The 130945-nt window shown below is 37.8% G+C and overlaps 1 protein-coding gene and 1 pseudogene across 5 annotated transcripts; one reads left to right on the plus strand and one right to left on the minus strand.

Moving 5' to 3' along the window:
* The first annotated feature begins 24485 nt into the window (after positions 1-24485).
* LOC121445084 (muscleblind-like protein 3) lies at positions 24486-121422 on the plus strand. 5 transcript variants are annotated; one of them, XM_041647090.1, is made up of 9 exons: positions 24720-24906; positions 100775-100939; positions 110996-111187; positions 112396-112632; positions 114719-114869; positions 115630-115665; positions 117934-118028; positions 118957-119030; positions 120810-121422. In XM_041647090.1, exons 2-8 carry the CDS (start codon positions 100886-100888, stop codon positions 119011-119013), a joined length of 822 nt encoding a protein of 273 aa, XP_041503024.1. In that variant the 5' UTR covers positions 24720-24906; positions 100775-100885; the 3' UTR covers positions 119014-119030; positions 120810-121422. The 5 variants fall into 5 exon arrangements, with proteins under 5 accessions (XP_041503018.1, XP_041503020.1, XP_041503019.1 ...); XM_041647084.1 differs by lacking the exons at positions 24720-24906; positions 115630-115665 and adding an exon at positions 24486-24589; XM_041647086.1 differs by lacking the exons at positions 24720-24906; positions 115630-115665 and adding an exon at positions 24486-24589 and having other exon boundaries at positions 114824-114869.
* Positions 76027-76879, minus strand: LOC121445085 (annotated as a pseudogene).
* Positions 121423-130945: the final 9523 nt, after the last annotated feature.

Consider the following 130945-nt stretch of genomic DNA (forward strand, 5'->3'; position numbering starts at 1 on the left):
TGTACCAGGATCCTTTTCTCTTACTTTTTTTCTTTCAGGCCTTTCCAAGTTTCCTCCCTTTGAATCTGAATCTGAAAAACTGTTCTTGTGTTTAATGCCAGCCTTTCGCCCCTCTCTCGGAACGTCAACGCTGTTCCCTGTTCTGAGGTTGCGGCTGGACTTACGGCAGTGCAACCAGAGACAGCAGGCCAGTATAAACATCACAAACGCCACGAACACGAGACCAAACACCCAAGAACCCACTCCCACAAACAGCATACTTGGGGAGACTGAAATTAGCATACTGGGAGAAACTTACCTACGTCGCCACTCCCCGTGTTGAGTTCAGAATCCTCTTCGGCCCTTTGCCTGGCGACCGAAGTTCCCGGGTTTTCGGCACCAGCTGTGGCGGACCTCTCGACCGGCGACGAAGAATGACCACCACACCAGGATTCCACTCAGATCACGCTTTTACTGGAGTGCCCTTGATTGATGGGGAGCATGGAATGAGGGGGACAGGAGAACAAGGAACAGGAACCGGAGGGGCAGGGAGCTAAGGGGCAGGAAGCGAAGGGGCCTGGGTGCACTTAGGCAGCCGCTTAAATAGGGAATTGGCACACGGGTCGCCCTGTGATTGGCTGCCACCAACAGCTGACACCAGACCGCATCGGGATAGGCTCAAGGATCCTCATCCACTGCGCATGCGGGAAGCGGGTATGCGCAGCTCTCAAAGCCATAGCCAAATATGGAGTTGTTTATAACCAACAAGACAGGATGTTGGCGCCATCTTGTAATGGCGATCCTGTCCGGCTCACTACACTAAGCTAGAACCTGAATGAACATATGGGAGGGAGGTACTTCATAATCCATTTCTCCATTTTCTGATCATTCACACACACACACACACACACACACACACACACACACACATATATATATATATATATACACAGAGAGAGAGAGAGAGAGAGAGAGAGAGAGAGAGAGAGAGAGAGAGAGAGAAATTTATTTTAAAGAATTTGCAGAAACTGTACTGAAAGGGGAAGTTAAGATCTCCCTCCCTTCCAGAAGATTTCATAGAATTTGTTAGTTGGGCTGGTTGACATTCACTTGCTTTATTCTTACTGCTTCTTTCTAACTAAAAGGAATGTCAACAGTTTAAGGTTTCCAGTTATTGTGTTCTGATTGAGGTTTTCCTCCTGCCAATGATTGAGCTTTGTCTTGAGCTAAACTAATGGGATCATGATCCTCTGAATATGTAATTATGAAAAGGACAAAAAAAAATGTTTCGGTTAATCACTATATTCAGGGTCTGTGTGGAATTCTGTATATGACACTTTAAGAATTTTTAGTGGTGTCAGGTATTTTATTACTGAAAAAAACAATTCAACCAGTAAGATGTTCGAGTGAACTAAAATTAAAGTTTTCCCTTCATTAGCTTCCACTGACTGTTTTTCATGCTCAAATACCGAAGAATAGAAAATAGAAAAGAAATCTTAAGTGTGTTAGAATAATTATCAGATAATGAATTCCTTTTTCATTGAGTTTAAATATAGTGTTATTGTGAATTTTAATGTGTTCAAAATAACTCTTAACATTAAGATGGTAAAATCTGTAGTAAAATGAAGGCATAAACTTTATTTTTAAATCCATGCTCACTTTACGTTCTTTCAATCTAAGCAGAAGTACTCACTTCTTATTGTTATCCTCTTTACATCTCTTCTCCATTTCCATTATATACCACACTAAAGGTGTGGGAGCCCACAGAAGTGGGGCTGTTTCACCTTGACTAAAGGTCAGAGACTTCAGGCCTATCCTTGCTCCTTCAAGGTTATGGACAAGAGGTTTGACTTAAGGTGTGCCTACTAACAAGATATCTTGACCTAGGGTGTGATTTCTTGGTGTTTTGGGTATTAAGATGGTCTCCAGATGTGGATCATCCCATCTTGACCAAATGTCAGAGAGTTCAGGCCTTTTCTTGCTCCTTCAAGTATATGACAGGAGGCTTGACCCAGAGAGTGGCTGCCTACAGGATGCTTGTCTTAATGTGTGGTCGCTGCATGTCCTGCCTACACTACAGAATACTTAACTTGGGGTTTAATTGTTTAATGCTTCAGGTATTGAAGAGGTAATTGCTCTGTTTCTTCTTTGTATCATGGTAAAACAGTCTTTTGTCATCCCTGCCTTTTGGATTGGGGTACATAAGCATATGGAAAATAAGCACAGGCAAATTCAGTATTCAATTGGTTGCCCTCCTGACTCTATTCTGTGTCTCTGTCCTTTACTTTAATATCTCTGTTCCTTCAGCCAAATATTTCTAATCCACATACCCCTACCTTGGGATGCGCAAACTCTTTGAGACTGGACCCTGACAGATGCCCCTCAACGTGGGGCTCATGATAGAAGGGAATAAAAAGCACCAGTTTATATATATGTATTTACAAACACAAACATCTTACCCCTTCTCCCCTTTGAGACTGAGCCTTGCTATATATCCCTGATTGGCTTCAAACTCACATCTCCACCTTCTGAGAGCTGAGATTTTAGGCTTGTGCAACCGCACTTAATTCTATGCCTTTATTGTTGAACATTCATTTGGGAATCCATAAAATGTAGCCACCAGGGATATTTCCTTATTACAATTGACTTTCTGTGTGCTTCACTCAAGGCCTTGTGCATGTTACACAAATATTCTACTGCTGAGCTATACCCCAAAATGCTCATTTATAATAGGCTTAAGATGCTTTATCTTTGTTGTTACTTTTAGAAATGAAAGTGGCTAGATTTCCTTTTTAATTGTTTTTATTGAGATATACATTTTTCTCCCGTCTCCTCTCTTCCTCCCCCTTTCCTTCTACCCTCTCCAGTGACCCTCATGTTCCCAGTTTACTCAAGAGATCTTGTCTTTTTCATCTTCCTATGAAGATCCATGTATGTCTCTCTTAGGGTCCTCTGCTCTCTATATTGTATTTGTTTTTCTGGGTCTGGGTTACCTCATTCAATGTTTTTTTCTAGATCTATCCATTTGCTTGCAAATTTCAAGATGCCCCCCTTTTTTTACCACTGTGTAGTACTCCACTGTGTAAATTATTCCTCATTTTCTTGATCCATTCTTTGATTAAGGGCCATCTAGGTTGTTTCCAGGTTCTGGCTATGACAAACAATACTGCTATGAACATAGTTGAGCACACATCCTTGTGGTATGATTGAGTATCCTTTGTGTGTATTCCCAACAGCAGTATTGTTGGGTCTTGAGGAAGATTGTTTCTAAATTTTCTGAGAACTATGTGGCTAGATTTTCAAAATTCTACTTTAATCTAGCTCTCTTCATTCTAACCTACATTATTTAAATAACTTACATGCTTTAGGTAAAACTAGATACCATCCCTTTTGGGGCAATACAGTTAGTGTTTCAGGGGATACCTTCCTTATTACTAATTACCTTCAGAACCAATTATTATGAGTCAGTGTGCAAATATTTGGTCTTCTGAGCATGAACTGAATTTGTGGAAAGGTTAGGTAGTCTGAGTCCAACAAGAATTGGGGGTAGGAAGCAAGTTGAACAAATTCTATTGTTTTCTCCATAAATTAGAGGTAGAGGTAGAGTCTAGTTGGAACAAGTAGGTCCCTGATGAAATATTTTAGTAAGATATTTGTCACGGACCATGAGAAGCAGGTGGAAACACTGTATTCAGATGTCAACCCATCAGAGGCATGGTTATCTGATGGAGGATTAATCCTGTCCAGACAAGGTCTGCAGGACCATCAACTCTGAAAGCTGTTGCTCACTTTTACTGAAACAGCTTGCTGTCTCCCCTATACTTGCATTGTAGTGTGTAATCTCATGTCATGTGTATAGGTAATCTAATGATTGCATCTCAATCTTGTGGGCACATGAGTCTGTTGGTGATCAGGTAGATGACTTTTCATTTAACCATATAGTTCTGACATAAAAAATATATTGGGACATGCTTTATAACTGGATCTATTTGTCCCACAGGACTGTTGGACATTTAAAAGCCTGCCTTCTTCTTTGGCTTACTGGATGCTTCCCCTACCCTGTGAGACTCTCAGTAAGAAAATTTAGTCACATAGCCAGAAACCTTGGTTCCCACAGCCATTTTCTCCTTTCTGTTCCCTGAGATTCCTTAGAAGCCACCTCCCTGAGACTGTCTTCCATTTGGCAGGCATGCAGACAGGAAAGGAGTCTTTCATATAGACCACAATTGGGACCTTCAAATATAAAGGGACATCCAAGCTCAGAGAATTTGCCTTTGCTTTGAATGTGTATGTAAACTGGAAACTTTACAGGACAGAGAAGAGCAGGAGATGAATAAAGAACCTGATGCAGAAGAGTACATAGTGGAGAGTCCATTGCACCTTCAGATCCTTCTAAGTCTCACTCTTACTATAAGTCTTCTTCTGAACCCTGCGGGGACACTGAGGCTGGCACTCAGAGGTCTCCAATAGATATTTCTCCTTTTGGCCCTGTCTTATCACTCCCTCTGCCCCCTGGCTGCACGAGATGAGCAGTTTTGCTCTAATGTGCATTCCTGTCACTGTGTGTTGGCCTCATCACTGGACCACAGCAATGGTGCTTGGTACCCACAGATGGAAACTTCTAAGCTCTGAGCCAAAATAAATCATTCCTTCTTTAATTTGGTTACCTCAGGTATTTTGTCACAGCAATGGAAAGTTTATTAAAGCTTTCGCAACGCCTGGAGGGTTTGGTTTCCGAAGCCAGCTGCTTGTATCTTCAAACGAAAGAAGACAGAGGCTGAAGTGACTAATAACTGATTTACATGGGATATTTGTGGCCATCAATGACTGGGGAAGAGAAAGAATTCTGTGGCTTGGGTAGGCTGGCTCTGGTACACAGTTTTGTGTATCTAAGGTTATGTTTTAGTTTAGTCTAAAATTGGTTGCGTTTACCAAGGAAATATTGTGTCATATGTGAACTGCATTTAATAAGCTGGAAGGCAGTTTTCAGAACAAACAGAGAAACACAAATGTCAATTTTTTCTCTTTGCCTAAAAAACAGGAAAAGGAACCTGGTGAGATGTCTCAGAGGTTACAGGCACTTGCTGTGCGAGCCTGAGGACCTAAATTCAATCCCCAGAACCCACAAAGGAAAGAACCCACTCCATGAAAATGTCCTTTGGTCTCTAGACACACACTGTGCGGGACTTGGTCCCCAGTAGACAAAACACACATGCACGTGCATGAGCGCGCGCGCATGCGCGCACACACACACACACACACACACACACACACACAATTTTAAAACAAAAATAAAATTAGCAGAAGGGATTCCGGCACACAGAATGAAGAAAGCAATGATATTAAAATCTTAAGCAGCATAAAAATAGAGGAAGTTTAAGATATTTTGCCTGTAATTTGCATTGACTCAAACCTTCTGGAATCTATGCAGATCATTTTCTTCTGTTTCTGCCATGGAACCCTATTCCCAGATCCCAGATTTGGTTTATAATTGGGCAGAAAAGTATTAACATGGCATCTTTGAGGGCTCGGGGGGGGGGGGTATTTCATCCCTATTCAAGAGGACTTTCCATCTATATACTGATTCGTGTTTTCCTCCACTTGTTTTTTCTTGGAATATTTTTAAGTCTTAACTTCCTTGACAGTGATAACGGTAGAAATAAAAAGTTCTCAAGACCTATTATGACAAAATGAAAGGAGAAGGGATTGAATTACATCACAAACTGGTGCACAAAGGAGAATTGGAAAACTGAGTTGGACACCATTTTGTCACATTGCCACCAATGACCTTTTGTTACACACCTCAGTGAAGGAATAAAAGGATGGTCTTTCCCCTATACATACCTAAAGAAACTTGAGTCACTTACTCAAGGAATTCCATAGAAATAAGCTAGGATTAAAGTGTTGTCTGGCATACACGAGGCACTGTGTTCTATCGCCAGGACCACACAAAAAAAACATTCCGTGTAAACAAAACTACATTCTCCTGTGGTATGGATATTAATCAGATTAGAGAGAAAGATTCAATTCCCCTCTCCAGTGCTCCCTTTCGGAGCTTATTTTGCCAAGTGAGAATCACACAAAACAGCCAGTACTTTGGGTTTCCACAAGGTTCTTTGAAAGTGTTTATCACCAAAGCTGATGCTTGGTTCTGACAGTGAAGTCTTGGGATTGGTACAATGCTGGCTGTATCACTTATCATGAACGTGCAAATTAGTTGATCTATGTATTGTCCTCATCCAGGAGGGATGTTCACACTTGGCTGTTCCAGCCTCCTAGGAAGCAGGTCTACTGCTTAAATGTAGACTCTCTTCCCCCAGTGGTCCGAGTCTCATTCCTCAAATATGCCACCTTCTAAACACTTAGAATTCCTTACAAGACCAACTTCAAGGTCTTGCTCATATTTATCAGAGGATTTTACTGGACAAAGGTTGAACATAAAAGAAAATAGCAGCAATATCTGACTCAATCTAATCACCTGCTTTATTACTATTTGTTAGCAGTATAGATGGGGAGAAGGACTCATGTGACCTCTTAATTGTTTTGATCATATTTGTGAGATAGGCTTATACCCCCTTTATAGATAAGATCAGAAAGTTATGAGAAATGATTTATCTAAGAGCATACAATAAATCAGTGGAATTAGAGGGAATGATATCGACTCTCCAATTAATGTTCAACTTCTTTTGGGTCACATTGCAAATATAAAGTAAATATATATGTTTCAAATATTCAACAATATATTGAGCCTCAAAAATTGCTTTTGTACACTGTTATTTCAGTAGCATAGTTATAGAGAAAATGTGTATGTAAAATATGCAAAAATGTATTGAACCACAAAACCAATTTTACTTACTTTTGTTTCACTAACATTAGTTGCACAAAATGGAAGATTATAATTATAATTCCACCTTGTATTTATGTATTTATCAGACAATTTAATAGAGCTGCTCACACTGTTGTGAAATTTAGAATCTTCATAGGCACCTAGGTTTGCTAGTTACTTTTCTGTTGCTGTTATTTATGGAAGAAAGGGCTTATTTGGGCATATGGTTCCAGAGGGAGAATCTAGAGCGGTGGCAAAGGCATGGCAGAGGTAGTTGGTGCAGGAAGCTGAGAGATTACATTTTCAACTACAAACAGGAAGCAAGAGAAGTGGGATGAGGCTCTAAACACGCAGCGTCCACCCCCAGTGATATACTTCCTCCAGCAAAGCTCCACTTCCTAAACGTTCTGTAACCTTCCCAAACAGTGCCTCCAGTTAGAGACTATGTGGACATTTCCCATTACAGCAAACAGAATGGGTATTATTAATATCCTCAATTGTAAAAGATTCAACAGATTTACCTTAAATTTAAATATTTAAAAATGGGAAGAAAGAAGATGCATTATCTCTATCATTATTCACTCTGAATAGACTCATTTTTTTTTCTTTGCAATGGAAGTGATTAAGGCAAATTGCCTGTTTTTATTTTTCAAAGACTGACAACTGGCCCTGGATCCTGACTTATCCCCTATTTACCCTTTTCTTCCCCAGTGAAAATGTACTGACATTGACTTTTCAGAAGAAGACAGTAACTACTGTGGAGCCACACACTGCATCTCAGAGGGGACACGAGGTCCTTAGCTCATGGTATCCCATATCTGAGCGTCTTTACAGCTCTGTGTTCTCCTTTCCAAGACTTCTGCTGTCTATTTGGCAAATCTCGGTTGCACGAAGGAGAAAGAATGATGGCTCCAGTTGCCAGGTAGACAGAGTGTAGCCACCCAGTGCCAGGTTCATGCTGTAACTGGTGATCACACCTCACTAGAACCTTGCAACACATCTTGCAATCCCAGCTGGGTGTCCCCAAGCAGAGGCAGCAATTATGTATAGTGGTTGGGAGATGTAAACAAATGTCCATGGGGGACTGACTTAGAACCAGCCAAGTCATTTCATTTACAGCTTGCATCAAATTGGAATGAAGGGCTCTGATCAGGAAATCAAGCGCACTCTTTTACTGTCTCAGCAAGCGTTTTTAGAACTCATGTGCAATGCTTTTTCTTCGGAGATGTGATTGTACAGTATATTCAAAGCTCACAAGGCACTTTAGAAATAGACCGTAACTTTAAAATAAACTCCATATTTCCTTTTGTACCAAGCTCAAATACACCCGTGTGCTTTGGGCCATTTTCCATTACTATTACTTCTTATGACTCAGTGTCATAAGCTTGGGAAGGGATAGTGAGAAATTATGATCTTATGGGAACTTCTCTGTCTCTCATTCCCTTTCTTTATGCTTCTGCAAAAGCTTTAACTGATGAGAGTTGAAATAATTGTTTATAAAAATCTACAAAAAGAAAAGAAGCCAAAACCTTACATAGAACAAGTTACAAGCTAGAGTGCTGTGTCCTCTGGCCCTTGCTTAGTTTAAAACTATGAGAATGGAGGGACATGCGCATAAAAACAAGGACTAGGAAATACCAAGGGATTCTGGGCCAGTATGCTCTGCCACATGTTTATGCCACTCAAAACGTTACAACACCACTGGCTCCACTGATGAACTCTGGGAAACATCTACATTTCAAAGCACAGAGGAAAAACTAGGAACTTTGGAAGATGAAAAGAAGCAAATGAACTCAAGAAGAAATGGACAAACTAGTTTGCTAAATAGGAGAGTGTCGAAGAAGAAAGCAAATCAGGCGAGCAGTCTGTGAGAAGAGCTAAAGAGAGAGCCTTGGGGTAACTTTCTTGGGGGACCCAGGTCATTGAGAAGTTCTTCAAAAGACTATAATTTGGGCTCAATAAAAGAAAAAAGAACTGTTGGGACTGAAGGATTTGGACCTGAATTTAAATCCTGCTTCTCTCTTATACTAACTGCTTAGCTTTGGGAGAGTTTGTTATTTGTTTCTTCATTTGTTCATTTATTTATGTAGATACCTACTGTACAACACTCCCTATGTGTAATGCACTTTTCTAAGTGCTTTGTGAGTATTAACTCTCATAAACTTTCTAATAATTCTATAAACAGATACTATTTTTAGCTTCATATTAAAAATATTTTACTTTCTATGGTGCTGAGGATTGAACTCAAGGATTTGAACATGTCAGGCAAGTGTCTAGCTAATGATTAGTACAGCTAGCTATCATCTTCGATTGTACCAGAGAAGAAACTGAGGACCAGAGAGGTGAAATGATGTGTCCAAAGTCATACAATTAATAAGTGGCAGAATTGGGAATCAATTTCAGTTGTTGCTCAAATCCTTGTCTGTGCACTTAGCTGCTATAGCTCAGCTTTTCTGATGATCAATTTCTCATTTATAGAACAAATCCTTTTAGTCCTGTTGTGAGGAATAAATACTTTGAGGGGTCAGGAAAAATACCTGGCAACAAAGAAGCACTCGTTATAAAGCATTCTTTAGAAAAATAATGATAAATGACTCCCTCCTGGAAAGTCTGTTTCCTCCTGGTCTTTGGACTCAATACTGCCTGGGTATGTTCTATAGTGCTGCCTCATCTCTTGGATCTTCTAAAGTTGTTTTAGCTTGTAGCTTTCTCTCACTACACCCCAGCTGTATTGTCCGTAGTAACTCAGTGCAGGTGATGTTCAGGCTCCCAGTACCTCCTTAACCCTATGGAGCAGATCAGCCTCTAGATTCTAGCTCCAAATCATATTAGGAGTTACTAAGCCAGCCCTAAACATGTTCAAAACAGAACATCCCTGCCGATCTTCAGATACCTCATAAATATTTTTTGATTGTGTGCTTAGCTGCATGCAGGGTGACATGTAGTACACACATACATATGCACGCATGCCTCTATGCATGCACACAAGCAAAAGAAAAAAGATAAAAGAGTAGAAAAGTAGGTGTGATTTGAATAAGAATGATACCCATGGGTACATATATTTGAATGCTTAATCATCAGAGAATGGTACTATCGTGTGAATTTTAATTGGTCTTAATAATAAAAACCTGGAGTCCGATATTAGGGGATGAAAGGTGAAAGATCAAAGAAACAGAGCAGACAGTCACTAGAGTTCTTACCTCTAAGAATTCCTCAGACAGCAAGGGTTGAGCTCCTGTTTCTTCCTGCCTCCTATTCCTCTCTTCGCCCAGCCATATCTCTTCCTGTCTCCATCTCCCGAGTGCTGAGATTAAAGGTGTGAGAGCTCAACTTCTGTAAGCGAAGGCAGGAGCTCTGACTCTCATTTAGACCAGTTAAATCTCATGTAGCCCAGTGGGGCCTTGAACTCCTGATCTTCCTGCTTTCACCTTCCAAGTGCTGGGATTAAAGGTGTGAGTCACCACTGCCTGGCCTCTATGGTTATCTAGTGGCTAGCTCCACCCTCTGATCTTCAGGCAAACTTTGTTAGAGCACAAGCAAAATATCACCACATTTTGATGTGGGATGTCCTTCTGTATGTATGTTACTTTTATTGGTTGATGAATAAAGCTGTTTCAGCCAATGGCTTAGCAGAGTAAAGCCAGGTGGTAAATCCAAAGAGAGAGATATATAGAGAGAGTAGACAGAATCAAGGAGACACCATGTAGCCTCAAAGGAGAGAATGCCAGGACCTTACTGAAAAGCCACAACCTTGTGGCGATACATAGATTAATAGAAATGGGTTAGTTTAAGGTGTAACAGCTAGCTTGGAATATGCTTGAGCCATTGACCAAACAGTGTTGTAATTAATATAATTTCCATGTGATTATTTGAGTCTGGGCTGCCAGGAAATGAATGTGCAGTCTCCATCTACAAATGGCTCCCAAACATTTGGCAAAAATTTCCACATAAAGCCTGAGAAGCTTTAAAAAAAAAAAAGGATTCGAGACAGAAAAGAATAGATTCAAGCACGGCTTCTTGGTAGCAGCATTGTCTTGGATGAACTGTTTGCTAGAGGCAAGCAGAATGCAGCTCCTTTAAGAGAGGCTTCCTCCCTCAATCAAGATATCTCTTTCCTTGCTCTCATATCTGTCCTTCCTCCATCTTGACTATCCCAGTTCCTCAAGTTCTCCTCGCCCCTCCCCTTCTCCCCACTTCTCCCCCTTCTACCTTTCCTTCCACTCCTCCCACCCCCATACTCCAAATTTTGTCAGGCAATTTTTGTCTCTTTCCAATTTCCAGGTGGATCTATATATGTTTTTCTTTGGTTTCACCTTATTACTTGGCTTTTCTAGGATCATGAACTATAGGCTCAATGTCCTTTGTTTATAACTAGTATCCACTTATGAGTGAGTACATACCATATTCATCTTTTTGGGTCTGGGTTACCTCACTCAAGATAGTGTTTTCTACTTCCATCCATTTGCATACAAAATTCAAGATGCCACTGTTTTTTACCGCTGAGTAGTGCTCTAATATGTAAATGTGCCACAGTTTCTTTATCCATTCCTCAGTTGAGGGGCATCTAGGCTGTTTCCAGGTTCTGGCTAATACAAATAATGCTGCTATGAAGATAGTTGAACAAATGCTTTTGTAGTATGATTGAGCATCTTTTGGGTATATGCTCAAGAGTGGTATTGCTGGATCCTTAGGTAAGTTGACTCCCAATTTTCTGAGAAACCACCACACTGATTTCCAAAGTGGTTGTACAAGTTTGCATTTCCAACAGCAATGTTAGGAGTGTTACCCTTACTCCACATCCTCTCCAGAATAAGCTATCATTAGTGTTTTTGATTTTAACCATTCTGACAGATGTAAGATGGAATCTTAGAGTTGTTTTGATTTGCATTTTTCTAATAGCTAAGGAATTTTAACATTTCCTTAAGTATCTTTTGGCCATTTGAAATTCTTCTGTTGAGAATTCTCTGTTTTGTTCCGTACCACAATTTTTAAATTGGGTTATTTAGATTTTTAATGTCTAATTTCTTGAGTTCTTTATATATTTTGGAGATCAGTCCTTTGTCTGATGTGGGGTTGGTGAAGATCTTTTCCCATTCAATAGGCTGCCTTTTTGTCTTATTGATTGTGTCCTTTGCTTTACAGAAGCTTCTCAGTTTCAGGAGGTCCCATTTATTTATTGTTGCTCTCAGTACTGGGGTTATATTTATGAAGTGATCTCTTATGCATTGAAGACTACCATTATGGGATTAGCAAGAAAGCTGGATCTAGAGAAAATTTCAGGAATCCATAAGGATGTCCCCAGCTAAGACCCTAAGCAATAGAGGAGAGGATGCCCCAACTGGCCTTGCCCTGAAGTCAGACTGATGATTATCATAAATATCACTATAGAACCTTCGTCCAAAAACAGATGGAAACAGAGTCAGAGACCCAAAACAGAGCATTGGACTGAGTTCCTAAGGTCCAGTTAAAGAGTGGAAGGAATGAGAATATGAGCAAAGAGGTCAAGATTGTGATTAGTTCATCCACTGAAACAGTTTACTTGAGCTAATGGGAGCTCACCAACTCCAAATGGACTGGGAAGGAACAAGCATAGGGCCAAACTAACCCCTCTGAATGTGGTTGACAGTTGTATGGCTGGAGCAGACTTAGAGGCCACTGGCATTGGCACTGGGATTTATCTCTACTGCATGTACTGTCTTCTTGGAATCCTATTCTCTTTGAATGTATACCTTTCTCAGCCTAGATATAGTAGGCAGGGCCTTGGACCTTCCCCAAACAACGTGCCTTTCTCTTTCTTAGGATTAGGTGGGGGTGGGTTGGGAGGGTGTGTGGAAGTAATGGGAGGAGAGAAGGGAGTGGAAATTTGGATTGGTATTTTTTTTTAAAAAATCTAATAAATAAAAAAGAGAGAGGCTCAGTGTTAGTGACAAAAACCTTGCAGCTCTTTTAAGAGACTCTGACACCAAATACTTAAACGGTGTTTATGGGCAGCCAGCATCAGGCATCTTGGTGTTGGCATGAACCTAGAAGCTCCACAGAGTTGTGACAATAATGTGACTCCTGCTAGAACTTCCACTATGAAGCTAGACTCTCAAAAAGCTAAAAAATGGGGTGGAGGCAGTCGTCAAAGCTAAAGCTTTAATCCTAGCCATATAACTTAGCAGATTCAAAACTCATGTGGTCAAAAAAGATAGAGATATACAGTAAACACATATTCAGATGAAAAAAAACCCTCTAAACAGTTTACAGTGTATTAAAAAAAATATATGAAGGCTTGGGAGAGAGAAAAAAAGGAAAGAGAATGTCCTTTAAAAAGAAATAGAGTATCCAAGTGTAGTGGCTCATGCCTTTAATCTCAGCACTTGGGAGGCAGAGGCAGGCAGATCTCTGTGAGTTCGAGACCAGCCTGGTCTACAGAGTGAGATTTAGGACAGCCAAAGATACACAGAGAAACACTGTCTCAAAAAAACAAAAATTAAAAATAAAAGAAATAGAGTAAGAAAAGCCACATAAAGATGAAAAATATAGAAAGAGTCTGGACTATGTGTATTATTATGTTTTCTTTTATTTTTTTCACTGTGAATAAGCTAACTACAGAGAGACATTTCATTGTATGGGCTGCTAAGCTAAACCAACATATATATTTTAAAGGTATCTTGACTTTAAAATTTAAGCCTAGGGCATGTTACTTTAGAAAAAATTTTCTGCTTTTGTTTTCACAGAGGATAAAATGCAGTGGATTCCTTACCAGCTAATATGGTTTGAGCAAACAAGACCCCCAGAAGTGATGGTCCAGGTGGTCCAACATCCATGACAGCTTCAGAACTGTTGACTGAGATGGACTAGCCACACAAGATTCATCATGAAAGATATAATTAACAATACCCTAAATAAGCAAGAAGTAGTCCAAAAAATATGCCCAAATCCCAAATATTGTTTATAAATGCTTGTTTTAATTTAAAGGAGGTTGATCATAAATGGTTAATGGCCACAGTCAAAGGCCTTTCTATAGAAATAAATATTTTACATTGATATGGATTTTTGTCTATTGATATAAATTTAAGGTCAGTTTTGTTACACTATATATACTCTTTTTTAATGTGCTATGTTTATGCAGTTAATTTAAAATGTAATGTATAATTAAAAATTGTAAATTAATAGTCATCTATGATAGTCAAACTATAGTCATGTTAGCTTTTCTAGATAGACAGAAATATATTTCAGTTAGATAATCTTCATGGTTACAATGCACTAAGCTTCTAAAACTGTAAGCAATCCCGGAATGAAATGTTTTCTCTTATAAGAGTTTCTGTGGTCATGGTGTCTCTTCATAGCAGTAGAACAGTAGAACAGTGACTAAGACAGTAGGATTATGGGAACTCAGCCTGCTATCCTGGAGACTCAGCAGAGCTGTACTTTGGCTAGCTTTCATCCCCACAAGCCAAAGGCTGCCTCCAGATGCTCTTTCCCCTTTCCTTATCTCACAGAACCATTTAGCCATCGTTCATCTGCCAGAAACTAAGTAATGTGATGGAAGTAATCTCAGCTACAGTATCTATCCGGCTAACAGGTTAATGTGCTACTCTTCCTGGGTAATGGGCTCATTTCAAAAGGGGTTTTTGGAAGCCATTAAGGCATGATGGCAGGAAATTTCGGGTCTCATTGTGGCCTGGAGTGGAGGAAACTACCCTGACACAACCTGAGCTTTCAGAGTTAGCATCTGCCTATTTTTGATGATGGCCTTTTGGGAAGATCTCCCAGGGCCCAAGTTACCTCACTGCCTTGTGACTTTTAGTATGCCACACTCAAGTTTGATTAAATGGAAAAAAAAAATGCACACTACTCTTGTCTTGTATTTGGAATGTGTCTTCTTTGGACCCAGGAAGAAAATTCTCTTGATCACAGATGTTGTCTGCACCTGGATAAAATCTGTCAGTGCTCAGTACCTGGTAGGCAGCATTCCAAACACCTTCGTATGCCATCTCATTTCATTCTCACCAGCAGCCTCAGGAAGTAGACAATATAATTAGCCCACTTCGCAAAGACCAAGATGTAGAGAGAAGTAACTTGTACAAGGTGATACTGCTACGACGCTTGACTTTTAGTCACATACAACAGCATTTTGGAGTCAGTTGTCCTTTAGCTGCACAGCATCAGCCGATAGGGCAGGATGCCTTTAACCTCAGAGAGACCCTCCCTCCCCTGTAACGCACCTCTTCTCAGCCTATATCCCGAGCATAGTGCTGTTCTGCCCTAGGCAACACAGAGACTAGTACTCAGCATTAGTCTGGCACGCAGACTGCTCAAAAGAGCCTATTCTTCTCCTAAGAATAGTCTAGAACTTATGCCACCTTCCTCCAGCACCTTCCTTTCTCATACCACTCCATTTCACAGGGGAAAGGAGAGTCCTGAGCGCCATGCTGCAAGCCTTTAATCCCAGCACTTAGGAGGCAGAGGCAGGCAGATCTCTTTGTGATTGAGGCCAGCCTGGTCTATATAGTTGAGTTTCAGGTCAGCCAGGACTACATTTATTATGTAAATTGAGGCACTGTCTTAATTAAAAAGGGGGTGGAGGAAATGCCTACATCTGGTTATTGCTTTAAAGTTTGCTAAGGAATAACCAAAGTGTGACTAATACAATCAAAAGTAAAATGGGGGACTGGAGTGATGGCTCAGCAGTTGAGAACCTTTGTTGCTCTCATGGAAGATCCGGGTTCAGTTCCTAGAACCCACATGGTGGGTCAGGACTGTCTCTAACTCTAGCTTTATGGTATTAGATGCACTCTTGGTTTCTGTGAGCACCAGGCACACACATAATGCACATATATACATGTAGGCATAACACTCATATGGAAAAAAATAAGATACATAAATCTTTTTCAAAAAGATAAAGGGAAGTTTTGCCAAATTAACCGTCCAGTGTTATTTAGTCACATCAGGCTTTTTACAGGGCAATTTGCATATTGTGCCTCTGAATATATAAGGCATCTTCCTTCTCTCACCAGTGAAGCACTTACTGTGTGTCAAATACTGTATTAAGTAAAAACCACCTTCATCAACAAAAACCCTCTCCCAAACCTCCACCATCAGTCATAGTTAACCTCACAGTATATACTTATACAAAATACGAATATTTTCTTTCTTTTATTTCTCATGAAACAGAGAAAGAGAAGTAATTTGCCCAACGTCCCTAAAATACCAACAAATGTTTACTAGCTTCTAGCACATTCCTTGCATTTGTGTAGTATCATCTAGTTTCATCTCAGCTTCACAGTAACAGTACCCATATTATGTGCACAATAGCATGAATGCAAAAAACAATGACATCATTAATGCATCAACATGTTACATGAGGGTACCAACATGATTAAAAATAGTGATTTGACAAGTCAAAATGGGAAATGATTTTCTGTAACTACAGATACACACCTTTCACATGTATGTTCACTGTCCCCCCCGTGGTAATAAATCTAGCGGAATTATGAGATGGAGTGTTGTCTACTTCACATAGTTTAGGTCTTTCAAGAAGGTTTGGATTTAGCTGTACCCAGCCATAAATAATTAAAACACGGTTCAATTGGGGAGTCCTTTAGAAAAGAATTTAAAAATAATGAATTCAGCTCATTCACTTTAAAAATGGACAAAAGTGATGTTTTATTCAAGAGAAAACATAAATAAAATACATTCCTGGCCCATACTTTAAGCAGTCAAAGAGAAGAGGAACAAAAAGAGCTAAAGGGAATAAAAGGAAAGCAGCGGGGTAAGAGAAGTGATAGAGAAAAACATAGATGCTTGGAACGGGAAATGGAAAAGGAGATGCAAAGGCGTCAGAAACATATTAACAGAAGAGAACTGATCTCAGTAATACAAAGTGAAGGAGAAACGGCAAGAATGTAAAGGAGTAGTTAAGAAAATCTCACACCAAGCCATGAATTTCTCTAATTTAAGAGCGTCTCTTACACAAAGCATAAAACTAAGAATAAGTAGTGTATTTCCAACTTACTTTAAAAATAAAAAAGAACAATTTGTCTCAATTGTTATTCTCATCAATGCATACATATGGAGAGAATGACATAATTTTTATTTTAATCTTTTATCCATCTTATTTCATTTATCCTATTTCCATATTATTTTAATTACAATATTAAAATAATTTTATTATATTTACATATAGTAAATATTTTGAGTACTTTCTCCTTCTTGGGTATTTAGTATCTTTTTTTATTTTTTTATTTTTATGTATATAGGTTTCTTCCTTCATGTATCTTGCAGTACAAAAGAGGACACCTGATCTTATTACAGATGGTTGTGAGCCACCATGTGGTTGCTGGGAATTGAACTCAGGACCTCTGGAAGAGCAGCCTGTGCTTTATTCCTCTGAGCCATCTCTCCAGCCACCTGTAAAGTATCTTTTAAATATTAAAATTAAAATGGCTTGTTTTATTCTTTTAGATTACCGCCTCAAGGTCATTTCCAGGATCAAATTCCTGTTCTAAGACTGACTACGATAATATTTTATAATTATTGACGCCGTTCACAATGCCCAAAGTGCTGGAAATATACCTGTTATTTCAGTACCTATATAATATTGAGCTGTTACTTTTGCCAGCTAAGTTAGTATTAAATGGTGTCTTGTAGTCTGAATATGTATATTTTTGTCCAGTTGGTATCGAATAAGATCTTATAGAGTTGCAATATTTCTTATACAGTTTTCATGTTATGAACTTATATGTAATGATGCTAGTATTTTCATATCTTGATATTTGTTTCAATACTATTTTACAGTTAAATTTTCTTGCCTCATCTTCCCTTAATAATATTTTTAGTCAAAAAAATCTCAAAGCCACATAGTTAAGTTAAAAATCAGATTTCTCTTTAAAAATGTGAAAGTTTATTATTATTTTGTTATTAAGGTATCTGTGTGTACATGCCATGAGGCGCCGCTTAAGTTCAGAGAACAACTTTGTCGAGCTGGCTTTCTCCTTCCATCTTTACATGTTCCAGGGATTGAAGTCAGGTTATCAGCATTGTGCTTTTATGCACTGATCCATCTTGCAGGTCAAAGTTCCAGACCTTTGAGCTTTCTTTAAATATTTAAATTTTTAATTCATGTAATGATTAAATGTAGCAAAACACAAAGGTTTATGCTAATTTCTCTGCATTTTCATGACCAATTACAGTAATGTATGACACAGATTCAAGATGTCAGCAAGTCAGTGAGGTGATACGTGTGGGGCAGGGATTGATACAAAATCCCAGTATATTCTTCTCAACTTTGATTTGGGCCTACCTAAACTGCTATGAATTAAAATCCGAACGAAAAATTTCTTCATCTTCAACTGTTTTTCACGTTCTAACATTTGCTACTGGTTAATTTTCATACATTGTTGTCAAAACAGAAATTTCTCAGAAACACTAGACTTAACAAATGAGTTAAGGCATTCTTGCTTTGATCCAGGTTTTACAGGAAATGATGTTTTCCAGGATAAACAATGAGGTTCTTCAGGATGCGGGTTCCACCCTTTAGAAACACTGTTCAAAGCTGGGGTGGTAGCATATACCTGTAACCACAGCACATGGAATATTGAGGCAGAAGGATCTAGCATTCCAGCCCAGCAGGGGTTACAAAAGGAGACCCCAGCCCAAAAACAAACCCATGCAGAAAGGGACATGGTCACTACTCTCAGATGATGCTAACCATATATGAAACTAGACTTTATTAAATGCCTTCTTGGGTATTTAATAAACAATCAAACATTTTTGTAAGCATCTGCATTTTATCTGTTATGTTTTGGTCATAGTTCTCAGTTTTTCTTTTTAAATAGCATCTCTACCTTTTAGTTTTATCTTTTTGTACCATCTTTTATCTGTGTTATTCTTAGCATTTTTCCCTCTGAGGATACTTTTTAAAATATATTTTACTTTTCAGTAATCAAAAATAATTCATATCATATATTCTTCAGATGCCTGGAGGAAAATCGCCTTGTGAATCCATCAGGTTCAAGTATGTTTTGGAAGATGCAATTCTTCCACATTTGTCTGGACTTTTGCATTTATTAGAAAGTGTCCAGATGACTCTGACAATTTCAGGTAACCGAAGAAGGCCGAACTGTTTTAAAAAAGGGACCTGAGAATTGCTCATCAATTTATTATCTTTGCTAACAATTATTTCAGTGTGTTGCTACTTACTGGATCATTTTATCATTCCTTGTCTAAGAAATATAGTGTGGACTATTTTAAAAAAGCAATACCTTGGGAGCCAACATCCATTGACTGTCTAAACTTTTTTAACAGCTCGATTTTCCCTTTTTTTTTTTCTGTTTCTTTATTTAGCAGCTTTGTCTGAACCACAAACTCCAAATTCCCAACTCTGAATGAAAAAGGCTTTTCAGGAATGGATGAATGAATAATGAATAGTGCCAATAGCTCTTGAACCACCCTTCAATGGTTGGAGGCTGCTTTCTGAAATGACCAGTGTTGCTGTGTAACTGCAGCCTGTAGCGCATTTCTAGAGCACAGAAATAATTAGCGAATAGTGCTGCTGTTGATAAGTCAAGGCTGGTGAGAAGAGTGCACAGATTCAAATCAGGAGGGAGATGCTGTTGTTCTCTTCAGAACATGGCTTTGCTTCTATGTCTAATTGCGCAGGTTAATTGTCTTTTTAAAAAGAATAATGAATGAATTATAATGCTTAGGAGAGGAAAAAATAGAAAATCCAATACTATATAATAAGAACTTTAAAAAAAATCCTAAAACCATGATACACTAACACATTAGAGATTTTTTTGCCTGTTTGCCTATTCCACATTTAAAAATACATACATATTTGTTTATGGATTATAGCAATCCTTCTGTTTCTAAATTATATGCAAGTTTTAGAATTTTTCCTATTACACCAATCAAAGTTAACTATATTTTATTGGAAGAAAATTCCACTTGAGGCTGTTGTATTTTTCACCTTACATTTTATGTGTATGTGTCCATTTCAAGTGTTAAATTGCAGCAAGAGCTTAGAAAAATGTTCGCAAGGAACGTTTCGATGCTTACTCCTGTGCCTCCATTGCACTGGGCTGGTAGGGCAAAGGGCCGGGAATGAAAATTTAGATTCACGCACTAGCCTTTTAAGATCTGTCAGGGTAATGATCCTGAGAAGACTTCCAAATATATCTGAGGAGCTAGTGGAAGTATTATGAGACTTGATGAACAAACACGTAGAGTAAGAACTCATCTGCAGTATCAGTGTAGACCCAACCTTATTTTCCTTTGGTTATGTCCCCCTCATCATGTCTAAGGGGAGAAGTGCAGAAGAGAAAATGGTGGATAGTTCTGACCAGTCTACTAAAGCAGAAAATAATTCCATGGTCTATCTACACTTGCAAATGGGCCTTTCTAAAATACCGAGGAGAGTGTGCAGTAATTTCTTGTGGCCTTTGAAAATACTCACTCCATTGCTGATGGGAATGAAAACTTGTATAACTACTCTGGAAATCAGTATGGCGGTTTCTCAGAAAATTAGTAACCAACCTGCCTCAGGACCCAGCAATACCACTCTTGGGCATAAACCCAAAAGATGCTCAATCATACTACAAGGACATTTGTTTTACTATGTTCATAGCAGCATTATTTGTAATAACCAGAAAGTGTAAACAACCTAGGTGCTCCTCAACCAAAGAATGGATAAAGGAACTGTGGCACATTTACACATTAGAGTACTACTCAGCAGTAAAATAACAATAACATTTTGAATTTTACATGCAAACAGATGGAACTAGAAAAAAAACTATCCTGAGTGAGATAACCCAGACCCAAAAAGATGAATATGGTATGTACTCACTCATACGTGGATACTGGCGATAAAATAAAAGGATATTGAGCCTATAGTTCATGATCCTAGAGAAGGTAAGTAACAAGGTAAACCCCAAGAAAAACAAATATAGATCCACCTGGAAAGGCGAAACAGACAAGATAGTCTGGCTGAAGAAGGGAGGTAGAAGGGAAGAGGAAGAGAGAAGGGAAGGGGCAAGGACAACTTGAGGGAATGGGATAGTGGAGATGGAGGACGGACAAGGATGAGAGCAAGGAAAGAGCAAGGAAAGAGATATCTTGATCAAGGGAGCCATTATGGAGTTAGCAAGAAACCTGGCTCTAGAGAAATTCCCAGGAATCCACAAAGATGACCCCCAGCTAAGACCCTAAGCAATAGAGTAGAGGGTGCCAGAACTGGCCTTGCCCTGTAGTCAGATTGATGAATATCTTAAATGTTACCACGAAGTAGACAAAATTGGCGAATAGGGGTTGGGAGCACGGGGGTGGGGGGATGGGGGGATAAGGGGAGATGGGGAGAGAGAAGGGAGAAGGGGAGTATGGGGAGAACTTGAGGGAATGGGATGGTTGGGATGGAGGAGGGGTGGATGTGGGAGCAGGGAAGTAGATATCTTAATTAAAGGAGCCATTTTAGGGTTGGCAAGAGGCTTGACTCTGAAGGGGTTCCCAGGTTTCCAGGGAGATTCCCCAGCTTGTTCCTTGGGCAGCTGAGGAGAGGGTGCCTGAACTGGCCTTATCCTATAGCCACACTGATGAATATCTTGCATATCACCATTGAACCTTCATCTGGAGATGGATGGAAATAGAGACAGAGACCCACACTGGAGCACTGGACTGAGCTCCTAAGGTCCATATGAAGAGCAGAAGGAGGGAGAACATGAGCAAGGAAGTCAGGACCGCGAGGGGTGCGTCCACCCACTGAGACAGTGGGGACTGATCTAATGGGAGATCACCAAGGCCAGTTGGACTGGAACTGATGGAGCATGTGATCAAACTGGACTCTCTGAATGTGGCTGATGGTGGAGGCTGAGGGAGAAGCCAAGGACTGGGTTTTGATTCCACTGCATGGACAGGCTTTGTGGGAGCCTAGTCTGTTTGGATGCTCACCTTCCTGTACCTGGGGGTAGTAGGGAGGACCTTGGACTTCCCATAGGGTAGGGAACCCTGACTGCTCCTTGGACTGGAGAGGGAGGGGGAGGGGGTGGGGGAAGGGAAGGGAAGTGGGAGGAGGTGGAAATTGTCAATAAAAAAATAAATAAAAAAAAACCCTTAATCCAGCAACTGATGGAAACAGAGGCAGAGACCTGCATCGGAGAACTGGACTGAGCTCCCAAAGTCCAGTTGAAGAATGGGAGGAGTGAGAATATGAGCAACGAGGTCAAGACCATGATGGGGACACCCACTGAAACAGTTTACCTGAGCTAATGGGAGATCACCAACTCCAGGTGGACTGGGAAGGAACAAGGATAGGATCAAACTAGACTCTCTGAATGTGGGTGACAGTTGTATGGCTGGGGCAGACTGAGTGGCCACTGACAGTGGCACCAGGATTCATCCCTACTGCTTGGACTAGGTTTTTGGGATCCTATTTGGATGTATTCCTTGCTCAGCCTAGGTATAGTAGGGAGGGCCTTGGACTTTCCCCAAAGCAAAGTACCTTGCCCTCTCTTAGGATTAGAGGGGGCTGGGTTGGGGGGGTTAGGTGGAAGAAATGGGAGGAGGGCAGGGAGTGGAAACTTGGATTGGGTATGTATAATGAAAAAGAGTTCGTTTTCTTTTTAAAAATAAAAATAAATACATAAATAATAAAAAGTAAAAATACTCCCCAGTGGATTTAGTGGCATGGAAATTTGCCTCATTTTATTTGGGGAGGTTGCTACTTGGAAAAAATGGAAGACTGTTTATTGGTTAAAATCTATTTGGAAGACTATTCTTCCTTCCAGTGTGGGGAAGAGAATACTAGTCTCATTTGCTCTTTCCACTGGCTAGCATTTTCAAGCAAGAGATAATGTTGAAAGTATCGTGTTCACCAAATGCTTACATTCCTTACGGTGCCCCATAATTCTTGATCAAACAGTTATTCTAGCGACTCCAGAGCAATAAAGCAGGGCCAGCAAAGCCTGGACGTCCCACAGGACAGGTGGATCACAATGGTGGACAGAGGTGAGAGAACTGGTGTTGCCCAAGTTTAGTATAAAGACTCCTTTGTTGAGTCACTGACATCAGTTCTTCATTTGTTGGGTCACTGGGCATAAAGTTATATAATTCAGCCTTGCCCTTCTAGTCTCCCATGGTAGGCAACACCTCTTTAGTGTTCTGTGGTGGTTCCTGCACTGGCAAAGCCACTTCCCAGATGCCAGACAAGTCTGACTTTTTACAGTAGTTCAGGGAATTTGGCAACTATGAAAGAAGGTGTGGGAGAAGTGGTTAGGAATTCATGAGGTAACTAGGAAGTCCTTCTTGTTTTGACTTACGCTAGGATCCTAGTCATAACTCTGAAATGTCAGACAGTGTCCCTACACATTGTCCTGGTGACTTTCACAATTCTTGCCAAATGCCATTGTGGAGTTTTTTCAATTATGTGAATGGTAGTCTGTGCCCAGTCTTCTCCTAACCATTGCTGGCCTGCTCTTATTATTTTGCATTTAACACGCAGAGATTGATTTCTTGCCTAAAATTAGTTGAATTCTATTTGGCAGTATTAAAAAGTATAATTAGCCTGAGAATTCACTCCACTCCTCAACCTAACTTAAATATGTCCCGCAATGCTTGTGCACTTTCTGTAGAGCTTACAGAGCTGAGCTCTAGGCTGAAGCAGTTGATTGCATGCAGGAAAGCAGCCATGAATTGCTATGAGTTCCTCGTGGACGATCCTGCATATGTGTGTGTTATCATCTACAATTGTCCTCATAAAATTAAAAAAAAGCACGCGTTTATTATTGTGGGGCTCCAATTAAGAGACAGCTGGTGCTCTTATTACGCTTGTATTAAATTGAAACTTGTAATTTAGATGCCCAGATGCACATTTTTAAATCAAAGTATAAAATCGCATTCGCTTTGTCCATTTTCTGTTCAGAAGTATCTGGCATCTTACCTCAGGGCTCCTCCTACCCTGTAAAACTCCCTTGAAGTAGGGGAAGCATTTCCTCTGATTAACGTTTTTCCTCTCTCGAGTTTTTAGAGGGAAATAGAAGATCTGGGCTTTTACTGAAAGGAGGAGACCCAGGAAGGCACAGGTGAGTGTTTAACCCTTTGTGAGTTGATATCCCTATCGATCGAGGTCCTGTTGGAATTCCCTACTTCCCCTCACCTGTCTCGGAAGTTCTAGAAACCTAGAACTTCGCGCTACACAGCGCACTGTGTCGCCTTTCTCCTTGGCACTTCGCCGCCGCCGCCGAAGCTCTAGAAACTTTGGGGCGGCCCAGCTCTCGCCACCAGGGTAAGAACAACACGCTTCCCTCCAGCTTTGCTTTTGTGCATCCCAAGCGGTATGATTTGCTGTGGGTCCTCCCCATACCCCCCCAGGCACAGGTCCCAATGACACGACAAAAGGCCCCTTGGGCGAGGCGGGCTGGGGCAGGCTGGCGTCCTGGAGGGGCGAGGCGCCACACCCCCTCGGGAGGAAAGCCCCTGCCGGCCCGCTGGGGGGTGCTGGGCGGGGGGAGCCGGCGCGAATGGCCGAGTCACACAAAGACTCGAGTTCACGACGCAAGTGCGTCCTCCAGGAAGAGGGTGCCCCCAGTCGGTGCGCGGTCGGGAGCGCGAAAGTGCGCCCCTCCAGGAAGAAGGTGCCCCCGCTCCGAGCGCCACTTTTTATTTTTTTGGCGCTCTTGGCGAGCGAGCCGCGAGGAGGCGGAAGACAGTCCCGGGCCGGCGCGGGAATCTGAGCCAGCAGGCGCCTGAGTTGCTGCGCGTGTCGCCCTGCCGGCGAGCCGCCACTGCGGTCGCTCCCTCGTCCAGGTAAGGTGGGAGGGTGGCGGTGGCAGGCGGCCGAGGACAAGGCGACAAGGCGACCGGCTGGGCTGAGTGGCGCTACCTGGCCAGGCGGGGCGGGGCCGGCCCGAGGAGGGCGGGTGAGGACGGCCGCTCGCTCTCTCGCTCGCTCGCTCGCTCCGCTGGCGGCGCACCACTCGCTGCCTGCTCACGGAGTTGGGCGCGAGTTGCCTTTTTGGCGCCTAAAGAAGAAATTCGTCGCCGTCAGAAGCAGCAGCCGAGTTTTCTCCGCGAGGCCCCGGCGCAGCTGGCACTGCGGAAGCCCCGAGCGTCGGGTCACCCCGGTAGGGTGGACTTTTGGGGGTGGATGCACGGTGAAGGGGTACGGTGCCGGGGCGCGGGGGGGGGGGGGGTGGGTGGGAGAAGCCAGGACACGCCTTTGCCTGGGGGTCTGCTTGGGGTTGCGGGGTGGGGGGTGAGAAGGGGGGGCGATTGCCAGGGCAAACGCGAACCTCGGTGGAAGCCCCCCTCCCCCGCCGCTGGCCCGGTGGCCCGGGAGGGAGGGAGGCTCGCTAGGCGCCCCGCCGCCCGCGGGGGAACTGAGCGCTCAGAGGTGTGCTGGGCGAGGACGGAACCAAGCGGAGGCGGCGTGGGGGGGGGGGCAGGGGGTGAGGCCGGGCTCCCGGGCCCCTCCTCCAGCCAGCGGGCCACCGGCGGGGACAGGGGTGGGGGGGCACGGAGGGCACGCCACGGACTAGCCTTGTTTTTCCGCTGGAGGCCGAAGCGTGGGCGTGGGGGCGGGGACGGGGGGGGGGAGATGGCACCTCGGGGGGTTGTGGTCAGGCTCCTCAGAGTCCCCAGTGCCTGTTGCTGGACTTGACATTGGACACCCCGCTGCCGCCGCTCGACTCGGAGGCCAGTGGCACGTCCCGGCCAGAAGTTCTGGAGGTGGGGCGGGCTTTAATTTGCTTATATCTAATGATTTCAGGAACCTCGCTTTAAAATGGCGGCATCCACTAGACACCCCTGCTAAAGGCTCTCTCGGCCCCGGGGCCACCTCACGCAGGGCTGCTTTTTTTTTCTCTTGCTTCTCCCGCTAACAGATGGCATGTGCCGCTGTTAGCTGCCTCTGCCCCTACCGCTGCCACTGAGAGCAAGGGCCCCTTAGCCTCTGGGTTTGTGCTAGCGACAGAAGGTAAGGCTGGACAGGACTTGGGGTTCGCGACACTGGCTGCCTGGCTAAGACGCCAGGGAAATGCGCTGCTTTTTAAACTTTTTCCACTCCGGCGAAATGGCAAGTAGAAGGGAAATTAACACTGCAACTTGTTGCGTTATTATTTTTTAAGTTTTGCTTTTTCTCTTTTCCGTCTCTTTCCTTTCTTCTTCCTTCTGCTCTTTCTTTTTTAATTGAAAGGAACTTCTTGCATGGCATGGCATTACCAAACCCTTTCCGATAACAACTAACTTTCCCATTTCCGTGGGATGCTGCAGCAGAAGCGCGTCTCTGGGTCAATAAATTTGGGCAGCTTGCTTTTCTCACCTGGGGCCGAAGGACATGAGGGTAGTACGTTGTAAGGGAGCATTATAAAGGGTAGCTGTAGTTTTTAGCACTCAGTCTCTTGCTATGGTAAGAAGATAAAATTGAAGCAAGGGTACTTTTGAACTTTAACAGGCTATTGTGCTGTTTGCTGATGGTTATGGTACACCTACTTTCTGTTTTTCAGAACACTGTTTATTGTTAAGTATGCACACATGCACGCATACAGACACAAATGTAAACCTGAAGAATTGTTTGTTCTAATGTGTTTTTAGGGAGTTCTCTTCTTAGGTGTTCTTAATTACTCCTTATAAACTGGCCTCTGATCCCGCAGCTTCTCCATATGTGTACGTAACGTTCATGAGAAAGCATCAATTAAAATAAAACTGCTGCAAGATTTTAGTTGGTGATTTATCACAGTGCTGGTTTCTTGCTTTCATTAGTGATTCCCTTGGTGATTCCCTGGGCAGTCGGCAAGCAGACTGGTGAGATACCTGAACGAAGGACTGGACACCAAGGCTTGCCAGGGTTCAGCCAGATAATCCCTCCTTCCATGAAAGGCCTGTTGAGCGATGAGCTTGCCTTTTTCCTGAACACAGTCACATTTTCTCTCTTGCCTATGCAAATTTAGTCCTTCATAAGCATTAAACACTAAATCAACTTAAGTTTTCTAGTTCCTAATGCTTTGGGGGAAATACTTTTCATATCTACAAAAACTTCTCTAACCATAGCCTAAATAGACTTTTGTCTCTAATTCAGCTGATAAATATTCTACTCCCCTGTGCGTTTTACTTCTCCTACACAGTAGAAACTGGAAAGAAAGGAAAGTATTGCTTTGCTCCTAATAAAGCCTGGTGCAGTTTTTCTGTCCAGGTGCTGCAGTCAGTCTACCTAGAAACAAAGCCCCACACTGCTTACAGTGCAATTTACTGTATAATAATTCCACACTGCTTTCGGGTTATTGTTCAGAGAGCCATGGGAAGCAATTGCTTCACAGTTGAAAAAGGAAGTGCTACAGGTAGAGCAATAGATACTTGCAGTTTTTTTTGTTTTTGTTTTTGCAATGGAAGGATGGCAAAAATCAACGTCCCTCATTTTTAATGATTTCAAACTTAGTCCTCACTCCTATAAGGGTCACCTCTGTGGGTGCTGCTGTAGGAAGGAGTTACTGTGGCCCAAAGACATCATTTGAAAAAGTGAAAACATTAAACCGTGGGGCCAGAGCAGTAGAGGTGTGAGAGTGTTTCCCAGTTCCTCTTCTGCTCCCATGTATAGGGATGAATCTGAAGAGTCTAGAAAAATTGTAAGGAAAGGGCTGCTGGGAAACTGATGGTGAGAGAATGGGTCCAGGGCTGGCGTAGAGGTGGCAACTGCATGCTCGCTCTGTTTGGAAGAGGCACTTCATTTCTCTGATTTCCCTTGCTGCCAGAAGAATGCCTAATGAGTCCCAAGACTGTTATAAAATAGCTTTTCCTCAACTGTTTTCTTCAGGCCTTTCGTAACAGCTGCTTTTTAAGGAGGATAAAACCTATGACTATGAGCTGGTAGCCAAAGCAGCCTTGTGATTTATTCGTACCCATCTTATAGCTAAATGATGCCTTGCACACATAGCCGTTTAATAAATGCTCATCTATATAGAAAACGGCAGGCTATAAATTCACAAAAGAACAGATTTTGTACACCGCTTTTAATTTAAACAGAAAGCCTTTTTGTACACTTGCAAGAACCTAAAATGTAAAGTGGATTACAATGTACATTCTCCTAATTGCATTCTTCTTGCCTCAAATGGGTTCTTTTGCCTCTCATTGTGCTTCCAGGAACTTGTGAAAGTTATCCTTTTAGCCAGTAGGTGTATTATTATCTTTCCAACTTCACACAATGAAGAAGTGAAAAGCAGCTTGGAAATAAAAAAGGTTTTGTCTTTTGAGTGGCTGCACAGTACTACACATTGCTGGAACGGTGACAAGCTCTTGGCTGTTGTGCAGATGTTGACAATATAGCTTGAAGTACAATTCTGTTCTTCATTCAGCTGTCTTTGCATCTAGGAAAGGGGAGGGAAGAAAGGGAGTGAAAAGCCCTTTAAGGCTTTAAAGTGATGAAGATATTCATTCATAAAATTTTACACGTAACCTGCTTCTAGTGAAATAGTCAAGAAAGTGGTAGAATTCTTCTTTTGAAATAAAATTCTGCCTGCTAGGATTACAAACAGGGATTCAGGAAATGCAGAGAATGACTTACAGTGCATGTTAGACAAGTAACTTGATCGTGTCCTGTTGCGAAAAGAAAATAATGGCCACTGCTATGTTAAAATGCTCAAGAGATACTGGTTGCAGTCATCTTTATGTCATAAAGATGCTTCCATAGTGTTGATTTTTATTGTTCTTGTTTCACAATGTAGCCCAGGCTTGCCTCGAACTCCTAGTCTTTATGCTCAGCTTTCTGAGGCTGGGATTACAGGTATGTGCCAGGCTCTTGGGTTATGATTAAACAGATGGGTTTGTACCATTATAAATGTACATGATATTAAGGAAACAGAAACCAGAATTATATTTTTTTGTAGATTTTTCTGCTTCTTTCTAAGTATAATATGATATTCATTTCAAAAATTGAAAGCTGAGTTTCACATAAAATGAGGTGAATCTTTTCGTTCTAAGATAACAAACTGTCTAGGTGCAAGTAGTTCCACTGTCAACAAAGAAACAAAAATTAAGAGCAAAAAGAAGCAGTTGGATCTGTATTAATGTATACTTTCAGATCTATAGGGACCTTGATGGTTGTACAGTTATATGGATACTTATATCTGGCCTCATGACAATCAGGGGACCATGCGGGAAAACATTGAGAATTAGGGCAAATTACGATATCAGATGTTAATGATATAAAAGAGAGTAGAAAAAAAAATTGTATAGTCCCTTTTTAAAAGGTGCAGTGTAAACCCATTATTATTTTCTGGTTGATATTAAATTGAATGATCTTGCCTTTAAAAGACTGATGGGCAAAATAATATAGTTCAGGATGAGATCTTATTTTTGTTTCAGAAATAAAAGTATTCCACAAGTGTCTGGGAATATAGATACAAACATATATTTGAACACAAATGTACAGATTTTGGTCAATTAAGAACAGTATTTGCAGTCACACATTGATTTCTCCCTGAAATTTAGAAAAATACTCATTTATGGCATTTTCCCAATGGGAAATAAAAGAAAAACAGGTTGACAATAAACTATAACCAATATTTAATATGAACAATATTTCTCTGTTGCTTAGAAATGTTTAACGCTAGGTAGTGCACTTTCAGAAAAAGGGTGAATTTCTTAGAACTAAAGAGGAAGCAGCAATGAAAAGAGACTTGATTTGAGTGTGTGTATAGATTTTTTTATCTTATGTAAATAGTGTTAGAATCATTGTGACCCCAGAGCTTATTTTATGAAATGTAGTTGACACAGGGCCTCACAGTTTTCCCAAAAGTAATTTCAAACTCCTGGGTTTAAATGATCTGACTCCTTCAACCTCCTAAGTAGCTTGTACTACAGCCATGCATCACCATGCCAGCTCCTTAGAACTCGTTATAACAACCATGAAAAGAAAAAGTCAAGGGGAAGAGGAGCCAGATTAGAAATTTAAGACTCAATTAGTCATGCTTGTTAAAATATTATGTTCCACTCTCAAGTCCTTGCATCAGCATTAAGTTGGCTCACAAGTAAAAATGATTTGTTTATGATTTTGCGTAGGAGTTTGTTTTATACCTTTACAGTGAGTGCATTTGTTGGCCGGAAGGAGAATGCCTACAACTGAGAAAGGGCAGTCTAGATAGAAATGCAGGGATTTGACACTGGAGAATTCTGCTGGCCTATTTAATCTCCTCAAGCCATGTGTGCATCCTAGAGACTGATGGTTGGCTGGATTGGGTTTTCCATGTTGGTTTTACATTTTCAAATTGGTTTTAATGTGTCCCTTCTGGTTCTGAGAATTCTGAGCTCCTTGGCCGCCTACATTTGTGTGGAAATTTGGTAAAGATTTCCTTAGGCTCATTCAGGTATCCTTGAATGTACCAGCATCTTCTTGGTAGGTAGACTAATGGATCTCTTTTCCTTATATCCTCAATGCTTTCTCTTTTAGGGAAAATCTTTAGTAAATTAAAGAACAGATTGATATTTCTGATTTTCTCTTGCCTTTTATACATATTTTCCCTGTGATTTTAAGTAATGTTTCTGTTTTTAATGAGAAAATGAGCAACAATTTATATTTGGCTGAATGTCTTGCTGAGGGCCATACTGGCAACTCAGAATGAGTCCAGGGATAAGCATTCAAAGGCAGCTTTTAAAATAAGACCTAAAGAGTGACCTGAAAGCTAACTGCTACTTTTCTGTCATCTGAAATTACATTTAATTTACATCTTCTGCATCGCAGGCAAATCATTTTTAGCATGAAGCTATGTAGATGCAGTTCTTCTTAACTGTCTCTACAGATTAGAAAGAGAGCTAAAAGAAATCCTGTTACTCGGATGCCTCTTGTCATGTGTAGTTTAGAAAGTGATAAAGACACGGGAAATAGGAAAAGGATGCTGGCCATTGTCTCTTTTTCAGATCCTGTTCACTTACAGGTTGGATTTGCAGTTTCTATTATCAAGGTATAGGTGTGAATGGGGACTGTTTTTGCTGTATCCGGAAAGCAAAGCCCACACAGGAGCTGCCATTTCTGATCCTTTACAAATATCTTTGTGCCAGAGGACTATTGTTTTTTAGGTAGAACTCTCACAGTTTCTCCTTAGGTGACAATATGGGAAAAAACTACATTTAACAGAGTATATTGGAGAACATGGTGGGAGGGATATCTTGTTGGGGAATAGTTTGAAAAGCTTGAATTTCACATTTTGGGTTTTGTTTGTTTTGTTTGTTTGTTTAGTTTTTTTTAGGTTTTTTTCTAGTTTTTTATTTTCATGGATCAAAAAAAAAAGCAGAACGAAAGTATCGCATGTGGTGTGCGTGTGTGTAAAGTAGTAGTCTTTTAAAAAGATTAGGTTTGCAATCTAAAACAAGGTATAAAATTCCTTGGGATACTAATTGAGAAAGAGGAGAGGCTTTGGGGAAAGGGAGTGTGAATAAGAGGTTAATAGAAGTGAATATACAGTAAGTACATTTTATACATGGACAAAAGTGGAAAAACAAAATCTATCATACTGCATAATTAATATGCTCTAGTGAAATATTTCTTAAAGAAAGCCCAAATTATTATATATCTGTACTACAAAGTAGTTCTTCTGAGTTGTGTTTAAATTATATAGAGATATATTCAGCAAGAGTCAGGGCATGAAGGTAGGCTCGGTACTTGAGTCAGGAGCTTGCTCAGACAATTGTGCGGTAGTCGGTACTATTGTTAACGGACACATTGATGTTTCTGAAAATTTTTGCTGCCTGTAATTGATAAGAATCCTAGAGAAGTTGGGGGAAATATTTCTTCTCAGCAGTGATTTTGAAAACTTAAAGTCTCAGTTCATTTATGTTAGTATCCCGACAGCCTCCCAGCCAAGTACTTGGACAGCATAAAATAAACCTTATTAACATAGTGCACCTTATATAGCTGTGGTTTATGTCTACAAGCTTCAAATACATAAAAAATTGGGGAGGACTAGTGGGGTGCTGAGCCGCTGTAATTTGTTCTGTTCTATGAATGGCTAGGGCAGTGACCTCAGCCACAGACAGACCCTATGTCAGTATAGTTTTAAGGTAAGCTTGACGCTGGGTTCAGATTGACATGGCTTTCAAGGGAAGGCATTTTTGGAGAAAACCATAGGTTTTAGAAGGACTTTTTTGTTTTGTGTTTTGAAACAGGGTTTTACCATGTATCTCTGACTGTCCTGGAACTTGGTAGACCAGGATGACCTCAAACTCACAGAGATCGGCCTGCCTCTACCTCACAAGGGCTGAAATTAAAGGTGTGTACCACCACTGCCCTGTTTAGCAGAACTTTAGGTCAACTGGCTGCCTCTTTATTGTAAATAAATCCCCCTTTTCAGAGAGATAAACTTTGTTCTGTGGAGAAACTTATTTGGATATACTGAGAAATTCTATGTAGTAATAATAGCAAGGCAAAATGATTTTTCATTTATTATTTAAACTTGCCTGTTCCACCAATTCTTGTGACTGAGAATTTGACTGGCTTGGAAAATGTACCACAGAGCATTGCTTTTCACCATACTGGTGAAAAAAATAAGAATGCCTCTGTATTTTGTGAACAATATGGTTTTCCTAATCTTATTAATAGGGATCTACAACACGATTCAGTTAGGTAACTCATATATGAACATAACACTGACTGTGAACAAGTCCTTTTGTAGAATGATGGTGATGATTCATAAGAGGGTAAGAGAAAGAGTAAGAAGTTACTTCCTGTGATGCTACAGTCTGAAATTTCTAATACCTCCTGATCAGGTTTGTGAAAACCACGCTGCATAATGTTGATCCTCATTTAACAGGAAACAGCCAACCAATATCAGTAATTCTAGTGTTTGACTTTAAATACGTTGACTAATTTTGTCTACCGGTCCAGCATTCATTAAAATGCAGCAAAATGTCCAAAGGATAGACTGTGTCATCTCGGCTTCATGCAGGGTACTTTGTAAGGTTCACGTTTTCATTTTAGTCATGGTTCATACATTAGCCCTTCTTATTGTCTGTCTCTATCTCCAAAGAAATCTCAGAAATATTTTTATCTATCTAAGAAAATAATTTAAATAAAAGTGCTTAAAATGGTGACAAGCAATGACAGGAAATGCTGGTTGCCCTGGTCTCCTTCATAACTAAGTGAGGCCCCAGCTGGCTGATTGGCTTTAAACTTCCTGTTTGAGGGCTGCCTGGGTCAAAAGTAGCTGTGTTTTCCATATAGAGATTTTTTTCTTTATTTTGTAAGGCCACAATAAATCTGTCACTGGACTGCATATTTTGTATATTTTATGAACGGAATCATGTGGTTTGAGTTTAAATTGGAAGGCAGTGCTTTTACAATCAAGATTTTTTTTTACCCTGACATGTGCAGCTTTGGGGTCTGGGATTGCACTGGCCTCCAAAAGTTTATGACTTTATTTACACAATAGTGATTGCTGCAGAGGGCATTTCCTGCTAGTTCATGACTGGCTGGAAGGACCAACAGTCCAAATCCAGGGGGAGAAGACCATGCATTAAATGCCAAGAAGGGGCCAGTTCTCCTTTCTCATGAGGTGGTGGGGGAAAGTGAAACTGAATTCTACCTTTTGAATTGCCCAGAGCAGGGAGCGGCAGAGCTTGCTACAGAGGTGGACCCCCTGGCATAGGGAATGGGCCCTCTTTTCTTAACGGGAGCATGCTAAGTCTTTCCCTTAGGTTGTCAAACAGGGTCTTGGAGCAGAAGAATATTTCCTTTATGTTGCCAGTGCGTAGAGGTCCAGTAAAATTGTGGGCACCTAACTTCCCATTATGTGCCTGAAAATGCTCAGTTAGAAGGTGGTGCAGCTACTTTAAAGACTTGCAATATCGCATGATTGAGTTTCCTAATGGGTGGACTGATTGTGAGTAAAGTAGACAAGAACTTAGAAAGGAATGGAAAGGATGGCTCACCCTTGGAAAGTTACCAGGTATACACATTGTATGTTACCTCCTAATATATAATGAAATAAACAATGTTCATCAAGCCTGCTTTAGCTTTTGTGGAATTACCTTGGGGGACTGTAATAGTAACCATTTAACCCATAACATCTCCAGGAAACAGTTTTGTTCTTCAGTAATTCTTGCCCGCTGTAAACCAGCTGAAGTGTGAAGAACTTGGCAGTGATTTAGAGCAAAAACAGAATAAGACCAAGGCTGAGTTCACGTCTAGGAATCCCTGACTTCCTGGCCTGCCCTTCACTCCCCTGAGCTTGCTAAGCCTCCAATTTGCCAACTAGGTGAAAGTTTACAAAAGATAAACATCTGTTCCGAGGTCTTTCGGTAGGTACATCCACATGAAAACACTTGTGTGACATTCCCCACCCCAGTGCTTGGCTTGTTCTTTCACTTGAAATTCAAGTTCTTTTCTATTGTGCAAACTCGGTGGGGGGTAGGAGTGAGCTGGAACTCTCAAACACAGGCAATCACTGAAGGCCAGACACCTGGATTTCTTCATGGGATTGGATCATCTGTCACATGCAGAACAAACTGAATATTAAGTTTCAGTTTTGAGTCTGGCAAATGTCATCATATACTTTTAAAATATTCAGTAATCCAGGGATTTCTGGTCATTACAATTCACAAAATGAAAGGAGTTTTGAAGTTTTGAATGCTCTAAAAATAAACTATTATAGTTGTTATAAACTATTATAGTTGTTATTAGTATAGGTGATTCCTTCAGCAGCTTTTAAAGCAGAAAGGTGAATGATGAAATGAAAAGTTATGTGTCGAAACATACGTTTATTATTTGAAAATTTGAATTTAAATGTTATGAGTCACTAAAGTTTTGCTAGCTTGGATTAATGACAATATTCTTTTTTTTAAAGATTAATGAGTTTCTTTAATTTTTTTTTAAAGAAAACAAACTAGCTTTTTTCATTATACATACCAATCCAAGTTCCCACTCCCTCCTCTCCTCCCATCTCCTTCACTCCACCCCTATCCACTCTTCAGAGAGCGTAAGGCATGTTGCTTTGTGGAAGGTCCAAGGCCCTCCACATCATGGTCTTGACCTCTTTGCTGATATTCTTATTCCTCCTACTCTTCAACTGGACTTTTGGAGCTCAGTCCAGTATTCTGATGTGGGTCTCTGCCTCTGTTTCCATCAGTTGCTGAATGAAGGTTCTCTGGTGATATTTAAGTTATTCATCAGTCTGACCACAGGGGAAGGCCAATTCAGGCACCCTCTCCTCTATTGCTTAGGGTCTTAGCCAGGGTCATCCTTGTGGATTCCTGGTAATTTCTCTAGAGCCAGGTTTCTTGTTAACCCCATGATGGCTCCCTCAACCAAGATATCTCTTTCCTTGCTGTCATCTCTGTTTTTCCTCCATCCCGACTATCCCATTCCCTCAAGTTCTCTTCACCCCTCCCCTTTCTCCTCCTCTTCTCCTTCTACCCTCCCTTCTCTCCTCACCCCTATATTCCCTTTTTTTTTTCAGGTGATCTTGTCTATTTCAACTTTCCAGGTAGAGGTATATAAGTTTTTCTTAGAGTTCACCTTGGTATTTAGCTTCTCTAGGATTATGAACTACAGATACAGTATCCTTTGTTTATGGCTAGTATCCACTTATGAGTGAGTACATACCATATTCATCTTTTGGGGTGTGTGTCACCCCACTCAGGATGGTGTTTTCTAGTTCCATCCATTTGCATGCAAAATTCAAGATGTCAGTGGGGTTTTTTTTGTTTGTTTGTTTTTTTGTTTTGTTTTGTTTTTTTACCACTGAGCAGTACTCTAATGTGTAAATATGCCACATTTTCTTTATCCATTCTTCCATTGAGGGGCATCTAGGTTGTTTACAGGTTCTGGCTATTACAAATAATGCTGCTATGGACATAGTTAAACAAATGCTTTTGTAGTATGATTAAGCGTCTTTTAGGTATACTCTCAAGAGTTGGTATTGCTGGATCCTGGGGTAGGTTGATTCCCAATTTTCTGAGAAATCACCATACTGATTTCCAAAGTGGTAAATTTCAAAGTTTGCATTCACATGAGCAATGAATGAGGGTTCCCCTTTCTCCACATCCTCTCCAGCATAAGCTATCATTGGTGTTTTTGATCTTAGCCATTCTGAATTCTGACAGGTGTAATATGGTATCTCGGAGTTGTTTTGATTTGCATTTCCCTGATGGCTAAGAATGTTGAACATTTCATTAAGTGTCTTTCAGCTATTGGAGATTATTCTGTTGAGAATTCTCTGTTTAGTTGTGTACCCCATTTTTAAAAATTGGGTTATTTAGAATGTTGATGTCTAATTTCTTGAGTTTTTCATAGATTTTGGAGATCAGTTCTTTTTCTGATGTGGGGTTGATGAAGATCTTTTCCCATTCAGTAGGCTGCCTTTTTGTCTTATTGACTGTGTGTTTTTCATTGCAGAAGCTTCTCAGTTTCAGGAGGTCCCATTTATTTATTGTTGCTCTCAGTGTCTGTGCTACTGGGGTTATATTTAGGAAGTGGTCGGCTGTGCCCGTGTATTGAAGACTACTTCTCACTTTCTCTTTTATCAGGTTCAGTGTGGTCAGATTTATATTGAGGTCTTTTTTTTTTTATTGAGAAAAGGAAGAAAAAAAAAAACAAGTTTCCACCTCCTCCCAGCCTCCCATTTCCCTCCCCCTCCTCCCACCCTTCTCCCCCTCCTCCCATCCTTCTCCCCCTCCTCTCACTCCTCTCCCCCTCCCTCTCCAGTCCAAAGAGCAGTCAGGGTTCCCTGCCCTGTGGTAAGTCCTAGGTCCTCCCCCCTCTGTCCATTTCTAGGAAGGTGAACATCCAAACTGGCTAGGCTTCCACAAAGCCAGCACATTAAGTAGGATCAAAACCCCCTGTCATTGTCCTTGGCTTCTCATCAGCCCTCATTGTTCGCCATGTTCAGAGAGTCCAGTTTTAACCCATGCTTTTTCAGTCACAGTCCAGCTGGCCTTGTTGAGCTCCCAGTAGATCAGCTCTACTGTCTCAATGGGTGGGTGCACCCCTCGAGGTCCCGACTTCTTTGCTCATGTTCTCCCTCCTTCTGCTCCTCATTGGGACCTTGGGAGCTCAGTCCAGTGCTCCAGTGTGGGTCTCTGTCTCTATCTCCATCCATCACCAGATGAAGGTTCTATGATGATATGCAAGATATTCGTCAGTATTTCTATAGGGTAGGGTCATTTCCGGTTCCCTATCCTCAGCTGCCCAAGGAACTAACTGGAGACCTCGGCTTGGGCTCCTGGGAGCCACTCTAGGTTCAAGTCTCTTGCCAACCCTAAGGTGGCTCCCTTAACTAAGAATTGTGCTTCCGTGCTCCCCTATCCTACCTTCCTTTATCCTAATCTTCCTTTTTCCTCAAGTTCCCCCCATCCTCCCCTTCTCCCTTTTCTTTCCCCATCTCCCCTTACCCCCATCCCACCCCACCCCCAAGATCTCAATTTTAATGACAATATTCTTATAAACTGTTTTGGGCTAAGAGCCAACCAAGTTTTCCTAAGCAGATATCCCATTGGCCTGAATATTACAGTCATGAATAATTAACAACACGGCTGAAGTTAAACAATGATTCCAAAACCTTAAATAGTTTGCTCCACAAATTTAAATATGTCTTTCATTTTCTTGACATTACTATTTTTCTTAGTAAACTCTTGTTGTACAGGTAATCTGAAAACATAATATTTTAAGGTTCAAGTTATTTCCCTCTGAATTACTGATGACAAATTTGAAGACTTACCCTGCCATATTTAGGTATAATAATATTTCCTTATCCTGTTTGCCTGTTTGTTCTCTCCTTGAAGTGTTCAAGTGTCAAGAAATGACTGATCAGAATACAATGAAATGCGCGTAGTCAGTTGCACTTAGCATCTCTTCTGAACAAAATTACATAGAATGTAAGAAAATATCAGAACATATTATCTAATGACATTTTGCATTTTGAGTGAGACTTACTTCAAATTCATGCATATGTGTGTTCAGTTAGAATATAAAGTGTATTTATTACTATTTGTTACTATCAACAAAAAGTTTATAAGTCAGTGTTTTAGGATATATTAATTCAAACTAGGTCAGAATATATTTTTCCTTTTTGAATTATTAAGAGGATGGTATCGAGATGCTGGGGACTTTGGTGCCAACATTTTGAGTGATATTGGCTATGTGCCATGGTAGCTATGTCTCTGTTTCTAAATTTCTAATGTATTCATGGGAATGATTATTCAAAATAGGAAGACAATAACAATATCACCTTTCCAATAATTAAGCCCAGGAATAGAAAATGAAAAAGATTTATCTCCTTGATCAGATGTGACTTTAAACACTGAATGCAGTCCGTCAGGAGATTTGAATCATCCTTAGACATGTGTGTATTCTGGGTGTATTCCATTGACTCAAATCGTTGGTGGGAGGAAAATGTCTTCTAGAGTACTGTTGTTCCTCTGATAGGATCATACATATCTTGTCTTCACCCTCCCTACATCTGTGGCTATATTTCCTCCCTTTTTTCTGTCCTGCATGTATTGAATTCATCCACAAAGGCCTCTTCTTGTGTGTATACTTTAAAACCTTAAAGCAGTGCTAATTTCTCAGCTCCGAGGACTTGAAATTCAACTGGGCTTTGCTTCACACACATTTATTTCTTAAACTCAAGTTACAATCCTGAAAATAAAATCTCAGCACTGAGGAATTAGCACCTAAAGTCTGTGATTATAAATTAATTTCTAACTCCCTCCTTAGAGATGTTACATTTAAAACTTAAGAATAGAAAAAGGCATACATCTAATCATTGTGTAATATGCAATCAATTTATTAAATTATATGTAAAAATACTAACCACCATAAGAATCAAGCTATCATAACAAAGCGTTGTATATGGTATTTTATTCACAATGATAAAAAACTAAATACATTGATGAGTGAGTTTGCTTGCATTTCTAGATCTTAGTAGTGGCATTTTTTCTTATTATATTTGTTAAAGCTATTTTTAGAAAGCAAAATTTCTTAACGTTTGGAAGCAGAGGCCACCTTTGCCTATGGTATCTCTTGTACTACCAGCAACATTTACAGAGTAAGTTGAATAAGTGGGACTTAGGTGGGAGTTATTCAAAATTTTTAGCCCAGCAAGCAGGTTAGGCATTTTAGGCAGACAAGATTAGTCGTTGTTTTGGGTGTCAGTTACATTTTTCCTTGGCTTCTGGGGGGGGGGCAGTTATTATGGACTATATGGCAAATAGTGAGAAGCAAATTTTTGACAGGGTGTACAAAACCCCATTACATCAGTCATGTAACATCATTCTAGTTTTTTCTCAGTATGTTTAAAAATTGTACTGTGATCTGTTGTGAAACATCCCTTACAAATTACATTTGAAATTTTAAGGTGCATACAAAACTCCAAGCCCTTGATAGGTGAGTTTGTTTATTGTGAGTGGTGACTAAGCTCAGTAATCAGTGAGACTGATGGCCTTTTGGAATGGAGAAAGGGGTAAGGAGGTGCAAAATTTTCTGATTTTGCTTGGGTCATTCTTTATGCTATATTCCTCATTTTTGTTGAACTGTTTTATCCAAAAGAATGTTCTGATGTTGGTATTGCTGTTAGTGGACATTTTGTGAGCTGTTGTGAGAGGGTCATCCTTTGTTTGCAAGAATTGCGGCCAGCAGTGATTGGGCATTAGGAAAACAAATCCTGATATCTCAACTAGTAGGATGCCCTTGCTCATGACATCCCTCATCTTAGATAAACAAAAGAAATACCAAAGCAAACTAAAAATGCAAACCTCTTTCAAAATGGCAAATTTTCTTTTTACAGTTTGGTTTCCTCAGAATCCTATAAAGAAATTTTTGTAAAGCATGTTTCTCAAATTGAGAGATTTCCTTTCCATGTCTAGGACATGTTTGGGGTAGGAAGATAGCACATAAAATTAACAGGTATTGCTTTGGTGCTGCTATAGAGCCTTTCAAGACTTGCTTGGTATGTCTATTGGCATCGAATGTAAGCACTTGAATCTAGATGTTAGAGGCTGAGGCTTCCGTGATCATTCTCTGTGCTGTCAGGCACAGGCACGGTGACATGGGAACCCTTGGGTGGCAGGAGAGCCAGTGTTTACAGCCACCTTCACCTCCAGGAATGGATTAGACTTTGAAATCAATCTTAATATCTGTAGACAGGAGTTTATATATAGGAATAAAATTTGAACCCCCATTTTCACACCCAATAAAAATGTCCTATAATAGGTGTTTATTCAGAGTCAACTGACATTTATTGAACAATTACTGTGTGCCAGATGGTCTGGTAGGTACTTTAATTTTGTTATGGCAAAATTTCTTACAGTATGAAATATAATTTGTTCTACAAATCAGGTATTCTCTTTGGTGTCTAGTACATTCCAGACTTAAAACTACACCCACAAGTCTTTCTGTATTTTTTACATATATCTCCCATGTGAGCAATACATTCTTATTCATCTCATATTCTCCTAATGATTTGGGGATTAGCTCCTTATCTTTCTTCCTCTCAGGTACTGTGGTTATAGGTGTGAATCACTACAACCATAAAAACTCACATCTTTGAGGTTATTGTAGAGGTACCAATGATCAAAACCAGCATTTCTCAATTGGTTTGCTTTATCACGTGCCCCAAGGAAAGAACTTTAATTTTTTTAAAAATTAAAATGTAATTACTTTATTTTTCCTTTTCCCTTTTCTCCAACACTTACCATATAACACCCTTCCTCAAATGCACTGACACAATCTATATAATTGGTGTTACTTGTATGTGTATGATTTCAGGGATGACTACTTGGTATTGAATAACCAGTTTGGGGAAAGCTATTTCTTCTGCTCAGCATTCCTTAATTGCCTGTAGTTCTTTATCTAAAGTTGGGGCCCCCAAAGCTTTCCCCCTTCCATGTTAGCATGATAGTTGGTATTGTCCTTGTGATCAACTCATGTTTAGAAAGTCATAATGTTGATTTTTCCTGGGTGTAGCCTCCCTATCATTTCTCAAAAATGAAGTCTTATAGCAGTCTTCCCGTTCCTTTAGCTTTTACGATATTTTTGCACCTCTTCCATGATGTTCCCTGAGCCTTTGTTGCAGGAGTCATGCTGTACATTTATTAATTGGAGCTGGGTAACACACTCTGCATTTTCATCAGCTATGGTTTTCTAGAATGGTCTCTATCTGCTACAAAGTGAAGTTCCTTTAATGAAGCATGAGAGCTGTGCTTGGTTGTGGGTATAAGGAAAAATATTTAGAATGTTGTGAGGAATTTTGATGACTTAGTAAAGTGGTGGTTGAAGGTTCTACTCTAAGATCCATGACTTCACTATCCCCAGGTAGTTAGCTATGTTTCCAATAACAGGCATGATTTCCCTCTTGTTGAGCAGTCTGAGTCCAAATAGAGAGCTATTGGTTACTGTGAAGTATGCGTGTCACTATTGCACCCATAGGGTTATAATGCCATGCTGATTGTTGTGGTTCATAGGCATCACAGATGAGTAAGACTATTGATTGATTTCCTCCTTTGGAAGCTTGCATGACACCTTCTGCTGCCTTGAAAGCTAGACCGCAGGGAGCAGGCTCTTTAGGTCAGATGCAACTCATATTTTTTCCTGAGTCAGAAATGCATGGTGTCTTCAGCAATAAGGACTTACCTTCAACCTTAGCAGTAAAGTCTGCATTGTTTTGGGAATCTTTTGTATTCCCTTGACCAACAACTCAAAAGGAGGCTTTTCATGCCTGTGTTTGGGGTTTTGTTAGGTAGTCTGTGGCTATTGAATATATATATATATGAAGAGAGAGAGAGAGAGAGAGAGAGAGAGAGAGAGAGAGAGAGAGAGAGAGAGAGAGAGAGAGAGATTTTATGGCTTTTTAAATCGTCCTGTTAGTTTACTCTCCTACCTCCCTCTTCTTCAGTATTGGCCTCCCTCCCCGTTCCTAACTAAAGATCTCCCTCTAATTCTCTGTTTCTCCCTTCAAATCACCTGTATCCTGATATTCCACTCTCTGGTGCCACCCTTTCCACTGTCCTTTTTTACTTTCCTGGTTTGTGTGGTTACTCCAGGTTATAAACTCACATTATAATAATTAGAGTTAGGAGACCCAGATGAGAGAGAACATTCAATGGTTGTCTTTCTGGGCATGGGTTACCTCACTTAATACCATCTTTTATACTTGCATTCATTTACCTGCAAATTTCATGACTTCAATTTGAAAGAAGTTTTCCTAGATGGAATGCCTGAGAATTCATGGGTAAAATAAATACCACATTCTAAGGATTAAATTGCATTAAAGTTATATTTCATATGTGTGTGTCTTTCTTATTTTAAGCATATGGCTTTCTATGATTTTTCTCAGTCTACTATGCAAACATTGCTTGTTGATTGCTTGATGACTCTAGATATCTTTAATTATTTTTTTCTGATATCTCTTCAAAAGCTTTCTTCCATATTACCAAAGGATGCCTCTCTTGCTAGGGTTTGTACTCTGGTTTCTTATTATGATTGCTTACTAGATTCCTCAAAGAAATTGAATTGATAGGTAGATGCTTCTGAGTTTTGAGAAATATTCATAGCATGTATTCTCAGAATACTATTGCAGGAAAATCTTATATTTATAAGGATTTATACATTGAAATTAAGAGAATTAGAAGTAAAAACCTACAGAAAATGGAATTATCTGTAATTCTCCATGAGTTTTCATTTGAAGGTAATGTATGTGCATGCACGTGTTTGTGTGGTTCATCTTATAATAAATACCAAAGAAATGATGATGTGCTTGTTAAACTTAAGATGGAACGATTCCAGCAAGGAGGACAAAAGTGAGTGATGAGAGAGCATTTCCAAACACACTCTTCTTCACATGGCCTTTCAGTGAAAGCCTTTGCTCCACCTCTGACCATCTGTGCTGCATGCAGAGGAGCATTTTCTTTAGGATGCCAAGTCCCTTGTCTTTTTCAAAAATCGGGAAGTCTGGCTTTGTGGAGCTTTGAGGAGTACTCACTTCCAAGCAAATTGTGTTCAATTTTTCTTGTGGTAGTTCACCATCAGAACTCCATCTTGCCTCCACATGCAAACTTGACCTCATGTTTGTTTCCTTCACGTTTACTCTGAGTACACTGGTGTTCCTAAGTATCTGTGTTGACAATGTTCCTGCATAACCTCTTTAACTAATCAAGGATTCGATTCTTGCAACATTTAAACTGAAAATTCTACCCTTCATATATGTAATATGCATAGTTCACACAAAAGAGGTTGTAATTTATTTGCCTTCAGTCAAGAAGCAACACAACTTCATGTGTGAGAGAGAGATATAGATAGATGATAGATAGATAGATAGATAGATAGATAGATAGATAGATAGATAGATAGATAGATAGATAGAGAGCAGTCTCTAGAATCCAGGGAGAAATGGTAAGCAAACCATTCACTTTTGCAACCCTGGAATCCTTTTTCTTTTTTCCCCACACTCTTCTTAATGCAGGTGCTCTTAGTAGTCCTATTTTACACCTTCCAATCTTAAGGTACACAAAAGACCATTAATTACCCAGGGTCATAAGCAGCTGAGATGTGTCATCAAGAACCTCAGTGCTGTCACTTTAAGCTCTTTTGGTAGCTGTTTATTCTTGGGGATTCCTTTGACAAAAAAAGTCTTTTTTTATTGATTTTATTGAGCTCTACATTTTTCTCTCCTCCCCTTCCTCTCTCTCCCATGGTCACTGTGCTCCTGTTTTACTCAGGAGATCTTTTTCTAATTCCCATGTCTATGTATGTCTCTTTTAGGGTCCTCATTGTTGTCTAAGTTCTCTGGGATTGTGATTTGTAGGCTGGTTTTCTTTGTTTATTAAAAACCACTTATGAGTGAGTACATATGATGATTGTCTTTCTGGGTCTGGGTTACCTCTCTCAAAATGATGTTTTCTAGCTCCACCCATTTGCCTGCAAAATTCAAGATGTTATTTTTTTCTGCTGTGTAGTATTCCATTGTGTAAATGTACCACTTTTTCCTTATCCATTCTTCAGTCGAAGGGCATTTAGGTTGTTTCCTCGTTCTGGCTATGACAAACAATGCTGCTATGAACCTAGTTGAGCACATGTCCTTGTGGTATTATTGAGAATCCTCTGGGTATATACCCAGAAGTGGTATTGCTGGGTCTTGATGGTGGTTGTTTCCTAATTTTCTGACTGATATCTGAAGGGACTGTACCAGCTTGCATTTCCACCAGCAATGCAGAAGTGTTCCCTTTTCCCCACAACCTCTCCAGCATAAGTTGTCATCAGTGTTTTTGAATTTGGCCATTTTTTTTTTTTTTTTGGTTTTTCGAGACAGGGTTTCTCTGTGGCTTTGGAGCCTGTCCTGGAGCTAGCTCAGTAGACCAGGCTGGTCTCGAACTCACAGTGATCCGCCTGCCTCTGCCTCCCGAGTGCTGGGATTAAAGGCGTGCGCCACCATCGCCTGGCTGAATTTGGCCATTCTTAAAGGTGTAAGGTGGAACCTCAGAGTTGTTTTGATTTGCATTTCTCTGATGACTGAGGATGTTGAACATTTCCTTAAGTGTCTTTCAGCCATTTTAGATTCCTCTGTTGGGAGTTCTCTGTTTAGGTCTGTGCTCCATTTTTTTATTGGATTAATTGTTGTTTTGATGACCAATTTTCTTGAGTTCTTTGTATATTTTGGAGATCAGTCCTCTGTCTGATGTGGGGTTGGTGAACATCTTTTGCCATTCTGTAGGCTGTAGTTTTGTCTTGTTGACTGTGTCCTTTGCTTTAAAGAAGATTTTCAGTTTCAGGAGGCCTGATTTTATTAATTATTTCTCACATTGTCTGTGCTACTGGGGTTATATTTAGGAAGTCATCTCTTGTGCCAGTGTGTTCAAGTGTACTTCCCACTTTCTTTTCTATGAGGTTCAGTGTGGCTGGCTTTATGTTGAGGTCTTTGATCCAATTGTACTTGAGTTTTGTGCATGGTGATAGATATGAATCAATTTTCATTCTTCTACATGTTGATATTCAGTTATGCCAGCACCATTTATTAAATATGCTTTCTTTTTTCCATTTTATATTTTTTTGCTTATTTGTCAAAAATCAGGTGTTTGAAGATGTGTGGATTAATATCTGGGTCTTTGATTTGGTTCCATTGGTCCTCCTGTCTGCTTTTATGCCTTTATTATGTTTCGGTATGTTCTTTATATCCCTGCTCTCTTCAAGACCTTTATCATGAAGGGATGTTGTATTTTGTCAAAAGCTTTTTCAGCATCCAATGAGATGATCATGTGGATCATATTTTTCAGTTTGTTTATATGGTGGATTATGTTGACAAATTTTTGTATGTTGAATCATCCCTGCATCTCTGGGGTGAAGCTGACTTTATCATAATGGATTATGGTTCTGATGTGTTCTTGGATTCGATTTACCAGTATTTTATGTAGTATTTTTGCATCAATGTTCATTAGTGAAATTGGTCTGTAATTTTCTTTCTTAGTAATGTCTTTCTGTGGTTTGGGTATCCGGGTAATTGTAGCCTCATAAAAAGAGTTTGGCAATGTTCCTTCTCTTTCTATTGTGTGGAACAATTTGAGGAGTATTGGTATTAGTTTTTTGAAAATCTTGTAGATTTCTGAGCTAAAACAATCTGGTCCTGGGCTTTTTTTGGTTGGGAGACTTTTAATAACTGTTTCTATTTCTTCAGCAGTTATAGGTCTGCTTAATTTGCATATCTGTTCTTGATTTAATTTTGGTAAGTGATATTTATCCAGAAAGTTGTCTATTTCCTTTAAGTTTTCCAATTTGTGTAGTACACGTTTTCAAAATATGACCTGATGATTCTCTGTATGTCTGTGAGAGAAACAATCTTTAACTCACTACATATAACCTTTGGAAATTGCCTCAGCAATCATTTTATTAGTTACTGTGATGTCTTGTTTAAAAACACTTATAGTTGACCTATTACAAGTTTGTAATAGGACATCCTAAGTGCAAAATACTTTCTCATCTCCTGCAATAGGAATAGATGCAAATACTGGAAAATTCTTAACCTAAACGTCACCAAGAGTTCTAGACTATCTTACTCTATTACTGGTATTTGTGTTCATGTATGTGCATAGTAGGTGTGAATCTGAATTGTTTCTCCCTGTGCAATAACTGGCCTCAAATAAAATACTTTATCATATAAGTTTACTTAAGTATAATGTTAGATGATAACCAATTTTTAGTTTCAGAGTAGGTCTAACTCCAGAACCATCCAATAGTAAGTAGAATAAAGTAAAAGGAATATTGAGGTCATGTTAGGAAGTGGCAGGAAAAAAATGATATAATGTTACAGGTTGAATATTCTGTATCTGAGATGTTTGAGGTCAGAAGTGTTTCTGATTTAAGATTTTTTTTAAAAAAATCTGGATTATTTGACTGTGTGCAGTGAGATACCATTAGGATTAGACCGAAGCCTATACCTTAACTTCATTTTTGTTTCATTTATACTTTGTAAGTAATTTTATATATTAAAAAATAAATTTTTGCATGAAGCAAATTCTTTTCTTTCTTATTTCACTCCCCCCAACTTTGATTTTTCCAGACAAGGCTTTCAGTGTAACAGTCTTAGCTGTCCTAGAACTGGCTTTGTAGACTACTCTGACCTTGAACTCACAGAGATTTGCCTGCCTCTGCCTCCCAAGTGCTGGAATCAAAGGTGTATGCTACTAACGCCCAGCCTGCAGTCTTATGTTATGGGATTTTGTACCTAAGGTACCATGTCAATGTCCAAAAACTCTTGTTTTAGGATTTCACATATTAAGATTAGGGATGTTGAACCTGTAATAGCAGCCACTGATTCTATGCGAGACTCCTTGGTCAACAATTTACAGATGCTATGTCCTTTAATATTCAGCATAACTATCTGTGAGCTTGGTGTTCTTTGCAATCTTCTTGTTACAGATGGGAGATCCTGAGCTCTGAGAGATTAAGTATCATTCCTGGAGGCTTTCTGCTAATGAGTAGAAGCATTGCTACATAAACGTAATGATTTAACTGCCAACAGTTATCTATGTTTATGCTCCCATATTTGCATTATAGAACTTTGTATAGAACTGGTTTGGGAACTTGAGTATGTTACCCGTGTTTTCACATGTTGGCCGACTGGGGCTGAGAACTGGATAAAAAATAGGGAACATCTGGAATAGCACATGTAGATTTACAATTTGCTTCCAAGTTATGGAATTCTAAGGTTAGAAGGGTTTGGGAAGAGAAGCATCATGAAATAACTATGGAATTATGAAGTATAAGTGCTTGGCACACAATATTGTCAGTAACAACATTCCTAAATGTTCCAGACTTGTACAATGTGAGGTTTACTATGGTAGTACCTGTTATTTTAGATTCTTAAAATTTTATTTTATGTGCATTAGTGTTTTTCTTACATGTATGTATGTGTATCACGTGTGTGCTTGGTGCTCCAGGAGGCATAATGGAATTGTACGATCTTTTCTAATTTACATAGCAGTCCCCCTTCTCACTCCCTCACCTCCTCCCGCTTTTTCCACCTTGCCCCCATTCCATGTCACCACCCACTCCTCAGAAAGGGTAAGGTTTCCCATGGGGAGTCAGCAAAGTCTGACACTTCACTTCGAGGCAAGCAAGAGCAAGGCCCTCCCCCCATATCTATTTTTGTTAATAATTTTTTTTTTATTCAGACAAGTTATGTGAAGATTGCTTTGATTGTTTTACCAAATTTCTTGAGAATTTACTAATATGGATTATTGAGATAGACACTGAGATGAATAAGATGTACCCTTAAGGATTTCATGGTCAGGCATCCAGTTCAGCATCATTTCTACCAGGGTGCCAAGTGCTAAGATGGCATGGATTGATATGTTTGCTGGAGAAGCTGAAACCTTGAGGGTGAGTCTGTGCGAATCGGGTCCCTTCAAGTGGCTGGTGTGCACATCGTATATGCATGCAATAAAAAGACACTCACATTTTATTAAGATAGTGATGTTAAAGTGAATGTTCCAGTATATCAAATACTCATTCATTTCAGCATCAATCTAAGATACATGCAGTTACATGTTTTAATAGTAAAGGAATCTCAAGCAGAGCTATTTTTAACATGGCTTGCCACCTCTAAACATTGTATATCTTGATGGCACTTTAAATAACCTCTATATATTTTGTAGAAAGTATTTGTTCTTTATGTGTCTTAGCCCCGATGCTCTGCATTTTATACCCAGGAGAGGCTGTACAGATTAGTCACTGACGCTGAACATTCTAGAACATGTCTGAATTTGATTGCAACTTTTCTTCTGTAGACCTTGAGCCAATTTACTTAATCTCTCTCTGTGTGTTTCCTCATTTGTAAAACGATGATAGTAAAAGAACCTGTCTTACAGGATTGTTTTGAGCAATGAATGAATTGGTGGTACACGTGAATGTGCTTATTAAAACAGTGCCCAGTGCAAAATATAAATACTGTGCATAATTGCTGCCATTTTTGTTGTTGTTTAATTGAAACGTCATACTTTATTAGTCTATTCTTCAAAATGATTACATACTCCCCTTTAAATGGCATACATACGATGAGAGATTGATGATTAGTTATGTCTAACCAAACCACCTAGGTTCTTGAGTACCTATACTTGGAAATGGGAGGGAAGCTTGGATATTCCTTCCTGTTTAGTCCTTTTCCTTGGCCATGGAGCATTAGAACTTGAGTGCTTATCTCTTTGTCAGTGAGATTTTTAAAGTAACTCATATATATTGTCCTGTGCCAAAGGATCAGTACACTGTGATCCATGATGGAAAAGTTGAGGTATGATGCATGTATCTCAATAATTAATATTAGTAAGTTCTCAAGAAACTTTGGTAAAACAATCAAAGCAATGAACACATGCAATATGGAAAGCACTGTGCTCCATGGTGGGGAAGTTGAGGTATGATGCATGTATAAGGACATACGGCAAAGTGTCCAGCAGGTGAAAGTACTCTTAGAAATGAAGATGGTCAAATGAGGATTTCAGTTAAGATTAAACTTTCTTAAAAAGGTCAAAGAATGAACAGGATTCCAAAGCTATTCCAACTGATTGCTTTTCAATCAGTTGGAATCAGATCTTCTCTACTGGTTTAACCTCTATAATCTTAAAATGAAAATACTATATTGTTCAAGATAGATTGTAGTGAAGCATGTAATAGTGGTTTTATTGAGATGTAATACATGTAGCACATAGTATGCCCTGTGCAAAATTACAATTCAAAGCTTATACTATATTTACAGATATTTTTTATTCTCAATGCTGCTAGCTTGACAGTTTTTATTTTCCTTCCTCCTACAACTTAGTTATGAGCCCACCCCTTCATCTATACGGAATTACTAGGGGGCATTCTTTGTCTATGAATTTGCCTATTCTGGACATTGCATATAAATAAAATTGTATATTATTTGGCTTTTTGAGGCTGGGTAATGTTTTTATGGCTTACTTATGTTACAGTATGTATCAGTATGCTGTTCATGGGTTTTTTTATAGTTATTGGTTTTAAGATTATTTTATTTTATGTATATTTTTCTGTAATGCCTACAGAAGCCAAGGAAAACATTAAATTCCCTGGAAATGGAGTTCCAGAAGACTGTGAGCTGCCATTTGGATGCTGAGAACTGAATCCCAGTTCCTTGCAAAAGCAGCAAGTGCTTTTAGTCACTGAACCATCTCTCCAACCCCTGCTGTTTGTTTCTATTCTTGAATTATGTGTGAGCATATTATATTTTTGTGTACCTACTTATCAGTTGATTGACATTTGGACTATATCTACTAATTTTATATTCAAATAAGTACATTTTTTCTTTTCTTTTTTGATATTACAATATAGCTTAATCATTTCCCCCTTCCATTTCATTCCTTCAAATCATCCCATATACTCGACCTTGCTCTCTTTCAAATCCTTGACCTACTTTTACTTATTGTTTGTTGCCATAAGCACATATGTGTATGTTTATATAATTCCAAATACATGAATACAACCTTCACGTAACTTGTCTGAATAAAAAATTTTAAATAACAAAAAATAGATATGGGGGGAGGGCCTTGCTCTTGCTTGCCTCGAAGTGAAGTGTCAGACTTTGCTGACTCCCCATGGGAAGCCTTACCCTTTCTAAGGAGTGGATGGTGACATGGAATGGGGGCAAGGTGGAAGAAGCGGGAGGAGGTGAGGGAGTGAGAAGGGGGACTGCTATGTAAAATGAGCTTTTGGGGGTGACCTCACCTCATGTTCAATATATCCTTCAACGTAAACTGTTTTTTCCTAGCAATGACTTAGATTACCGGGAAAAACTTAACTTGTTCTCACTATCCTGTGATCGATAGCACAATGAAAGTTTTATAAAGAGTTTAATAAAGATTGTCTCCACACTGATGAAGGGGCAAATATTAATGTATGAGGGGTTGGCTTTTTAAAAGTTTACTCATCCCCATGTTGTCTGATAGTTTTTCAATAAGTCAGAAGTAACTGTAATGAGGGATTTTGTGAACTCAAGCAGTTTTATTTTTTCTGAAGGACTGGAAATAATAAGACTTTTGTCATAGATATTTGGGTGTTGAGAAAATTATTTTGCAACCAAGAGTGGTACTGATTGAAGGTGCCTTCATTAAAATGTTTGGAGGGCAAGAAATAGTTTGTATTTGAGATTATTTACAGACAATGAAATATCTTGAGGGGTAGAACCAAAGCATAAACATGTAATTCATTTATATTTCATTTATAACTTAGATGTATAGACTGAAGGTAAATTTTAACCATTATTTTAAATAAATACATACGTGAAACAAAGTTTCATGACATGGAATTTTCCACTTGTGGCATCAGATTTTGAGTTTTTAGATGCTCAGCCTATCCTGGCTTTCAGCAAAAACACTCAGCAACTTGTAGAGCTTGTGGGGTTGAAAGAATGCAAAATATTAGTCTTACTGTGTAGAAATCAGCGAAAATTTAAATCGATTTTATGTATGATGTTTACCAAGACAAAAAAAGGACAACTGATATTTTGAAAAGATTTCTGTCAAAAGTGGTTTCTAGTAACCATAATTTAAAAATTCATCCAGGATTTTTGTTAATTGAATCAATTTCACATATCTAATGCTTTCTGGCATTATTATAATCATTATTATTTTTTATTATTATGTTGCGTTTTACACACATACAAAATCATGATATGCTTTTCTCATATGTATCCAATTCTTCTCTGGTGTTGAAAATGGAACCCAGAACTCAGCTCTTTCCTTGCTCCCATTTTTATAGGTAGGATCACACTTATTATAGAGCCAAGGGTGATACCAAATTTCCTATGAAGCCCAAACTGACCTCAACTCATGGCTCTCCTGCATCTGGCTTCCAGTGCTGGGATTACAGGTTCACACCACCATTCCTGGCTATTTTGTGAGTTCACATTTCCAATGTCACATTATCCTCTTACACTTTAAAATTTTTCAGCCAGTATTTCAAATGCAGAGTGATAGCTTAGCCTATGTTAGTTTTGACAGTCATGCAGAACATGCTTGATTATGAGGGATTATGAGGGATTGGTAGAAATTACTATGCAAATGATGCAAGTTGTAGTGATCTGTATATATTTGAAGTACCACAAAATGAGAAAGAGAAGTAATTTAAAGGAATTATTTTAGTTGCTTTACTTTTTATTTTAGATTTGAAATTTTTATTATACATAGGTTTTATAAAGCTGTATACATGCAGGCATATATTGTACTTGGAGGATACTCCCCCCACACCCGGCAAGTCTTAACTTTCTAGCCCCTTCCCCTCTCATTGGTTCCTTTGGTTTCTCTAGATAATTTTGCTTCTACTTCCATGTCTGTACAAATATATGATTTTATTAATCTATAGAGTATAGGACCCACAAATGAGAGAAAACATGCAACATTTTCTTCCTGAGGACCAATTTGGATTACTTAATATTGTGTCTAGTTTGTATCCATGTTTCTGAAAATTGCATAACTTCATTCTTCTTTATTGTTGAAGGAATTTTATTGTGTATATAAACCCTATCTTCTTTATACATTCTTTTGTTGAGGACACTTAGATGGGGTCCATAATATAGCTATTGTGAATAAAGCTGCAGTAAACACTACTATGCAAGGATCTCAAATGACTTGGAGTCATTCGAATAAATATCCAGGAGTTAGATGGCTGGGTGATATGTTAGGTTTATTTTTAGTTTGTTTTTTGAAGAAACTCGATATCGGCTACGTAAGCTCTGAACTACTGCACATCCCTTGCTCACACACTTTTTATTACATTGTGTTTGCATAGGTCCTTACGTTGGCTGCTTATTTTGACTAGCTACTTTGCTTACAATTCTATTCTCTGCCATTAGGCAGCGCCAGTTGTCTATTGTAAACACTTGGCCTGCCTCTGTGGTGAAAATAGACTAGTTTTAAAATATACAAGTGATTCAAATTTATTCTTTCTATGAACATTGTCTATTAAAGTGGCCAGCATACACACTCAACCAGGTAAGAAATAGATCAAATGTATTGTGGAAAATAGTGTATTGTTTTATAATAACTTTTGTATATAGTCATTTGAATGAATGAGGTGGATAATGTAAATAAATTTTTCTCCCTTATTCCCTTTCTTTTTTCTTTAGATAGAACTTTTCCTTTTACCTAAATTGTTTTGTGTATTAAGAAGCCCTGGAGCTTGAGCTGGGGCTGTGGACCAATGGTATAGCGCTTGCCTCACATACTCAGGGTTCAGGCTAACAAAGCCAGACCAAAACCAAACAAAATTTCTGAACAATATGCCTATGTACAACTTCCTGTACATTTTATGCTCATAATTCTCACTTCCTCTGCCCTAGATAATTATTTCCCTGCTGCTTCTAATTGTTCCAAATGATTGACACCCAATTTTAGACGAAGTGTTAGTCTATGGCACATTTTACATAGGAAATAACTGAGACGTGTATATAGTATAGTGTCTTAATAGGCTCGCTTCCTTTTCTTGTAACAGATATTAAGATTTTAGCCATTCCTTCTCCTCTACCACCACCAACTCTACATACATGCACATGTTCTCTCACTCATACAAACGGAGTAACACATACTCATGCACTCAAGCCTTAAGCATGCTCACTTGTGCTAGGTTTTAGTCTTATATTCACACAGGTGTCTGTTATGTATTCCCTTGTTCTCTGGAAATCCCTGTGTGGCCGTGGTTTCTTTTCTAACTAGCTGATAACTTCATCACCCGTTGTGTCTCTGGCTTTCTTTTAGACTTGGATGCCTGGGTTGCATCAAAACTAATTTACATTAAGTAATGAATCTCATTTGTGAACTTCCCTAGCAGGTTCCCTCATGTAGTTGTATTTTGCTTTGGAAAAGGAAGCTGTTATTCTAAATCTGACAATTGAAAGTATTTGTATTGACATCCTGTTCAAATAAATTAAATTATTTTTTTAGGTAAAGTGGCTTTAGTTCTTTGACAATATGTATTGTCATGCCATAAAAAATGAGTTTGTGAAAAGAAGATAGAATATTGAGTGGGGGAAACATACTAGAAAAGGAGGGGAGGTTGGGTTTTAAACTTTTCTCCAAGGTTAAAATATAGTATACAACTTTGTCTGAATGGAGCTCTTTGCCACTCATTCATTTTTATTACTATTGTAGTCATGTATCCTCTGTAGTCCTGTTGTCTCTCTGAGTCAGTGACTCGGGCTTTCACAGTAAAGCAAAATATGTGGGGAAATGCATCTTCACTTCAAGTCTTGTACAAGTTCATGATGAGTCACCTTCAGAGAAAAAGCACCAATTCTTGGATATAATGGAGATATTATTCTGTTCGTTCTATTTTTCATTCATGTACTTTTTGGATTTGCTGTTCTGAATGCAATGTTTTGCATTTGGGAAATCTTCCTAGATACTACTTTCCCATTCATGATAAAGTAAACAAGAATCCTGCAGGGATTCTTTCTTTTGTCAGCATAGATATCGTCATTGCGATTTACAAGAAATATTACCTTTGGAGAAAAGAGTTTTCAAATAGGATGTAGTTTTTCATTTTATATTTCTAGAAGTTTGTAGTTCATAAAACAAGTGCAATCCAGAGCTTAATGATCTGCCATCTCTACAAATCTCTAAGTGTTTATAATCTCCCTAGTAGATTCATTAAGGAAGGAGGATCTTTTATATGGTTGTTTGGCCCTTCTTGTTACTCTAAAGCACGAATCAAGCAAACACACAAACAGAAACAAAAAATACTATGGACATAGTTAACAATGCATTTCCTTTCTGATACTCTAATAAAAATTATGTGTCTGGAGATGTGGCTTAGCAGTAGAGGACTTGTGTAGCATGTTTAAAGCCCCGTGTTCCATCCCCAAGCATTGTCCAAATAAGTGAACAAAATAAATAGCATTGGCCCCTGGCATCTTGCTTTTGTGTGATGATTTTGATGTTTCTTGTCCAGCTTCCCATCTAAAGTGGCACAATCCCAATGTAGAGGTTTGGGGGTACACAAACTAGCAAAATCGTTCAACAGTCTACAGAATGGGAGAAAATGTTTACCAGCTGCACTTCAAAGAAGGAGGTTAACACCTAGACTTTACAGATATCTACAGAAACTAAATACCAAGGAAATAAAGCTGCCAATCTATAAATAGGAAAATGAAATATAAAGGTTTCATTAAAAAGAAATAAAAATGACCAAACACTGTTTTAAAAGGTGAGCAGTATCTGTAACCATCAGGGAAATGCAAATTAAAACTACTTTGAGTTACCACTTCACTACAGTCAGAACATATATCGTCACTAACATATGATGATAAATACTGGGGAGGATGTGGAGAAAAAGGAACGTTAATTCACTGTCGATAGGGGTGAAAATTAATATAGCCATTATGGAAAACAGTTTAGAGAGTTCTCAAAAAATAAAACTACCATAAGACCCAGTTATTTCCTTCCTGGGCATATACCCAGAAAACTCCATACCCTATCATAAAGATATTTGCATCTCTATGTTTATTTCTGCTTTATTCACGATAGCAAAGCATTAGAATCAACCTACCTGTCCATCAACAGATGAAGGGATAATGAAATTGGAATATGTAAATGAGTGAATGGCATTCAGCTCTAAAGAAAAGTGTAATTAGAAAATTTTCAGATTAATGGATATACTTAGAATGTATAATATTAAGTGAGGTTACATAACCACAGAAGAAAATCTTCTTTTTCTCCCTTATATGTAGAACATAGCCAAAAATTTATGTGTGTATATATGCAAACAGCAGAAAATGTGGGTACATGTAACACAGAGAAAAGAGAACAAGAAAGGCTGAATATTAAGGGGTGAGGAAGGACTGACAGTAGGCAATACAAACCAGTTATAAAATAGGATATAAAGCTAATTGTTTCTTTAGTTCGGAATCAGTCATTCATTTTTCAGTGTGGTGATGAATAAATGCAAAAATACATCCAATAATGAATGAAAGTGTAAAATGCAATGTGAAACTGCACAGCTTCAGAATGACTAACTGTAAGGAAGCAAATTCACTGAGATGTACAGGCTGTGGGTGGTTCATTTTAGTCTGTGATATTTTTTATTTGTAAGTTTTTTATGATGACATTTATAAGCCTTTTAAAGAGTGCTTCATTTTTATGTTTCATGAGCCACTGATGTAAGTGCATCCTAATGTTAGCTCGCATCGAGCTATGAGACAGCTTGTGAGATAGGTACTGCCATGGATACTACATTATGGAGGAGGAAACTGAAGCATGGGTTGCTTTGTAACTTGGTTAAGGCCTTTGCATTAGTAAGAAAGAGTTGGTATTATGAACAATGCTTTCTGTTTCCTAAAGCTTATTTTTAACTATTACGCTCTGCTGAGAACTCTTTTATGTGTTTCAAAAAATCAGGTCCATTTAAATTTTCTCTTTTGTTCTCATTAACAAGTACCCAGCTACCTAAAGTTTTCATTTTTATACTTTACTATTTTGAAATGAATCTTTCCTTTTGAGGATCCATAAAAGATACTCTAAAAAACTGGGGAAGGTTCTGCTTTTTAAAATTCACTTTATTCCCCTTTATTTTGAATATATAAAACTCCTGCCGATTGATTTAACTGATATTGCTAATATCTGGGTAAGTTTTTTTTTTCTTGTGTCTCAAAGGATGCTGTTACATCAGCTCTGAACTATGTCCCCAGAGTAGTGGTTTACTTTTTTTTCTATCTAAGTCCTTGCATTCTCAGCCTGAGGATTTAATTCTAATGTTCAGCTTGGCAAAAGTCAAATCTAAAAACACCAAAATTACTATGATTTAACCATGTTTTCATTTCTTCTAACTTTCTAACAATCCACCTCTATGCCAATTTGAATGTTGGGTTTATTCAACACCTACCTTATACCAGAGATTTACAAATCTATCTTGCATTTTCTTTCTGCTAAGATTCTTATCAAAGGTGGCCATATTATACTAAAGCTTATTGTGTGTCATACACAATAGTGGATTTTCTTCTCTTTTCGAAACTTTGTTTCTTCTCTTAGAAAAGAGCTAGAAGGTGGATTGAAAAATCTACTAGGTTTCTGGCAAGAGACTAGGTCCTGCTCTGAAAAAAAACTCATTGAAATAGTGCTACAATTATGATATGTGTACTTGATGGAGAGGTCCATTTGGACAGTGTTTTGAACATCTTTTGGTTCCTTTGTTTGCTAGGGTTGTGGAACTTGACTCTAGAAGAATGAGCACATTTTCTCTCTTTCTAAGGAAGTATATTTTATAATTCTACCTGGCCTTAAAATATAAATTTGTATATAGAACTTAGAATTTGTGAAATGAATACAGGAAACTTCAGTTTTTATAAGTAGTCTCTTACTAAACACAATTAGCATTTTGAATTCTTATTTTAATATATAATCACCAGCTAATACATATTGCATTTTATTATTTAGGAAACATTTGACATAGTATTACCTAATAATCTAATTGTGCCAGATATTATGGTGTTATACTAATTATAAATTCTAGATACATTTCTAACCTTAGCAAAATTAGAATCAAAATAATGTTATTCTTGGCTTCAGTTACTGAATCTGGGCAGCTTGAATGAAATGGTGGCACTGGAAGCCACACCCTAATGTATGCAGGAGTATTTGAGGAAGGAGGTGTAGCAGTTGAGAAGCATTCCAGCAATGAAGGCTTTGAAAACATTCCTTGAGAGAGGCAATGTTGATGTACAAGGAATTCCCATGAATGTTTATTGCAGAGACAGAATTGCAGTTTAAGAGATAATGGGACATGTCAAAGAATAGGATAGTTCTTAATAAAAGTATGGTTGGGCCTAGTCATCAGTAAGTTTTTAGGTTTAAACATGTTCTTTTGTAAAAAGGGAAGTTTATAGCATCTGAGTTCTTAAAAGTATTTTTACTCACTAAGAAGTTTTTGCTTAAAATGTATTTGAAATGTTGAGAAATGGAGTAAATGAGGGGCTGTGGCTTTTTCATGTTTGAACACTCAGCATCTGACCAAATGCTTAGAGAATAAAATTATGAAAATTAATTATGGATAATTACTCTTAAGGTGAATTCAGTGATTGGATTCTAACCATCTAGTCCTAGTGACTTAATGACTTTCATCTGCCTATTTGCAGCCTACAACCTAGAACTGGCATTTGCGCATTGATCAACACTAGAATTATTCAAATCCTCCTCCCTTACCAAACGAGTCTTATTTGATTTTTAACAAACATGATAACAGCACACACTCACATACACACAAGAATATCAACTACAGGAGAACAATTTTCATATCAAATTTGTGTTTTATTGAGAAAGATTTTTAAATAATAGTTATGTAATTATTAAAACTCTTCATGTTAGATTGCATACGATCAAATGTAAGCATAGTAAAGAAGAGATTGTGCACTTAAATATAAGTTGATTTTTACTAGGCCATCTAACACTACAAATCTTCGGATTTACTCAAATAAATGTCATGCTGTTGTTTTAAACAAGCAAAAAAAAAACCTGATAATGGAATGTCACGTTGCAGGCATTGCTAATGTGAAAACTGCCTTGTTCCTTCTGGTTTGACTATTTTTAGTGGTACAAACATATGATAGGACTTTAGGGGGTTAATCTTAGGTTTCGTCAGCATAAATTGAAGTTTGAATTTGACAAGAACCTTTGTGATTTTCTGGAAAAAAAATAATAATTCAGAAAAGGTCTTGCTATATAGACTTAGCTGTCTTAGAAGTCTCTTATGTAGACCAGGATCGCCCCGAACTCACAGAATCACTTGACTCTCAAGTGCTAGACTAAAACCGCATGCTATCATGTCCAGCCCTTTATGATTCTTTGTAAGATTATACTGTTCTATTAAACAGAATATAGGCCTTTTTTGTTCCTTTCATGTATATATTCAGCTGTATGGCTGTCAAATTTAATCACTTAGCTCATTCAGTACTTACGACATAGATGCTATGTACTGCTAACCTTAATTTCCTCATCTCCCCTATAATGCTGTATACAAGTTTATAAAATTATAAATTCAACACGGTACCTTTAGTATGGAGTTTTATATGCTTTTCTAGGCATTCTCCTCACCTCCACATCAGTGTAAATACTCTCTTTAATTTAGTATTTAAGCCCTTCTTCTTTTTGTTCTGGCTGCTTATGATGATTTTATGAAAGGGTTTTTGTGATTTCCTTTAAATTAATCTCTATTTTGACATTTTCATATATGCATAAAATACTTTTTAATTACTCTTTTTTCATCCCTGTCAAACTAGCTTCTCCATATAAATGTGTTTTCCCACATTTCCATATATATGATACTTTGTAATCTTTTTTTTAAAATTGATTTTTATTGAGTTCTACAAACAGTAAATCTTTTTATTTATTTATTTATTTATTAAGGATTTCTGCCTCCTCCCCTCAACCGCTTCCCATTTCCCTCCCCCTCCCCCGATCAAGTCCCCCTCCCTCATCTGCTCGAAGAGCAATCAGGGTTCCCTGACCTGTGGGAAGCCCAAGGACCGCCCACCTCTATCCAGGTCTCCTAAGGTGAGCATCCAAACTGCCTAGGCTCCCCCAAAGCCAGTACGTGCAGTAGGATCAAAAACCCACTGCGATTGTTCTTGAGTTCTTTGTAATCTTATATGCCTGTTTTTACTTGTTGAACTCGGTGTGCAGACTCTGACTGGTTCAATTTCAACATTTCCTTTGGGCTTTATTTTCTCTGTATGTATTTAAAATTTTTATTTATTTAATGTGTGTGGGTGTTTTGTCTACATGCATGTCTGTGCACCACGTGTATGCAGTGCCTGTGGAGGCCAGAGAGGGCGCTGAATTCCCTGCCCAGAGAGGGCACTGAATTCCCTGTCCAGAGAGGGCACTGAATTCCCTGGGAATGGACTTCAGATGTTTGTGGCTGCCCTGTAGGTGCTGGGCCCTCTGGAAATCAGCCAGTGCTTTAAACCCTGATCCATCTTTCCAGTACCCTGAGTTTTACTTTCAAATCCCTACTTTTCTTTGAAGGTTCTTACTTATATTTTTTCCTCAACTGTCAGAATCTTTCTTTTATTTTTCCCTCTCTGAGTGATGTACATAGTCCAGGTTTGAATATAGAAAGCTCAGGGGTTAGCAACAGAAAGAGTTGAGTTTTTGAAGATACTGGCAACCTTGTTGTAATATTATAACTTTATAGGTTTTTTTTTTTTTCGTAATTCCTAAAGCTTGGTTCAAAGTATTCACTTTGGTTTGGATAGCTATTTTGGGGTCAATAAATTTTGTTACTGAGAAAGGGATTTACTAGGCCCAAAGGCTATTACACTTCCTCTCTCCAGCTGGATGCCAGATTTCTAGATCACATGTTCTCTTGATTGTGATTTTTGAGCCCAATGTGTGGCACGTTTTCAAACATATTTGCTAGATATGCATGAGAAGATAGGCCCTTACAAAACTAGAAGCAATTCAGACTCCTCTGGGTTTCACTGAATAATCTGCTTTCATATTGTGACTGCATGAGCTGGGAAGAAAACTGAAAACTTGGAGGACATTTTTGGTATTCGCAACTCTCTCATGATTTCTGAGAAATTTAAAAGTTGGAAAATTCAATGCAACTGTTTAGTGTCAAATCTAGAATTTAAGTTTCTGAGAGACTGCTTTGAAATTAAACTTTAACATTGTTTCTCAGCAGTACACACTTTAGAAAGTATTAGAGATAATCGATGGAGGTAGTGGCTATAAATTAATAGCGTCTTGTCTGGCACAAGATAAGAGTTCCATAAATGTGAACTATTTTTATTTTATTGTGTGTACATATAATGTATGTGTTTGTGTGGGTATGTGCATATGTACATACATGCATATACATGCATGTAGGGGATAGTGGTTGAGATACCAAACTTTTTAATCACTCCCTACCATATTTTTGTGACAAGACCTCTCACTGAATCTGGAATTCACTGGTTGGCTGTGCTGGCTAGTCAAATAGCTCTAGAGATCCCCCTGTTTCTGACCTTTTCCCCTCAGTACTCAGTACTGTGCTGCCTCTTCAGTGGTTAGGAATCAGAATTATGGTTCCAGTGTGTCAAGAAAAGGACTTTACCCATTGAGAAATCTTCTGAACCTCCTCAGTGTTAACTATCATTAGCAACTACAAGTGAAGACTGTTTAACTAAGATACCAGTGTTTGTATGGCATGGTAGGGTGTATTCAGCTAGACAAAAATACCCTCATGTTTCATTGACTATTTTGTGAACCCTGAAATCACTCTTGGAGTTTTAAATCAATACAATTCCCAGTATCCATGTTGATTAGAAATTAATTCAGAGAACATTTTATATGGAACCCATTTACCCTGGCCAGAATGTAGCAGAAAAAAGTGAACTTCTGTAAGTTAAGAGTACAGTAGAAATATGCTGGATCTTAACATTTTAGGCTGGTATTATATGAACTGGAAGAAGGGTGTCAGTGAAATTGCACTGACACTAGTGGAGACACAGACCTATAGTTTCTCTAAGTACTTATAACCTAAAAGGAACGGGTTGCGCTTCCTGTGTGGATTCAGAGCTGCTGAGGATATGCTTTTGGTTGTCAGCAGTATGTGAACATTCCTCCACAGCCAGGAATTAACTGCAACACAGATCTGACTTGTTACTGAAAGAAACTAAATAAACCAGGACAACTGGGTTCCACCACCCATTCAGAACACAGACTCCCCATGTAGCATATGTAATGAAATTAGATCGTCGGCCCTTCATTTGTACATTAAAAGCTTCAGTTACCTTAGCCCAGGAGATGAACCTTCCTGAGTTTCTGTTCAAGACTGAAGTAATCAATAGGTTATTTTTATCCCTCAATAGCTTTGATAACTACTGGGCACCCATTTAAAGTTCTTTGGGGTGTTTTAAATATTTGACACATCCCTTGTTTAAACCAGAAGTCTGAATTTAATTAACATGCCTTAAAATATAGGCACAAAAATTATTTCCCAACTTATTGAGGCAAATGGGAGCTGAAACAGTTAAAGTTCATAGAATTTTTTTCTTGTTTACCTTTTTTTTAAACTTTTTTCTCCTTCCTCTTTTCCTTCTAGTGCTAGAGATGAGCTCAGGTCCTTAGACATGCCAGGCAAGGTACTCTATCACTCAGCCACATTTCCAGACGTAGAAAACTGGGTTTAGTTGAAAGATGACTTACATTACAGAGTTCAGATATTGCTTTCCAATCTCACTGTTAAACGTATTTTGGGAACAGGGGAGGTGGTTCAACAGTTAAGAGCATACACCTGTTGAGGGTGGTGAGTTAAGTTCCTACATTCATCCAGTAAGCTCTAGGCAGAGGGATCCATCTCCCTCTTTGGCCTCTGACTCCCTCTTCTGGCCTCTGACTCCCTCTTCTGGCCTCTGACTCCCTCTTTTGGTTTCTCAGGGCACTGCAGTCACATGTACACCCCACCCCCCTAATAAAAATAAAACCTTGAAGCCTGTTTTATTTATAGCTTTCCTCCGCTGTGGGGGGTCTTTAAATCTTTCCTTTGAAACTTTTTGCGATTGACATTAGAAGATAGAAGAGAGCTTGTCCCATCTAGGCTGAGTGATGTTATTATGACTGCATTGTAGTCACACAGCTTTCTTTAGCATTTGCAAATACATCAACCACTTCTCTGACATTTAATTAAACAGTGTTTAAAGGCCAGAATACTTAAAGTTCTAAATTTTTGCACAAAGAATTTTTCTATGAAGAATTGGTTTTGACAACCTAGTATAAATCATTCTGGAATATGAAGAAAATATCAAGTTTAGAAACTTGAAACCTTGAAAGGAGGACACCCTTTGGCCTGTTTGAAGACAGAGAAATAAAGTTTAATATTCTGCACTATTTGTGCTCCCAGTATTTTACTCTTCATTTTTTCCTAAAGCAGCCATTGTCCCCATCGCCATGAGTTCTAAACAACTGACTTATAGGCACATCTTTTCATCGTATGTGTGATTAAAACCTCTAGAAATAGTAACTTCAGACACCAAGGGTCAGTGCTCTAATATGTACACTTCCACAGAATTCATTTTCATAACAATCTCCCTTTATGCCTATTAAAACTTCAGCATTGGTCTTTGAAATGAGGGTATATTTGGGACTCTCCCAATATTTTCAACCACAGTATTTGTTGTTGTTGTTGTTGTTTGACTTTTTAAAAACTGCTCATAATAATGAATGAATGCTAACTGTTAAGACTGAGAGTCTACATTTATTTGCTCTAATACTATGATAAATTCAGGTAGGAAAGCCCTCACTGGATGCTTCCTAAGTATACTGATGGATTTCTTTATGCTGCAAAATCACTATATGCTACCGCAGTTTACCTTATTGACACATAATCATTCTTTCAAGACTCACATTTTTGACCAAAGAGGATGTGGTTTATGGAGTATACCTAACAGCATGTTTGAGGACCTGAGTTAAATCCTCAGTACTACAAAAGAAGACTTAGTAAAGTACTTGGGATGTTTATAAATAATTAAAGATAAATAAACATTATTTGATAGCTTTTTATTATTATTTTGAATGGGGGTGCTGAGTGAAAAATTTCCAGTGGAAATTTTGACTAAATTTTAAAAAATTTCTCATTATAGACAATGAGATTTTTAAAAATTGAATACTGGTGAGATACCTCAGTGAGAGAAACCACTAGCCATGCAAGCCTTATGCTCTGACACTGATCGGCTACCAAACTTGTTCTCTGGCCTCCACGTGTGGGCCATGGCATATTTACAGGCATGTGTATATACACTAAAAATAAATAAAATAGACATAACTTCCCAAAAGATGAGCCTATTTGACACAATGAGGGTCATTGATTGTCCAGTAATGATCAGAAGAAATCATTCCATCTATTTTTTCTTTTATGACCACAGATATGAACTGAAGTAGGTCATTTCATGGGTTTGTGAAACAGAATAACTTGACTTAACTGCTATTTTTAAAAAGGTATGTGATTTTTGTTAGCCTGGGACTATTGTGGGAAAATGCAACAAAGGTTGAAATAAATCTTGGAAAATGCTCTGCATATGGGTGGAATGTTCTATTATAGTCTTCCTCCTTTCTCTGGACTGAAGACTTGAGTGTTCTGTATGATACTTATTCAATTGTGGTCTCCATCTGCAGTGCTGTGCGCTTCCCATATACCCTAAAGGGTGCAGTATTGGGCTACTAACCAAAACAAAGGAGGGAACCAGGACCTGAAGCAAATTTGAATTCTTGAAGACTTTTAAATCTTGTCAGCCTGCCAATTAAAGCAGTATATGGCAGGTGTGTTGAATATTTGTAAAGCCAAAATAAACGTCCACAAGAAATTCAGAGGTAATGAAGTTATTCAGGAAAGTTTAAAATGGAAAGAAATAAAACATTGCATTCACTGTTCATACTGGAGTCCTATAAAAATAATTTAAGGAGTGCCTCCTCAACCACTGTAGCTTTGTAATCTTCAGAACTAACTGGGCATTGTCCATGTTTCTATGTTGTATACTGGCTTATAGAGACAGTGGAGAAAAGGCATAGGCATGTGGAATGTAGGGAAATGGAACAAAAGTAGCTGACGGTAGCGAGCTTGCACTCCTGGAATAAGTTCCTATTTCTGTCAGATCAAGAGAAAGTCGTTCTTCCTACTTTTTGTTTGTTTGTTTGTTTGGTGTGTGTGATAATTTTTATGAAAAATAAAAGGAATCCTTAAAAAACATAGTTTACTTTTTCAAAAGATGCACTTATTGGTGAGTTTATTGTGTATGCAATTTTAAGTGCTTATACTTTTCTTGTATTTTACCCGGTGGTCTTATAGATGAGCATTATTTGAAATTTAGAATTGTGAGAAAATACTCAACTTTACTGTTCTTAGTGAATTCAAAACCTAGAGAGGTGGACAGAACTCTGACACTTAAAAGGTGCTCAGTAATGTAGTTCCTTTCTGGCAAGGTCCAGCTGAAATGCTAGTAATATTAGAGTGCCATCCCACCCTTAGAAGCATGACAGTATTTGAAATTCTGATGACAAGATAAAAGGCAATGAAACTAAGAAACCCTGTTCTATCAGGGGTTTGTACTCTAACAACAGAGCAAAGATAAGTCGTGAGATCAGCTAGAATAACAAAAAAAGTCATCTGTGCCATTAGAAAGACGCAGTATGTTGATATGGTTTAAAAGATTGGTTATGGAGTCCAACTGCATGCACCGCTCTATCACCTACTTAGCTAGAAGAAGTTAGGCAAGTTAATTACTTAACCTATTCCACCTCAATTTCCCCATCTGTAAAATGAGAACAGTCGAATACTCTGCAGGAAGAATATAGGCAGCAATAAATCTTAGTGTGAATAATTCTTCAGTATTTCTCTTCATGACTCCCTTTTGTGCAAGTGTTTGAGAGTGGGTTTATGGGTATTAAGTCATAATGCTTGGTGTACCATTCATGGTGAGTTAGAAAGAAGTTTGTTTGAATTCACAATACCCATTGTCCACTTCCAACCCTTTACCAACTCTAATATATAATCTTTCCAGACCTCTGCATCTTAGATTAGTTCTTTATGTAAATGAACATAGGAAATTCCACAAAAACGGAGATCTTATCAGTATCCTCAATAGTGTCTGGCACATAGCAGATACTGAATATATGTTGGTTCAGCACAACTTGGGGAATTATGAAAGTGATGATGCTTACCAGGCAAGAATGGAATGTTGTGAAGGAAACATAAGTATACCACAAAATGACTAGCTTTCCTCTTTTGAGATTCCCGAGGGAGATAAATGCTCTCTGTCAAGATATGTGCACAAGACTTGGAGTCAGAAGATATTGCCTGGGGTCGTGGCTCAACCCCTCATAGCTTAGTAATGTTAAACAAGTGGTTTAGCTTTATGAGTTTCATTTCTTTCATAAGAATATTTCACTTATCACTCATGGCTTAGTGTATTTTGAGATAGCATGAGAAAGTCTTAGGGTTCCATTCTCAGCACTTCCAAAAAAAACCCAACAACAACCAAAAACTGCAGTCTTTTGGAGCGATCCAAAGATCAATGCAATCTGAGCATGTAGAAACTGCAATACAGAAAAAAACAAATGCACTAATTTCATGTTCTGCATTAGAGAACTATAAATAAAAAGTCCAAATTTTATTTCTGTTGTTCAAATATAGAGAAATGAGGCTAAAGTTTTACTGTCCCCCAAACAAAGTAATCTTTATTGTCGGGGGGAGGGGGGCTTTAAAACATACAATCCATTTTATTTAGGTAGTTACTTACATCTTAGCATTTTACCGATAAACAGTGTAATACAAAGCAATGTTACAAGATGGACAGTGAACATTATCAGTATTTAAAACGTGATCCTAGAATGTTTTGTCACAATTATATATTTCTTTAATTTATTTATTTATTAAAGATTTCTGCCTCCTCCCCGCCACCGCCTCCCATTTCCCTCCCCCTCCCCTGATAAAGTCCCCCTCCCTCGTCAGCTCGAAGAGCAATCAGGGTTCCCTGCCCTGTGGGAATTCCAAGGACCACCCACCTCCATCCAGGTCTAGTAAGGTGAGCATCCAAACTGTCTAGGCTCCCCCAAAGCCAGTACGTGCAGTAGGATCAGAAACCCATTGCCATTGTTCTTGAGTTCTCCATAGTAGCCAGAACCTGGAAACAATTGTATATTTTTTATTGATTTTTATGGAGCTCTACATTTTTCTCTGCTCCCCTCCCTTCCTCTCCCCTCCCCTTCAACTCTCTCCCAAGGTCCCCATGCTCCCAATTTGCTCAGGATATCTTATCTTTTTCTACTTCCCATGTAGATTAGATCCATGTATGTCTCTCTTAGAGTCCTCATTGTTGTCTAGGTTCTCTGGGATTGTGATTTGTAGACTGGTTTTCTTTGCTTTATGTTTAAAAACCACTTAGGAGTGAGTACATGTGATAATTGTCTTTCTGGTTCTGGGTTACCTCACTCAAAATGATGTTTTCTAGCTCCATCCATTTGATTGCAAATTTCAAGTTGTTATTTTTTCTGCTGTGTAGTACTCCATTGTGTAAATGTACCACATTTTCCTTATCCATTCTTCGGTCAAAGGAAATTTAAGTTGTTTCCAGGCTATGACAAACAAAGCTTCTATGAACATAGTTGAGTACATGTTCTTTTGGCATGGTTGAGCATCCTTTGGATTTATAGCCCAAACTGGTATTACTGGGTCTTGAAGATGGCTGTTTTCTAATTTTCTGAGAAATCGCCGCACTGACATCCAAAGGGGTTGTACCAGCTTGCATTCCCACCAACAATCTAGAAGTGATCCCTTTTCCCCACAACCTCTCCAGCATAAGTTGTCATCAGTGTTTTTGATCTTGGCCATTCTGACAGGTGTAAGGTGGAATCTTAGAGTTGTTTTGATTTGCATTTCTCTGATGACTAAGGATGTTGAACATTTCCTTTAGTGTCTTTCAACCAGTTTAGATTTCTCTGTTGAGAGTTCTGTTTAGGTCTGTGCTCCATTTTTTATTGGATTATTTGTTCTTTTGATGACCAATTTTCTTAAGTTCTTTGTTTATTTTGGAGGTCAGCCCTCTGACTGATGTGGGATTGGTGAAGATCTTTTCCCCTTCTGTAGGCTGTCGTTTCGTCTCAAGGTGATCTTAAGAATATAAGTTTTTATGCATTGTCTTTCAAGTACAGCCGCGTGAGAGAACTCCACATTCTCACCAGCTCCTTTTGTTGTTGTACCTCATTTCTTCTGAGCCAGCTCCCCAAATATTTTCACCCTGAAGGAAGACATGTGCTGGCTAGAACCAGATCGAGGAATTGGCCAGGGTCCCATTCAAGGTCATAGGCAAAATAAAAAATTCCTTTTCCTCCCACTCCCACTCGTCATGTTTCATAGAATGCATGGCCAGAGGCCAGTTCCTTTTTGCATTTTTCATTTGTAGAAGTTCAAAATTAAAATTTATAATTTATATCTGTGTCTCTACATGATGGGCCTTTGTAGAAAAAGTCTTTCTCCAGATCTTCACTGTTTATGTTCAGAGCAAATCCTCAACCTTATGAATATTCTTTTTGTGGTTGTTTCCTTTCATATATGTTCAGGCAGCCTATGTAAGTTAGTTGTAGAATTAAGTGTGAATGTAAACTTACACACTCCAGAGCACACTTTTTCATTTATTTTCCACAATATACTAAGCCACTTCAAATATGTAAACTGGCTTTACTCATGGAAATCAGCTTAGTTAGCTAACAGTGCTGAGAGTTAATGTCTAAGGTGAATACAAGAAAGATTGGAATTACTTCCCATTACTCAATCTCATTACTCAACAGAGTTGCTTTTTTTTATATATTTACTGGTGTTGCTTCTGTGTCTCTTTAGACTTAAAAAAGTTAATAGCTTCATCAGGCCATAATTCATATACTTTCCACTTTATTCACTTAAAGGGGACAATTTTTTCAGGGTTGGTCGCACACTCTTTTATTTTTTTTCTTTTTTTTTTTTGGTCACACACTCTTATCCCAGCATTTTGGAGGCAGTGGCAGTGGATCTCTGTGATTTCAAGAGCAGCCTGGTTTTATAGTGAGTTCCAGGACAACCAGAGATACATAGAGAAACCCTGTCTCAAAAAGTAGTAATAATAAAATAATAAATAGTTTTTATTATGTTTAAAACTGTGTAAACATAACCACTAATTCACAACATTTCATCACTCCAAAAGGAGGTCCCTATACTCATTACTCAGTAATCTGTTTTCTATTTCTGTGGATTTTACTATAAATAATTCACATAATGAATCCATGATAACTGACTTATTTTCTTCCTATAATATTTTCACGATTCATCTATGTTACAGCATGTCACACCATTCCATTCCTATTTCATTATGTAGATATACTACAGTTTGTTCATCCTTTCATCTGTTCATAGGTTGATTCTACAGTTTGGATTCGTGAATAATGTCTCTGTAAACACTGCTGGAATCTGAGGCCTTTTTCAATTATTTTAGATGTATACTGGGGCATTGAAGTGCTAGGTTGTATAGCATCGTCTAACATATTGAGAAACGATCAGAAATTTGTCATAACCACTGCTGCATTTTTTTCATTTGCCCAACAACTGTAACCATTTAGTACATGGTTGTGTGCAATGCAATGTGAAGGGGTCTTCAGCACAGTGACAGTAACCCTGGAGCTTTTGTTGAAAGCCCATACTATACCCCTAAGCCCAGTGTGGAGTAACTAACTGAAATTCCATATTCACAAGTAGCCATTAAGTTTTTCAGAAGGGCACTAGAAAATCCACTGTGGAAAGTGGTGAAATTAAGAACAGTTTGCTTCTGAAGGAGAACTGTAATACTTCCCAAGACATCAATGACCCCAAGTCTTTAGTCACACACCAACTAGTTCAGTAAGCTGAAAGAACATGAATAAGTCACATACAACGCATTTTAGCAAACTTTCTCTGAAGGATTAGTCAGAGGGATAAAAACATGTTTTGCCATTGACTGGATAAGTTTACTTGCATTTCCTGGGCATTTAATTTCTCAATGATAACTGAAAAGTCAAATAACATTACATTTCTTCTGAACTATGGAAAAGACAAACAAACAGTGGTTGAACATGTATAAAAATTAAGTGAAGTATTTTCAAGAGCGTTAAGTGTACTTTGGATGACATTAACAAATAGTTCCTTTATAGGCTACTTAGAGCTGACTTTTGTTTTACTCTTCCTTCAGGATGTGTGCATAGTCTGTCGCCAGCAAATTAACCTTGCATGTTTCTTGCCAGTTGACTTGCTTGCCACTGTTGCTGTTTGACACCGAGATAACTGCAAATCTTCAAGCTGCATAATACCTAGCATGTTGCTCAGCGGTGCTTTCTATCTCACCTACTTGTGTATGTTGAAATCTTTCTTTCTTGAAGACTAACAAATAGCCCAGAAATATACCCAGGAAACACCGTCTTATATTCCCCAGGGAATTTTCTAAAATTGAAAGCACATTTTCTGCTTCCACCCCTCCTTTCACTTGAGATGAAGCGAGTCTCAAGCTAGTTGTGGCATCATTGTTTCATAGATGTTCCCATGCATACGTGTCACCTTTCAGAGAAATTCACATTTCCTCAGCAATTCCTGGGCTCGGAATTTTGAGAGCAAATTATACAGGCTGCTATTGGTCGATAAGTTTAGTTTAAAGACAGATTCCTAGAGCCTCTAAAAACCAGACACACATACAAGTAAATTGAATATGTAAGGGCCTGTCATGGCATTTTCTGCATTGTGGACTCCACAATGAATTTCTATCCTGAACATATCAAAAAGTAAGCTATCATTTTTAAGAGATTGGAATGTTGCCCAGTTTTGCACTCCAAGAGTATCTAAGCAGTTGCTTGCTTTTACTCTAAAAAGTTCACACTGGGAAGTGCCCTTTTACTGATGTAAGTAAACTGGGTACGGATTGTACTCGGTTGTAGTGTCAGTGTGCCAATGCTTCCTGTCCTACAGAGGATGCAGCTACTTTTCTTTCCAAGTCTAGAGTTTGAAAGGAAGCATTAGAGTGTTTTAGCTAATTTCATTTATTTTTTTCTTGCAGGTTCTGAAAAGTGCCTTTTCTGAAAACTCTGCTGCTTGGATTCTACTCTAGAGCTCTCTTTCCAAGCTCTCTCCCATACACCCTCCCCCACTCCGGCCCCTACAAAACTTGCTGTGCTAGTAGTTCACTGTCAGCAACTCGCCCGTTGATTTGTTTTCTCTCATTCTCAGTTTTCTTAGTCATTTTCCCTCCCCTTGATTTTGCGAAACTATTTTTTAGGTTGTAACATCTTCCCAATCTTATTCTTTAGAGCAAAGAATTGGGGAGACAGACTTTTCTCCCTTGATCTGAGACCATTCCACACAGTGAAGGGCAGCCAGCAACATATGCTTTTTGTAAGAATAATTGAAAACATCAACTAGACAGCATAGAATTCTTTTGAAAGTCTGCCAGTTATTTGAAGCAAATTCAGTAAAGGAACAAAATATAGTACTCAATATCTTATCTTAACCTTAATAGTTGCCTTCTTAGGACTTGGTCTCTAATTTGATTTTTGGTTATTCTGATGCAAAGTTGATTTAAGTAGCTTTTTGTGTTTGGCCAGATTAGGTTTGCCTTCGCTGAGAAACTAAGTGCTAAACAAACACATTCCATCAAAGCAACCTGCTCTCTCTCACTCCGCATTTGCTTCAGATTCACTTAGACACCTCGAACCATCCACTGACAGGTTATTGTCTGAAGGAGGGTGCACTTGATTGCCATTTTGCTTTCAATATGACAACTTTTAGTGTAGCTCTCATTCGAGATACCCAGTGGCTGACTTTAGAAGTTTGTAGAGAATTTCAGAAAGGAACTTGCTCTCGAGCTGATACAGAGTGCAGGTTTGCCCATCCGCCAAGAGTTTGCCATGTCGAAAATGGCCGTGTGGTGGCCTGTTTTGATTCTCTGAAGGTGAGTGCACATAAGTACTTCAGTGTGTCCATTTCTAGACATTTAGAAGGAAAATGTGCTAGAAAAGTAAGATCAATAAGAGGATAAAATTACGTATTACTTGATTTAAGACAAGGTGTAGTCTTTCTATATGTTGAACTAAACCAGTTGGAGACTCATTCTGCCGTAGTTTATTTATCAAGATAGATATACTCATAAAACAAACACTCACAAATTTTTGTAGGACTGAGGTATTATATCCTTGCTGAAGTTTAGGCTGATTCTCCATATATGTCTCTGTCTGGTCCGTGAATTACCATGTAGATCAGACTAGCCTTGAATTTGTAGCAACCCTCCTGCCTCTGCCTCCTGAGTTCTGGGATTGCAGGCATGCACCACCACACCTGACTAATTTACTATCTCATGAGATTTTCATTTCTACATAGAATTTAGACTTTAAAATTTTTATTAGAATTATTCATTTTATTTTATCTGTGAATATTTTGCCCACACGTGTGTAATTGGTACTTATGGAGTCCAGAAGAGGGCACCAGATCTCCAAGAACTGGAGTTACTGATAGTTGTGAACAACCATGTAGGTTCTTGGAATCAAACTTGGGTCCTCTGCAAGAGCAACAAGTGCTTTTAAACACTGAGCCATCTCTGCAGCTCATGAAATTAGGATTTTTAATACAGTGATCAAAATTCTCATGCATCAAAGAAACTATTTGATGAATTTTAGTATATATATATATATAGCTTATTATGCATATTAGTAATTTATAAATGCTTAAGATCAGTCAGCTCGCAGAGGACAAATAAAGTCAGACTAAGCATACAACTTAAAACCTCATTGTCTAGGAATTTTTGGCATATTGCTATAAAACTAGCTAGGACAACAAAGTGAGACACTGTCTCAGAAGAAGGGTTTGTTTCTTCCTTCTTTCCTCATTCATGCTCTGCCTACAGTCTATTTCTTTCAGTCTGTTGCTGCAGTACTCGTTTGTTCCTTGAGGCCAAAAAGAGCACTGAGCTAAGTAGTGACGTCTTTCATTCACCAGAGCACATGCAAGTCCAGGCATTGCAGTAGGCTTCTTGTCAGCTTGTTTCTGGAGATCTAGAATAGAGCCAGAGCCTCACTAATCTCATCCTTGGGCTCCTTTTTTTCTCAAACCTTGGGTAACTTTTTCTTTAATAAATACAAAATGCCTTCACTACCTAACTTTCACAGTGTCTCTGGAGATTCCAAAGAGACAACACAAACAAGAAACAGGTATAACTACAAAGTGAATCACGTGTATGGTTTTCTTGCAATTAGTGAATCGTTTGTTTTAGGGGCTATTAAAAAGGGTTCCATTTAGGTAGACTTCAATATTTAGTGATGCAAACTCGTGGGCCCAAATCCATCGCTATGAAGCTGATTTTGATTTTATTTCTAGAATTTAGACATCACTGTTCTGTTCTTCACTTTGTGATAGGGAATTCATTACAACCTATAGATTCTTTCTAGGCATCAGGGAACGAGGGATATGATATACTTCATGTCAGTGTTCCTATTAAGGGCAAAAGAATTCTTACTATAAAGTAAACACATTGAGAAAAATAATATGAAAGGTGGTTGTTTACAAAACACATACTGGACATTAAAGCTTGGAAAATGATTAATTCAAGTACTAAATAATGACTAATGAATATAAATACATCACTTAATTATTTTCATATGCTGTATACTCTCCTGGATCCTTTTCTTTTAAAATAATTCAGGCATTGTGTTAATATCTTGATGATCAGTCACACAAGATAAAGATGATTTACATAATTCTTACAGTTTTAATTTCTTTTCATGAAAACCTCTATATAAAGCCGTTTAATTAGTTTAAAAGGCTTTATATATTTAATTGGCCATTTAGATAGCACATTCATCAGAGTTCCATGGTTGTACAAAAGCTTTGTAGTTTTTTTTTATGTTGCTACTTACGCAAGATATGCATGAAAGTTATACTAAGATGAGGGTAATTGACCTATGCTGATTGTACTCCTATCATATGCACAACACACAAAGAACATACCTTAATGATTGCTGACACATTCGTTGCCCCTCTTGAATTTGTATAATTGAAGCACCATTAAAATTTATTTTTTTTCATCAGTGGTTAAAGAAATGAAGCAATCATTTGATGATTTGTGGGCTATGGGTTTTGTTTTTTGAGGTCATGCGTGTGTGCATGAGCGTGGGCATATGTGTCTGTATGTGTGTGTGTGTGTGTGTGTGTTTGTGCGTGTGTGTCTGTTCCATTAGCACTAACTACTCAACCAGATGATGATTCTTTGCCTACATAATAGGTACAATAGATACTGTGTCCCATTTTCACCTCATGATGAGCAGAGGTCATAAAAATAGGAGGGTGAGCTGAATGGATGATCATGCATTGTGCTTGAAGAGCTGTGCGCATAACTGCGTGAATGCTGCATGTTTAATGATGAAGGTTGTGCCATTTTCAGATAGGAGTCTAGCTTGTGAAGCCTATAGACTAATTCTCAGCTACATAGATGAGTCTCACGTCATGTTGCTATGCCACTTACTTTTACTCAGTTGCCCTGTCTTCTTGATACATTCATTTCAAAACTTCCCTTTGGTATTGTTTAACCCATTTTATACTGATTCCCTGGCATTACATGCTGTCATTGATTTAGATTGATAGTTTAAATGAATTCCTCTTAGATTTAACAAAAGATCATCTGTGGTTATTTTCATAGCCAGTTTACTCTGCATCAAAACTATCAGGCATATCTTGAATCTTCCACTCTATTCTTGAAGCAGTGTATGATAACCATCTACCTGCTATGCAGGAAATACATAAGTACTTTTAGTATTTCATTATAGCAGATCAACAGAAACCATACCTACCTGTCATAGTCGGTACTTTGGTAGTTTTGTAAAAACTACTTACTACTTAAGCCGTAAGAGCAGTCATACTCAAAGTATAATTATGTTAATCCATATACATTTGTAAATGATGGGAACTGGGAGTGTAATTCACACAAAAGACATCTAAAGTATGTCTTCACGCTTTATGTATGATTACAAGCACAGTGATAATATAACAAGTGAAACTTGTCATTAAGACATATAACTCTATCTTTGTAGGTAATAATCAACCCTATGATCCATATGTTCTATATTTAGAGCCACCAATCACAGCAGCTTTTACTAGCTTAAAACTTAAGTATTTGGGAGTTAAGGCTTAGCATAGTGGTTGTTTACCCAGCACGGTGAAGGCCCTGGGTTCAATCTCCAGCACCTCACACAAAAAGACTATTTTGACTGAATATGTGTTCATCCATGTTTGCGTAGGCACAACTTGCCAAAAGTCAGACTCTTTGCAACATAAGCTTAAGGTTTACACAAGACACAGAACCACTTATGAACTCCGGCTGTGAGGTTCGCCTCTACTATAAAGAGAGTCACAGAAAATAATGCCTGAGTTTAAAATATCTTCTTTGATATTGTCCTTAGAAAGGAATAATCCTTCATTTATAATAGTCTTTTGGGAAAAATTTTTTTAAAAAAATCTCTTGAATGAAAAATAGATTCATGATTAGTACCCAAACAGTCTCAGTTTATTTCAATGTTTTGTTTTGAAATAAATTTAGACTTAAAGAACAATCACAAAAATAATCGAAGCACTCCCTGCACACTCCACCCAGATTCCTCTACTGTCAACAACTTATTCATAATAAAATTATCAAAACCAGAAAATTAGCACTAAGCAAAGCACCTAAAGTAGGGACTTTATTTAGATTTCCCCAAAGGCTCAGTGGTTCAGATAATTGAAGAAGTTCTCGTGTCCATAGTATTTCAAAGAAAAGTAGGAAATTGAGAATTTTGGCTGCTGAAAGACTATTCAATTAAAATCTTTTTACCATTTATACATGAGGAAACTGGAGTTAATGAGAAAGAGTTAATTTCTCAAGATCACTGCGAAATTATCAGAAGAACCTGATGATTCCAATCATTTGAATCATTATCACATGAGAAGAAAAAATGGAGAAAATGTCAAAAAGGTATTTTAATTAAGGTTTATGGTTCATTTTTAGCTCTCATTCTGGGGTTATTGTTGAGATGGGGTCTTAGATGTAGCCCACACCATTCTCTAATTCTAAACAATTCTTCTGACTCAGCCTCCCAAGAGCTGAGATTACTGATATGAGCCTTAATGCCTGACTCATACTCTTAGTTTATTGTTAATCATTTAGACTGTTTGTTCCAAAATGTAGAACAGAAAGGAGATACTGTAGGCTTACAAAATTATTTAACATTATGATGATAGCTTTGTTCAAGTCCCAAACAACAGAACAACTGGGCTGTCTCTGTCCCCTTTACCTTTCTTTTTCCCAAACACTGCATTGTTCCGTTCACTAACCAGATTGATGGATGATTTTTCATAATGCTCCCTGATGTCTGATCTTGTTATCTACTTACTAGTAAAGTGCTCTGGTTAGCTGGTGATATCTGTTACCAATCACCTAGATATTATAGTAGCTGTTCAACCTTAAAATAGATTATTTAAAAAAAATAACTTCAACTCTAATTGACTTTACTTAAAGTGCAGTTTTATAGGACCATAGCTCAAGGTCATTGCTCTCCTTCCTTGCAGCAAAGTTGCAGTTGGGCATTTGGTGATATGTAACTCAGAATTCGAACAGGAAAGTATTTGCCAAATGCAATTTGATTATATTATTCCCATCTGATAGGAGAAACTTGAAAATCTGAAATTAAAAAATAAACTGTATTATATGTCAGGCCCTTGGTTATCAAGAAACTCTTTCATGTTAGGACAATCTAAAAATAATTTTGTTGCTGAGTGGCAGGCAGTGGCACATGCCTTCAATCCCAGCACTTGGGAGTTTGAGGCCAGCCTGGTCTACTAGAACTAGTTCCAGGACAGCTAGGACTGTTACACAGAGAAACCCTGTCTCAAAAAAACCAAATAAATAAATAAATAATTTTGTTTCTGTTAACACAGCTCTATAAATTCATTGCAAAAATATCTAATGGAAAAAAATAAAGCATATTTAACAAATGGTGCTGGCATAACTGGATATCAACATGTTGAATGAAAATAGACCTATATCTATCATCATGCACAAAACTCAAGTCCAAATGTAAATACTGTCCTTTTCCAAATCATTTCTTGTGAACTGTGTCTAGCAGGTACTTAGGTACATTTGGAACTTGGGGATAGTTTTTTAGGAACATGATTTTGTACCCAGAGAATAAATTTTTTTTACTGCTCATTCCCTCCCCAAGAAATAAACTTTCTGCCTGTATCATTTTTTTTTTTTTTGCTGCTTCAAAAGGCTTTATTTTTACTTGGTCCAAAACTTGAGAGGGGCTCCAGGGCGTTACAAAGCTGCCTAGTGGCTTCTTGAGAGGTTAGGGTGAAGGTCCTGAGGCGGGCTGGTGCAGAGCAGAGGTGGGAGCCCCTTGGAAGGAGAGGCCTCCTAGTCATGCTTGAGAGTGAGCCGCTCAAAGAGGTACTCGCCCAGAGAAGCCTGGGGCCCAGTACCCAACCTGCAGAGGTTGGTCAGGTGGTTGCCCATCTTCTTGATGACCTTCACCTCCTTATCCAGGAAGTGGTTTTCAAGGAAGTCACAGAGATGAGGATCTGTGCGGGCAGAGCCCAGGGAATGAAGATCCAAGAGGGCCTGGTTCAAGTTCTTCTCCAAGGCCAGGGCAGCTTCCATGGCCTCCTGGGTTTTACCCCACTCATCTTGAGATGGCTTCTGCACATCCTGAAAGAGTGCACGGCCTCCGCGATCGTTCTGTAACTTGAGGAGACGCTCGGCACCCTAGCACTTCTCCTCGGCCAATTCGCGGAAAAAGTGGCCTACACCCTCCAGAGCCACGTCATCCCGGTCAAAATAGTAGCCCAGGGAGAGGTAGGTGTAGGAGGCCCGCAGGTGCAGGTTGACCAGGCGGTTCACGGCAGCCTCCACTTCGGTGGAATAATTCTGACGAATCTGGGAGGTCATGGTTGAGACGCAGTCTGGAGCTACCGGCAAAGAGACGGTGTTAGCTGGTCCTGGGAGCTGAAGGCGGCGAGGTGATGGTCCCGGAGGCTGCGGCTGCAGATGAGGAGCGGTGGAAGCTAACAAAGGGAGGCCCCGGGTCTGTTCTGTCGAAACACTGTTGAAGCAAGACACAGATCCACGGGATCTCTGAAGGCTGCTCTGCCTGTACCATCTTTAAAGTGACTTTTTTCCTCTAAATTCTGTGTAATTTGATCTTCAACTTACAGGCTTATGTAAATGGAGGTTTCTCTCTTGCCTGTCAGATCCCGAATAACCACTCTGAGGCTTAATATTAATTACAAACTGTTTGACCTATTAGCTCAGGCTTATTATTAACTAGCTCTTACAACTAAACCCATTTCTAATAGTCTATATTTTCCCAAGAGGCTCATGAGTTGTTACCCCACATCTTATTTCTCTGGGAGCTGTGTCTCCCAGACTCTCCCTTCTTTGTCCCTTTTATAGATGCTTTATTTCCAGCCTGGCTCTATTCTGCCTGGCTATTGGCCAAATCAGCTTCTTTATTAACTAATGGTATAAGACATATGCACAGCACACAGAAGGGCATCCCACATCAAGCTTTTGTGATTGAGAGAAATTATAGCCATCTGCTATCATTAGCTTTTCATTTTCCTGCGTGTATTTAACTACATAAGTGGTGTTTGGGTTTTTGAAATCTATTTTTGTGATTATTATTGTATAACCTGGATATGTAATCTTGTTTAAAGTTTTAGCATTATTTAGTTTTCCATTTTTTATATATATTTTTTAAATTTTTAGAGAGGTTCTATGTATCTCCAGCTGTCCTAGAACTCACAGTGTAGACTAGCCTGGCCCGAAACACGCAGAAAACCACTACCTCTACCTCCTGAGTGCTTGAGTAAATGAGTAGCTCTCATGCCCAGCATGTTTCAGTGTTTTTATTCCTATACTGCCAGTTACCTTAGCCAAGGTCAAGTTCATTGTCAGATGTAATTACACATTTTAAGTTATACTTTCACACTTTTTATACTTTTTGTCTTGATGTTATTTTTTAAGGCAATAAATGATTCCATTTTGTTCATGCTTTATTTTTTTATTTTTTAGAATCAGTCTCTTTATTGTTCTGTTTCTATTCTAATTCTTTTTTTTAAATTTATTTATTTATTAAAAATTTCTGTCTCTTCTTCACCACCGCCTCCCATTTCCCTCCCACTCCCCCAATCAAGTCCCCCTCCCTCCTCAGCCCAAAGAGCAATCAGGGTTCCCTGTAGTAATAAGAGTGGCGGGGGGCTGCGTCCCTGGCACCCCAGCCACCTGGCTAGCTTATGCCCTGAAATAACAACACACAAACTGTATTCATTTAAACACTGCCTGGCCCTTTAGCTCTAGCCATTTCTGGCTAATTCTGATATCCCGATCAACCCATCTCTAATAATCTGTGAGCACCGGTCTTACCGGGAAGATTCTAGCCTAGTCCATCCTGGGTCGGAGCCCCGGAGCGGGGCATGGTGTCTCTCTCAGGCGTCTGCTCCCGAGAGGAGAGCTGTGGAGTCTGACCTCACTTCCTCTTCCTCCCAGCATTTTGTTCTGTTTACTCCACCCACAGGGCCAAGCAGTTTCTTTATTGCTTAACCAATGAAATCAACAGATTGATATATGACACTCCCACATCAGTTCCCTGCCCTGTGGGAAGTCCAAGGAACCCCCACCTCCATCCAGGTCTAGTAAGTTGAGCATCCAAACTGCCTAGGTTCCTACAGAGCCAGTACGTGCAGTAGGATCAGAAACCCATTGCCATTGTTCTTGAGTTCTCAGTAGTCCTCATTGTTTTGCTTTATTTTTTAAATGATCCTCCTGTATCTGGGCTTAACCACATAGTCACTGGAGATAGACTAAATCATTTTTATATCTTTTTAATTTTTTTGTTTTTTTTTTTCAAGTCAGGGTTTCACCATGTAACAGTCCCAACTGTCCTGGAACTAGCTCTTGTAGACCTCAAACTTATGGAGATCTACCTGCCTCTGCTTCCCAAGTACTAGGATTAAAGGCGTGCGCCACCACCACTTGGTTGTATCTTGTTTATGATACATTTGTGCAATATTATGTACTGTCATGCCTAATCTTATTTAGTTAAAGAACATATGGATATAGTATCATTCATTAGAAATAGTTTTTCAGCTATGACTTTTTCAAAGGCATTTATTAAATGTATGCTTCCAGCTGAATGTTTTCTATCATAAATGGACTTTTTTGTTGAAACTCGTTTTTGACACACTAGAAGTTGGTATAAAAATAACTTTTAGTCCTATCCACTTTCTTCTGGGTAAAGAATAGACAGTGAGGATAGTTTCCAAACTGTTAAAATTGTCCCTAAATTTGAAAGTATAGAGCCCACGGTAGATACAACAAATCCCCTAAACCAAGCCATATTGTGAATGTTGGACACAATTCACTGACAACCTACATAGTAGCAATACTGTATATTTTCTGCATCAAAATGAACAGATTGTGCTGTTGCCTTTTTGCATTGCTGGGAATGGAATCCAAGGCCTCTTGCCTGTTAGCCATCAGTTCTGCCAGTGAGCTGTTTTCACAGGCCTTGCTTTCTGTTGTTTTGTTTTGTGATGGAGTTTGACTGAGCTCAGACTGGCCTCCAGCTTCTAGTCCTCCTTCTTTAATGATTTCAAGTGCTAGTGATACGGATTTATTCTCTATTTGGGGGCTCCAGAAAACTTTCTCCCTCTGTGACTTCATATTCTTTATCTAGCTTGTTTTATACCCTGGAATACATTGTGTGGATAGCATTGTACTATCCCTAATCTTTGACCCAGAGATAAGATTGTTTTAAGACCACCTTGTCACATTGTGTTCAAATATTTGTTCGTGGGCCTATTTGTGAAAGATAGTAATAGTAACACAACAATTTGAGGATTTTTGACATCTTCAAGAGCACTGCAATTTCGTTTTAAGGATTTCACAAATAACCTAATCCCCCAAGATTTGTTTTTCTTTTGTTAATGCTTATGCTTATCAGTTACATGAACTTCAATTTTCTTCTAGCCTCTCTAATAGCATAGTTTGCTTCCTTTATTTTTAGTACTCAAGCAAGTTAGTTATATGGAAATAAATTTAAAGGGCAGGGCCTGCAGCTCAGTGATTAGGAATATATTTCATACTTGCAAGACCCCAATTTTCATCCCCAGCACAGAAAAAAAATTAGTTCTGGAAACAAATTTGGTCTTAAACATAACTGACAAACATTAAAATTATGAACATTTTCATTCTGCCAGTACATAGCATTGAAGAAAAGATACTGTCTTGTTTTTCAAGAATGCCCGAGAATCGTCTTGCTAAATGCTTCTTTCTTTGGTGAATTACAAATGTAACCATTAGAATATTTGGAATGTGATATGATATCAGCAAGTGTCAATACATAGAGAAAATGTTACCTTAGACTAACAGCTCTGAGAAGGGCTCATTGTGTGGCCTTGAGTAAATCATGAGAATCCTGCCACCCGTGTTTCTCTTCCAACAATAGCCTTTGGTGGCATATACTTTGGAGGGCTATTTGTGGTTCTTTACCAAAATTTTTATAAATGTCAGGAGTTATTTAATGCTTAAAGTTCTGTTGTATCCTTTGGAAGTTCTATATGGATTCAATCCCCAAAGATATGATTTGTTTAACAAACATTTACTGAAACATCTTACTTACTAGGCAGTGATTGGGCTCAGTACTGTACAGAGCACAAAATTATGGAAGGCGTGACTCTTGCAGGAGCTCTTGGTATAAGGCTGCTCTAGCATGTGCCATAAGCCATGTATTATCTCACAGTTAAAAGAGTCCACAGGAAGGACAGGACTGGGATTATGTCCAGCTGTAGAGATTAAAGACACAGTCATGGAAGAAGTGTGTTTGAAGTATTCTTTGAAGAAGGTATAGGCAGACATTCAAGTCAGAAAGGAAAAGCTAAGCAAAGTCAGAAGGGGAAAGCTGGAGTGTCTGGGGAGTTTGGTGTTAAGTTTAGACAGGCCTGAGCATAGAGCTTGAACTGGAGAGGAGTGGGCTTAAAATTCAGTGAATGGCGAAGGACGTGATTCTATGGTAGAGCCCTTGCTTAGCAAGTACAAGGCTCTGAGTTTTGTCTCCAGCACACAGAGACAGTACAGAGCTAGGACTCTAGGCTTTATTTTAGAGCTCTGAGAAGTCTAGAATATTTTTATAAATGAATATATATGTATGTATGTGCTATGTATATATGTATGTATGTTTGGTGTGATAATCCAGTAAACTTTAAGCATAAATTTGTATAAAATGTTTGGAATTGCATTTGATCACACACAGGTAGCTTACCAATCAAAGTACTATTGAAATCATTATTAATGATAATGAGATCATTCTCCAAAGGATTTTTTGACAAACATTATTGCCTACTTTGATAAACACATACATATACTTAAACTGATAACTTACTCTAAATACTCCGTGATGCTTGTAATTCTTGGAGTCTGAGCATAGGAAGGCAAAAAAAAAAAATTTCCAATAAAGAGGTCCATACATTAACACTTCAAAAAGTGTTCAATAATTGCAATTTAGTAAAAAGAACCTCCTTTGAAATGAATTAGGAAGATATTAAGAGAGTAGCCTGAAGATTATCTAGGTAGGATTATGAGTTATGCTGAGTTTTTAAGTGAGTAAAACTCTTTTTACTTTCTCCATCTTTATGGCCATTCCTAGATAGCAATGTCTGGTATTCAAAATAAAATATTCTGAGGCCATGTGAAATACTCTGTAACCAAGATATGAGCCAGTTTAAGCAGCTGACTCTACTTTCTTTCAAAAACAGGAAAGATAAGAGGGACATTTTGGCCAGTGCCTATAGTTCCTGAATTTGGGAGTTGGAGACTGAAGCATCAGAAACTCAGGGACATTTTAGGCTATATAATGAGTTCCTGCCCACTTTCCTTCTTTTCCCCCCAATTTTCCTATTCTCCCACTAGAGAAACAGGTAAGGAAAAAATGACGTTGCTATAAGTCACAGATTATAAAAGGTAAGAAAGGAAGCAAGGAAGGAAGAAACAATGAGGGGCCACAAAAGGATAGTAGAAAACATCTATTTAGGCAGTCTTTTTATTTTGAAATAACTTAGCTCCACTATTACCATGTTTGAAACCAAACTATAATGAAAATGTAATGAGGAAATCACATACTTCAATGTGTTTGGGGAGGGGAACAAAGAAAGACCCTTCTCCCAGAGAGAGAATTCCTTATATCATTTTGCCATTTGAAACTGCTGTGCTTTCCACAAAAAAAGCAAAGGCAAAACCATGATGAGTGATGCCTTAGGGAAACCGTAAGTCTCCCCATCAAACTTGCCCTTCCTCCTCAGTACCATGGATATCCTGGTCACCTTGGCTTCCTCTCCTGGTTTCCCACACCCTCAACAGGCTTCTTGTCCCAGAATTCCTTCAGTCTTTCCTTAGTCTCTGCAACTTCAGGATAGATGAGACTGACCTTCGTGGGTAAGTTCCATGAGGTCTTTGGAGCTAAACTAGGTCCTCTTTGTTTCTTCATCCATTTCTTGGCACAGTCTTTTTAACATGAGAGGTGCTTAGTATCATATTTGTTCTTTGATCAGGGAGAAAGCAATGTAGTTTGATGCATGTTCGTATTTTCTTTTGGTTGCTCGAAAGCTCTGCGCTACATTTGGGGCCCAGTGATGAACTTTACTTTACATTTGGAATACGTTGATATAATTATCAAATTTTAAAAATGAATATCATGTCATTCCTACTGTGAATGACTTACTCTTTGGACCTGATGTAATGACCTTATTGGAAAAAAAAATACCTTTCTTGTAAGTTATTTCCAAGAAGAATATACTTGTATAAATAGAAATAGAGTTGGTCAACACGGGAAGAGTTGCTTTTTTTGCAGTTCATTAAACCCCTAGGTAGTTTTTATTTAGATATGTTATTGTATTCTGAGCACTTCCATATTGGAAACTGGAGATCTCCATTTAAAATCGGTTTCCAGTGATAATCATATCATATTGTGCATTTAGTACACTTACTTTTCAGTCTAAAGTAAAAGTAAAGAACAAATGAATTAAATGCAGCTACAACTAATCTTAATACAAAATGGAAAATGAAAAAAATAAGCAAAAATTTTTGATACTTTCTTCACTATTTTAAAGAGGATGAGAGTATGTAGCTCAGCGGTAGCATGGTTAAAGCTCTTGACTCTTTACCTAGTACTGTGCAGGAAAGAGGATGGCGTGTCTGTGTCCACATACATGTCCATGTATGTACATGCAGAGACCAGAGCAGGACTTTGGGTGTCTTCCTCTAGCTCTCTGTCATAATGCCTGGAGACACCAGCAAGGGAGCTCTCAGGATCCGGCTGTCTCCAGGGCTACAGATGAACTTTGTATCCAGTGCTTGCTTTGCGGGTTAGGGATCTGCTGATCCTCAATTTTAGATTATCCATATTGAGACACTGTAGTTAGCATTGGGCTGCTACTTTTAAGGTAAAAGCATTTTCTTGCCTTTACGTCACATTTTCCAGATATGTTTCTAAGGAATGAAGAGAAGGGCTAATGTTTTCAAATGACTGGGACTTTCTGAAGCCATTGAAGGTATGAATTTAAGGAGAGCTGGGGAGCTTTTTCTCTTCCATTTGGGTCCTCAACAAACATTCAGAAAAGCACTCTGGCAATGATGTAGAGCAAATATGTTCACCATGGAACCAGAGCTCTCATGTACTTTCTTTCCATTATAATTAATAGGCCTATTTTTGTAATCAGAAACTGAATTGATTTTCTAGGAACTTTGAGAAGCCCAATCTTTCATTTAGTGATCTACATTGGCTACTTGTGCGTCACTGCTAGCACCATGTCAGATTCGTGGAATAAAAATAGGAAACTCTTCATTGTGGCCTTTTATGATTCGAATTATCAGTAACAGGAAAATTCTTGATAAATAGCTAAATCTATTATTCGATGAATAGAACAGTATGCCCTGAGAGTCCAGGGTCACAAAAGTGGCTTCATCTGGGCACTTGCCGTAAATTTATGTTCTCTTGCCTCATCCAATACCTGCCGGAAAAGACAATCAAGAGGTATTTGTGGCCTAGTGTTTTTCAAGAAACCCTCCTGGTGGTTCTGATGATCACAAATATTTGAAAAACTTTAGAGAAAACTATGACTATAAATTATAACAACTCAAGATGATATTTCAATGCTGCAGAACCTTTGTTGTTTCTCCCCTCTTGTTCAGATGTGGGAGAACATGGTGTCTGATTCACAGGACTCAGACCCTTGGAAAGCCGGCTACATTTTCCTAAACAAAGCACCACAGTGCTTATCATATGGGGGAAGTTTCTGAGAACTTCTTCAATTAAGACAGTAGTTTACTGCTTCACATCCTGACATTCCTTAAAATTCTTTGATCATAGAACTTTATTTTGGTGGGCCATATAGAAACTTCTCATGGAGTTTTGTGTAGGTGACTAGCCAAGGAGGATATTGTTGGATAAATGTGTGAAATTGAAAAGAAATAAAATTGTCCTAGCCATGTATCTGTTACAATGCTTTAGAAAGGCTAGTGAATTTCTGTATCTCTGATTCTCTGTTTTCAATATTATGGACCTACAAACTTTTATAAGCAGCAAGTAGGAGGACAAAATTGGTGTGCATTTGTATGTGTGTATTTTCATATGATATGTATATACATATCATTTATGTCTATAAATATGTAATAATTAAGAAGTTTTGCCTTCTTTACAATATGAATCAATCTTAGCTTCCAAAAGGTTGGCCTGTTGATAGGAAAAACGGGAAATGAGTTGACTCTTTAATAACCATATTTAAAATGAGATTCAACTTTTACTTAACCACTTTATATAATATTTAAAATCCATTTGCTGTATATAATCATTAGTATTTTAGCCACACTTAGTGTCTTCTTTTATAATATATTCTTTTGCAGGGAGGTTTAAGGGTTTTTATTTAAGAATTTCAAGCACACACATATATAACATATTTTGATCAATATGTCCCATTCCGTCCCCTCCAATCCTTTCCATGCCCCACCACCACAGCTAGTCCCTCCCAATTTCATCTGTTCTTTTTATGCACTATTTTTATTATAAAGTCTGTTTATTGCTTCATCCTTCTCACTAATGGGAAACTACTAATGACTTGTCATATTTTGTATCTTTTTAATAAATGTTCTAAATAAAATACAATACTGGCCACAATAATGTTAGGAAAACTGTATCAAAGATTGTGATGTTCTATGCTTTTGTGTATAATAAAAATGATTTATATATTGCATTAGTATTCAAACATAATTTTCTGTTGTGTTAATTTTCAGAAGTCTTGTTTTTTATATGTTCTGAATGCTGGGACTAGATCCTGGGGCTTTTGGCATGCTGGCAAGTGCTCTACCACTGAGGATTGCTCTAGGCTTTGTTACTCCTAAATCATAATGTAGGCCTTTGTAATAATAGAAGAAGAATTAGTCTCTTGAGTGCTAGTTTCTTGACAGTTGAAGAGGAGAGGGCAAAGGTTATATGAAGTGAAATAGAAAAATGAGAGTAATATGTGTCTCTGCTTTTTTATGTTCTTCTCCACCTACTATAAATAACGCTAAGATGTGGTAGCAGCAATTGCTTAATAGTAATATCCAGTTCTCATAAGAATGACCTCATTTTTAACATTATGTATAAATAATTGTTCTAGGCATTTGATAATTTATATTACTATATAATCAAGAGCTATATAGAATATAAAACATTACTTACAATACAAGTACTTGTAAATTATCAGGCTGTTTATAACTAACTATAAACTAGTATTTTAGTTTTATTGAAAAAGTAATAAGATACATTTTTCATATGATATTATTTCCAAAACATATTAATTTTTCCTAGTCTCTATGGTTATTCAAAAGCCTACAAAGTATATGGAATTAGGAATTATTTGCAAACTAACATGATTTGAAATAATTACAATCTAGTGCACTTGGATTCCAGTTTAGCCTTCTTTCCAGTAAAATCTGCATTCATATTGAAATTTATTCCTTCTTAGTTTAGGAAAAATACATTGACAGTATGAATAGTCAATTAGTTTTCTGTTGCTACTACAAAAACACCTTAAAAGAAGAAAAGATGTATTTTGTCTCACACTTTCAGAGACTTTCAGAGGTTTTTGTCTGCTCTCTGTTTTTGGATATTTTAAGTCCTGTGATAGGAAACTTGTGACAAAGGAAGCCTGCCCACCTTATGGAAGTCAAAAAGAAAATATAGATAGATAATAGATGGATGGATAGATAGATAGATAGATAGATAGATAGATAGATAGATAGATAGATAGATAGATGAGACAGAGAGAAAGCTTGAAGGAGAAAGGGAGATTGTGACTGGTTGAGGTCTCAAAATTGACTTCTAGTAAACATTCCAAGTGATTACAATTGGACCTAATATCCTAAAGTTTGTCACTTGCCAGTAGAGTTACCATCTTGGTGGTAAGATTATTCACATGACCCTTTCATGAATATTGCAGATTCGAACCAAAATAATCAGTTATAAATGGTTGATTCTCATGATAATGGCTATGTCATTGTTCTTGGGTTTTTGTTGTTATGCTATCTCTAAAAGTATGCATTTCAGTGTGTTCAGTTGCTCAATCACTTATCATACGAGCCAAATTCTTGACATCAGCAAATGTCTATAGCACCATATGTTTTAAAAGTTGTAGAAAAGAACAAAATGATAAATTGAAGAGTAGATATGTGTACATTACTGATGTATTTACATGATGTAACCACCTCCTCATTTATATCTGAAAATCACAAAGTTCACGGCACTATGCTTTTGGTGGGGGAAGGCTTTTGTGAGATACTGTGAGTGTTTTATTTGATTTGCCATTTGCCTCTGCTCTTACCGGAATGGAATACTTCAGAAGAACAATCTGTACTGTTCTTTTCAAAATGAGGTTGAACTTTTGTCCCCTTTGGAGTTTTTCTCCACTTTGTGAAAATGTTGAACCTTCAGCACTCAAACACTTGTGATCAGAGTAAGCCTACACAGAATGAAAACAATGTGTTTTTAAAGTTCTTCCCTTAGGGTGGTAAGAATGGTCACAAAGTGCCAATCTTTCCCCACTGATTCTCTCTCAGCAGAGTTTTGCTGGGCCTTGTGGCTTGTGCTTAAGCTCCCATGACCCAGCTCCTGAAAATTGAACATTGTTTCTCCCTTACAAATTGACAAAGAGCTGAAATGGTGTTGAAAGAGGACTAATCATTCCACTTTAGGACAGATGGAAGACTTTCTTTTTTGTTTCAGTGACTGACTAGTTGCTGCATATTTTTGTGTCCCCTTCCTTTTAAATGTGTGTGTGTGTGTGTGTGTGTGTGTGTGTGTGTGTGTTGGACGTGCATGTACATGTGGAAGCTAGAAGTTGATGTCCTGTGTCTTTCTCTACCATTCTCTCCCTTGATTTTGAGACAGAATCTTTATTTTTATGAACATGGGGTACATGCTTTGAAAGACTGCCTGGTCAGCAAACTCTGGAGATCCACCTGATCCACTTTCCTGGCACCGAGGTTATAGAAAAATGGGTTTCCTTGTGTTATTTTCATAAATATGCATCTTTATACTTTTTGTTGTTTGTTTCCTCCCTCTGTCCTCTCCTATTCTCCATGTCATGGCTGGTCCCTTTGTTGCCATCTGCTTTCATGCCACTCTTACTCCCTTACACTCCTGTTTTCCCCTACCCTCTCCTTTTAGATCTCTTCCTCACCTGTCATGGTGTTGGCAGAGGCTGCTTGTTCATTTCCCAGCTACCCAAACCAAAAATAATCTCACAGAAACTGTAATATTGTTTGACTTAAGCTTAAGCATATTTCTAGCTAGCTCTTACATCTTAAATTAACCAATTTCTATTATTTTATATTTTACCAGGGGGATCGTGGTTTACGGTAAGGTCCCCAGGTATCTTTCTCCTTTGGTGGCTACATGGCATCTCTCTGACTCCACCTTCTTTCCTCCTCTATTTGCTTAGAATTCCCACCTTACTTTATTCTGCCTTGCCATAGGCCAAAGCAACTTTATTCACTAACCAATAAAAGCAACACATATACAGAAAGACTTCCCACACCATCATGATCTACTTCTCAAAGAAATAAATGTAACTATAATAATTATTTCAAAAATTGTTCAATAACTTTTGCCATCTGATACTCAAATTAAAATTTCTTTGAGATTTCATTTCATCTCAGTCACAATGGTTTTTGTCAAGAAAACAAGTTCTGGTGATAATGACAAAAACCAAGAAACTACATAAACTACTGGTGGCAATGTGAACTAGGTAGGCATTATTGAATTCAGTAAAAAGGATCCTCAAAAAACTAAAGATAAGGCTATCATCTTACCCAACTGTACCACTTATGGGCATATACAGAAAGACTCCTAAGTCAGCTAATTACAGGAATACTTGCATATCCATATTTAGTATGCTATATGAAAACTAGTTTTAATTACACTTATTTATGTGTATGTCCTTATGTACATATGTGCTATTGTGTGCATGTGAGGGTCATAAGACAATTTGCATGAGTCTGTTCTCTTCTACATTGTGGGTCCCAGAGATCAAATTAAGATCTTTAGACTTGGCAACAAGTGCCTTTTGTCCACTGAACCACCTGAGGAAGACTATATTTAGCATTCAGTTACCTTCTCTATGTATTTTCTGTTCACTCAAAATACTCATGTACTTTAAAAAAGTATCTTATGATACATATATATGATGTGAGAAGATCATTTGTCAATCTGTTGTTTCATTGGTTAATAAATAAAGAAAACTGCTTGGCCTGATAGGTCAGAAAATTAGGTAGGTGGAGTAGACAGAACAGAATACTGGGAAGAAGGGAAGTGAGCCAGACACCATGCCGCTCCTCTCCAGGGCAGATGCGATGAAGCTCCAGCCCAAGATGGCCGCAGGTCAGACATGCTGAATCTTTCCTGGTAAGCCACACCTCGTGGTGCTATACAGATTACTAAATATGGGTTAAGCAAGATATGAGAGTTAGCCAAGAAGAGGCTAGATATAATGGGCCAGGCAGTGTTTAAATGAATACAGTTTGTGTGTTGTTATTTCGGGGCATAAGCTAGCCAGGCGGCCGGGAGCCATGCTGCAGGAACGCAGCCCTCAGCTCCTTCAACACATATATTTGTGTATTAAATAGTTTCTGGCTATATCTAATATCAGTTCATGTTAAGTCCTTGCTAGAGGGAAGGTAGAGATTCAGCTAGTAGAACTATTAGAAATCATCTATTAAACTAGCCTCAGTTTAGCTCTCCCAAAGTATTACAAGGCAGTAAGGTATCTTGGTCTTCAGAATGTGACCTGTGGCTAGGATAAAGCACCTAGGTTAAAGTCCAAACTCTGTTCCTTTTTTATCTCTGTCAGCTTAGGCACTGTTTTCATTTTGTGTTTCACTTTTCTCGATTATAAACAGTCAATGAGGTAATGCCTTTAGAACACTTTGACCAGTGTATAGTATATACACAACGAAGGCATCCATCTATATTCAGATGGACACACCGGAAAAATGCAAACCAACTAGGTGCAGTGCACACATCTGTAATTCAAATACCCTAAAGTTGATGCAGGAGGGTTGAGAGGTTGTGCATGTATGCACATATACAGACACACATATATGCATGTGTGTGTGTGTGTGTGTGTGTAGTTTGAAGCCAGACTGGGCTACATGGTAAGACACTGACTCAACTTCCCAAAATTAAACCAGTTTATATCATGCTATAAATCCTTAAAATGACTTTTTGCTGTGATGGGATTAGTGGAAAATATAAATGTGTATTAACAATAGTCTCATGGCAAGTAACCTAACATAAAACTGTATGTACAACTTTCCTCCAGCATACATACTTATAGTGTTAATTGCTTAATACATCAGTGCTCACTTCTCTGTATAGAATGTAGTGTGTAATAAACTCACTGCAAAACATGAAATGGTATAAGATAAAACATACTCCAATTACCTTTAGTAGAAAAATCCATGTGAAAGACCTGCATGTTGATGTTTTACACTTCCTAGCTTATTTTATGTTATTGGCTTTATGAAATAATTTGTAGAATGGAATTTGATTTGTCTTATATAGAAAGCATAAAAAAACTCATTCAGTTTTTTCGAAGACTCGTTTTCTGATTTATCCTGATTGACAAGGAAGACACAACGCAGCTGGGGTAGATTTGTTTTGTTTTATTTTCCCTTACCAAATGGAGGACTCCATTTAATAGAGTACGCAGACTAGACTGCCCTGTGTGGCATGGGTACGCCTCTCTGTGCTGAATATCAAGTTTTCACATTGTAAAAAGTGCCACCCCATTACAAGGGCACCAGTCTTGGTGTAAGTCTTCTTCCAAACCTTTAAATTGACTTCAAGAGTAAAGTTGATGGATTTTAAACATAGCTAATTAATTCTCTCTGTTCTTTGCTTTGTTTAAGTTTTCTCCTTGTTTGGGATTTGGATATAGGCATCTTTTGGCAACAATCATATTTCAACTTTTTCTCTGTAAAGGCATGAGACATTTATGATTGAAGGGTTAATTTATTTTAAAATAGAAAACCTCCCTTAATCTCTTTATTAAACTAACCCATATTGTAGTTACATTGTTTGTAGATAGCCTTGTTTAGGTCTTTGACTAGGAACAGTTTCATCATTGTCAAATATTAACAGTTCACCAAAAACAGCAGGTGAGTTAATAAGAGTGCTGTGCTTACTGAACCAGAGTTGGAGAAGATCATTTTAAAACGCACTATAAAAAGTTATGGCAGCAGTACCATTTAGAACTTTTTGTCAATTCAGTTTCTATCTCTGAGACACAGATCTCTGAATTCGGTTGAAATTGAGGAAAGTTGGTGGATGTTAAGGCAACAAAATCATTTTCTTGTTTTCATGTCTACAGAACAAGAGAGGGAATTGACATAACTTTTAGATGAATTTCAGATACATTTTGATGAAAATACCACTTTATTTAAATATACCACAGTTGGGATTTGGAGTTTTATTTTGGAATTTGTATGATACTCTCAACTGCCTTGAGTCTAGATCTTACAGTTGTAAATAAATATTAAATAATGGACTTAGAATAGATATGCATAAATATATATGAAATGACTAACAAAATGTGCCTTGGTGCATGCTGCCAAGCATTTTAGAGGTGGTCTGTGTCACCAGATAAAATTTCCTGCTTAGAAATTGCATTTTTCTTTATTAGTTGGGAGTATGATAGGAGTGTGTAGAGAATAATAATTTTAATGTGAATGTATTTCTCTCCTTTTGAGTTTTGTAACATGATCTCACACTTACAAACTTAGCAACAACCTGTAAACATTTTGATGCTATGCTCTTAAAATTCATTATCTAAAGGAATATTCATTTTTAGCACAATAACAACTGATTTTTATCTTGATGCCCCTAATTTTAAAATGTAATATTAAGTCCATTATTGTATATACCCGTTATACAACATTTGTGTGGATTGATAGGTACCTGTGTTTTGAGACATAATTAGAAATTTATTAACAATACACCAAGTCTTGCAAAACAAACCCGTTTAAGTCTGAACAATAATCAGCATTTTTCTCATCTTATGTTCTATTTCCATATTTGGAAGATATTTATCTAAATTAAATCCTTGTATGAAATCTATTTTACATAGAGGCAAGAAATTTAATTTTGCTAAATGGAAACCCCAAAGTTTAAGCATAGCATATAACTAAGCCCCATAGGAATGGAGAGAATTGCCAAATACCTTCCTACTTCCTGAATTTTAGTACAGTTAAAACTCACTTGAGACCCTTAAGTCATGGAAAACCTGGAGTAACTGGCTTGGTTCCAGGGGAGAGAAGTCCCAACATAGGAAAGCCAGTTAGACAGAGGTGACTTGAAGTTCTTATTTGAAAAGTTGCCTGAGGAAGCCTTAAAACAAAAGAAAGACACAGCAAGCATGGCAAAATTCCTGATGAAGCTAACAGCTTCTGAGAGGCCTTGGGAAGATTATACTGGGATGTTATTTTGTAGCAATTATAGTAAAACTTGTCCATGTTGTTAGCTTTGAGGAGATCGAGTCTAGGCAAAAGAACAAACAACATCAACAAAAAAAGAGAGAGAGAGAGAAAAAAAAACATTGCAATGGAAAAGCTCTTTTTCAATTTAGGAGAGAAATGAAAATGAAAACAAAACCAAAAACAGCAACCAGAAAACAACCTTGCCCTATGCAGTTTCATGAGTTCTAGTCTGAGCTTCAGTTTCTTTATCTGTAGCATTAGAAAGATGAATTTGATGGGATTTTCACTAGACACTCTATAGAGAGATGGCATTGGGCATTTGATGTAATGTGGTAGATTTTAATAATTAAAAAATGTTCTAAAATACTGAGTGAACAAAAGTGAGCATATTTCTTTACTGCAGGCCATATGGGATCCTTGTATATTTTCATTCTCTGAGAGAGGAATACATGATGCCATTTCTTCCAACTATTTCATCAGGACTCATTGCACCTCCTACCTAGTCTGGAGTAAACATTCTGGCAAATGCTGGACTAAAAGATTTCCAGGGGTCTGTCCAGTTTTGTCAGTTAATGTTTCTGTTATATGTCCATTAATGTATAAAGTTCCCCAGCATCGTATAATTTCTTTCATTTAGAATTTACTAATTCTGATGTTTTATAATTCCACTCTAAGAGTCTATATTACTAATGAATAAAAATAAATTTGGGACTGTGACTGTCAATTTATTACTAAATTGATTGCCACTTCTGTGATATATATTTATATTCAGTGATGTGAACTAATGTGAACCTCTTACAGCCATTGTCTGGAACATATTATTTTGTTCATTAGAATTAGCATGGCCTTGACTTTTCCTTTGTTTTAATAGGAGTAATCAAGCGTTGACTGAAAAAGCTACTTCAGTTTTGTGTTTGAAGTATGCAATTGCATAAATTTTATGTGACACTAATCACTCATTTTCCTGGACATTAATAGATGACTCACTTCTGCTTGAATCTGAGTATTCAACAGACAAAAGAAAGAAAAAGCCAGCCTCTCTGTTTAACTTCTTCCGAGCCCACAAATAAAAAAGAAAGCCTTAAAAATATAAAAGCCTCGTTTTCATGCAGTATTGTGTGTGCTCGGAAAATCTGCTGTAAAAATTTGAAGTCAGGTTGGGAGTATAGCTCAAAAGTAGCGCGCTCTGCTGGAGGCCCAGATTCCATCCCCAGCTCCACAAAAGTCACTTACATGTGCCTTCTCGTCTTAACCTGAAGAGGGAGCTCCAATAGGCATTATAGTCACTTATCTACAAATAAGTAAGTGCACAGTTTTGCCTCCGTGGCTTGGAAGGTGGAGTTGCTGACAGAGTAAGTGATTGGTGTGAAGCTTGTGATGGGAGGAGCTATGTAGTGAACAAATTGCCTGCTCCCACAGGCAACTTCCTTCAGTTCCTTGCAGCTGGACAGGTAAGCTGGAGCTTAGCATTCCTTCTGGGTGACTGGTGCACTGATCCTGGGCCGATGGGTCCCGTAAGAGGGAGCAACTCCGGGCCTTTTGGTAAAGTGAGTAAAAGGGATTTGGGAGGGAGGGTTTGACTTTATTTAATTCATTCATAGCATAGAGAGAATGTGGAGAAAGTTACCAGATAAAATATTGAATGGAGCATACTTAAACTTAGATCGCTTATCTAAAAGTCAAACTAAATTAGGAGTCTTGTATTTTTATTTGATAAATTTAACGTCTCTAGGTAGGATTCCAAGCAAAAGCCTTAGCGGGATAGAAAGGGTACAAGCAGCTGGTGTTCTTTTTGTCCTGGCTTCCTAATTGCTGAACGGGGTAGATGCTGAACGGGGTGTCTGGACAAAGAAATAAAGGAGCTGGAGTACAGTAGATTCGGCTGCTGGGCAGAGACAGACACCCTTTATATTGTTTCATAACAAAGTCTGTGTAGTAAGTCGCTGTTGGATTGCATGGATTTGTTTTTTGCAGATAATACACGAAGTTTTCTTTATTTAATGGCATTTTATGTTAGCTGTAGCCAGATGCTGAAAGCCAGCGTCTTCGAATGCTTATCACCAGAAGTGCCTTCTGAAGCTGATAATAACTTGGCACCAATGTGTTTATCTTAAGAGTTTAGTTTGATTCTGGCTATTTTTAAATGGAAATGATTCATTCACAAGGAGTTTGTTGATCCAGTTAAAAATTTTATTAAAATGATTGAAGGTATTTGGTTAAAGCAGGGGTAAAAACTATATGCGGCGTGGGAGGAGGTGGCGCAGAAGTAGATTTGGGATATTGGTGAGGTCAGCTTGCTTTGCCTGTGGACGACAAGTAGATTTTTTTTACTGTTATTTACTCTTTGAAATTTTTCAGAGAAAAAATTCAAGCCCGTGATTATTCAAAAGTAAATATTTAATGTGAACTAAGGTGAAGTTGAGCGAAATGTATTTCTTTAAAGTTAGTATTTATAGTAGAAAGCCACAAGAAGGTTCTACGTGCTGTGATTCTCCTAAAGCCCTGTATTCCACCTTTGTCTACGTAGCTTAGGGAATTTGACCTACAGCATGTTCTGAGAAATTCTGGGTAGGGGTGGGGCAGGCAGAGAAGCACTTTGCTGTAAACTGACCCTAGAAATACAGAGCTCCCCTTGGACAGGACCAGGTGCTGATTAGATACAGATCAATGGCTGAATTTTTGTTGTTGTTGTTTTTGTTTATCCAATATGGTGGGGCTATATTCTGGCGGATCTTAAGACTCCTGGGATTAAAATTAGGGGTGATGTCCGTGTGCCTCATGGATTCATGTCACTTCCGGTTCACTTATACCAAATTACTAGAGTGTTTCGACCATGATGATCATATATTCCTCGGGGTTCATAATCATGACAGCTGTTTTCTAAACCTAAATGAAATATTAGTTTATTTTAGAAAATTCAACTAGGAGTCTCGTGTTGATTATTCTCTTTCTTGGAGAAAGAAGGATCTCATAAAAGGCAATAGAAAAGAGAGCAAGGAGAAGTTTTAAGTGTGGTGCTCTATAAAATGGTTAGGCCAAAGTTTAGAAAACTTGTGTGGCCACTATTCGCCAGGTGCAGATACATCCCTGGGGGAATTCAAAGACGAGGAAGACAGAGTTCTTTCCAGAGACAGACTAGAAGTCTAGTGAAGGAGATAGGCATGCAAACAATTTATTGATGTATTTAGTGATAAGTGCTTGGGCAATGCTGAGTATACAGTTGGAGGCACAAAAGCGGGAGAGATAAGGGAGCCTTGGGGGTGGGGAGAAGGCTTCAGGAACAATCCTCCAGACACAGAGTCAGTCGAACAGACTCCATATTGGGTAGTGAGAATGTGGAAGTTTGACTTTTGTGCTTACTAAGCTGCTTGTGAATTAGGACAAATCCCTTCACCCATTCGGCCTTCATTTTCTTTCTCTGCCAGATAGGGGTACACAGGATGTTCCTTCAAGTCTGGTTCAACCCTAAAATGTTTCAATTCTCAGATTCAAATTATCTTAGTGAGCTCTCCTAGAACAACAGACAATTGTTGAGCTTAATCCTTTCTTCGTTCTTTGGAGGTCACAGCTACAAAGCAGGAAAATTCTACTCTCTTCCCAGAGTCTTGCCTATTCAGATTTGATAGCTGGCTGCATGGAAGCCATGATTGCCCTGAGAAATGTACCTTTGAGTTGTTTCAAGAAACAGGATTCCAATTATATGAAGAAGGGGATGTTGACTGTAATTCAGAGAAGCACTTAGCTGGCCCATTCCTTGGTGGTTTGTATTCAGCCTCATTTTTTGCCTTCAACATATTTTTTTAAAAATGGTTTGTTAAAATTTCTCTTTCCAGTTTTCTAACCAGCACTTCAATTGTATAATAAAGGTGGTATGCAGCACTTCAAGGATACTCTTAGTATGATACATCAATATTGACTGGTGATAAACTATTGGGAAGAGAAAATTGTGCAGATTATCCCTATTATCTGAAAACCAGAACTCCAAGAGAAACAAAATGGGGATTTGTTAATTGCTGATAGTTGGCTAACACTCAGCTTGGGTTGATGTCGACTCTCCTTTTGTCCTTTCAGATATTTCCTAGATTTCAATAGGTCTGTGATGGTTGCAGAAAGCAGACATCCTAGTGCCTGGGAAATGCAAATTCTATATTCACTCCTACATCCTCTGAGAAGCCATATCTGTGAGCACACAGATGTTATAGTGAGACATCATAGATCAGGACTTTTTCCTTCTTTTACTACATGATTGTTAAAACAGAATAACTATTTTTCTTCTTGAACAAATCATATATGTGATGTGTTTAACATTTAATTTTTAGCTGCTGTGTTTGGCAGACCAGTAAGATTATGTCTTTGAAAAGGTAATTCAGGTATAATCGTATTTGAGAGGTTATTTTCATCCCTACCCCCACAAATCCAAATGTATATGAAGAAGGAAGTTATTCTATAAACAGCTTTCTTGTTAAAGATGCAGTAACTGACAGAGGGTAGTTTTCAGCTTCCTAGGGTCCTTTTCTTATTTTGATAGAAGGCAGGACATTCTCATGAACATAAAAAGTACTTTTCATAGGTTTTTTTTCTACCAACTACATAGTATTCTTTTAGCTGACAGACTCTCTCATAACTCCCAGACTTAGGTAGGATTTGAATCATTACAATGCTACTTTTCTTTCTCGGTTAAAGGCTTTCTATTCACGTGTGAAAAGCTTGAAGGTAGGGAAAAGGCAATAGATTGAATTTGGGAGGTTTTACAATGCTCCACAAGTTCCTCCTTTGTCTGCTATCAACTTCTTGATGTGGATGTGGTTCACAGATGTCATCAGCCATCCCCTCTTCCTGCTGCTTTTGCTTGCATTTTCTAAGGCAGTAGGTGGGGGAAGAGGTAGCTGGAAGATTCATCAGTGTGGGAGCACTTATTTGAGCAGAGAACTACTTCTTGAATCATTGTGCTAGTTGCTTAACTTAATAACATAATGACAACCAGGGGAGAATAACATGTTTTTAAGGTGAAAAGAAAGTGGGAAAAGAGGGAAATTGAGGCAAGCATAAATGAGCTCACTCTCTAACTCCTTTATTTAAAATAAGTCACTGTGTATGGCTAAGGGGTGGGGAAGATCGACTTAAATGTCTTGGCCATCCTTAGCTGCTGTTTTTAGGATAAAATCTCTTAGGCCAAAGAATGTTTTCTCCTAATGTTTATGACTTCAGGACATGGTCTAATACTTACCAATACATGGCAACTCTGACTCTCTGGGTCTAGAGAAGAATACAGAGGGCTTGGGACACCATTGACTTGACTGTGGAATTTGAGGGTTAATTTTCAAAGTCACGATTGGTACTGGGTTATTATGGATCCATTGTGAAAGCTTGTCATATGGCCCACTCATACTTAGTAGTCCCAGGGACATCATGGGAGGAACCTTTGTAATCTGTAGTCATTGTTTTCCAAAGGACTGCAACAGTCTTTTGAGATAGTCCCCATCCACATCCTATCCTGTAGATACATGATTTACCAAAGCCATTTTATTGCTAAGAATGAAAAACAAGGGTTACCAAATGTCATAATCTACATTTATATCTCCCATCATGTCAATTACAATATTTAAATCTGTAACTTAATTTGGGATTCTTGAAGAAACAATGAACCTTATCTAAAGGTTTATTATCACCAAATGATCTGCATATGAATATATTACCCTGAATCCTGAAGTGGGTTTTAAAAACTCTATGAGGGGCTTGGTTTCCTTTCTACCAGTATATTCCACAGATTAGATAGATATTATAGATAAGATAGATATTAAATTACATGGTCTCCTCATGTATTATTTTGTTAGAAAAATGTAGATTTTGTATTTTATAAGATTTTTTTAACATAAGTAACAGCCCCTGGTAAGGTAGTATTGCTGCGCATTTGCATAGTTACAGAATTAAATTATGGATTCTGTCATTCAAAAAAGAATGCTTTATAAATCAAGTAAAATCTCATAATTAAGACGAATAAGTTTTTGTTTTCGTTTTTTTTTTTATTTCATGCTACATCAGATCCCATGCTTTGGTTTTATAGCCCAACTTGATGTAATTTTTACACCATATTTTTCTATTTCTGTGTACTGTTTTTTTTTTTTGCTTTGTAAAAAACTCATTAGTTTCTGGGGGAAAAGCTTAAAGAAAGTTACTATTTGGAATGGACATTAATATAAAATCATAAAGGCATGTTCAATTTTTTTTCTTTCTGGGTTGGCAGAAAATGTGCCAGATACAGTGTACTTCCTTCCTTCCTTTGTTCTTTCTTTCTTTTATTACAGGAAGATTCTGTAACTTTTAGCAAATGCTAAAATCCCAACTAGTTCCCTTTCTTTCCCTTTAAAAGGCATTCTATTGTTTGAAATTCTGAATATAAAAGATGTATTTGTTTTTTTTTCTTTTGCAGAGGGGTTACAAATCATATTCCATAGTTACATAATACTAATTGTCTTAAGCTATCTAGGCTTTGCAACCCAAGACAATCCTGCTCAGCAGCTGCCTGATTTTTTTTCCTCACTGCTGCCCCAAACCATAGGAATTGATGCAATGTTCCCGAATGGGAGTGTGCAGCAAGATGAGAGATAGGCAAGGTATTTCCACCTGGTTAGAGGGCAAGAGCCCCAAATGCAGCTGCAGCTGCTCATGAAAAGACTGAAATTCAGGAGAGAGGTCAGAGATAAATTGAGATTTAAGATCTGGACAATTACAGGGCTGCCTGCAACTTGAAACAATTCCATTTCTTTGGGAAAATGAGATGGGAGAAGAGAACAGGATTTAGCCTGAGCCTTGGGGAAATCTTTGCTGCTGGGGTCTGGAAAGAGTAGCAAGAAGGCTGAAGTAGAAGTATAAACCGCCATGGCATGAAGGAAGTCACCAAGTGCTATGCATCTTCTAGGCTTTGAATTTTTGAGCCAGATAGCCTTAGTTATGTTGCTGGAGAGTGACGGATCTAAGTACTGTAATCCCTGTGACTGTCATAGCCTTTAAAAGAAGTACAGTAGATGTGAAACGATGTTCATGGTTTTTTGGGGGAAAGACCCCTGAGATTGTGATTTTCATTGTAGGTGAAAATTTCCTTACAGTCCGTGTATGTGTGGAAGTTGTAGAGCTTTTCCTAAGTTACTTGTATGAACTTAGGCAAATCATCTTAATAACATTTCTAACTCTTAGTATGTATAATTTCTTCATTTTCCAATATTTAGCAATAAAATGTAAAGATATATTTGAAGTCAGGATATTATTAGATTTTATAAGTTAATTTAATTTGGTTAAAAACAAGTTTACCAGTGGAAGAAACAAAAGGAAAAATGATAGAAAGCAATAAATTTACTTCCAATTTTTCACATTAGGTTTTAGGTTATACTCTCTCATAAATATGTTCAATTACCATTCAAGTGTATATATATACATGTATGAATTAATGAGGACTCTTCAAGAAAGAGCAGCTACAGTGCATTCAAGTTTGTATTATATATAGCTTGTTAAACATTTTGAAATACACCATGTTTCTCAGTGAAATTGTAGAAATGTCTTCATAGAAAGATACTGAAATATGAGTCAATAAATGCATATACCATTTAGGTATCTCAAATAAGTAAAATGCATAGGATGTATTGAACAAAAACTCTTGGTGAACTAATTCATTTTTCTCCTGGGAATTCAAGTAGTCTAGCAACTTGCATTCTTCAGTCCAAAATGAAAAGGTTGCTTTTTTTTCCTCCCTTCGTCTTCCTCCTCAGATAACTTCATGCACTGTAAAGAATCAACATCTGTGGGAAAAATGTTTTACTTGCAGTTGTGCTTATCTTAAAAGACATATGGCGGATTTAGTAATCCAAACAGGGTAGTTGTTAGTTGCTTCATGTAAAGGTCATAGTTAAATACAGTGATAGGTCGTATTAAGACATTGTAATAAACAACTTGTCCAGTGACACTTTGCTACCTCATAATCGGCAGCTGAGTCAGCATTTAAGTGACATCAAAGGCGTGTGGGGATTTTGCATTTGCTTTTTTGAAATGGGCCCCACTCTGTAGCCTAAGTTAGCCTCAAATTCATGGCAGTCCTGCTGCCCAGTCTTCACAATGCTGGGATTGCAGACATAAACCACTAGGAATGGTTCAATGGAATTCAGATACTAGCCTCTCTTGAAAGTGCTTAGTCTATGAATAAAAAATTGAATCCAAGATATACTTTAGCTTCAAGTATCTCAATGACCTAAGGACATTGCTACTAGAACCTGAAGAGCAATATGACTGCCAGACATACAGATTTATTCTCAGATTATCAAAACTTCATTGGATTCAAGGATATTTTTTATATCATAAGGCTTTGAGGAAATAAAAAGCTTTGGAGCCTAGAATGTCCGAGGTAATAAAGTCCAGAATTTATATACTTGTGCATAATACTTAAATATCCTCCCTGAATTTTCTTAATTAGTTTTACATATGGAGCCAGATCCCAGGTCTTAAACAAATGATTTTATATCTCTTACTGAAAGATTTTTATTTAACTTTTTAATTTCTACTTACATTTTATGACATACCTTTCCTAATACTTTATGTTCTAAATATGATATGACGCATATCAAAGTAAAGCAAAACAGAGCAACTAAGAGAGTTATGGAATCAGACCAACTAAATTTTCATTCCAGTTCATTTTTTAGCAGCTATGTATGTGCTCCATAGGCAAGTCATTTCATTTCTCCTAGTCTCAGTTCCTTTTGCTGGGAGATGAAGATTTAAGAGTATCAGTTTTACAGGACAGGAAAGAAAAGGAAATGAGTGACTTCGTGGATAGTGCTTGTGACTGTGGCTTCTCAGAGTTCAAAAAGCTTCTATTATTTCTTTAGTCATGTCAGAATTTTAAAAATACTGAACAAAAATTTGTCTAAATTTTTGCTCTAAGGGTCGGTGCACTCGAGACAACTGCAAGTACCTACACCCCCCACCCCATTTAAAGTCGCAGCTGGAAATTAATGGGAGAAACAATCTGATTCAACAGAGGACTGCCGCAGCCATGTTCGCCCAGCAGATGCAGCTTATGCTCCAGAACGCTCAGATGTCATCTCTTGTAAGTTGCGGCAGAGTCTTTGCACACTGCCAGTGTACGTGGGGGTTTCTGGTTGCTGTATGACTGTTTTCTAATGCTGGGTGCTGCTCCTCACCAGCTCCATGTCTATTGGCAAAGCACGTATGCTTACATTGAAATAGCTCTGCAGGGCCTTTGGAAAGTTAAGTACTACAAGATTTATGGCAGTGCCTGTGTGCTAATTGCCAGTTCAGAGCTGTTCATATGAAGGAAGCAATCGAGTGTGTTGGATTAAAAACTTGGTTGCGTTTATAGAGGGTTTGAGGAATTGTAAAATGCGGAAATATTACACTGAAACATTTGACTTGTAGGACATTAATTCAAACAAATTTCTCTTATTTGGTAACTTTGTTATTTGTGGCTTTGTTGTTAATTGTGAGGTGAAGTTTCACTATGGTTCAAACACAGCATCCAACAAGAACCAAGAAGCTGGTATCCAAAGAGTATTATATAAACTCAAAATTTTATTCGGATTTCATTAGGTTTTCCATTAATGTGCTCTTTCTATTTCAGTGTTCAATCTAGTAGGTAACATGGTGCATTTATTTGAATTGTTGCCCTTCTGTCCTGTGGTTACTATTTCTCCGTTGTTTCCTATTTTCTATGAGCTTGACATTCAAAAACGTAATTAAACTCCATCTATTCATATTATGCTTTTGAAAATTAATCTTGCCCTGACACCTTAAAATATAAATTTGTGTTTTAGTCTAGCACCTCTCCGTGGAAATTGAAAACTGTCCCCTCTCTGTTATAGTTCTTCACATCTCCAGATTAACTCAGTGGTTTCTCATTCAAATTCTCCTATCTTGCTTCCTTTTAACCATTAACAAGACCAATTTGAAAGGACTGTGCTTCCTTTGTTACCCATCCATCAGTGGCTGTCCCTGAAAGTTGAAAGTTGTCTGTAGTATTTAGATGCAGTGAAAAGATGGGAGTGGAACAACCTGGTCTCGGTAAAGCTTATCTCATTGCAAAACTGATTTAGATGTCAAGGAGCAGAATGTTGATGTGGTCTTCTAGCTAGCGTACCCGTTTACATAAGTCCAACCACAGGAGGCTGTTGAGTACTTGATGCTTTTTCTTATGATACTCTTGTTTCGAGAATATCTAGACAGATTAAGGTAATCTAATCACCATCAGTTTGCCAGATATGTTAGCCTATTAACTCAGTGTGGATAATTATGTTGATCAATTAATCCTCATGTAACCAGTGAGCTCTTTGGAGAGCTCTTAACCTTCAGTCATACTTTACATGGTCAAAGTACTTGTTGAACTTTTCTGGGCTTCTGTGTACTGAAGGATCACAATTCCTCCTTTACTGAACATGTGTGTGGGAAGATACTGGGAATCACAGAAAAGTAGACATGTTTGTGAACCCCGAAAATGTGACTACATGGGAATAAACAAAAGAAATATTTTCTACTATTTTTCCGCTTTATCATGGTACAAGTCCCAAACAAAGTGTGTGAATTATATAAGTTTTACATAGAAGACCCCCAGGGAACAATTAGAATTTTCCTACCTCATAATATTTAATGGTAGCTGCTGTGATATAATAAGTTAATATAGATTAATTTCTGTAACTATTATCTGCATAAAAATCTAATACTGAGACGGTTGATATGCTCCTCATATGATTTAGGAAGTTGCTTTTGTAGATCTCTTATAATTGAGCTAATCTGTGTAATTTTAAGTGAAATTTACTACCCTAATTTGGGGAAAAAAAAGTCTTTAAAATGAATCCTGATCTCAATAATACAGATAATGTATAATTTTGTTTAATTTCTGTGGTACCTACTTTTTCTATGAACTGCTCTGTTATCTTTTTTAATAGCCCCCTTACTAATAATTTGATGCTTGTCCTCAGAATAAATTTTACTTAAAATTTTCCGGACCTCTGTTTGTGTGATAGCAAATTAATAACCATTTGCATCACTGGCTTGAACTGCAGGTCTTTCCACAAAGCATACTTTGATTTGTTTCTAGGATACCAGGAGAGCGCATCTGCCTTTTGAAAATTGAATATAGCTTGCTTATTATAAGCTCCTAGATAAAGGGAATGTCACCCTACAAAGAATGAGAGCAAGAGAAGAGATTCTGTTCAGTGTAACTGCACAATGAATAAACACCACACTTTATCAATTTAAGTGGAATGGTTGATATAGCAGGCAAGTTTGTCTGCACTGACATTTGCTACTGTAAATATCTATCTTTGAAAGCATTTTCTTCACTTTATTAAGTTTACCAGGTAGAGCAAACAATGTGGTTCCCTAGCATTTTCCAGTGCATTTAAAAAGCCATTGTTTTTGATTCTCGTTCTCCAGTTGCATTATCAGGAGACAAAAGAACACTGTAGAAGAATAGAAAGAAGGTAGACACGCTAGAAAACTCTCAAATAAAGCAAAAATTTTAAAGATCTGAAGAATTTTAGTGATAAGGATTTTCACTACTAAAGATGATGATGCATGTATATCTATAAAGTAATTATGATACTGTAAGACCATACATAGATGGGGGTGGAGATAGGTGGAGGGAATGGAAGGAAGGGAGGGAGTGGGAACTGGGATTGGTGTGCAAAATGAAAAAAGATAGTTTGTTTTCTTTATAAAAAATAAAATAGAATAAATTATATATTAAAAAATGTTTGTCACCGGGATGGCTACCAGGAGACCATCTGTGAAAAACTAAGTTTCTAGTTTGCTTTTAAGGAATGCTCAATAATAATTTAAGTTATTCATGTACTCTTTTAAATATCCAATGGATATTATTTACAGTAGTAATACAGTAAACCTCCTAGAAACACAGTTTGTAGTAATATATTTTACCATTATGACCTCATTCATATGGAGTCATCAAAAGCTGTTCTCATAGAATTAGAGAATAGAATAGTTGTTACTAGGAGAGGTAGTGGAGAGAACAGATGAAGAGAGAGGTGAGTCAGTGGTTAGAATTTTACAGTTAGATGGAAAGTATCATGTTTATATGTTTTATATACATGCAGTGCACAATATGACACAATTGAATAATTCGTGACACAAAGTATATCTTTAAAATGGTTTTCATTCTACTGAAATTCTAAATTCAGTATAAATGCACATATAAGGGGGAGAGTGTATATATGTGTGTGTTCATTTAGCACATTGTATCCAATAAATATGTCTAATTATGTGTAATTTAAAAATAGGCAGTTAAATAGCTTGATCTGTTACATCACAAAAACCATTTGATGAAACTCTTCATTTCTTAGCCTCTGGTACTATCTAGCTAATTAGAATTGGTACTACTAACTAGTAACCAATAAAAATATGCACATACATATAACATACATGTATGCATGTGGGTGGGATAAGTTACCTTGTGCTTTTCAAACTGATTGATCTAACATGTCACATATTTCTCGAAAATGGGAGTATTTGTTTGCCTAAAATCTTCCTTAATTGAAAAACTGGTAGAGTCATTCAGTCTACCACTACCTTTTAAACTACTTTTGTTTCTTTTGCTCTCTGATTTTTGAATTTGGTAAATCAAAATCAAGCAGTGGCTTAGGAATCTTTCCTCATTCCCCTTAGTAAATATTTATTGGTTCATATACTCTGTACCAGGCATTAGACAGATGAGGAGTGGATCAAAAGCTGAATGTCTAACTCTATCTTTTAAGTGAGATATTGAAAGAGTATTTCTGGTTCTTCCCAAGTGCTCCATATGTTTATCCCCTTGGGCGATTCTTTTTCTACTATGGCGTTATCTTTCTAACTATCATGCAAGATTATGTCTTTGCTTCTATTGTTTTATTGATGGATTGCCTTTGTCCAAAACTTAGTAATAGGAACTCTTAGTACTCTTTCGTATATTGGTCTTGCATTGAAATTTTTATACAACCTGTGGACTCTTTGCTCATCTTAGCTCTTCCCATTCCTCAGGGGAGAAAAACTGTTTCATACTCTGTTAAAGCCAAGTAATAATTTTATTTTAAAAATATTTAAAAAATATTTCAGGTATCATTTACATACAAAAAACTGTATACATTCAGTATACACAGTTTGGTGTCCCTGGGGGTGAACATATACCCGTGAAATCACCACAATTCATGCCACAAACTGTATCTTTGAACTAGTTTTCACTTTCCTACTGGAATACTAAATTTAATTGAATGTCATTATCATATAGCAGTAACCAACAAGTGATTTTTTTTTATTCTTTCTTGCTCATTCGTCAGAATAGTCAAAATTGCCTCGCTTATAAGGTCTTAGGCTGTCTGCCTATAGAAATAATCATTTGCTCTTTTCCTATGCTGATCTGAGTTTGGACACTCTATTGTAATTCCTAACCTCTATTGTAGCTTCTTATTCCACCAAATAATGGTAGATCTGAACTGTGCTGTATGCCTTCCTTTGGGCACCTCTTTATCCCTTCTACTCAAAATAGTCGACCAATCATTTGCCTACCTGACTAATGTTCCTTTTTACCCAAAGACAGCTATAATTATTAAGATCAGAAGTGCCATGTGGCGTTAAGGACAATTTTTTACTTCTGACCCTTGAACTTTTTTCCTTAGCTCTCTCAAGGGCTAGAGTGGTTTAATATTAACAATTATGATTCGTATAGAAACACTACTATCAGCTTTCATTTGTTTATAAAGTTAACTCATAATTATTAAGGTACAATTTAACTAGGCTTGAAATTATATAGGCCTTCTGCAGCCTTCCTTTTGACTGCTTCTGTCCCCAGAGGACATCACTCAATAGGTGACCAAGTAAAAATTATGCTACACAGTTTACTCAGCTGTTCCCTTCATGAACAGTTAGTAGAAATGTGATAGAAACTACAACCATGTGCTCATTGTTCTTCAGAATTTTCTGACAGAAATAAGCCTGATGATGATTAAAAGGGTTTACTTCTTTTATACAACATAAATGTCTTCAAATGAACAGTAAAGGGGAGGTATTATGAGTGCTAGTAAAATTTAAGGGCCCTGTTTTCTGGTATTAAAATTGAGTCAACAAATTGCTAACAAATGTTTACCCTTAAGTAAGAGAAAATGCTTAGTCTTTACCTCTAAATAGAAGTTCAGAGAAGGAAGGCCACAGCTGTTTTGTGGGGTTCAGGCTGTGATATCATTTAAATCACTTAAAATATTTTGTATCCATCAATAATTGTAACTGATGTTGGATATTATTGAGAAAAAGTAGGTCACTTGTGTTAGAAAGATAAAGCAATGGATTTGGTATAACATTTAATTTTCATTTCTTTATACTAACTTGATGAATAATTCATTTTAATTAAAAAGTTAGTGTACCAAAAATATTTACAAACTAGACACATGTACTTGAGGAATTTTTGCTATTTTCTTAATTTCTAAATAGAAGCATACTTACCCACATATTTATGAGGCACACTATAATAATTTTACATATGCATAGAATGTGAAATGCTAATCAGTGTACTTAGCATTTTCATCTTCTCACTTATATGTTCCATGTGCTGGGAACCTTAGGACTATCGTAAATTTGTGTTAGACTTCAGTTACTAAAATCATTTTATGAGATAGACACTGTCTTCCAAGTTTATTGCTGCACTGTTCACAATAGCTAAGATATGAAATTCATCAAGACCATCAACAGGTAACTGGTTAAGGAGAGAATTTTTTATTAAATTGCTTTACTATTCAAAGGGGCTTCAGAGTACTTTAAGAAGAATATTTGCTGGGTAATTCAAATTTTACCTTGGTAGGGTTCCTACTATTGTCTCCCCATAGTTAATCACCGAGTAATATGTATAAACATGTGTGTGTGTTAAGAATTCTTGTGTTTGAGATGAATTAAATTTCCATAATGTTTTGTAATACAGGTCTACAAAGCAGCACGTTGAAATCAATGAATAGACATCAAAGTAAACATATAGTAATTTCCATGTTGCTAAATATTATTCTTTTAATATTTTTAAGCATTAAAATATATAAAATTCAGGTTGCTTTTTATACAAAAATAGGGGCAGGTCGGATTTGCCTGAGGGATCTTGATTTGTGGATCCTTATTCACCTGGGCTTGTCCAACCTATTGTCATCTACAAAGTTCATGCTTGAGAACTGTGCAATCCAATTAAAAATCACAAAACAATCTCATAACGTCTAATGTAACTTTTTGATTTTGTGCTGGGGCTCTCTCCAACTTCATGTGGTCTGTGGGCCATGAGTTGGACAAGCCTATGAGGAGCCAGAAATCTGTGACAGTGGTGGATGTCCCTGGGCTCTTGAACTTCCTAAGATCCAGTCAACAAATTTTGTGACTATATATGAGGTTTTTCTGTATACACTTCCTGCAGCTCTTAGCTGACTCTCAGAAAGTCCCAGAAGAAAAAGCTTAGGAGACATTTTGTCAGAAGTCATTCCCCAAAATGTTAGGAGGCATTTCTTGAGTTCATGGTAGTTTCTAGGCTTTGTTGCTAGTGCCCAAGAAGTCTTAGAAAATTGTATGATAGGAAAAAACTGCTAGACTCTGAGGACAAATCAGTCCTGAAACAAACCAGTGATCTTGTCTCTTAAAGCCTGCTACCTGCACCATTCTTAACACTTTGCCTGACTTTAGAAGTATGAAAAGTAGAAAAAGACAAGATTTCCTGAGTAAATTGGGAGCATGGGGACCTTAGGAGAGGGTTGAAAGGGAAGGGAGAAGCAGGGAAGGGAGCAGAGAAAAATGTAGAGCTCAATAAAAATCAATTAAAAAAAAAGAAAAGAAAATTTACATCTCTGGCTGTGAGAGAAAACATCTCATATTTTCAAATATTTAATAAATGATTTTAGTTCAACTTTAAATATCAGAAGCAATTGAAATGTGTAAATTACTACAGGCTCTACAGAGAAATCAGATTCCATTTAGTAAGAACCTTTTTCTTAGTGCTGGGGGATGTGGTTGAATGGTAATGTGTGCTTAGCATGTATAAGGCCATGAGTTCTAGCCCCAGCATACATACTCACAATCCACCCCTATCCTTTTTCTTTAAAAATAAACAATAACTCAAAGATGGGTTCATGTTAGTTTAATTGCCATGAGGAGCTATGATATACATAGAAGCAGGATTAAGTTCCTTAGCTTATTGCAACTGAATGCACACGATGTTGCATTCAAGTTATAGGCTGCTTGACTTAACCAGTGGCTGTTAGTCAAAAGTAAGCCATTGAATGCTCAGGTTCATAAAATGGAGTAGTTAGCCTGGGGCAAAGGTAGTAGTGAGAAAATAGAAATAACCAGCTCAGAAGTTCCTGCCTCTGCTCCAGGGCTGCAGTCGGAAGATCTTCCCTCTCAATAAAGTGTTAGAGAATGAAATTTATACTCAAAGAGGAAATGGTCATAAAAGCTACAACACCAATTTTAAAATTTAATTACAACCCAGTATAGTTTGTGGTTAAATCTTTAAAAATAACTAAACATGTCCAGGAATCGTTTTACTTTTTCATATAGACTTATTATTGACAGATTTTTATACTGTTAAAAGAAATAGCTTACCCTAAGTAGATTAAAATAACCTTAAAGAGAAAGAAGGTAAACATAAAATTTTTCTTGAACAAAAAAAATATAGAGCGGTTAGAGCCATAAAAAGAAAGCCTTGCTTAGGTAAACATTAGGGTTGGCTTTAATAGAATATGATTTAAATTACTTATTTGTTAGTTTTTTAATTTTTTTTACTCTGAAAGTTTATCTACCCCTTAGCCTTTGTTTCTGTTCAATACATCATAGTTGTAATTTTTCAGTTTTAAAAAAGTGAAATTAAAATGTATCTGGAATTGAGAGAGTGACTTCAATGAGAAAGTTCTATAAAAATCTGAGAGAAAACAAATAAAACTGCTCTGTGTTTCAAATGTAGGGTTTTTTCTTTCAAAGATTTTTGCTGATTTGGACAAGAGTATGAACTATTAGAACTTGTCAGGTCTAATTCCCGAAGATGGTGAGAACTTTGACAGGTTTCTGAGAATTGTTCCATCATAAGACTTAGTTGGGCTTGGTCAGCCCAAGGTTATCTGTCCTCAAACCTCTGAGTCCCTCCCTATCATCTTTCTTGGCATCTAGTGTGGTCCCTTCATCTTAAAATGCTTCCCCCCTTACCCTAATGAGCCCAGTTCCTTTGAGCTGGATTCTTTCTGGTCTTCCTAAGAGAACCCACAGCTTATGTAAATGGTGCATTTACATAAGGTGGAATGCTAAAGTGGGAGCACTTCCTTAGCAGCCAGCTTGGCCTTCAGAGTTTCTTCAGGTGGCTGTGCCAGTGAACATTCCAAGTAAGCATGGAAGGTGAGGTGGAGGTTATATATATATATGACCCCACAAGACTTAGATTCCTATTCTCCCTGTATTTAGAAGAAGCCCTTCGACTGCAACTTAGCAGCTGTGGGTGCAGCTTGATTTCTCCAATGAAAGAAAGAAAATGAATGCAAGAAAAAACACATGCACTTAGTAAAATACAGTGAGATAACATGCAAGAAAAAACAAATGCACTTAGTAAAATACAGTGAGATAACATGCAAGAAAAAACAAATGCACTTAGTAAAATACAGTGAGATAACATGCAAGAAAAAACAAATGCACTTAGTAAAATACAGTGAGATAACATGCAAGAAAAAACAAATGCACTTAGTAAAATACAGTGAGATAACATGCAAGAAAAAACAAATGCACTTAGTAAAATACAGTGAGATAACATGCAAGAAAAAACAAATGCACTTAGTAAAATACAGTGAGATAACACTAGTTATTACTTTATTAAATTGCTACTGGAAATATATAAGTAATATTTATTATTCGTTCATTAAACTTAAAATTTATCTTTAAAGTGTACCTTCAATTATATCTATAAGTCATTAAGTATTCGTACTTTAGGGAGGACAAGAGAACTATCAATGAAATGATAACCACATCGAAAAGAAAAGATGCACAAACTGGAAAAGAGCACAGTAAGAGGATAAAATGTGCCATTCCTGATACTAAAGGCAGTACACATACCAATCTCTTTGAATGCAGGAACTGTAAAGAGAGACAATATGGTACTAGCCCTTTGCATTTCTAAGGCCTTTTTTATTTAACTAGTTATACTCTAAATTATGGAACTCCTGTTATCTGATCTCTTCTTCCCTAATAGGGATCCTCATAGCATTTCTAGGGCCACCTTTTGAACTATGAGTATCCTCTACCCCCTAGATAAAGACAAGGCTGGGTAAGAGAGCTTAGTTTATGAAACAGGACCTGTAGTAAAATAGTAAAAATACAATAAAGTAAAAGTAAAATGACAATACTATCCTCATTTTAGGTAGATGGTAAATTGGTAAAGCATTCACATTTTTTAAATTACTGTTTCCTTCTTCAAGTCTTCTATAAATATCAGTTGGCCAAGAAAAGAGAGAAGGCCACTGTTAGGTGATTGGACATGGGACAGGCAGCATTACAGCTGGGAAGAGAAAGGAGAAAGTGAAAGGAAAAGGACCCCCAGGAGTACACAGAGTCCACTTTTAAAGGCATGGCTATGTGAGGAAGCAAGAGAAATCTTGTTTATATGTACTGTCATTCATTGGTAAAATTACGGCTTTTTCAAAAATTGGCTTACCAGTAAAGTTCATGCCTATAGATAGTTGTCGTTTTAAAAGCTATTCCTATATGGCAATTAGTAAAAGACAAAAAAAAAAAATCAAGAAACAGTGGTGATTATATAACAGTAGTATATACATATGTATGTCAATTAATGAAAAAAGGCCATAAATTTTAAAGAGAGCAAGGAAAGGGTATATGGGAGGATTTGGAAGGAGGACAGGGAAAGGTGAAGTGATAAAACGATATAATATAAATATACAAAAATTAATATATAATTTATAATTTTAAATATAAAGTAAAAAGACATAATTATATAATAAATATAATAAAATGATTTGATTATTGAATCTCAAAAAGAAAAGAAAAGCTAATAGTATCTTAAGAAATGCTTTCTTTGAGAATGCCCGGTGTAATAAATAGTAAGAAGGATATGTTTACCTCTTTTTCTCTCTTTTGAACACAGGCATCTTTTCCTATGAATCCATCGCTTGCAGCTAATCCTGCCATGGCTTTCAATCCTTACATGCATCATCCTGGGATGGGCCTGGTTCCTGCTGATTTTTTACCAAATACTCCAGTTCTGTTTCCTGGAAATCCACCTCTTGCATTGCCAGGAGTTCCTGCCCCAAAACCAGCTCGTACAGATAGACTGGAGGTATTTGTGGATACATATATAAATGCTTGTAGAATGGATATTAACATTATGCATAATGTACATTTTCAGAGCCTAATTTGTTGAATGTTTTAAATAAGTATATCCGAGTACCTTTTAGCATATAAGGAGTCTGAGAAAGAATGTTAACCTTTTTTAACTTCAGTTAGACCTTGTTCTGAAGTGAATGTATTTTGTTGTGCAGTAGGTCAAACACTGTTTCAAGTATACCCAAACATGAGCCACTCTATAGGAAGTCTGAGTGAGAATTTTCTTTATACCCATGTGGAACTTTATAGAATGGATTAACTGGATTTGCTCATGAGTCTCTACTTTCTAGAATGATAAACTGAAAAAAAATGAACCTAACATTTTACAGTTATAGAATGTGAAGCTGTATGGATGTGGGTTATGAATAGCATCTAAACACTCTCTCCTGTGAAGAACTATGTATTTCATAGTAAATATGAAACCTAAAGAATTTAAAAGAAATTTCAAACATCCTTTGATTTATTGGCTCCCTTTAATTTTCCTTTAATTGCTATTCTTTGTTCGCTAGGAAAAATAACTGGTTTATTTCTTAGAAAGTCAGCTCCATTGGCAACCAATTGAATCCCTAATCATGTATTAGAATGGAATCTAAATATACACGTGACTCAATGTGGTTTACAAATTGGCTATGTAACATTGCTGTGTGCTGAAGAATCACCCTAGGCCTTAAAGAAATAATTACATTTGAGGGTATATGTTTACTTCAGGATTAAAACACATTTTCTTGTAGCTTTTTTTTTTTTTTTTTTTTGGTTTTCTGAGGCAGGGTTTCTCTGTAGCTTTGGAGCCTGTCCTGGAACTAGCTCTTGTAGACCAGGCTGGCCTTGAACTCAGAGATCCACCTGTCTCTGCCTCCCGAGTGCTGGGATTAAAGGTGCAAACACATTTTCAGTAATACTTTAGGTCCTACTATGTCAGTGTAAGGCAAATAGACATTTTGTGGAAAATGTGATTTCCACACCCCTCATGGAATATAAAAATTTATTTTTTTTGTCTTAGGGCGAATATTGCTTTCTATTACCTTTCATCTTTTCTAGCTATTTCCTACATAAATGACAAAATGTGTATGTGACCTTCATATCTTCATGGAAAGTAAATAAAGCCAGTCACCTTCCACTCATCACTGGGAATGTATGTGTGTGTTTGTTTTCCTGTTTAAGGTTTGCCGTGAATTTCAGCGTGGAAATTGTACCCGTGGGGAGAGTGAGTGTCGCTACGCTCACCCTACTGATGTTTCTATGATTGAAGTGTCTGACAATACTGTGACAATCTGCATGGATTACATTAAAGGCCGATGCTCCCGGGAGAAATGCAAGTACTTTCATCCTCCTCCCCACTTGCAAGCCAAGCTCAAGGCAGCTCATCACCAGATGAACCATTCAGCGGCTGCTGCAATGGTAAGAGCAAGAAGTTAGGACTGTGGGCTTCATATAAGCCCACTTTGTCTATTATTTTGCATGCACAAAAGACTGACTACTCAAGTGTATCTAAATATGAATAGCCAAAGTTACATGCTAGACAATAAGAACCTATATATTCTACTTCATTTGCTAAGACTTTCTAAAGATAATTATTTAAAAGCTTTATTCATGATTATTTTTAACTCACTATTCTTTTTTTCTTAATTTTAGAGAAAGGTAAATTATATGATTTAAACAGTAAATCATATTGAGTGCCTGTTATAGTCTGACTAGCCTGAATATTCAAAGGTGGCAGAGTTGCTTCTGTTTTCTATGAGCCACTTTCATGGATGCTTTATTGCTCACATTCTTAATGCCCTTTGAAAACACAGTGCAAAAAGATAGGGTATTAAACAGTTCGAATTTCCCAAAGGTCAAGATTACCTTTCTGTTCTGGCTGTATGGTGCAGACAGAAGGGAAGATCAAGGCAGAAGGCAGCCATATCTTCAGGGAGATTTGGACATGACTGAGGGAAAAGACCTCTCCTTTGAATTGCTCTAGCAGGCAGTTATGGGCAAGAGTTAGTTCTGATTGATAACGCTAACTGAAGTAAGTAGAGAAACTAATTGTAACACTGTAGTGTTAGAAGTCAAAGTTAAAATTACTCAAATGTTTCACAACTATGAGTTATTTTGATATGTTGCTTGCCACATTTTTTGCTTGTTTGATTTTTGCTACCAAGATCTCCACCCATATTCCCAGTGGGGGACAAAATTAAATAAGCTTCATTTTGCCTGTGCAACCCCTAAGTCTATAATCACCAAATTATATGTGCATGCAAATGAGGAACCTCCTGTCCTGCTCTGGTAAAATCTTCAATGAATGCATTTCACCTCGATGGTTTAGAAAAAAGGCATTTGGAATGAAAACTGGCATTTTACAAATGAGTATCTGTCATTGAACTTTGCAATCTGTTCTCAGAGAAAGCTGGAAATTATGCATCTCTAAAGCTACTTGGTTTATTTTCATCTGACTTATTTTGACAGTCAAAATAATGTATTCATCAGAGGAAGGGTTCTCAAAAGAAAATATAGATCCTTTTAGGCTTTTAGTATCCATGGGCATCAGGAGGTCATAGCATGACTCGTTTTGGTACTTGGAAGGCTAGTTTCTCCGTAGAAGTGTTCCTGTCTCCTGAGGCATTTGAAGCACACCTCAGTGTTGCTGGCACTTACTGAAATAGCACATATTTTGCTGAAGGAAAAATGCAAAGTAATGTTAAACTTTTCCAGTGACTCTGATCTAGGATCTGCCTTGGACAGTAAAAAAAAACAGTGAGATTCTGAGAGAACTTTAGACATAGAAGAAGGGCTTAAAAGTTTTGATAGATTTTAGAATTAAAACTATTTAATGAATCAAACATTTTATACTAAACTGTGCAGAGAGCCTCTGTTTAAAAAAAACTGCAAATGCTTTACATTTCACTTAAATTTCTAACACAAGAGTGAGATAGGTGATAGAGAGGAATGATTCACCTGCCTTTTCTTACAGGTGAGTTTTTACATTTACACTTAGAAGATTTGAACCTGAGGTCTTTGTCTAAATTCGATTTTGTTTTTCAGGACTATAGTATTATAATGCCAATGTCTGCATGCCATTTATCCCCTCCGTCCATGCTGGGACTTTAATAGACAGGAATCTTTGTTCTCTTCTACCTGTCACTTCTGCTCTTCTCATTTCTATTGTTTACTTGTTTGCTATTGTTACTTACATCTAAGAAGTAAGTTGTGTATGACAATTTGCTGTTCGAGTTTTCTATCACATCCTGTCCCAAGTCTTATCGATTAGGGACATGAAACGGCCTGCTCCTTTTATATTTCTGTTTCATACTAACTATTTGCACTGAAACAGTTAGTCTTTGTAGCTGTTTCCCTGCTGAGTACCCACTACTTATGTAAAGTGTTACTCCGTGGATACCCTGTGTTGGTTCCCCAGGTTGTATCTTAGATAATTGGCACTTGCTTGGTTTGAGGACAATTTTACTTCTCTGATAATAATGACTGTTTCATCCCTTTGCTATAGGCCCTGCCGCCTGGTGCACTTCAACTGATACCAAAGAGGTCAGCCCTTGATAAGGCCAATGGTGCCACCCCGGTCTTTAATCCCAATGTTTTCCACTACCAACAGGCTCTGGCTAACATGCAGATTCCGCAGCCGGCATTTATCCCTACAGGTGAGAGCACAGTTCTGGGAATCTAGAGTTTAGCAGTTTGAATATGTATACTGCAAAGCAGCTTCTAAAGGGCTTTCGTTGGAGGATAGTCATCATGCATTTTGACTACAAGTAAAATAAAACAATTATACTTAATTTGCTATTATCTAGAATAATATATGATTTTGGAAATGATGGAAATTAAACTAGGAGAGTTTTTGTTTGCTTCTGAAGGTTGATTCACTTGGTTGATACACTTGAATTTATCTCATCTAATTACTTGACTTGTAGTCATTATTTCATAGGTAGGAATTATCTGTCAAAAGCATTTTCCAACTTCAATGTGTAAAATTCTGTAGTCCATATAACTGTGATATAACAAGATCAATAATTTTTAAAATCCTTAAATGTATAATAAATTTATAGTATATGTAAAGCTGTTAGCTTTAGCCTCTAACTCTTGGAAATTATTTTTAAGTGAAAGTAAATATTTGGGATCGTATGTCTAATAGAGAACTTGTCTAGCATGTGCAAAGCCCTGGACTCAATTCTTTAAAGAAAACATAAAGTTCTTTTTAACCTATGAATTACTTTTACTCCCTGGGTCTGTGGTCTTCAATCTAACCTGTAACTATAAGCATGGGTGATTACTAGTCTGCATGTGCTGATTCATTGATATTGCAAAAATGATCTTTCTAGTTTAAATTCACTTCTATCTATAAGGCCTGAATAATGAAATCTCTCTTTTCTTTACTTTCCACGCTTTCTGCATGGTGTACAGGGCCAATACTGTGCATGGCACCCGCTTCAACTTTTGGTAGGTTTTGTACAAAAATTCTCAACTTTCTCTAACCTAAAAGCGTTTTTCTACTGTGGCTATAAACACATAAGTGACAAGGTGATGTGAGTGGACATTTTCTGAGTATTTAGGGTTTAATATGGTATTCTTTGGAATCAAAGTAGACTTATTTCTCAAGTTCTAGTAGGTTGCCACTGTAGCCAAATTTTAGTCCTGCCTTTTCCATTCCTATCCTAAAAACAGCAACTGAAATATTAAAATGTTTCTTTCCACAGTGAAACTTGATAATTTTCTTAGTCTGGTATCTATTATTTTAAAAATACATTTCAAATATATAATTTATTAACTGCAATGAAACAATCACCTCCCAAAGTTACTCTTATAGTGTAAGCATTTATTACAAAGATGTTGAGAAAGGATGACTTAAGCAAAGCTAGACCATCCTGCCGTGTTCTTTGATGGATTCATATATATATATTGGTTGTGAGTTTATTCTTTAATGGCTGAGCCATCTCTACAGCCCATTTTTGGATTCTGTAGTATCCAAGGATGGAGCATCATCTGCCATGTGATTTTTAAACTACCAGTCATATCCTCTCAGACTTTTGGCTAAGATCAAGTGGAATAAACAATTACACACAGTTTTTTAGTTAGCCACCACCACAATATGGTAGCCTTCCCTAAGAGAGTTTGTATTTCATTAATAGAAAAGAAAATGAGAAAACCACTGGGAGGTCACAGTTCCTATAGTCTTCATGGGAGCCAGAAACAGATCATGAGAAATTACTTTTGTTTAGAGTAGGGGAAAAGGAACACATATTGGCTTCTCCTACCAACTCAGTTCCTCTCATCTTAGAGAATTTGCAGCAGCTTGACCTCTATCCCAATGCTAGGTTAAAGTGATTACGGAGCTATTGAGATAAAAAAGAAAGGTCAAAATGATGACCACATAGAAACAGCACAAATACAGCAAGATCTGAACCCTGGCAAAAGGATGAGGCCTGTTATTGAAGGATTAGCTGTCACCATAGGAATTAGCATTGCGTTGATACTAACAGGAACATTCTGTAAATGTAAGTGGAAGAACAGACGTCTGCAACTTTGAGAAATGTGTCTCTGCTTTCACAATTTGTGACCTGTTTCTTGGGGCTGCTTCCTTGTCCTTTCCCTTTCAGAACTCTGCTTATAAATGCAATTGCATGCTTTGGCACTGCTGCTTCCTGCACAGTTGCTGTACTTCCAATGGGAGAAACATGAGTGGTTTTAGAATTAGCTCGTGAGACAATGAAGGATGACTGTAGGAAATGTGTAGCCAGAGATGGATAAAAGGGACAGCTATGGAGTTTCTGTTAATCACTATTTGGGGGACAGTCTTACTTACTTTGGCATTGATTGCATTTTCCTCTTGGCCATTCACTTTGCCCATAGACTTTCAGGAAATCTGAATTTGACTGAGGTAGACTTGATAAATTATTATATATGTATGCTTCCCATTCACACATTAATTCCCTGGTTGGATTTCCAAAATAAGCTGTAAATTAGAAAAGCATCCAAAAGCTTTGAGAATGAAATAGAAAGTAGCAAAGCAAAGCAAAACATCCTGAAAAGGATTTTGCAGCTGCTAGCCATTGTAGCTCTAATATTTCTTTTGAAGACAAGATTTACTATGAACCACTTGTGTATTTGACAATAGCGAAAATTTCCAAGGAACTTACCAAGCTGAATACATAGTCCACTGTATTCTTCATACCCTCTCTTCTGTCATATACTCGACAGAACCACTGTTCTTTTTTATATGCTGAGCAGGTAAGTACACGTAAAACTGCCATTTATACCAGAAAAATCTAGTAACAGCACTTGTCAGTGAATTCAAACACCAGTTGACAATACCCTAATTAATTTTGACTGCTCAACTCAGTGACTTGTCTGCTTAGCTAGCTTTACTAGGTAGTTCTGGTAACAGCAGAATTTTTTCATATGCATTCATTACAACCCGTCCTGAAAATTCATCCTTTTGAATACACTACAATGTTACGTTGCTCAAAATGTTAAGAATGGCTGTTATCCTTAATGGTAATTATAATTGGCTTTCCCCTTTCTCTCTTTAAATTTTCCTCCATTCCATGCTGTGCTGCTTTGCACTGACTTTGATTGCATGCATCCATCATGATGATGTTACGTGGCTTGTTGCTGGGATATCTACTATGCCCCATTCCATCGTATCTGTCATGGTTGTGTAAATGCTTCACCCTTCCATGTGTTGCTTCCATGATTTCCTACTGAAAGTGCCCATGATGCACGGTGCTACACCTTCCACTGTGTCTGCAGCAGCAACACCTGCCACCAGCGTTCCCTTCGTTCCAACAACTACAGGCAATCAGGTTTGGCCATTTATTTCATCTGTTCAGACTTAGATAACCACAATGTGTTGAAAAAGCACAGTATATACCTTTTGGATTGGTGAAAGTTATTGGTCCATGTGCTTATGTGTTTCTTAACCAGTTGTTAAATTTGGAACTTTTGTTTTTTATGTATAATTAGGGTACTGTATATGATTTTCAATTTTCTCAGGATTACTTGGCAATATTTTACCCATTGTTAATTGGTAAGCAGATATTATTCATGTTTTTCTATATCAATTTATTGCTACCACACCAATCCTCAAGTGTATATGCTGTACTGAATATGTCTTAAAAGCTTTCTCATCTTGGTGAAGAGGAAAAGTTATTTTACAGCCCCCCCCCCACTTGTTTTTGGTTATTGTGTTTGAACTTAGATTTAGTAAACACATCTCCTTTACTTGCAATTCCACTGGAAAGAAAGCATGCGATCACATTTCTTTCCAAGGAATGCGCATCTTTATTATCACCCAGTGATTACATCAGAAATTCCTTCTCTTGTAGACATTAGATGTGCTTGTGTTGTTTCCACTTTCGTTTGGTTTAGATTTTTCAGGCAGAGTCACGGGCAAGTGGCCAATTTTTAGGAAATCTTGAAGTTGTGAGGCAATTAGTACAGTAGCTCCTGAGTACTGTGATACCCGTGCTGCCTTATCAAAGTGCTCACTTGCCCCAAAGCTGCTACTTAAATTTCCAGCATGATAGTCAAGAAGCACACAACATTCATTTGATGGATAAACCACACTCCAACCTCTGCTCTGCAAAATTGACACAATGGAAATCGTAAATATGCTTAAAGGTTTCAGTGAAATTGATCATCATTTTGATGTAACAAACTCAAGCAGTGAGAAAAATAAACAGGATTCTCCTAAGAAATCATTTTAATCTAAAATCTTTTTTACTACTATAGATGCCCCACTTTTCAATAGATGAACTGAATAGGAGCATGTTTGTTTCTCAGATGTAGAAGTTACCAGTAGAACAGTAAGTTTCTTTAAGTATTAATAGATATTTGTAGGTTGTATCTTTTATTTACACAGTTGTATTTGCTAAGGTTTGAGTAAACATTTTCATGTAAAGACATTGCTTATAACTTGAACTTGCCTGAATTCAAAAATTTTGAAACTGAAATGCCAGAAAGATGATTTTTGTGATATAGAGATGACAGCTGTTACTATATTTTTCTAATGAGCTCATAGACTCAGTAATGTTTTTCTAGTTTCAAAGGGGCAAGATTTTTTTAAGCCAAAAGCACAAATCACATTTGAATTTTAATTCTTGAAACTTTTTTACTTGTTTGTTTTGTTTTCAAGACCAAATTTCTCTGTAGCCCTGGCTGTCCTGGAACTCACTTTGCAGACCAGACTGGCCTCGAACTCAAAGGTCTGCCTGCCTCTGTCTCTGAGTATTGGGATCAAGGACATGCAGCACCACACTGGGCTGAATCTTTAAGATTTTAAGATTTTTAAGCTTCATTTTTTTGTTTAAGTAACAAAGTAAATTTGTCGGAATTTGGCTGATATGTTAAAGACAGTGAGTGTTATGTTTTTGAGTCAGTACAAAAAGCTGTGCTCTTTCTGTAGGTTACAGTATGTTGCTTCCCATGTAAGATAAGTAGAATTGCATTAGCTGTTTGGAAGTTTGAATGACATACAAAATAATTTAGCAGTCCAGTCATTATTTTCATTCTTTGTCCACCCTTAACATTTGACCTCTCCTTTGCCCGGTCCAGGGACCATTAGCAGCACACACTGAGTTCAAGCATTCATTCACATGGAACATGTCTGGTGAAGATACTTAAAAATCCTAGGTCCCTGAACTCTAGAGACCTAACAAATGAACCTGCTCCAATACAGTTGTAGGTGTGGAGAGCTTGGAGGACTCTCACATTGGATTTGTCACATGGTTGGAGGAGGTAGCTGATATGCCTGCTGCTTCCCTAACTCACCATCTCCCATTATTAAGTCCCTAACACTGTTTCAGACAAAAGCCCGTAGCTATTATACACTAGATAAGCAGGTCCCCTCAGTCATAAGAAATGTTCTGAAAAGACATGGGAGATCTGAAGGAGCTGGAAGTTAGAATTGTTTTCACGGGTGTTCTTTGGGATAGTAGCAAATTGAGAAATCTCTAGACATGACAGTGGAGGTTTGTCCAATACTTGCTCATTTCTCATAGGTGAAGAAAATCCAAACAAAATGGATTTACATAAAATATGTTTGAAGAATTGTTTTTCTTCTACTTGATTCCTTTAAAAAAATAAGACATTTGGTAGAATATAATAATTTTCACATGTAACCAGTGTAAAAATTTTCTCCAAATATCAAAAATGTCATTTTGTATAATAGTATATGACTTACTGGAGATATTTCTGCAACAGTGTAAGATATTCAGCTAAAAGTGTAAATCTTTGTTTACTATTGAACCTTTTCAAAGTGTTTGGTATTAAGTACATCTCAGGGGTACCTGTCTGATGACTAAGATAAACTGATGGCTGGTTCATGAGCAAAATGGTTTCCATTACTAGGTAGTGCCTTAAATACGGCCCATCATGGGAATCTTCCATAGACTGTCCTAGGTATATGTCTGCTTAGTGATTGTTTGTCTTAGCCCTACTGTCACAGACATAGGGTCTGAAATTCAGAGTGGAGACTATCTTGGCTTAGTTCACTTATAGAAGGAATAAGAACTAGTCTCCTAACACCTTGTTCAATAACCCTTCACTATTTCTTACTGATTCTCTTGTTTTGTTTTCTATTTCAGTTGAAATTCTGAGCAGCAGAGTTACGGAGTATCAGAATGTCTCAGCAAGAAACTCCATATGGCCTTTCTATATGTATTCTCGTATGTCCTCTTCTACCAACACGACAATAAGCATGGTGCAGTCCATATATTAAGCACATACACCAGCTGAAAATTGAAAATTGAAAATAAAGCATTCAAAAATCTTTGGAGATATTAAAGTGAATAGAAAATTGACCACTGTGTGTTACCTAGTATGGATTATTAATTGTATATGAGTTAGCATATAGAATACGACCATATAGCTTTGACATTTATTTGAATTATCAGCTCCGTATTACAAGAATTACCCATCTGATATGATTATCATATTGAAGTTAACCATAAAGTTTTCTAGTTTTTTTTTTCCAAAAATGATTGATGTTAAGTGAACTTGCAGAGTACTGTAGTAAGCTTACTATACATTCTTGGTGGATAAATTCTGTTTCTGAAGTGTTACCTTACTGTGTTGTTTACAGGATAATCTATTGGATTGATGTAGAATGTAACTAATATATCCAGTACTATTTTCCCCATTGATATATTGTATTAAATTGGGTTCTGTTTGGCTTTTCCATGCTAGTGTTTTATTGTTTATACGTGGTATTTGATTTCAATTAAATGTCATTAGTGGGGAACAGTGTGATTGAAAAACATGACAGGTTCATGTTAATATGCACTCTTCAAAACATTTCTATAAGTTTCTTGAGGCATACATTTAACAGGCCTCACTTCTGAGTATACACAAAACCTGTTTATAGAATTTTACATGTAGACCTGACCTTGCAGAGTCAATAATATACTCAATTTTTAAAAGAGAAAAATAATTACCTACATATGATAGGAAAGTTCAGATGTTAACCTCAAACCCTCCTCTTAAATAATTTGAAAATCAAGTATTCCCATTCTAATAAATACCTGAGCATGTATAAAAATTATGTAGAGTAGCTGTTACATTTATTGTGTCACAGGGATCCTTTCTCTCAGCTTGAGTGTCTAAAATTGAGCCATTTTCATCTTCAGTTGAGAAACTGGTACTTACTCGTTTAAAGGTATGGTAATCATAGGTTGTAAGTCAAGAAGAGAGATGTGGGCGTGGAGACAGTTTTTATGTACTGGCAGAAAGTGTGTAAAACCTTTGCAGTGTAGCCTTTTGCACAAGTGTCATTTTCCAAATGCAAATGGCTCATGTTCTTTAGACGACTCTTTGAATAATAAGGTGCAGTCTAGCAGAAGTCAATCCAGGTGAAAGAGAATTGTTTCCAAATGAGGCCTTACCTCCCCCAATAGACAATCTTCTCTATTGATCCCAGAAAGAGCTGAGCACAGGTTTGGAGAACTGGCAGGGATGGGGTCAGGGAGACATTTAAAATGACTGACTGATTATGCAGAACTAGAGAAGGTTTCCCCAATTGTCTTTCACTTCAGTTCCACTGAGTTTCCAGTTTCCTACAAGCTGCAGTGAAGTAGCAAGCTTTGACAAGGGTTTCCCTGTCCAAATTTTAACATCAGTTTGGGGGCTTTTGTTGTTTTATGTCTCAAAACAAAACCTATTTTTGGCTCATTTGAACTTATTTTCCTTTATGTGCACTTCAAAATTATAGTCAGTTTTATCATCATTTGTCTAGTATAGAATAGCAATATCCCATGGATGTGTGGTATGAATTCTTACTAATACTTACAAAATAATCTCACAAATATCAAATAGTAATCCATCAATTTCTGTGACATACAGTGTACCTTTTCTACTTTACATAGCTATTATTAATATTACTATTATTATAAAAGGGAAGAAATATATTCCAACAGCTTAAGTATATTTAATATTTTCTACTCAATATGTATTCTCCCATTGGAAGGTATAAAATCATCAAATTTTTGTACATATAAAGGTTGTTTTTCTTCATAAAAATCACAAGCAAAGAGAAAACATTTGGGATACCTTAAGGTAATTGGATTGATTTTAAAAACAGTGGAGTTGGCAAAGAGTTTATTGCCTTTTCCATGGTTGATAAAACAGAGAGACAGGCCCTGTGACTTGCCTAAGGCTGCCTAACCATCGTGGGAACCAATTGTTCCTCCTTTTTACATCTTTCATTGGAACATTTGCGACTCCAACTCAGAGCAGATCAGATCGGCTCAGAATAAAAAAAGAAATTCCCTCTGGTGATTGGTATCCTATTGATCTTAATTATCCAGGTGAATCCTGTTCACCAGTTATTTCTAAATCGTCTTGTTTGTATATTTGGGCCTCTGCCCTTTGCTAATTATTGCCTCAACTTAGAGACTGAGAGTTGTGTGTCCTTTTACCTGTGTGGGCTTTTTGAACCACTTAATTTCTGTTTTCTAAAATCATCATTCCAGAAAGAATGTACCTGAGCTAGACTAGATGTAGTTCTTAGTAGCTATGAGAATGTTTTTTTGCAAAATGTACTTTTTGTAGTTTGACATTTTGATGCAACATACTATCTCATTGAACTTCTTAAACTTTGGACAAAGAGAGACATAGATGAAGACTTAGAGATGCGCTGTTCTCATATTGCTCTAAGCACTGGAAAATCCTAGCGTTGACTTAGTTCTAGGAAGAGATTCAGTGATGAACATTCAGGGTAGTTGTCTTTTTGGTGCAACGCATCTCGATGACATTTTGAAAGTTGCTGTGTATGTGAAGTTTAAGAAAGCAAGCTCAAAGCTCGAACATTTTCATCAAATTTAACCGAGTTTTGAGAGAAAGGAAACTTTTAAGTTGGCACTCTTTAGTTGTGCAATGACTAATGTTCTTATTGAAGAAAACAAGTCATTTGACTATAAATTGAATTAACAAGACAAGTCACAACAAATCAGTGACTCTAAATAAAAATTTACTCAATCATTTGTAAATAAACTAAATTCTAATCAGTTGTGATTCCTACTTAGCATTTTGTAGTCTTTGTGTTTTGCAATGGCCTCTATTTTTATTTCTCCAGAATCGCAGTTTTGTCCATATTCTCAGCCTTGTGCCAAAATTTGCAAGCCTGCTGAAACCTGGATAAAACATGTCAAATATACAATAAGCAATCTAAACGTGTCACTGAAGAAGGGCTTAGTAGTTTCAGTTTTTACAAAAAGCACTGTGAGACCCTAATATTTTAAATAGGGACTGAAATTAAATAGATTCATGAAATTGCTATTGAAATACAGTGTTTACTTTTGAAATTGGAGCATGAATCCACACCCAGCCGTTGCTTTTGATGTCACCTTTCTAGATTGAACTTTAATTTGCATCTGATCATGAAAGCAATCTTCCCCGTTCCATCCATCTTGCACATCCATTTCTGGGCATGCTAAAGCATTTCATCTTGCCATAAGTGTTGTCCACTGATGGGAGCCCTCAGCTCTGTTCATCTCCAGGAAAAAAAAAAAAACCCGTGCCTGCTCTCAGCCATCAGCAGGAACCGAAGGAAATTAGTGCTTTTTAACTTGAATTAGCTTTGGGTGGCATGACCAGTCAGACGGTGATGTGTGAAGAAGGAACGGCATCTACACTACCTTGTAGGAAATGATTGAGGCGGCTGAGGCAGCTCGTGCGCTCCTTGCCATGTCCATTGGTTCTTTTCCTTGTCTTTGAAGACTGTTGGTGAGGGTGCCCTTAGGTGAATTTGCAGCCCAAGTTTGCTGAGATCTGTCAATCGGTGGGATGGACTGTGGGATGCAGAATGATTAGTAGCTGTAGTTCTCTTTCTCCTTTAAAAAAAAAAAAGCTCTTCTATATTTCACTTACATTGAAATGGAAATAAGTAAAATGGGGGGGCCTCCAATTCCCAATTTTGATTTGTAGATTTAATAAGATAGTGGCCTAATTTTCCCAGTGCTTGTCAGAGATAGCAGAATAAAATAGATAAAAGATTTGAACATTTGTTTTGCAAGTTTAGCAGATAGTCAAGTCAAACTGTAAAGAGAGGCTCCCGAGTACCCAGTCACTAATTGGTGCCATGTTTTCATTCTTTAGTGTTAGTTTGTAATGTTTTTATTGTACTACATTTTTATATCTCAGTAACTAATGAATTTAATTTTGAAGAAAAGTTTGAGAAAGTTTAAGTTTTTACTACATGTATTAGGCTATCCCACCATTTCTTAGGCTCTAAACTGACACGGTACCATAACACAGTATAGATTACAGCCCATAACTACACTCTACAATTCACAGTTTAAGAACAAGTTTAGCTTGGTACACAAATAATAGTTGTCAGCTAAATATATTTAGTTGTTGCATTGGCAACAAAACTACAACATGGCTACCTTTAGACATGCGTGCATGTAAAACTTGTATTGGTAAGCTATATGTGGTTCATGACAGTGTGAATATAGAGGAGATACAGCTCAAAACTGTTGATGTGTTTGAAGCCCTGAGTCCCGTGTGAAAGCTGGACGTGTGTCCTCTTATCGGACTCAACAAAGTTTATAACACACGGGTTCTAGAGTCAGGCTTTATAGTTTAGAGAATTGGTTGTGTTGATGGGGTAATACAGTATTTTCACACCAGAACAAGCATGGCATATATATTAACCTGACATTTCTTCATAACTTCGTTCCAAATTACCTATTCATGTAGTATCTGTAGCTATCAAAAGAATCCTATTTTCTGGAATAAGATACAAGAATATGTGAGGATTAAAGCATAATTCAGCATTTTGAAATTAACTAGTATTTGTGAAAGCACATGTAAAGATACTACAGAACGGTCCCCGAACAGTGTTAAGAAGCATATGCTGCCGTTACCTGACTGTCTCAGTTGGGGTGCGAATGTGTGAGACACACCTTTTTTGCACTTCTGTACATAGTCCGTGAAAGCAAACCTTGGACCTTTTTAGAATGTAAGAAGTCTGTGGTAATAGCAGAAAGTTGGTGAGAGTGCTTTCTGAGGCTTTGAGAAGGAAGATTTTTTTTTTTTTTTTTTTTTTTTTTTTGCTCTAAGAATTAGCAAAACCACAGTGCCGAGTGCTGTTGTGGACGCTTGCTAGTTTGCCACAGTTCACCGGAAGCTCAGCCTGCTGATATATGCCAGATTCCCATTAACAGCACTGAGCGAAAGTAAAAAACACTCCTTTTAGGAAGGCTACTAGCAAAGATTATTCTCTTTGCGGACTAATTCCCACTGTAAAAATACACACCCACACACACACACATCACACTACACACTCATGCATGCACCACATAGTGGGTAAGGTTCCCAGCAGAGGCTTTCTTTTTTTTTCAATTCTAGAAAGCAGGAAAAAATACTCTGTCCATTACAAGATAGTTCATCTCAAATGCAATTAAAACAGACTTCATCCTTCATAGGTAATACATACATCAATTAGTATGGATTTAAGTGATAAATTGATAATGTTTTAACTAAGCAAAAGAGACCAACCCAAAGCTTGCATAACATGGAAGTTGGAAGACAGTGTCAATCTTACCCACTCTGTACAGTTTTCATGCCACACTTACAGAAAGCCAAGGACCTTGATTGTTGCCCCCACAAGGCACCGAGGCAAAGGGGGGAGTTTGAAAGGTTAAGGGATGGATCACCACTGGCACTTAGATTCCTTCCCATCTTGAGGCAGGTATCATTCATATAGATGAAGGACCCGGTCCTAAACTGAGAGTAGTTCTTTTTTTTTTTTTTTTTTATTTTGAGTAGTTCTTAAGAAATGCTGCTACCCATACTGCTAACTCTTAGAGACAGAAAAAGAGCTGCGACCATAGCTCAGAGGTAGAGCACTTACCTAGAAGAGTGAAGCCCTGGATTCCCTCCCCGCCACTGCAAAAGGAAGAAAGGGAAGAAAATGAAAGATGGGAAACAAACCAAAGGCAGAAAGCCACCCAAGGCTTACATGAATCCTGTAGCTTAGAGTCAGTTGACTAGAAATTACTCTTCTTTTTCCCTCAGCTCCTCATCACTTAAGAATCAGCCATACCAAACATCCTAACCATCTGAGCAGCCATTTTGGCCGATAGAAAATGTAAACATACATTTGTAGTTAGTTATGCCCACATCAGCCTTATTACCCCTGTGATTTCACAATGTCTTTACGTGGACATTGCCTTGCGAATCTGTAAGTAAGAAAATGACATCAATTGGTATTAAGTTATGACTAATTCATAATTTATAGCCCCTCTATCTGCCCTTGCCTATAAGTGAATCTCTCACTGACATTAAAATCTGGATTATCCTAGACGAATTTTATGTTTATATAGAACCTTTCCTCAATTATAGTGTACCTAAAAATGAAAAGTGCTTTTGTTGGAAATAAGTTGCCACTCTTTATAGATACTGCAAGAATCCTCACTAGTATTCTTTCACATCCTGTTACTTGTTAAAATACCTCTGTAGCAAGACCTAGAAGAATTAAGTGAGCTTTTTATCCCAAATCCACAACCTTAAGACTGTCATAGAACTACATGGTTTGAAAGCTTTATTTCTGTATACAGATGCTATCTGTTAATGACAGAAACCAAATTGTTTTGTTGCTGTGTCTTTTGTGTCTAGCAGTTGAGTGAATGATATGACCATCATTTCATTCGAATCTGGGAATAGCCTTTTCAAAAAAAGCTTCTTTTTATTATTATAGCTATTGCTTTAGTTATAAAATGAGCCATTTGCTTCCCAAATCCAATCATTGAAATGAAGTCCATTTTTAGAAGGTGATGTCTCACTCACTATACTGTGTAAACTAGTCCAAATTCCATGGCCTTAAATGATTTGATTCCCCCATGGCAGCCCAGGTAGATTAATTTGTTTAACGTGATGAGCTAGCTTACTCCTTTGCACGATTTTAAAGGGATAACTTATACCTTTATCTAACAATTATAGTGGAAGCATTTGTCTTGGGCAAAAAAAATAATGGAAATTTAAGAATGTTATAATAGCCGGGCAATGGTGACACATGTCTTTAATTTTGGAAGCAGAGGCAGGCAGATCTCTGTGAGTTCGAGGCCAGCTTGGTCTACAAAGTGAGTTTCAGGATGGCCAGGCTATGCAGAGAGACCCTGTCTCAGGAAAAAAAAAAAACAAATACTATAATAAGAAAATTCTTAGCCTTGTCCAACAATTAAAAGCTTAAGTAGTGACCAAAATATTTTACAAATAAAAACTGTTCACATAATATTTTGTCCCCAAATGCAACAATTCATTCCCTCAACTGCAAATGTTTGGACTTTTTCAAGTTACGGTGTTGTATTCTCTGTTTGTGTTTAGAGGTGTGCATTATATAGCTCATTTTAGTATGCTACTTTTTGTGTTTATTTTTTATTCTTTTAATAAAGTTTGCAAATTTCTTTGATATGTCTTCTTTTATGAATCCATACTCACACATTCAGCCAGAAGTCACACATGTTCTAGTGTATAAAACTTGATATTAATAACTCTAATATAGTTTAAGTTTGTGTGTTGGCTCAGTGTTATATTCCATACACATACTATGTTTATTTCCAAATGCCTTAAGTATATTGAAATAGGTAGATGATATATTCATTTCCTTTGTATTTTTCCCATAAGATTGTAGTTAGTAACACAAAAAGTTACATTTTAGTAAAATAAAAATGTATCATGGTTTCTATTGTCCCTCAGAAACCTAAAACCATTGATTCCCGTCTTGACAAGAATGAACTGAACAACACTGGTTTCCTATGTCATAGAGAAAGTGTAGGACAAAATGGGTAACCGGTGCACACAAACTTCTCTTGTATTGTGGAATGTGTCTTAGAGTTTGAGGGACAGTAGAAACTATGTTATTATTTTTTGTTTTATTTAATAATTCATTGCAGACGTTCCCTATTGTCTATTGTCAAAATGGAAACTTAGGGTTTCTATTGCTCAGAGGTTGACCTGTAGGCAAAAGCAGATATCAACCCAGTTTGTCCTGGGAACTTTTCACTTTATTCCACAGCATCCTTTTGTGCCCCACCTTACTCATCCCGACTTGTCTCTAGCCTTCTAAAAGTCTCATGACTTACCAAGCCTACGTCTTCAGACACATATGGAGTCTTCCCTATCAGAACCTTACTGTTGGGACCTGTTCCCAACTGAACAGGTTTCAGAGACCTGTTCACAACTGAAATTCAAGAGAAAAACTACAATCTAAAGAAGGAAAGTATTTAATGTACTGTCTCTCCTGTGGAGCAAGCCATTCAGTATCTGGTACCTTCATGCATAGATAACAGGGGTGTGTATTACTGAAGCAAACCTTGAGCATCCGGTCTAGGCATTTAAAAGAATTCAAATTTCTATAGAAATTGCCATCTCAAGAGGGCCAAAAGATGAAAATGCTTGTATTTTTATAATTGTCCACAAGATTCCCAAATAATGATGAACCTAAAAGACTAACTAGATAGTGAAAACCTGAAGATTCCAGAGTATGATCAGCATCTTAAGAGTATGCCCTATGGACCAGCCTCTTCTGGTCTATCATAATCTAATGGCTATACTTATTAATTAATATTAAACAGATATTAATATTAAACAGATGAACACACACTCTCATTTTTAAAAAATTGACTCTGTACTGAATTCTTCCTTTGACTCCTTGGAGATGTTTTCTTTTTTGTACCTGGCTCACACGTTGCCCATAAGCAGGAAGGTAGTGTGTATCTGGAGAATAAAGACAAGAATACTTTAGTGGGGGTAACCTCCAGGGCATGGGCTAAGATTTGTTAGAACTACACAGATAGGTTATCGTCTCAAATGCAGAATTGTCATGTAGATACAGAAATCAGTATTAAAAACACATTCTGACCAGAGTAGCCCCAGGGTTTTGTGTTGTGTATGGAAACAGCAGAGGGGAGGAGTTTTCATTGCAAGGTACAGCAGACACACATGAAAATGGGTTTAATACTTGGACATGTTTCCCTGTATGTAGTATAAGGCAGAGCCTTCTTAGAGATGTGCAATGAGAGTTTGGTGAAAACAGTAACAGCAGATAAATAGCAGAAAGACTACCTGTTAAAGCAGATGGCCTGTTGAGCAATTGGAGTTAGGGGGCACAGAAGGAAGCTGAGGTGTGTCTGTAACCCATTTGAAGAGACTTGTCACAAAAGATGCCGACCCACCCAATGAGCATCAACGTAGCTCTCAAGCAGAGGGTAGTCAAAAATGAGATTGACTTTTCTATGTAGATCTATAGGTGAAAAAAAAAGATCTCCTGAGTAAATTGGGAGTGTGGGGGTCACAGGAAAGAGTAGAAAATGAGAGGGGAGGAAAGGGAGGGGAGTGGAAAAATTGTATGGCTCAATAAAAACAAAAAAAAAGGTGTGCTGCCATAGGGCAAAAAAAAAAAAAAGAAAAAAATAGCCAATGATATTTGATAAAGGATTCAACATCCTAAGCATCAGGGAAAGGCAAATTAAAATTTATTTGTGGGGGTTGGGGAGATGGCTCAGAGGTTAAGAGCCCCTGGCTGCTCTTCCAGAGGTCCCGAGTTCAATTCCCAGCAACCACATGGTGGCTCACAGCCGTCTAAAATGAGATCGGTGCCCTCTTTCTTGTGTGCATGCATACAAGTGTCAGAGTGTTGTATACATAATAGACGAATCTTTAAAAGGAAACAATGAGCTCGGGATGGAAGCATCACCTTTACCTTTCAGGACCTAAAAGATTGAAAATTATGGGTTCGTAAACTCAACAGTTAAAAGAGGCTGTAATTGTGTTAATTATACAAGTATATTGTAAGTGATTATTGGTTCGCTTTTATTCACTAATAAACATTATTGTGTGGTTCATTCAAGATGTTGTGGTTCTTTTAAATTCCTATTAATAGTGTTCACATTAAAATACATTTGGGGTCCAGTAATACTAGGACAGTCCTGAACTTACCCGAGGCCAGGTGATTAACAGTTACAATCTAGAGCTCTAGTTAGGTGCAGCCAGCAAATGAGACGTTTGTGCAAAGAAGCATGCACATTTTTGAAATTTGTTTAGAAGACCTTAATGATAATATCAAGCAAGTCTCTAAAATGATCTGATCCAGCAGTCGGGGATAGAGAACCTTTAACCTGATGGACACCTTAAGAAGCATTCTAGAACTTAAACATGCATGGCATGATAAGAACCATTGGGATGATAGTATGGACCCAGAAAATCTTCAATCAGTTCTGGGAAA

Source organism: Microtus oregoni, unplaced genomic scaffold (genome assembly GCF_018167655.1).
Source record: "Microtus oregoni isolate MIOR12 unplaced genomic scaffold, Mior012 000156F_ref0000345, whole genome shotgun sequence".
NCBI lineage: Eukaryota > Metazoa > Chordata > Mammalia > Rodentia > Cricetidae > Microtus > Microtus oregoni.

Excerpts from the sequence above, each read along its gene's own strand:
- LOC121445084 (XM_041647090.1), top strand. The coding sequence starts at position 100,886 with ATGTTCGCCCAGCAGATGCAGCTTATGCTCCAGAACGCTCAGATGTCA. Across the intron at positions 111,188-112,395 it reads CTCGTACAGATAGACTGGAG|GTTTGCCGTGAATTTCAGCG; the intron begins GTATTTGTGGAT and ends TTCCTGTTTAAG. Across the intron at positions 114,870-115,629 it reads GCCGGCATTTATCCCTACAG|GGCCAATACTGTGCATGGCA; the intron begins GTGAGAGCACAG and ends CATGGTGTACAG.